Consider the following 125599-nt stretch of genomic DNA (forward strand, 5'->3'; position numbering starts at 1 on the left):
GGGAATTTTGGGGGTGGGGGGGATATTTTGGATTTGGGGGGATATTTTGGGATTTGGGGTGGGTATTTTGGGGGTTGGGGGGGACCTTTTGGACGTAGCGGTGACTATTTTGGGGTTTGGGGGGGATATTTTGGATTTGGGGGGATATTTTGGGGGTCGGGATGGATATTTTGGGGTTTGGGGGGATATTTTGGGGGTTTGGGGGGGATATTTTGGTTTTGGGGGGACATTTTGGGGTTTGAGGTGTGTTTTTGAGGGTTTTGGGGGATATTTTGGGGGTAGCGGTGACTATTTTGGGGTTTGGGGGGGATATTTTGGATTTGGGGGGATATTTTGGGGTTTGGGGGGGATATTTTGGTTTTGGGGGATATTTTGGGGTTTGGGGTGGTTATTTTGGGGTTTGGGGGAGATATTTTGGGGTTGGGGGGATATTTTGGGTTTGGGGGGACATTTTGGGGTTTGGGGGGTTTTTGGGGGGGTTATGGGGGATGTTTTGGGGGATATTTTGGGTTCGGGGTGGGTATTTTGGGATTTGGGAGGGATATTTTGGGGTTTCGGCGGATATTTTGGGCTTGGGATGGATATTTTGGGATAAAAAGGGGGGGGGGGCGTTGCAGCAGGGATGGGTTTTGAGGTGCTCTGAGCAGCCGGGGGGGGGGGTCCCCAGGAGACGGAGTTTGGGGACGGTGTCGTCGTCGTCGTCCTCCCACAAAACCAGCCCCTGTGGGGATACCCTACCCAAGGGGGGGGTTCAGGTGGGCAAATCGGGGGGGCGACGGGCTCAGAGAGGGGTGGGTGGGACCCCCCCCTCCGGATCCGGTGCCGCGGGCGATAACCGGGGCCAGAATTGGGGGGGGTTCTATTTCTGGCGGTTTATTTAACCTCGCGCGGTGGCGGCGGCGGCCGGGAGGTATTTATAGCTCCCGAAACACCCACCTTGCCCCCCCCCACTCCGTCCCAGGGCCCGATCCTGCCCCCCCGCCTCCCCATGGCCGTCACCGCTGTGGGGCTCTGCCTTCGGCGGCCCCGAGCCCTCGAAATTTGGGGGTTTTGTCATTTTCCTGCCCTTTTATTTTAGGGCGCTTGGCCCCGGTGTCGGGGGACAGGGATGGGGACAGACGGGGAGGGCGGTGGCAGAGCATCCCCGGGGCTGGGGGGGTGCCATCCATCGTCCCCCCCCCCCCCCCGCAGCTTTTTATTTGCACCCCGATAACGGATGACGGAGGCCGCATCCACTCTTTGCCTAATTAAAAAAAAAAAAATCGCAATTTTGGGCCTCACCCGTCCCAAACTCACAGGGTTTGGCCCCAAAGCCGAGGGCCGGTGGCTGTTTCTCTGGCCCCCCCGACCACCCCCCCCCCCAAACCCACCCACTCCCACCCCCCCCCCCCCGACCCCGGGCCCCGCAAACATCGGCCTCTTTCCAGCCCTCATTAATTTGGGATAATTGCGGCTCTCATTAGCGGGGGCGCGAGCCTGCCAGTGCCCCCCCTCCCCCCCCCACCCCTGGCACAGGCGCCTGCAGCTTTATGCCCTATTTTTTGGGGGGGGAAGCCCCCCCCCCCCAGCCCAGGAAGGGTTTTTTTTTTTTTCCCCAGCCCCGGAGCTGGTTTTGCCCTGGGGATTCTCTGATGTCTCGTATGAGGGTTGTGCTTGGGGGGGCGGGGGGGGGGAGTTGGGGGAAAATTCGCTTCACCCCTTTTTTTTGGGGGGGGGGCTCCTCCAAACATTTTTTTTTTGGGGGGGGGGAGGGAGGGGCTGGTGCTCCCTAAAAGGTAAGGAGGGGCCTGAACAGCTGCGATTTGGGGGGGGGGCTTCTCCCCCAATCGCTGCGTTTGGGGGGGGGGGGGAGAGGGCAAAACCCCCCCCGTTTTTCAGGCGCAGCTTCCCCCCCCCCAACCCCCCCTAACCTCCACGGGGGCGCAACGCGCCGGACCCCCCACATGTGGGGCAGGAGGGTAGGACTGAACCCCCCCACCCCCCCCCTAAAAAAAAAACCCCAAATCGCCACCATCGCCCTCGAAACCCCCCCCCCCCCGCCCCCCCGGCCCCCGAGAGGAGGCTCAAAGGGGCTCTTTGTGCGGCTCTACCTTCCCCAAAGAGTCGCCTTTTCATCCCGGCCCCGAGGAGGAGGAGGAGGAGGAGGAGGAGGAGGAGGAGGAAGGGGAGGAAGGGGCCGCCTTCGGGGGGCCTGAACGAGGGGGAATTATTTGACATCATCGCACAAAAATGCCGGCATTTCCCCCCCCCCGGGGCCCCCTGCCCACCTTTCCATGGGGGCCGGGGGCAGAAGAGCCCCCGGTGGGGGGGGGGGGGGGGGGGGCAGTGGACAAAGGGGGCTGTGTGTGATAAACCCCCCCAAACCACCCCCCCCCAAAAAAAAAAGAGGGGAAAAAGGGCTTTTTTTGGAGCTTTCCAGTGAATCCGGATCAGCTTGAGGGGGGGGCGGTGGATTCCCAGCTGGAGAAGGAAGGGATGGGGTGGGAGGGGGTGGGGGGATTTGGGGATCGCGAGGGGTTTTTTTTGGGGGGGGGGGGTCCTGGGCTTAAAGGTGGTGGGAGTTTTGGGGGGGGGGGCTGGGTGTCCCCAAACCCAACCTATTTTTTTTGGGGGGGTAAATTCACCCAAAAGAGGGTCATTAGTAAGATGCTGGGTCTGTGTGTCCCGTCTGTGTCCCTGTGTGTGTCCCCCCCCCAGACACAAACTCAGGCCTCAAACCCCCTGTTTTGGGGGGGGGGGGAACCAATTGTCCCCCATCCCGCTGCGCCCGCCTTGATATTAAAAATATAAAATGAAAAAGTGAAAAATTTTAAAAAAAAAATAAATTAAAAAATAAATAAAAAAAAAGTGTCCTTTTTTTTCCTGGCCACGCAGCCGCGGTGATGGGGGGGGTGGGGGGGGGATGACGGGGGGGGGGACGCACACACAAAGCTCCTTTCTGCTCCCCGTTCCCATGCCGGCCAGGGGAAATATTTGGGGGAAGGTCTGAGGTTAATGGGAGGTGCCAGCACCAAAAAAAAAATGACAGTTTTTAATTTCTCCCCCCCCCCCCACCTTTTACTGAAAAACCCTCTTTTTAAAGCAAAAAAAAAATAAGGCGGGGGGGGTCATCCCCACCTGCCCCGTAAAGCCAAGAGCCGAGCGCGGGTGTCGGGGCCGGCGGGTGAGGAAGTCCCTCTGTTCCGAGGTTATTTTTTTTACAGGATTTGAGGGTATTTTTTGGGAGAGCTCCAAAAAAAAAAAAAAAAAAAAACAAAAACGGGGAGAAATGGGGCCGAAACAGGGCAAAACGGGGCCGAAATGGGGCAAAACGGGGCCGAAATAGGGCAAAACGGGGCCCGGCGGCTGAATTGCTTCGTCCCGTCCCCGGGTTGGTTTGAGCCTCAAGATCTGGTTTGAAAATAGTAAAATTTAGGGCTTTTTGGGTTTTTTTTTGGGGGGGAAGTGGCTGTTTGGGGGGGTTCCAAGGGGGGGGTGGGGGGTTTTGGGGGGGGTTTTGGGGAAAAGGCTCCATGTGGGGCGGGGGAGGGACGAGGCTTCGTTCAGCTGGAAAGAGCTCGGTCCCAAACCCAAGGGACGTCGCTGGAACGGGGACGGATGGTGCTCCTGGGTGGTGGCATCAGGGTGGGGACAGTCCCCAGGGCTGGTGGCGTCAGGGTGGGGACACCCATCCTGGGTGGTGGCATCACGTAGGGACAGTCCCCTTAGTGGACGGCATCAAGGTGGGGACAATCTCCCTGGATAGAGACAGTGGATGGGGACAATCTCCCAGCTGGTGGCATCAAGGTGGGGACAATCTCTTGTCTGGTGGCATCAGGGTAGGGACAGTCCCCATGGCTGGTGGCACCAAGGCAGGGTGGTGGCATCAGGCTGGGAAGAACATCCTGGCTGGTGGTAGGAAGGTGGCGACAAGTGTCCCCAGCACCCACCATCAAATGGGGTCATTCAACCAGGCGGGTGGCATCAGGGTGGGGACAAACGCCCAGGGTGGGGACATTCCTTTTGGGTAGCAGCATCGGGGCAGGGACATCCCCCCCTGAAGGCATCCCGGGTCATGCAGTGGTGATGATGATGATGGGGATGATGGTGATGGTGGTGAGGATGGGGATGATGGTGACGATGGGGATGATGGTGATGATGGGAATGATGGGGATGATGGTGATGGTGGTGGTGATGGTGGTGATGATGGTGACGATGGGGATGATGGTGATGATGGGGATGATGGTGATGGTGGTGAGGATGAGGATGATGGTGATGATGGGGATGATGGTGATGATGGGGATGATGGTGAGGATGGTGATGGTGGTGAGGATGGTGAGGATGGTGATGGTGGTGATGATGGTGATGGTGGTGATGATGGGGATGATGGTGATGATGGGGATGATGGTGAGGATGGTGATGGTGGTGAGGATGGCGAGGATGGTGATGGTGGTGATGATGGTGATGATGGGGATGATGGTGAGGATGGTGATGGTGGTGAGGATGGGGATGGTGGTGATAATGGGGATGCTGGGGATGCTGGTGATGCTGGTGGTGGTGGTGACGATGGTGAGGATGGTGAGGATGGTGATGGTGGTGGCGGTGGTGACGATGTGACGGTGGTAACAGTGGTGATGATGGGGATGATGGTGAGGATGGGGATGATGGTGAGGACGTGAGGATGGTGAGGATGGTGAGGGTGTGAGGCGGTGACAGTGGTGATGATGGTGGTGATGGTGATGGTGGTGAGGATGGTGATGGTCGTGATGATGGTGGTGATGGTGGTGAGGATGGTGATGATGGGGATGACGGTGAGGGTGTGAGGATGGTGAGGGTGTGAGGATGGTGAGGGTGTGAGGCGGTGACGGTGGTGATGATGGTGAGGATGGTGGTGATGGTGAGGATGGGGATGACGGTGAGGATGGTGGTGATGATGGTGATGGTGAGGATGTGAGGATGGTGATGGTCCTGATGATGGTGACGGTCCTGATGATGGTGACGGTGGTGATGACGGTGATGATGGGGATGATGGTGAGGGTGTGAGGATGGTGAGGGTGTGAGGATGGGGATGATGGTGAGGGTGTGAGGATGATGAGGGTGTGAGGATGGGGATGATGGTGAGGGTGTGAGGATGATGAGGGTGTGAGGCGGTGGCGGCAGGGCCCCCGGGGCGGGCAGAGTTAAGGCCGGGCGCTCTCATTCCTTCCACTCCCGCCACGCGAATTCCTGAGCTGACTTGGATGTTTCCCGACGGTCCCTGATGGCCTTTCCAGAGCCCGGAACGGGGGAAAACCGGGAAAGCGCCCGGGGATGGCGCTCGGAAAAGGGGGGACAAAAAGCAAAAAGGGGTGGGGGGTAGTTTTATTTGTGGGGGGAGGGGGGGATCAAGGCTACACAATGAAGTTTGGGTTAAAAAAAAAATCCCAATTTTGGGCCACCTGCCCTGGCCGGGTGATGCCTCGACGCCAGCCCGTGCCGGGAGAGCCGGCGGGTGACGGTGACGGTGACGGTGGGAACCACGCGGAGCCTCAACCCCTTCGGGCACTTTTTGGGGGGGGGGGGGTGGTGAAAGAGCCCCCGAGGACGCCGTCGTTGTGTTCCCCCCCCCCCCACCATGTGCCCCTCACCTGGCGTCGGGGCGCTGCGGCGGAGGTCGCGGGGGGGGGGATGCTCCATCCATCGCTGGGCTCTGCCGCACCGGGGAGCGGCCGGTGAGGGCGATGGCCCCCCCAAAAGTGTGTGTGTGTTGGGGGGGGGCCGGGGGGGGCAGCCCCGGGGTTGTTATTTACTCCCAGCCCCATTTTCCAGTGGAAAGCGGCGGCCGCGGCCAGGCCCTGGCCCCGCTCCCGGCTGCGATCCCCGGCCAGGGCCGGTGGCCGCCAAGGGCCGAATTCGGGCTCCTCCACCTGCGCCGCGGCGGGGACCCCCCCCGGAACACACACACCCCCACCCCCCCCCCGCCAAAGATGCAGCGAAAGCAAAAGGGCTTTGCCCCCCTTTACCAGATGGGGAAACTGAGGCACGGGGGGGGGGGGTGCCACCAAAACGCAGAGTGTTTTGGGGGTGCGGCGGTGGGAGAGGGGGGCAGAGCAGATCTTGGGGGGGGGGTTGTGTGTGGGGGGGTCGGTTCGCTGACTGCAGCGGGGGCGGGGGGGGGGGGGGGGGTCAGCAGGAGCCGCCGGCGGCCCAGCGACAGCCCGGGGAGTTATTTTTGGCCGAGTTTGCCGGTGCCCGACGGCAGCGCCGGTAACACACGGGCTTTGTCCGCAGCGGCCCCCCGGGAGGCTCCGGAGCTGCGCGGAGGCTGGGGGGGGGAGGAAGGGGAGGATCTGGGGGGGCTGGGGGGTCTCTGGAGGGAAATGGAGAGGATCGGGGGGAAGGATGGAGGAGGAATCTTGGGGAGCAACGGGGGGGCTCTGGGGGGCTGGGGAGGATCTGGGGGGCAACGGGGAGGATCCGGGCGGGGGGGGTGGAATGAGGAAGATCTGGGGGGGATGGGGAGGATGTGGGGAGCTGGGGGTCTCTGGGGGGGAATGGAGAGGATCTGGGGGGGCTCTGGGGGACTGGGGAGGATCTGGGGGGGCGACGGGGAGGATCCTGGGGGGGGTGAATGAGAAAGACCTGGGGGGAATGGGGAGGATCTGGGGGGGCTCTGGGGGACTGGGGAGGATCTGGGGGGGCAATGGGGAGGATCCTGGGGGGGGGGGAAATGAGGAAGATCTGGGGGGGATGGGGAGGATCTGGGGGGGCAATGGGGAGGATCCTGGGGGGGGGGGAATGAGGAAGATCTGGGGGGGATGGGGAGGATCTGGGGGGGCTCTGGGGGACTGGGGGGGATCTGGGGGGGCAATGGGGAGGATGTGGTGGTGGTGGTGGGGGGGTCGGCTGCAGCAGAGACGCCCCGTGGCTGCAGAGCGAGGGCTCATCGATGGCCACGTCCAGCCCCAGCCGCCCCCAGGACCATCCTGCCCCGTCTCCATCCATCCGTCCGTCCGTCCGTCCATCCATCCATCCATCCATCCATCCATCCATCCATCCATCCCCATCTCCATGCATCTGTCCATCCCTCCGTCCATCCCTCTGTCTGTCCATCCAGACCCTTCTCCATCCCTCCATCCATCCCTGTCTCCATCCCTCCGTCCATCCCCGTCTCCATCCATCCTCGTCTCCATCCCTCCGTCCATCCCTGTCTCCATCCCTCCCCGTCTCCATCCATCCTCGTCTCCGCCCATCCCTGTCTCCGTCCCTCCATCCATCCCCATCTCCATCCATCCCTCCATCCCTGTCTCCATCCATCCCTTCATCCCTCCATCCCTGACTCCATCCCTCCATCCATCCCCGTCTCCATCCATCCCTCCATCCTTCCATCCCTCTGTCAATCCCCCTCCCACCCCCCCCATCCCAGCACCCACCGCCCACCCCCCCCCCAGCCCAGGGCAGGATGGACCCCCCCCCAACCCCCCCCAACACCTCCACCCCAAGCATTGACCCGCAAATCTATGAACCCCAACATCAACCCCCCCCCCCAATTTCCGCCCCCCCCACATTTATTTTGTGAGCGGGTGGAAGGGGGGTGGTTGGGGACCCCCATGTTGGGGACCCCCCCTTTTGGCTGCCGGGGGGGGGGGACATGGGGGGGGGGGGCTTGTCCGGCAGGGCCTGTGCTCGGCAGCCTGGGGCTGCTGGGTGGGGGGGCCCAAAGGCTTTTTACACTCCAGGGCAGGCCCCCCCCCCCACCATCACCTGACTGCTCCCAGCACCCTCCCAGTTTGGGGGGGTGGCCCAGGAGTGGGATGTGTGTCCCCCCCCCCGTTTGCTCCAGACCCCAGATGTCACCGGCTTGGGGAAGGGGGGGGGACACACGACAGGTAGAGCCGGGGTGTGCACGTGGCGGGGGGGCCAAGCTCCCCACTTCAGAGCTCAGCCATGGGCTGGGAAATGCGTGTGCCCCCCCCCCCGCCCCAACCCCACTGCAAAGCCCCCACTGTGCCCCCCCCCCAACACTGTCTCGGGGTGCAGGGACCCCCCCCATCCTCCTGAACCCCTTCCCTGGGGGGGGAAAGGAAGCTTGGCGGGGGGGAGGGTGTTGGAAGGGATCAGGCTGGGTCCTGCTCCCCCCCCCGGCACCTTGCACCCCCTCTTTTAGGGGGGGATGATGGTCCTGGGCCCAGTTCCAGGCAAAAGGACTGGGGGGGGGGGGAATAGAGACGGGGGGACTGGGGGGGCGGGGGTGGGGGCTGGAGGGGGCCCGGGATGGGGCGGGGAATTTGGGGCAGGAACGGGGGGGCTCAGGTTCCCCCCCCCGAGGGGCTTGGCACCCCTCTGTGTGTGTGTGTGTGTGTGTTGGGGGGGGGGCGGTTCAGCCCCTCCAGGACCCCCGGGACAGGATGGCAGCCTCAGTTCCCCGAGGCCCCCCCGGGATGGGGGGGGTCTCAGACCCCCAGCATGGGATGGGGGGGGTGGGGGGTGTCTCAGCTCCTCAGGGTCACTGGGATGGGGGGGGGTTGTCTCAGTCTTCCTGGGACCCCCGGGATGGAGGAAAGGAGTGGGGGGGGGGTGTCTCAGCCCCTAGGAACCCCCCGAGAGGGGGGATTCAGCCCCCCCGGGAGCCCCCGGGTGGGATGAGATGGGGGGGGGGGGATGTCACAGCCCCCTGAGACCTTCGAGATGGGATGAGGGGGGGTCCTCACCCCTGGGACCCCGGGATGGGATGAGATGGGGGGGGTCTCAATCTTCCTGGGACCCCCGGGATGGAGTCGGGGCGGGGGGGGGGGTGTTATTTCACCCCCTGGGACCCCCGGATGGGATGAGATGGAGGGGGGGGGGTCTCAACCTTACCGGGACCCCCGGGATGGAGTGTGTGTGGGGGTGTCTCACCCCCTGGGCTGTGATGGAGGGGGGGGGGGGGTGTACAGCCCCCCCAGTCGCACCCCGACCCTCGCATCTCCCCCCAGCCGGGCTGGGGGCCGTCCCGGGACGGGGGGGGGGGCGGGGGGGGGGGCAGAATTGTTAGTTGGGGGGGGGGGATGTTAGTTCGGGGGGGAAATTGTTAGTTGGGGGGGGGGGGGTGTTAGTTGGGGGGGGGGGCTAGTTGTGGGGGAGGTGTTAGTTGTGGGGGGGGATGTTGGTTGGGGGGGGGGTGTGTTAGTTGTGGGGGAGGTGTTAGTTGGGGGGGGGGATGTTGGTTGGGGGGGGGGGGGCCCACCGAGCCCCGTCCCTCCCTCCCCGTCCCTCCCTCCCTGGCCCCGGTGCCGTCCCGGAGGAGGGCCGGGGCGGGGGGGGGGGGCTGGCGCGGGGTTGGGGGGGGGGTGGTGGTGGGGGGGGGCTGGCCCGGCTCGGGTTACAGGGCCCGGGGGGCCGCGCCGGGACATATACGCGGCGGCGGGGCGGTGCGGGCACTGCTCGGCCCGACGCACGGTGAGGGGCGCCGCCGCCTCGCCATGCCCGGCCGCCGCCCGCTCCGCCTCGCCGCCGCCCTCGCCGCCCTCCTCCTCGCCACCGTCGCCGCGCAGGACCGAGACCTCCGTGAGTACCGAAGCCACCCCCGCCCCCCCCCCCAACCCCCCCAACCCCAAACACCCGGACCGACCCCCCCCCTCCAGAGGAGACCCGGGATGGGGAGGAGGGAAATGGGGAGCGAGGGACGGCCGGGGACAGCGGGGGATGGAGGGGGAAAGTTTCAGGGTAGCGGTGGAGGGGGGGGACAGGCTGGGATGGAGGGGGGGGACACACAGTGTGGGACGCGGGGGACAGCGTGGGGACACCAGGGGACAGCGTGGGATAGATTGGGAAAGTTTCAGGGTAGTGGGGGGGGGGACAGTGTGGGATAGGGGGGGACGCTGTGAGTCAGCGTGGGGACACTGGGGGACAACGCGGGGTACGGGGGACAGTGGGGAATGGATGGGAAAAGTTTCAGGGTAGTGGGGGGGGGACAGTCTGGGATAGGGGGGGACACTGTGAGACAGCGTGGGGACACTGGGGGACAGCACGAGTAGAGTCGGGGACACCGTGGGACAGCCTAGGACACTTGGGGACAGCGCGGGGACACGGGGGAACGGCGTGGGGACACTGGGGGACAGCGTGGGACGGAGGGGGAAAGTTTCAGGGTAGTGGGGGGGACACCGGGGGACAGCGTGGCATAGAGGGGGACAGCACAAGGAGAGTCGGGGGCAGCGTGGGGACAGCGGGGGACAGCGTGGGATGGAGGGGGAAAGTTTCAGGGTAGGGGGGGGACAGTCTGGGGTGAGGGGGGGACACTGGGGGACAGCGTAAGGAGATTGAGGGACAGCGTGGCACAGAGGGGGGACAGCGTGGGACGGATGGGGAAAGTTTAAGGGCAGGTGGGGGGGGACAGCCCGGGATGGGGGAGGACACTGGGGGACAGTGTGGGACACTGGGGGGGGCAGCTCAAGGAAAGTGGGGGGACAGTGTGGGGACACTGTGAGATGGCGCGGGGACGCTGGGGGACAGCGGGGGATAGCGGGGGGACAGTGCGGGAAGGAAGGGGAAAGTTTCAGGGTAGCGGGGGGACAGTCCGGGGTGAAGGGGGACAATGTGGGACACGGAGGGCCACCAGCATGGGACAGAGGGGGACAGCGTGGGACAGAGGGGGACAGCACAAGGGGAGGGGGGGACACCGTGGGGACGTCGGGGGACAGCGTGGGACGCTGGAGGGGGGACAGTGTGGGATGGATGGGAAAAGTTTAAGGACAGTGGGGAGGAGAGCGTGGGGTGGAGGGGGACAGTGTGGGACACTTGGGGGACAGTGTGGGACACTTGAGGGACAGCCTGGGACCCTGGGGGACAGCCCGGGACAGAGGGGGGCAGCGGCATTAGGACCGTGGGGTACAGACGGGACAGCGGGGGGCAGCTTGGGGACGGCAGGTGACAGTGCGGGGACGGTGGGGGACAGCCTGGGGTGCAGGAGAGGGGCTGGGGGCACGGCAGGGACATTGGGGGACAGCCTGGGGACATGGGGTACGCCCTGGGACAGCGGGGAGCAGCCCAGGGACCTGGGGGGGGGGGCAGACTGGGGACACAGGGTCCAGCTGGGGACAGCAGGGTCCAGTTGGGGACACAGGGTGCAGCTGGGGACAGGGGGTCCAGCCTGGGGACACTGGGGTCCAGCCCTGTCCTGGGGGTGCTGGGGCTCATCCTGGGGACCCTGGGGATGGTCTGGGGACACCGGGGAACAACCTGGGGACCCTGGGGACACCAGGGAACCTGGGGACAAGGGGACATCTCCTGGGGATCCTGGGTCACATCCCAGGGACCCTGGGGCACATTCTGGGGACGTGGGGACACCTCCTGGGGCCACGGAGGACATCCCACGGTCCCTGGGGACATCAGGGCACACCCCAGGGACACCTGGGCTCCTCCTGGCCACCCTGGGGCTCCTCCTGGGGACACCGGTGTGCAGCCTGGGGACCCTGGGGCTCCTCCTGGGGACACCAGGACACATCCCAGGGACCCTGGGGCACCTCCGGAGACCCTGGGGTGCAGCCTGGGGACACTGAGGTACCTCCTGGGGACACTGGGGTGCAGCCTGGGGATGCCTGGGCACTGCTGGGGACCCCGGGGTACCCCCTGGGGACACGTCACAGGGACCCCGGGGCAGCTCTGGGGGACCGGAGGGGCGCAGCCCGGGGGACACCAGGGTCCCGTCCCCCCCCGCAGAGACCTTGGGGACACAGGTGTTACTGCCCACATCCCACCGGAGGCACAGGGGCTGCGGGGACACACCGAGTGTCCCCAAGACAGGGGGGCACCGAGTGCCGTCGGGGTCCTGGGGAGGGTTGGGGACGTCCCCCCCCCGCGCTTCAGGCTGGAAATGCTTTGCTGAGCTACGGCGGGGGGGGATCACCCCCATAAAGGGTGACGGTGGCAGTAACCTCCATCGGAGGCCACCACCTCCATCACGGGTGACCGTGGCCCCCTGCCACCCCCCTGGGGGGTGATGCCACCCCGCCGTGTCCCTGTCCCCCCACCCCATCCCCAGCTGGCTTCTCCCCACCACCTCTGCCATGGGTGACCGTGGTCCCCTGCCATCCCCTGGGGGGTGATGCCACCCCCATCTCCCCGCCGTGTCCCTGTCCCCAACTGGCTTCTTCCCGGGTCACCGTGGTCCCCTGCCACCCTTCCGGGGGGTGATGCCAGCCTGCCATGTCCCTGTCCCCCCCCCTGTCCGCAGCTGGCTTCTCCCTGGGTGACTGTGGTCCCCTGCCACCTCCCTGGGGGTGATGCCACCCCACCGTGTCCCCGTCCCCAGCCGGCTTCTCCCCACCACCTCCACCATGGGTGACCACAGTCCCCTGCCACCCCCCTGGGGGGTGATGCCACCCCGCCATGTCCCTGTTCTCCCCACCACCTCCATCACGGGTGACCGCGGTCCCCTGCCACCCCTGGAGGTGATGCCACCCCGCCGTGCCCCTGTCCCCCTTGCCCCATCCCCAGCTGGCTTCTCCCCGGGTGACCATGGTCCCCTGCCACCCCTGGGGGTGATGCCACCCCACCGTGTCCCTGTTCTTGCCGCCACCTCCATCACGGGTGACCGCGGTCCCCTGCCACCCCCCGGGGGTGATGCCACCCCGCCGTGTCCCTGTCCCCCCCTGCGTGCCCAGCTGGCTTCTCCCCACCACCTCCATCAGAGGTGACCACTGTCCCCTGCCACCACCCTGGGGGGTGATGCCACCCCGCCCTGTCCCTGTCCTCCCCCCGGTCCCCAGTTGGCTTCTCCCCGGGTGACCGAGGTCCCCTGCCACCCCCCTGGGGGGTGATGCCACCCCGCCCTGTCCCTGTCCTCCCCCCCCCACCATCCCCAGCTGGCTTCTCCCTGGGTGCCACAGCCCCCTGCCACCCCTGGGGGGTGATGCCACCCTGCCCTGTCCCTGTCCTCCCCCCCCCATCCCCAGCTGGCTTCTCCCTGGGTGACCACGGTCCCCTGCCACCCCCCGGGGTGATGCCACCCTGCCCTGTCCCTGTCCCCCCCCCCACCATCCCCAGCTGGCTTCTCCCCACCACCTCCATCACGGGTGACCGCGGTCCCCTGCCACCCTCCCTGGGGGTGGGTGATGCCCCCCCCCACCCCCCCGGCCCCCCCCACCCCGCTGGCTTCTCCCCGCAGCCGAGGCGGGCAGCTGCCTGCAGGAGGGGCAGCGCTATCGCGATAAGGACGTGTGGAAGCCGGAGCCCTGCCGCATCTGTGTGTGTGACACGGGGACCGTCCTCTGCGACGAGATCATCTGCGAGGAGCTGCGGGACTGTCCCAGCCCCGAAATCCCCTTCGGAGAGTGCTGCCCCATATGCCCCACTGACCAGCCCAGCGGTTGTAATTTATTTATTTCCCTTATTTTATTAATAAATAAATTACCCGGCCCATGGATGGGATTTTTAGAGATGGGGGGGACACATCCATGGGGAGCTGAGGGTCTGTCCCAGCCCCGAAATCCCCTTCGGAAAGTGCCCCACTGACCAGCCCAGCGGTTGTAATTTATTTATTTCCCTTATTTTATTAATAAATAAATTACCCGGCCCATGGATGGGATTTTTAGAAAGGGGGGGGACACATCCATGGGGAGCTGCGGGACTGTCCCACCTCCAAAATCCCTTTCGGAAAGTGCCCCACTGACCAGCCCAGCGCTTGTAATTTATTTATTTCCCTTATTTCATTAATAAATAAATTACCCAGCCCATGGATGGGATTTTTAGAGAGGGGGGGGGACACATCCATGGGGAGCTGCGGGTCTGTGCCACCTCCCAAATCCCTTTCGGAAAATGCCCCACTCACTGGCCCAGCGCTTGTAATTTATTTATTTCCCTTATTTCATTAATAAATAAATTACCCGGCCCATGGATGGGATTTTTGGGGGGGGGACACGACACGGGACACACATCCATGGGGAGCTGCGGGTCTGGCCCAGCCCCACATTCCCCTTGGGAAAGTCCTGCCCCTTTCGGAAAGTGCCCCACGCACCGGCCCAGCGCTTGTAATTTATTTATTTCCCGTATTTCATTAATAAATAAATTACCCGGCCCATGGATGGGATTTTTTCGGGGGGGGGGACAGGGACATCCATGGCAACTTGCCTCCCCCCTCCCCGCCCTCCCCCCGCAACCAGGGGGGTAAAAAAATTTGTCCCAGGGTGGCAAAAATCTCTTTTTTTTCTTTTTTCTTTAACCCCAAATGGCAACGTCAAAGCCTGGGGGGGGGGTGGGGGGTGGGGTTTGGGGTGTTTTTTAATGAAATTCCTCAAAAGCGGATGAGTTTGGGGTGCAGGGGAAGGATGGGGGGGGACACACAGCATGGCCTTGCCCCCCCCACCCCCCCCTCCCCCCCTGGGCATCTTGGCAAAAGGGATTTTCAAATGGTGTTTCCATCCCCAAAACGGTGATAATTCACCCCAAATACTCCCCCCCGCCCCCCCACCCAGGGAAGGGCTCAGACCCCCAACCCCAAAACCCCAAAGTTGCCTTTTTGAACCTTTCTCTGCCCCCATGGCGGGGCGGGGGTGGGGGGGGAGGGTTGAGCACCCCCCCAGCTGCGCCCCCCCCCCCAAAAAACGGCCCCGCTCCTGCATGCTGAACCCCGCTTCGCGCGCCCCCCCCGCCTCACCGCACTGCCCCGCTTCGGGGGAGCCCCCGCGCTCCTGCGCCCCCCGGTTTGGCCCCACAGGCCCCCCCCTCGGAGCACCACCCCCCCCCCCCCCGGGATGGGGACGATGTCACGTGTGTGTGTGTGTGTGTGTCCCCCAGCATGTCCCCCCCCTCTAATTTCTCTTTATTTTTGTTTTTCCAACAGGGCAACCTGGCCCCAAGGTGAGGCTGGTGTCCGTCCCCCCCCCCCGCCCCGCGGTCCCAATTTCCTGGGGTTTTGCCCCAAAACGGGGCGGGGGGGGAGGGGGGGTGTCAAGGCAGGACCCGATGGCATCTGCGTGGGGCAAGTGGCTTGGGGGGTGTCACCTCCCAGGGGGGTTTGTCACCTCGCGGGGGGGGGGGGGGGTGGTTGTTGCCTCCTGGGGGGTTTTGTCACCTTGAGGGGGGTGGAATTTGGGGGGGGGGGTGTGATTGTGGGTGTGTGTCCCCCCCCTTGGCTCACCCCACCCTTTGCCTTGCAGGGACAGAAGGGCGAACCCGGTGACATTAAAGATGTAAGTGCCCCAGGTGGGGGTGACACCCCCCAAAACAGGGGGGCCCTGCCACTGGGGGGGATGATTCGGGGTTGGGGGGGGGGGGGGGGCCCACCTGCGCCCGTCTCATCCCACCCTTGTGTCGTTCCCCCCCCCAACAGGTCGTAGGACCCCGAGGGCCTCCGGGACCACAGGTGGGAACGCGTTTCTCCGGGCGAATTGCTGGAATATTTGTGGGAGGGGGTTGGGGGGATATGGGGGGGGGCGGGGACGGAGGGGGGGGGGGAGGCGGGGGAGAGCTGAACCACCCCCCCCCCACCCCTTTCCTCTCGCAGGGTCCCGCAGGCGAGCAGGGACAACGAGGGGACCGCGGCGAGAAGGGGGAGAAGGTGAGAGCACACACCGCCCCCCCCCCCCCCCAGCAAACCGTCCCCCCACCCCCCCCGGCAGCGGTGGGGCGCTGCAGAGAACTGTCGCGCTCGCTGCATGGATGACACCCCGCTTTTCGCCTTCCCCCACAGGGTGCTCCCGGCCCCCGGGGCAGGGATGGAGAACCCGGCACCCCTGGAAATCCCGGCCCTCCCGGTCCCCCCGGCCCTCCCGGCCCCCCCGGCCTCGGTGGGGTGAGTATCGGAGGGGGGGTGGGGGGTGGGGGGATGTTTTTTGGGGGGGAAAGGAGGGGTTTTGGGGGCGGCCGGCGTGCTCAGCCCCCTGCCCCTCGCAGAACTTCGCGGCTCAGATGGCGGGCGGCTTCGACGAGAAGGCTGGAGGCGCGCAGATGGGCGTCATGCAGGGACCCATGGTAAGACCCCCCCCCCCCTACACCGGGACCCCCCCACAACCCCCCCCCCCACCCCCCCACCCCCCCTCCCCTCCAGGGGGACGCGGCGGCGGGTCCCCTCTTGTGACATGGGGGACCCTGCGTCGCCCACCCCTCCCCTTTTGTGGGGATTCCCCCTGATTTGGCGGGTGATGGGGGGGGGGGGGGGGGCGGCCACCTTACCTTGCCCCCCCCGCCATGACGCTGTTGTCTCTCCTCCCCCCCACCAGGGCCCCATGGGACCCCGCGGCCCCCCCGGACCTTCAGGTGCTCCCGTAAGTACCCGTCCCCCCGCCCCGGTCCCTGCCAGGCGCAGGGGTCTCTGGGTGGTCACCCACCGCCCCGCTGATGCCACCGTCTCCTTTCCAGGGTCCCCAAGGATTTCAAGGCAACCCCGGTGAGCCCGGCGAGCCCGGCGCTGCTGTGAGTGTCCCCCCACTTCCCCGTCCCCCCCCCCGCTAAACCCCCCTTCTTGGGGACACGCCACCCACCAGCCGCCACTCACCCGCTGTCTCTCTGTCCCCCTTTAGGGTCCGATGGGTCCCCGGGGACCGCCGGGACCTCCTGGGAAACCCGGTGACGACGTGAGTCAAACCCCGGCTGAGAACGGGCAGCTCGTTGCAGCTGTGGCCCCGACCAGAGGCCAAAGGGTGATTTTATCCCCCCCCATCTCATTTCCCCGCAGGGTGAGACAGGAAAACCCGGCAAATCCGGCGAGCGCGGCCCCCCCGGCCCCCAGGTAAGGCAGCTCCGGGATGGATCCGACCCCCGCCTGGGGATGGAGCCCCCCTCCGTGTCCCCTCCTTGTCCCCAACCCGTTTTTCTCTCCGCCTGCTCGCAGGGTGCTCGTGGCTTCCCCGGGACTCCCGGACTCCCCGGAGTGAAAGGCCACCGGGTAAGTGTGTGTGTGTGCGCCCCCCCCGCCCCAGCACCCCCAGTGTCCCCATCAGCTGGTGGCACAGAGGGTGACCCCCCCCATCTCTCTGTCCCCAGGGCTACCCCGGCTTGGACGGCGCCAAGGGAGAGGCAGGGGCTCCTGGAGCCAAGGTCAGTGTTGGGTGACCGTCCCCGTGGCCTCGGGGCTGGCGGGATGACCGTCCCCGTGGTGTCAGGGCTGGCGGGGTGACCGTCCCCACGGCGTCGGGGGTGGCAGAGTGACCACCCCTATGGCGTCGGGGCTGGCGGGGTGACCGTCCCCGTGGCATTGGGTGAGCAAGGTGACCATCCCCACGGCCTCGGGGCTGGCGGGGTGACCATCCCTGTGGCGTCAGGGCTGGTGGGGCGACCATCACCACGGTGTTGGGGCTGCAGGGTGACCATCCTCATGGTGTCGGGGCTATGGGGTGACCGTCCCTGGGGCTGCGGGGTGGCCGTCCCCGTGGCCGTGGGGTGACGGTTCCTGTGGCCTCGGGCCTGCGGGGTGACCATCCCCGCGGCATCGGGGCTGTGGGGTGACCGTCCCCGTGGCCTCGGGGCTGCGGGATTCTCCACTCCGGGCTCAGCCTCTGCCCGTCCCCACAGGGCGAATCGGGGTCACCTGGCGAGAACGGCTCCCCCGGCCCCATGGTGAGTCTTTGGGCTGGGGAAGGGGGAAACTGAGGCACGGGGTGTGTGTGGGGGGGAGGGTGTTGTATCCCCCCCCTCCCCCCCCCCCCAGCCCCAGGCCGGGCAGCGCAGAGCCCGACCCACCACCGTGTCCCCCCCAGGGTCCCCGCGGGCTGCCCGGAGAGAGAGGACGTCCCGGCCCCTCCGGTGCTGCGGTGAGTGTGACGCCACCCGGGTCCCCGGTGGCACCCCGGTGGCAGGGGGCCGCCGGGGGTTGGGGGTCCCCCGTCCCTGCACGGTGCCCCCCGTGACTCCCGCTGCCATCTCCCCCCAGGGTGCTCGTGGCAACGATGGTCTCCCCGGCCCAGCTGGACCCCCTGTAAGTAAAGGGCTGCCGGACCCCGTGTCACCCCAGTGGGGGACAACGGGGTCCCCCGGGACCCCCCCAAAAGCCTGGGCAGACCCTGACGCTCTTCTCACCCCCCAGGGACCCGTCGGCCCAGCAGGAGCCCCCGGCTTCCCCGGCGCCCCCGGCTCGAAGGTAAGGGGGAAGGGGCTGGTCCCAGCGGGGGAAACTGAGGCACGGCGCCGCCTGCCCCCACCCCCCTCACCCCATCTCTCTCCCCCCAGGGTGAAGCTGGTCCCACCGGAGCACGAGGTCCTGAGGGTGCCCAGGGCCCCCGCGGTGAATCCGGTACCCCCGGCTCTCCTGGCCCCGCTGGAGCCCCCGTAAGTGCCATCACCCCCTGTGTGTGTCCGTAACCCCCCCCCCGCAACGCAGTGGCTTGTCCCCACATGTCCCCTGGCCTGGGAGCCACGGGGACGGGGCTGATCCTGCGAGCGGGGGGGGAGGACACGGGGTCGTCCTCTGCTTGGCGGTGGGGAAACTGAGGCACGGGGGGGGTCTTCTCGTAGGGTAACCCAGGGACTGACGGCATCCCCGGCGCAAAGGGCTCGGCGGTGAGTATGGCTGGGGACGGGGACGAGGACAAGGTGTCCGGAGCCCCTGGGGGGGCCGGGACTCGGGAGGGGTCTGGCCCTGGGTGGGAAGGGGCTGCCAAGGGCTTGGCTGGGGTGTGGGGACACACGGGGACACAGGGATGCGGGAGGATGCTGGGGGTAGGAGGATGCGGGATGCGGGGGGGCGTGGGGTGCTGGGAGATACTGGGGGATGCTGGGGGACATGGGGACGCTGGGGGACATGGGGGCGCGGAGGGGACACTGGGGGTGCTGGGGGACATGGGGACGCTGGGGGTTGTGGAATGCATGTGGGACACGGGGATGCGGAGGGGACACTGGGGACACTGGAGGTGCTGGGGGACACTGGGGGGTGCTGGGGGTTGTGGGCTGCCTGTGGGACACGGGGACGTGGAGGGGACACTGGGGATGCTGGGGGACGCTGGGGGGGTGCTGGGGGTTGTGGGCTGCATGTGGGACACGGGGATGCGGAGGGGACACTGGGGACACTGGGGATGCTGGGGGACGCTGGGGGGGTGCTGGGGGTTGTGGGCTGCATGTGGGACACGGGGACGCGGAGGGGACACTGGGGACACTGGAGGTGCTGGGGGACACTGGGGGGTGCTGGGGGTTGTGGGCTGCATGTGGGACACGGGGACGCGGAGGGGACACTGGGGACACTGGGAGACACTGGGGATGCTGGGAGGTGCTGGGGCTGCGAGGACGGTGTGGGACACGAGGTGCTGGGGGACGCGAGGGTGCTGGCAGATGCGGCGACACAGGGGACGCTGTGGGGGGGCGGGAGGACACAGGGGACGTGGGGACAGTGGGGGACACGGGCCGTGCCGTGCCCCCCCCGGACACGTCCGGCTCCCGCAGGGCGCCCCGGGCATCGCCGGCGCTCCAGGCTTCCCCGGCCCCCGTGGCCCCCCCGGACCTCAGGGTGCCACCGGCCCGCTGGGACCCAAGGGACAGACGGTAAGAGCCCCCCCGGGAGCCCCCCGAGACGGGGACGGCGGCCCTGGCCCCGCCCACCGACACGTGGCCCTGCCCACTATGTCGCAGACCACGCCCACTCCGGGACACGCCCCGCCCACTCTGCCACGGGCCACGCCCCCATCGCCCGGGGCCGGGGGTGTCCCCTCCCCAGTCACCCGTGGGTCACTCCCAGGTCACCTGCGTCTGGTCCCCAAAGGGGATGGGGACGGGATGGGGTGGGGACAGGGATGGGGATAGGGACTGGATGGAGATGGGATGGGGACAGGGATGGGGACAGGGATGAGGTGAGGATGGGGACAGGGATGGGGACGGGGACAGGGATGGGGATAGGGACTGGATGGAGATGGGATGGGGACAGGGATGGGGACAGGGATGAGGTGAGGATGGGGACAGGGATGGGGACAGGGACTGGATGGAGATGGGATGGGGACAGGGATGGGGACAGGGATGAGGTGAGGATGGGGACAGGGATGGGGACGGGGACAGGGATGGGGACAGGGACTGGATGGAGATGGGATGGGGACAGGGATGGAGACAGGGATGAGGTGAGGATGGGGACAGGGATGGGGACAGGGACTGGATGGAGATGGGATGGGGACAGGGATGGAGACAGGGATGAGGTGAGGATGGGGACAGGGATGGGGACAGGGACTGGATGGAGATGGGATGGGGACAGGGATGGGAACAGGGATGAGGTGAGGATGGGGACAGGGATGGGGACGGGGACAGGGATGGGGACAGGGACAGGATGGAGATGGGATGGGGACAGGGATGGGGACAGGGATGAGGTGAGGATGGGGACAGGGATGGGGACGGGGACAGGGACTGGATGGAGATGGGATGGGGACAGGGATGGGGACAGGGATGAGGTGAGGATGGGGACAGGGATGGGGACAGGGACTGGATGGAGATGGGATGGGGACAGGGATGGGAACAGGGATGAGGTGAGGATGGGGACAGGGATGGGGACAGGGACAGGGACTGGATGGAGATGGGATGGGGACAGGGATGGGGACAGGGATGAGGTGAGGATGGGGACAGGGATGGGGACAGGGACAGGGACAGGATGGAGATGGGATGGGGACAGGGATGGGGACAGGGATGAGGTGAGGATGGGGACAGGGATGGGGACAGGGACAGGATGGGGTGAGAATGGGGAAGGGACAAGAGTGGGGACGGGAGGGATGGGGACTGGATGGAGATGGGATGGGGACAGGGATAGGGACAGGGATGGGGATGGGGATGTGGGCATGAATGGGGACAGGGACGGGATGGGGACTGGGACAAGGACAGGGATGGGGTGAGGATGGGGACGGGGATGGGATGAGATGGGGATTGCATGAGGATGAGGATGGGGACGGAGATGACGGGGATGGGACAATAGGGACAGGTCAGAGGACTGGGATGCAGATGGGGATGGGGACAGGGATGGGGACAAGGACAGGGCTGAGGGTGGGGTCAGGAATGAGGATAGGAGTTGGGGAGAGGAAAGGGGATGGGGACAGACGGGGACAGGAAGGTGGGGACAGGGATGAGGGTGGGCAAGGGAAGGAGACAGGGATGGGGACAGGGATGGGGTGGGGACAAAGACGGGAGCAGGAATGGGGGATGGGAATGAAGATGAGGACAGGAGAGGGGATGGGATGGGGACAGGGATGGGGACAGGATGGGGACAACGATAGGGATGGGGACAGGTTGGGGACATGATGGGGACAGGGATGGGAATAGGATGGGGACAGGATGGGAACAAGGAGGGGGACAGGATGGGGACAATGATAGAGATGGGGACAGGATGGGGACAACGATAGGGATGGGGACAGGTTGGGGACAGGAAAGGGACAGGGATGGGAATAGGATGGGGACAGGGATGGGAATAGGATGGGGTGGGGACAAGGATGGGGACAGGATGGCGACAATGATAGGGATGGGGACAGGATGGGGACGGGATGGGGACAGGGATGGGAATAGGATGGGAATGGGATGGGAACAAGGATGGGGACAGGATGGGGATAGGAATGGGGACAAGGATGGGGACAAGGATGGGAAGGTGATGGAGTGAAGGTGAGGACGAGGCTGGGTTGGGGACAGGATGGGGACGGGGTGGGGATGGGATAGGGATGGGTACAGGGATGCTGATGGGAGTGGAGGTCGGGACAAGGCTGGGTTGGGGACAGGATGGGACAGGGGTGGGGATGGGGACAGGGATAGGGACAGGATGGGGACGGGATGGGGACAAGGATGAGGACAGGATGGGGATGGGATAGGGATGGGGACGGGATGGGGACGGGATGGGGACACGGATGGGGACAGGATGGGGATGGGATAGGGATGGGGACAGGGATGGGGACAGGATGGGGACACGGATGGGGACAGGATGGGGATGGGGACAAGCAGGACGTCGGGGCCACGTCCGGGAGAAGGGACCGGGGCCGGGGCCAGCCGTGGGGACTCTGTGGCCCTGTCCCCCACCGTCCTCTCTGTCCCCAGGGAGAACCCGGCATCGCGGGCTTCAAAGGCGAGCAGGGACCGAAGGGCGAGACGGTGAGTCCTGGCGGGGGGGGGGGACAGGGACAGGGACGGGGACGACGGGACATGCCGCAGCCAGCGCCCCCCGCGCCCCCCGCCTGGCCGGGGGTCCGTCCCGCGGCCCCTCGCTCGGGGCCCCCGCGTCTCCTCGGCGTCTAACGAACCTCTTCCCCTAACGAGGCCCCTCGAGGGGCAGCGTCCCCCCTCCCCCGGGGGAACAATAGCCGCTGTGTTCGTGTCCCCCCCCGCCGGGGACATTCCCCCCTCGCTTCATTAACCAGCCTCAATACGAGGGGCCGGATCCCCGCCGCGGTGGCCGCCGAGCCCCGGCGCCAGCGGGACACGTGGCACGGCGAGGGGCTCCTGCCCCGCACCCCTGGGACGCAGCGGGGGGGGCGCATTTATTGGGGGGGTCGGGGGTGGGGGGTGGGGGAGGGAGGAAGGCAACTCGTGACCCCTTTTCCTCCTCTTCCTCAGGGACCCGCAGGACCCCAAGGTGCCCCCGGGCCGGCTGGCGAGGAAGGCAAGAGAGGAGCCCGTGGTGAACCGGGTGCTGCCGGCCCCGTGGGACCACCTGGAGAGAGGGTGCGTGGCCCCCCCCCCACCGCACCCCCCCAGCAGCGAGGTGCTGCCCCCCAAAACCTTCCTCCCCCCCCCCCGACTTCACTCCTCCTCCTCTTCCTCCATAGGGTGCTCCCGGCAATCGCGGCTTCCCCGGGCAGGACGGGCTGGCTGGACCCAAGGTGGGACCTCGGGGTCGTGACGGGGGCGGGGGGGGGGGTGTCCATGGGGGTGACCCCCCCCTCACCCCGAACCCCCAAACTCACCCCTTCTCCCCCCGCGCAGGGTGCTCCGGGCGAGCGTGGCCCCGCTGGCCTGGCGGGTCCCAAGGGAGCCACCGGTGACCCCGGGCGTCCCGGAGAGCCCGGGCTGCCCGGAGCCAGGGTAAGAGCCGGGAGGGGGGGGTCACATCCTGCACCCCCAACATGGCGCAGAGATGGGGGGGCGGGGGGGGGGAGGGGGGAGCCTGGATGGGGGCTCCCCCCTGCGCTGGCAGGGCAGGACCGTGTGGGGACGGTGGTGACGCTGGGGGGGGACCTGCTGGGGTCAGCCAGGAGGCTCTTGGGGGTCAGCGAAGGTGCTTTTGGGGTGTCGATAAGGTGCTTTTGGGGTGGATTAAGGTGCTTTTGGGGCCAATAAGGTGCTTTTGGAGCCGGTTAAAGGGCTTTTGGGGTAGATAAGGTGCTTTTGGGGTCAATGAGGTGCTTTTGGGGTGTCGATAAGGTGCGTTTGGGGTGGATAAGGTGCGTTTGGGGTCAATAAGGTGCTTTTGTAGCTGGTTAAAGGACTTTTGGGATGGATAAGGTGCTTTTGGGGTGTCGATAAGGTGCTCTTGGGGTGGATTAAGGTGCTTTTGGGGTCAATAAGGTGCTTTTGGAGCCGGTTAAAGGGCTTTTGGGGTGGATAAGGTGCTCTTGGGGTGGATAAGGTGCTTTTGGGGTGCACATAAGGTGCTTTTGGGGTGCATAAGGTGCTTTTGGGGTTAGCCCAGCAGCTCCTTGGCATTGAGATGCCCTTTGGGGTGGGTTCAGCTGCTAATCAGGGGCTAATCAGGTTCAGGGGCTAATCAAGACATTCTTTGGGGTTAGCGAAGATGCTCTTTGCTCGCGAAGATGCTCTTCGGGGTTCTCAAAGATGCATTTGGGGTTAGAGAAGGTGCAACTTGGGGTTTGCGAAGCTGCTGCTTGGTGATAATTAAGAAGTTCTTGGGGGTTAACAGATGTATTTGGGGGGAGCAAAGATGCCCCTCGGGGTGAAGATGCTCTTTGGGCGTTCGGATGCTCTCGGGGGTTAGCGAAGATGCTCTGGGGGGGTAACAAAGATGCTCTTCAGTGCTAATTAAGGTGTTCTTCAGTGCTAATTAAGATGCTCTTTGGGGTTAGTTAAGATGAATTTGGAATTAGCAAAGATGCGCTTCGGGGTTGCTGCTCTTTGGGGTGAGCGAAGACGCGTCCGGGGGCAGCTCCTGGGGTTAAACAGACCCCTGTGGGTGTCCCAGGCCCAGAGCGGTGGCCGGGAGCCGGGCAGGACGGCATCCCCCGTGTCCCCCCACCCTGGGGGCCGGCCACCGCAGCCCCCCCCCACAATTCCTTCCCTCCGCCGCAGGGTCTCACCGGCCGCCCAGGAGATGCTGGTCCTCAAGGCAAAGTCGGCCCAACCGTAAGTGACGCTCCGTGGGGAAATGGCGTGGGGGGGACACCGGGGTCCGGCGTGGTCCCTGCTGATGTCCCCCTCCCCGCAGGGTGCTCCCGGCGAGGACGGCCGCCCCGGTCCCCCCGGCCCGCAGGGTGCTCGTGGCCAGCCCGGCGTGATGGGTTTCCCTGGTCCCAAAGGTGCTAATGTGAGTATTGACCAGTTTCTACCCAAAATGGGGCTGCGGCCCCGGGCGTGGAGCCCGTCACCGTCACCTCTGTCCTCTCTCTAGGGCGAGCCCGGAAAAGCCGGTGAGAAAGGACTCCCCGGTGCCCCAGGGCTGCGGGTGAGTTGGTTTTCCTCCCTCGTTGTCCCCCCAAAACGACATTTTGGGGTTCCTCCAGCATCACAGCCCCCCGAGGGATCAGCGGGTGGGGAAACTGAGGCACGGAGGGTGGAGAGGGGTCCGCAGCATCGCGCCGGGGGCTCAGCACCGACTGGCTTTTCTCTTCCGTAGGGTCTCCCTGGCAAGGATGGTGAGACGGGAGCTGCCGGCCCCCCAGGACCCGCCGTGAGTCTCCCAGCCTTGGTCACCCGCGGCCAAAACCCACTGGAAATGGGAGCCGGGGGGGGGGGCGGTCGGGGGTCTGGATTTGGGCAAAGAACCACCCCCGGGTCTGCTGGGGCTGGAGCCTCCGCGCTCCCCGGCCCTTGTGGTGTTGGGGTGTGGGGATGTTGGGATCCCCCCGTGATTCCCCAAAATCCTGGGGCGGGTGAAGCCCGAACCCCGGGCGGTTTCGGGGTCCCTCACCGCCATCCGTCCCACAGGGTCCCGCGGGCGAGAGAGGAGAGCAAGGAGCCCCCGGTCCCTCCGGCTTCCAGGTGAGCACATGGACTGGGGGGGGGATTTGGGCTGCTGGGGTCGGGGTGATGCTCGTGGGTGACCCCGAGCCCCCGTCCCTGGGGGTCTCGCTGCCACCGTGCTAATGCCACTGCTGTCCCCCCCGCAGGGGCTGCCCGGGCCACCAGGTCCCCCCGGAGAGAGCGGCAAACCTGGAGATCAGGTGAGGCCCCGTTTTTCCCTCCTCCCAGGCTGCAAAGGGGGGGTCAGGACCCTCGGCAGCCTCCGGGGCTGACCCCCCACTCTGTTTTCCCCCCGCCGCAGGGTGTTCCAGGAGAAGCTGGTGCCCCCGGTCTCGTCGGTCCCAGAGTAAGTGTCACCCGTTCCCCCGCCGCCGGCTGCGGGGACAGGACGCCTCTCCCTGTTTTGGGAGTTTTGGGGGGGCTCGGTGGGGTTGGTGGAGCCTGGCCCCCCGCCATGGGCTCCCCCAGTGCTGGGGGGGCTCAGCCTCTGCCGCGGCGCGTCCCCTCGCCTCGGACGTTCATCCCAAGGACGTTGTGACCTTCACCGCGGCCCCCTAACGCTGTGTCGTGTGTCCCCCCCCCACCCCGCACCCCAGGGCGAACGTGGCTTCCCCGGTGAACGTGGCTCTCCCGGCGCACAAGGGCTGCAAGGTCCCCGCGGGCTCCCCGGCACGCCGGGCACCGACGGACCCAAGGTGGGTGACAAGGGGGGGACAGGGCTTGGTGGCTCGGTGCCACCGGCGGAGCCGTGAGGCTGGAGGGGGGGGGGTTGGCACCCCAATAACTGCCCTTTTGTTTTAGGGTGCAACTGGACCAGCCGGCCCCAACGGCGCCCAGGGTCCCCCAGGGCTGCAGGGAATGCCCGGCGAGAGAGGAGCAGCCGGTATCGCTGGTCCCAAGGGAGACCGGGTAAGTGATGGGTGCCGGAGGTGTCCCGAGCGGCGTCAGGTCTCAGCTCGGCTCACACCACCTCCCTCTCGCCCCTCAGGGAGACGTCGGAGAGAAGGGTCCCGAGGGAGCCCCCGGAAAGGACGGCGCACGCGTAAGTGGGATGGGGCCACGGCGGGAGTGGGGTGGCTGGCAAGGGATGCCCGGGTTGGCCGGCGAGGGATGCTCGCGGTGGCCTTGTCCTCATCCGTCTCTCCTCCGTAGGGTCTGACAGGTCCCATCGGTCCCCCCGGCCCCGCTGGCCCCAACGGCGAGAAGGTGAGAGCCCCAGGAGCCCCTCGGCTGTTCCCGATGGAGGGAGATGCTGCCCACCCCCCTCCAACTCCCCATCCCTTCTTTTCCAGGGTGAATCCGGCCCCCCTGGTCCATCCGGCGCCGCCGGTGCCCGTGGTGCCCCCGTAAGTGCCACTGCCCCCCCACAGTCCCCCAAGCGCTGGCAGTGCCACCGCTGGCCTCGCTCCCCCCATCTCCCCCCATTTAACCCCCATCTCTCCCTCGCAGGGTGAGCGTGGTGAGCCTGGTGCCCCCGGTCCCGCCGGATTTGCCGGCCCCCCGGTGAGTATTTGGCCCCGTCCCCCCCGGCACGGGTCCGGCGTCGGCTCAACCCGCTCACGGCGGCCACTTCCCCGCAGGGCGCCGACGGGCAACCCGGTGCCAAAGGCGAGCAAGGAGAGCCCGGGCAGAAGGGTGACGCCGGTGCTCCTGGTCCCCAAGGTCCCTCCGGAGCACCTGGGCCACAGGTGGGTCCAGCCCGAAATGGGGGGTGATTCCCCACGTCCCTGGGAAATTTGGGGCATCGCCTGGCAGGCGCATTTCTAACCCCTTTTCCTCCTCTGCCCAGGGTCCAACTGGTGTAACTGGTCCCAAAGGAGCTCGGGGTGCTCAGGGTCCCCCCGTGAGTATGGGGGGGGTGGGCTGTGGCGGGGTGGGGGGTGGCTGGGGGGAGCGCGGTGCAGCATCGGAACCCCCCTTCTCCTCTCCTTCCCCAGGGAGCCACCGGATTCCCCGGCGCTGCCGGCCGCGTGGGACCACCCGGCCCTAACGTGAGTCGGGGGGCAACCGGGATCGCTTGGGGGTGACCGGGATCTCTTGGGGGCAACCGGGATCTCTTGGGGGCAGCCAAGATGGCTTGGGAGCAGCCAGGATCACTTTGGGGAACTGGGATCCCTCGGGAGCAGCTGGGATGACTCAGGAGCAACCAGGATCACTTGGGAGCAGCCGGAATCGTTTGAGGGCAGGCGGGATCACTTGGGGGACACTGTGATTGCTGGATGGGGGGGGGGCACTGGGATCACTCGGGAGCAGCCAGGATCGCTCAGGGGCAGCCGGGATCGCTGATCCCCCAGGTTCGGGGGCTCGGGAGACGCTGCTCGCTCCACGCCAGGGGCCAAGCCACGAAGGGTCCCTGGGCTAAACAGCCCCCACCCCGCCCCCGGCAGCTCATCAGCCCATAAAAAGGGGTTTTTCTGAGGGTCTTCATCCCCAGGAGCCGACCCAGAGCCGCAGAGGTGCCAGGATGCGGGCGCTGAAGGTGGAAAAGCCGCCTGTTTGTACTAATCCTGTCTTCTCCCCCCCGCAGGGTAACCCAGGTCCCCCCGGCCCCCCCGGCTCTGCTGGCAAAGATGGTCCCAAGGGTGCTCGTGGCGATGCCGGTCCCCCGGGCCGTGCCGGTGACCCCGGTCTCCAAGGCCCCGCCGGTCCCCCTGGCGAGAAAGGCGAACCAGGCGAGGATGGCCCCGCGGTACGTTTTTTGGGGGGGCGGGAGGGGAAGATACCTCCCTCCACGCTCGCTTGGTGCTGCGCCACCGCCCCACCGGGTCTGATCTCCCCCTATCTCTGCCTCCCTGCAGGGTCCCGACGGTCCCCCCGGTCCCCAAGGTTTGGCAGGACAGCGCGGCATTGTCGGTCTTCCCGGCCAGCGTGGCGAGAGAGGCTTCCCCGGGCTGCCGGGGCCATCGGTGAGCTGTCACCCCCTCTGTCCGCCGGCGGCGGCATCCCCCCCCCCAGCCCCGATAGCTGTCGGAGCGGCCAAGCTTGGCTTTCCCGACCTCAGCGCCGTGAATTTGGGGTGCTTTGAAGTCTGTGCGGCAGCTCAGCGGCTGCTGAAGCCCCCCCGCCCCGGGGCTGCAATGAGCCGGTTACCCGGCCACCAGCCCCCTCGGGCGCAGCTGGAGCACCCCAGGGACCCCAATTTTCCAACCAGGAGCTGCCGGTGGCATCGGGGCAGGGCAGTAACCGGCGCGTATTTGGGCGGAGGGAGCCTTGAAAGGTGGCGGTTGCAGGGTGAAGGGCTGCGCCGGGATCTCTCCTGCTCACACGTGTTGTCTCATGGCTTTATTTCCCCCCCCCTCCTTCATTAGGGCGAACCTGGGAAACAAGGAGCACCCGGCTCTGCAGGCGACCGAGGCCCCCCCGGCCCCGTGGGACCCCCTGGTCTGACGGGTCCCGCCGGCGAACCTGGGCGAGAGGTGGGCAGCACCCGGCATGCGGGGAGGGGGCGAAGGCGGACGGTGCCTCCGTCGGTGCTGGGATGGGGATCATCCCCCTGGAATCCCAGTGGCGGCGCTGAGGCATCGCTGACCCTGCGCCATAACTCAGCTCCTGGCACCTTTTCGCCGGTGCTTTTTGCCTTGAGAGGGGAGTTTGTGCCCGTCCTGCCCCATCCCAGGGTCAAAACTTAATTTCTCCTCCTCTTCTCCCAGGGGAACCCCGGCTCTGATGGCCCCCCCGGCAGAGACGGCGCAGCCGGCGTCAAGGTGAGCTTCCCCCGGCGCACGCTATCCGCATCCCCCCTCATCCCGGCCGAAAACCCCGCGGCTCTGACCGTCCCTTTGTCTCGGCACAGGGTGATCGTGGCGAGACCGGCCCCGTGGGTGCCCCCGGCGCTCCCGGTGCCCCCGGCGCTCCCGGCCCCGTGGGTCCCACTGGCAAACAAGGAGACAGAGGCGAGACGGTGAGTGGCAGCAAGGGAAACGCCTCGTTGGGTTTGAGGAGACGGAAACCACCCCGAGCGCAGATAAATGAAGAATTAGCAGTGCCCCCCCGGGAGCAATTAGCTGTTTGGAGTAATGGGGAGAGCCAAACGGGTGCCGTTAGCGGCTGTCACTAATTGAGAGGTGCCCTGAGTGCCGTTAGCGTCTCCGAGCGTCTTCCCAAGGATTCCTGAGCACCAGGAGCCCAGCTGGGGCTCTGCCTCCGCACAAGCACTGCGGGGGGAGCCGGGAGGCGGCACCGGGGAGAATCCACCAGGGTATTTATTTCTAAGGATCGTTACTCGGTGCTGATGAGTATTTAAAGATGCCGCTGGGTGCCGGCAGCTGCCCATTCCCGGTGCTGGCAGCAGGGCAGCTCTGGGGTGGCTGGGACACCCCCAAAGGTACAGGGCACCCCCCGGCATCCCGCGCTCCTGCCCCCTTTTCCACTTCCCTCTTTTCTCTCCGTAGGGTGCACAAGGTCCCATGGGTCCCTCGGGTCCCGCTGGTGCTCGAGGCATGCCGGTGAGTGACGCCGGGTCCCTTGGGGACGTCCCCTGTGCGATGCACGGGGTCCTGGGGCGCGTTGGGTAAGGGGGGGGTCTGCCACCCTCAGCCTGACACGTCCCCTTCTCCCCTTCCAGGGTCCCCAAGGGCCACGCGGTGACAAGGGTGAGACGGGAGAGGCTGGAGAGAGAGGGCTGAAGGGCCACCGCGGCTTCACCGGGCTGCAGGGTCTTCCCGGCCCACCCGTAAGTGTTGTTTTTGGGACCTCAGTGCTCAGCCCCGCCACGTCTCGCGGCGGAGCTGGATGTGGCTCCTTCAGGGGGGCTGCGGCCGCGGAGCCCCAAGCCCCGCGCAAAGGCTCAGCCCCCCCGTGGTGCCGGACGTGGAGCTCTGACCATCCACCCTCACGCTTCCTCCTCAGGGTCCCTCCGGAGACCAAGGTGCTGCTGGTCCCGCCGGTCCCTCCGGTCCCAGGGTAAGTCCTGCCCGTGGCATCTGGGGACAGCAGAGGAGAAGGAGGCACCTCTGTCCTTGAGCCCCCCCTCCACGGGGGCAGGAGCTAACAGCTCCCCAGCACCTTCTCGGCCCTGGGGTCTTGCAACGACCTGACCCCCCCTCCCCCCCATTTTGGGCTCTCTCCTAGGGTCCCCCCGGCCCCGTCGGCCCCTCTGGCAAAGACGGCTCCAACGGCATGCCCGGCCCCATCGGTCCCCCCGGCCCCCGCGGACGAAGCGGGGAACCAGGTCCCGCGGTGAGTTAAAAATGCCATCGGTGGGCAGGGAAAGGGGGGGTGGGGGGGAAAGGGGGGTCCAGCTTGAAGAGCAGCCCATCAGGATTGCATCTTTTTCCTCCCATAGGGTCCTCCCGGAAACCCAGGTCCCCCCGGTCCTCCCGGCCCCCCTGGCACTGGCATCGACATGTCGGCTTTCGCTGGCCTGGGTCAGCCGGAGAAGGGCCCCGACCCCATCCGCTACATGCGGGCGGACGAGGCCGCCGGCAGCCTGCGGCAGCACGACGTCGAGGTGGACGCCACGCTCAAGTCCCTCAACAACCAGATTGAGAGCATCCGCAGCCCCGAGGGCTCCAAGAAGAACCCGGCCAGGACCTGCCGCGACATCAAGCTTTGCCATCCCGAGTGGAAGAGCGGTAAGAGCCTCCATCTCCGCCTCCTCCCCTCCTGTTCCTCTCCCCCAGCCTCAAGAAGACAAGCAGCTCCACGATGCTCTTTGCTCTGAGCACCAAAACCTCCTCTTCACACACCGTTTGTCCTCCCCACCGCAGGAGACTACTGGATTGACCCGAACCAGGGCTGCACCTTGGACGCCATCAAAGTTTTCTGCAACATGGAGACAGGCGAAACCTGCGTCTACCCCAACCCCAGCAGCATCCCCAAGAAGAACTGGTGGACCAGCAAGACCAAAGACAAGAAGCACGTCTGGTTCGCAGAGACCATTAACGGCGGTTTCCATGTAAGCGTCTCCCCCCGGGCCGGTGCTGCGTATCGGGAGCGGGAAGGGAGGTCGAAGAGGGGAAGGTGTTGGGTGTCTGGGTGGAGGGTTGGGACGTCCTTCCTTGGGGTCGTGTTGGTGGATGTTCTATGAGGGAGCAGCTGTTTTAGAGGACTATATTGAAAGCTTAGAGTTGGGTCAGTCGGGCTGTGATTTTTGCAGCCATCTAGGAAGATAAAAGCATGGAAGCCCCCTCAAGAAGTGGCGGAAAATAGGGTTGTTGTGACGCTCCCAGACTTTAATATCTCACCTCCTCCCTCCAGTTTAGCTACGGCGATGAAGACCTGGCTCCCAACACCGCCAACATCCAGATGACCTTCCTCCGCCTCCTGTCCACCGAAGGCTCCCAGAACGTCACTTACCACTGCAAGAACAGCATCGCCTACATGGACGAGGAGACGGGCAACCTGAAGAAAGCCATCCTCATCCAGGGATCCAACGACGTGGAGATCAGAGCCGAGGGCAACAGCAGGTTCACGTACAGCGTCTTGGAGGACGGTTGCACGGTAAGTCCACGGGCGCCCGCGAGAGAAAGAGGTAGCCGATGAGTCGGGGTTCAACCCGTGAGGTCGCTGTTGGTTCGGAGGGTTGAAGAGCGTCTAAGAACATCCTTCCTCCTTGGTTTTTCTCCCCAGAAACACACTGGCAAATGGGGCAAGACAGTCATTGAGTACCGGTCGCAGAAGACCTCGCGCCTGCCCATTGTAGATATTGCACCTATGGACATTGGTGGAGCCGATCAGGAGTTTGGCGTGGATATTGGCCCAGTCTGCTTCTTGTAAAAAAGAATTGTTTTATTTGTGTGTTTGTTTGTTTGTTGTTGTTGTTTGTTGGGGTTTTTTTTTTGGTTTTTTGTTTTTCGTTTTTTTTTTTTTTTTTTTTTTTTTAAAAAAAACAATCCAGCCCCATACCATGAAAGAAAAACTAAACAAAACCACCCCAAAAACCCACCTGAGAACTTTCCGACGGCTCCTACGACTTCTGCACTGAATGGCTGCAACGACCGACCGACACCGACCCCCCCCCCCCCCCCGCCCCCTCGATTCACGGCCATCCCTCGGGGACCACCGTCGCTTTCCAACGCCGTCTGGGGCAGGCTGCGAAATTCTAAAAAAAAAAAAAAAAAAAAAAAAAAAAAGAAAAAAAAAAGAAAAAAAAAAAAAAGAGAAAAAAACCCACCCAACCAACCAACCCAAACCACGGTCTTATTTATTTATTCTCTTCCTGTAAGACCTATTTTTTAGGTCGGGTGGAGGTGGGAATTTAACTGGCAGGTACGATGGCCCTTCCCCGCAAAAGGGATCTCGCAAATCCAGGTATCACGAATCCCCTCCCGCCCCCCCCCCCCCCCACCCCGTCCCTCCCCCTGTGTATCACCCGCAGGAGCGCTAATGTATAATACGGTACCAAAAAAAAAAAAAAAAAAAAAACCAACCGAACAAAAAAACCACAAAAAAACCCCAAAATAATGGTGCTATTCTTGTAAAACAAGTCTGTATTTTTTAACATCAGTTGATATAAAAAAAACAACAAAAAAACAAAAAAAAAAAACTTTTGGTGGAAAGTACAAGTCGATGTGGGCTTCGTTCTTCTCGGCGTTCGCTTGCGCTCCGGCTCCTTTCTCCCCCCCTTTCTCAGCCATAGAGGAAGGTTTTGGGTCAAACTTCCGACTTTTCCGGGTTGAGGCTACCTCGCACGAAGGGGGTGGGGGGGGGGGGAAACACCCACCGAAACAGATAAATCATCGAATCTGTTGGGTCGGAAGGGGCCTTTAAAGGTCATCTAGTCCAACCCCCCTGCAGTAAGTAAGTAAATCCCCCAAAAATCAAAAAAAAAAAAAAACAAAAAAGGCGAGGGGGAGGAAGGGGAAAAGCATTTTAAGCGAAAAAAAAAATCTTGAAAGACCAGGAGCCAACACCACGGCACGAGGTTTCTTTTCCCATCGCACCCCTAAATAGAACAGGGGCGACTGGAAGCAAGCGCTCGGGTCACCAGTTAAAAGAAACCAGTAAAACCAGTGGGGAGGGGGACGCTGGGACCAATCCTCGGGCAAGTCAGTATGGCCACGGCTGGGCCCAGGGGGGTGGGTGCCCTCTAACCCTTCTCCCCGCGGTATTTATGTAAAAATACACGTTGAAAACGTACAATTTCAGGCTACATCTTGCAATACCGAAGGCGGGAGGGTTCGCAGCCATCGCGGGCGCACGCCGGTGTCTCGCGAAGCGGCTGCGCCTTTCCGGCTTCAGAAAACACTTACATATTCTTCTCATAAACAGGCTGGCTAATTAGGGGAAAAGCCTCAGTAGTTGATTATTATTTTTTTTTTTTTTTAAACTATCTTAAAGCAAAGTGGCCCACCGACCCCCCCCAGGAGTCACCAACAGGCCTGAGCTTTACGTGCAGGACGCCCCAGGCAGCTGTCGACGGGGAAGTTCACGAGTTTTGCGACAGCGTTTTGGTTAAAACCTCAGCTTTTTCGCATCCCCTGCTAGCACGGGCACTGCAGCTTTTCATTAAGGGAAATTACGACTTGAAAGGATTAAAAAGAAAAACCAACCTTTAAAAAAAAAAAAAAAAAAGCTACTTTGGGGACCTCGTCTGGATTTTAAGCACTCACAGCTGGCGACGCAGCAGCGGCGGCTCCTGCTGAAGCACCTGAGGCAGCCCGGGCTGGGATCTTTAAAAAAAAAAAAAAACAAAACCCACAACAAAACCCCACAACATTGGCAGAAGAAATTCATTAGAAAGGATTGGAGGATTAGGAAGGATTTTCAAAATAAAACACCCTTTAAAAGGCCAAGTGCTTTGCCACATGACCCGCAGGGCACCCCCTCCTTATGAGAGCTCCGGCTCACCGCTGCCGCACAACTCATTTGGGGTAAAACGCTCTGTTCAGCCACTCGACGAGCTTCCCCCACGCCCCAAAATTAAAAAAAAAAAAAAAAATAAAAAAAAAAATCAACCCCGCTCGTAGGATCTGGTCCTGAGGAGCCGGAGACACAGGTGGGAAAGGCAATGTCGGGGAGCAGGGTCACCCCGCAAGGGGAAACCAGCGCCAGGAAACGAGACGGATAAAGAGCAAAGCTCGTGATTTCCTCGCCTTCCTTAAAAAAAAAAAAAAAAAACACACAGAAAAGAAAGTTCAACTCATCCAAAATCGGAGCGGGGGTTACGAAAGCGGTTGAGAAGCTCGTGATGGAGATGACCAGGGACTGCGCGGGGTGACAGCCGCCGACGCAGGGTCACTCCGGTGACTGGTCCCAGAGGTCACGCTGGGAGGTGCTTCGCTGCTCCCCAGCTGAGGTTTTTGGCCCCCATTCCCCAAAAACCATCAGCGAGAGCTCAGGTACGACACGGACCCCCCCCTCACAACGCAGGGCGCTAACTCCAGCACGAAGTTTGATTTCTACAGGAGCTTTTCTTCAAACAAAGGGCAGGCCACAGTGCCGCACAACTCGCCTTTAATAAGTAGAACTCGGTTCTAGAAGCCCCCGCTAAGCGGAAGTGCCGCCTCTTAAAAAAATAAAATAAAAAAAAAAAGCAAGGTGCATTTTTATTTCACACTCGCACAAAATAGAGTATCCTTCATTGAAACCCACCCCCCCCCGATTTGTTTTTTCCCCTGCAGCCTTTACCTGTGCTTTGTTTCCACACACACACACACACTCTCACACGCCAGGCAGCCAGGGCAAGGAGGAAAGGAGGGCAGCTGGAGCGATCAAGTTCCAGAAAAAAAGAAAAAAAAAACCTACAAATGAAATCCTCCAAGCTGCAAAAAGCACAAGTCCGCAGCGAGAACTGCGGCGGGTGGGCTGGCTGAGCTTTCACATTTATTTGCTTTAAAGAACGCAGCTGATACCGTCCGTCGGGAACGGGCGGCTCCTGGGAGGGAAGCCTTCGAAACACCAAACTCCCACAAAAAACCTGTTTAAATCCACGCGTTTGCAGCGGGCGCAAGTACAAAGCAACACCGAGCTACGAGGTCCCCGGTTTCACACCCCAGAGACCCCGCAGCTGGAAGAGAGAAAGGTTGGGAGCCGCATGCGGAGGAAGAGGAAGGTCCAGTTTGCACAGAGCCTTCGCGTGTCCCCAGCAGCACCGTCTTCGTGAAGGCTGCGGCGTTGTGGTGTCGTTTGCTGTAGGTGGCCTCAGCTGCCAACAAACAGAATCTGCTCAGCAGAGGAAGCGTGTCTCGAAGGTTTCGATTCCCTTTGCCTCCTTCTAGCGCAGGTTTCAGAGGTGGAAGCCTTATCTGTGCGTCCCTTAAAAGAATTATCCCTTTTTAATCAAGCCCTGCTTTGAAACAAGCCAGTGACGCGCCGCCACTGAGCAAAAAAAGTGGAATCAATTAATTGCACGGAACTAATTAGTTTACCCTGAAAGGACCCAACACGGTGCTAAGCTTCAAAACAGCTGCAAAAGGCAACTTTAAATCTTTGGGATCTTCTGACCTCAAAGCTCGAGAGTCCGGTTTCCCTACCAAAAAACTCGTTCTTTGGAAGCGAAGAGGAAGGGGGATGCAGCAGGACTCCGACTTGGGAGGGGACCGGGGTGCTCGCCCATGAACAACACCCCCAGCAGGTTTTGTGGACAGCAGCGCAGCCCAGCTGCACATGGAAGAGCGCGAAAGGGACCCAGAAGCTTCCAAATATCTCCCACCAAAGTCACTCGTGCTCCCTCCGCTTCCATTGGAAAGTTCCCGGTCCCTTCTAGGAATCCATCTGCGCAACCGAAAGGGTCGGCTGCGCCCTCAGGGCTCGCTCTGGGCTCTGGGGGACAGCAGAGGCAGCGGGTCCTGGGCAGCCGTGGAGTTGGAACTGCAATCCACGTAGTGGTACGTCTCCAAAGTGCTCTGCGTCATGTGGCCGATGTACGAGAGCTTCACCGATGTCCTGGGAAGGGCGGGGGGGAGAGCAGTTTAGGGGGGACAGGACCAGCGACAGCAAGCCTTCTATCAAAATAAAAAACCCAGCAGGTTTAACACTCATCACCCAACTCCTCCTCCCCCTCGAAAGCTGCAGAACTTCGCAGGGTGTTGCTCAGGGTCGCTGACTGCAGCGGGCAGGGATGTGCCAAGCTTCCCCCCTCCCCAACAGGAAAGCTCAGCCTGGAGCAGTCTGGTGTCTTCTCCTCTCCCTCTTACATTTCACCCCACTGTGTCAACCGGCTGGGATTAAAAGCTGACAGAGTGAAGCAGGCTGGGGTGCTTGCCAAGCGGGACTTTCTTCGTGTACCCTAGATCTGCTGTGGCAGCGATTCCCTTTTGAGTCAGGAGGCGAGCAGAGAACCACCTACCTCATGAAGATGACGATGTTATGGACCTTCACCTTGGGAAACGTGCAAAACAAACTGGAAGAGACCAAAACAAAGAAATAGGTCAGCACGGGCTTAGGGATGCAGAGACACTTGTGTTTCTTGGTATCTTCTGATGATATTTTCCCTCTGGTGCTAACTCAACTCGGGACCCGGTCCAAAAACCACGTCACGACATTCCGACAAAGCGGCCTTTCAAGTCATTTCTAGGAAAGGGTTACTTTCCAGGAAGTTAGCAGAACACAAGTCATTTCCAGAGCAAATTCTAATTAAAGCAGCTTAAACCTGCCCTTTCCCCAGCTATATACAAAGAACAGTAAATCCTTACTACATGTAGGAGAAAGGCCCACCCAGCTCCGCCTTCACAGTGAAATTCACCTGGAAAAGATAAAAGAAAAATACATTCGCATGCAGCATAAATGCACTCCTTTCGGAGCCCTTCCCACCTTCTGTTGCCTTTCAGCTGCTGCGCGTACAGCACAGGCTACTCTAGCCATTTTGCCAAGCAAAGCTTTAAGGTATAGGTAGATCATCATCAAGTTAACTTGCCGTCGCACACTGGTTTCATACCAGATTCGGTGAGGCTTATATCCTAAGTGCAACGAAAGACAAATACCAGTTTGTCACTCAGCGGCTGGATGCTGGAGACGTTGGTGATCTGCTGGGTCCCCACCACAGTGTTCATGTACTGCACCTGACTGGTCAGGCTGGTCACTGTCACGGAGTAGAAGTTGGAGTTCTTGATCCGTAGGGTGGCCTGGATGGAGAGAAGGAGGAGACAGGAGTAGCAGCGACCTTCCTGGCAGCTCAGCATAGAATTTACTCCCTCAGGAACACGGAGGCACAAAAAATTTTACCGTGATGGCAAGAATGACAACGGAGTTCTTCTTGTCGAACCAAACCCGAACCACTTTAATACCGTCATCGTCCACCAGGACGGAGTGGGGGAAGAGGAAGAAAACCACCAGCCCCGACACCAGCAGGCAGAGCAGCACCGACAGCAGGACGTACAGTTTCCTGGAAGAAGCAGGGAAGGGGTCACCTCCTTCGCCCTAACGCAGCATCTGCGGCCCCAAGAGACCTCGTATCCAAAACCCAACCTAGTCAGCAAACAACTCGTGTTTGTTCTTCCCTGGAAGGGACACAGAAGTGCCGTTCTAACAGTTTCGACATGTGAAGTTGCTCAAAACCCTCGCCCTTTAAGAAGTGTGTTTTTTGGTAACGAGTAACCAAAGAATCTTTTTTGCCCCCCATAATGTTTTTCACAATCTGGTGTTTTTGCTGTTGGTAAAGCAGTTTCTTTCTAAAAGCTTCAGTAAAGGGTGCAGGGATGAAGCGTGTGAGTAGGATCATTGTTTCGAGGTTCACCCCACAGTGGGATTTCACAGGAAGTATTTAAAAGTTACACTCTCAATGTATTTGTTGGCATACTCGGATGAAAACAAACCGCTAGATGAAGGGGAGGCTGCAGACCGGCTGAAGCGGTTACTTGTGGCAGCAAGCGACAAGAGAGCCCTGTTTGCTCTTCACAAAATACAATTAGTCTCTTACTACACTTACGTTCTCTGTGGACGAAGCCGTTGGTCGCTGTAGGGTATCAGAGCCACCAACTCATTTACCTGCTCTGGAAAGCAAAAGGAACACGTTAACCAATTCTATACATTTGCAAGGTCACTTACGGAGATAATCAATGTTTTCTTTCTGTATTTACACCCGAGAGGAGCAGTCACCTGTGGGAATGCAGCCAGTGCCTTGGCAAGTGGGACAGGTGATGCTGTCCTGACCTGTGAATTCAACATATGGAAACTTGGCAATGTCTTCTACACGGCCTCGGCTATCGAGTAAGTCATCATCGTCATCCTCAGCCTTCGTCCTCTGCCTGGAGGCAGCGTCATTAGCAGAGAGGGAAAGCACAGAACCCATTGCAGCTGCTGTAGAAAAGCTGGATAACCTATGAGAGGGGCAGCAAGAGCAGCCCTGGTCATTAAATGGGATTTCCACCTGCTTCTGGCCAACAAGGAAACCCCAAATGATAAGGAACAACCCTCCCCCTGGAGACCCATCCCCAACACCCCCAGAGAAACATCCTCAAACAGAGACACCCCCCCGGGGGGCTCAACACCCACCACAGCAGCCCATCCCCCCGCTCCCCCCCCCCAGGGACTACTTCCCTGGCACCCTACAAGGAGAGGCCCCCCACAGGGAGGCTCATTTCCACACAGCCCCTCAAAACAGAGACACCCCCCCAAGAACCCAACAACCTCCACAGAGACAGACCTACACCCCGCAGAACCCCTAAAGGGGAGATATACCCCTCCTCCACAGCCAGCCATACACCTTTAAACACCCCACCACCCCCCAAAAAAGAGACAACCCCTCAGGGGCCTACCTGCCCCCCCAAACACACCCCACTCCACCCCCTAAAGACCCTCAGAACCACCCAAAAAGGGAACGTTCCCCACAGGCAGCTGTCCCCACGAGGCACACCCCCTCATAAACCCCTCCCCAACCAGGGGACACCCCCAAAGCGCCCCCCCCGGCCCAGCGCATCCCCTCAGACCCGCCGCCGCGGACTCGCCTCCTCCCGCGCAGCCGCCGTCGCTATGACAACGCCGCCTGGCGGCGCTGGGCGGGGCCCAGCCCTGGCCCCGCCCCGCGCACGCGCGCAGCGCGCAGGGCGGCACGCAGGGGCGAGCTCTGCGTAACCCCGCCCCCTCGCTGACGCCCCGCCCAGTGCGTCGCTCGCGAGGCGGGGGAGTGGGCGGGGCTTTGGGGGCCCCGCCCGGGCGCGCCCACCCTCAGCGCGCACGCGCCGCGTCCCAGCGGGGCGCCGCACGCGGCCCCGCCCTTTGGGTGTGGCTGAGGGGTGTGGTCGGAGCTGCGCATGCGCCGCCGCCTCGCGGGGGGTCCCGGAGGGCGGGGCGGGGGCGGGGCGAGGCGGGGGTGGGCGTGTCCCCGCGCGCACGCGCACTGCGGGGAGCGCCCCTCCCTTCCCGCGCGTGCGCAAAGCGCGGGGCGGGGCGCGGGGGTGGGGCGCGCGTGCGCGAGGGGGGGGGAGCCATTGGGGGGGTCTGGGGGACCAGTACGGACCGACCGGCACCAGTGTGGGGGATCCTGACCCATTTTGGAACCTTCCCCCACCAGTACGGGGGCTCCCGACCCAGTATGGACCACCCCACACCAGTATGGGGGCACCTGACACAGTACGAACACCCCACCACCAGTATGGGGGCTCCCGACCCAGTATGGGACCTTCACACACCAGTATGGGGGCTCCCGACCCAGTATGGACCGCCCCCACACCAGTATGGGGGCCCCTTGTCCCATTATGGAACCTTCACACACCAGTATGAGTGCCTCTGACCCAGTATGGACCACCCCCCCACACCAGTACGGGGGGTCCCGACCCAGTATGGGACCCTCCCGCACCAGTATGGGGGCACCTGACACAGTACGAACACCCCACCACCAGTATGGGGGCTCCCGACCCAGTATGGGACCCTCCCGCACCAGTATGGGGGGCCCTTGTCCCATTATGGAACTTTCCCCCATCAGTATGGAGGCTCCCGACCCAGTATGGGACCTTCACACACCAGTATGGGGGCTCCCGACCCAGTATGGACCGCCCCCACACCAGTATGGGGGCCCCTTGTCCCATTATGCAACCTTCACACACCAGTATGAGTGCCTCTGACCAGTATGGACCACCCCCCCACACCAGTACGGGGGGTCCCGACCCAGTATGGGACCCCCCTACACCAGTATGGGGGCTCCCGACCCAGTATGGGATCTTCACACACCAGTATGGGGGCCTCTGTCCCAGTATGAACCACCCCCACACCAGTATGGAGGCTCCTGACACAGTATGGACCCCCCCCACACCAGTATGAGGGTACCTGACCCAGTATGGGATCCACCCACACCAGTATGAGGGCCCCCTTTCCCAGTATGGAACCTTCCCCCCACGAGTATGGGGGCTCCCGACCCAGTATAGCCCCCCCTACACCACTATGTGACCTTCACACACCAGTATGAGGGCCTACGTCCCAGTGTGGTCCCACACACGCACCAGTATGGAGGCTCCAGACCCAGTATGGAACCTTCCCCTACCAGTATGAGGGCCCCTGTCCCAGTATGGAGCTTTCCCCAACACCAGTATGGGGGCATCTGACCCAGTATGGACCCCCCGCCACCAGTGTGAGGGCCCCCATCCCAGTATGGAGCTTTCCCACACCAGTTTGAGGGCCTCCATCCCAGTATGGATCTTTCCCAAACCAGTACAAGGGCCCCCAGACCGGTATGGAGCTTCTCCATACCAGTATGGAACCACCTTTCCCAGTATGGAACGCACTCACACCAGTATGAGGGCCCCCATCCCAGTATGGAGCTTTTCCATACCAGTATGAGGGCACCCATCCCAGTATGGAGCTTTTCCATACCAGTATGAGGGCCTCCATCCCAGTATGGAGCTTTCCCAAACAGTATGAGGGCCCCCAGACCAGTATGGAGCTTTTCCACACCAGTATGGGATCACCTTTCCCAGTATGGAACACACTCACACCAGTATGAGGGCCCCTGTCGCAGTATTGGAGCTTTCCTACACCAGTATTAGGGCCCCCTCCCAGTATGGAGCTTTCCCACACCAGTATGAGGGCCCCTGGCCCAGTATGGAACCTTCACACACCAGTATGAGAGCCCCCATCCCAATATGGAGCTTTCCCACACCAGTATGAGGGCCCCCGGCCCAGTATGGAGCTTTCCCACACCAGTATGAGGATCCCAGTCCCAGTATGAAGCTTTCTCACACCAGTATGAGGGCCTCCATCCCAGTATGGAGCTTTTCCAAACCAGTATGAGGGCCTCCATCCCAGTATGGAGCTTTCCCAAACCAGTATAAGGGTCCCCAGACCAGTATGGAGCTTCTCCATACCAGTATGGGACCACCTTTCCCAGTATGGAACGCACTCACACCAGTATGAGGGCCCCCATCCCAGTATGGAGCTTTCCCAAACCAGTATGGTGGCCCCCAGACCAGTATGGAGCTTTTCCACACCAGTATGGGATCACCTTTCCCAGTATGGAACACACTCACACCAGTATGAGGGCCCCTGTCGCAGTATTGGAGCTTTCCCACACCAGTATGAGAGTCCCCATCCCAATATGGAGCTTTCTCACACCAGTATGAGGGCCCCTGGCCCAGTATGGAACCTTCACACACCAGTATGAGGGCACCCATCCCAATACGGAGCTTTCCCACACCAGTATTAGGGCCCCCTCCCAGTATGGATCCTTCCCACACCAGTATGAGAGCCCCCATCCCAATATGGAGCTTTCCCACACCAGTATGAGAGCCCCCATCCCAATATGGAGCTTTCCCACACCAGTATGAGGGCACCCATCCCAATATGGAGCTTTCCCACACCAGTATTAGGGCCCCCTCCCAGTATGGAGCTTTCTCACACCAGTATGAGGGCCCCCGGCCCAGTATGGATCTTTCCCACACCAGTATGAGGATCCCAGTCCCAGTATGGAGCTTTCCTACACCAGTTTGAGGGCCTCCATCCCAGTATGGAGCTTTCTCACACCAGTATGAGGGCCCCCAGACCAGTATGGAGCTTTTCCATACCAGTATGGAACCACCTTTCCCAGTATGGAACGCACTCACACCAGTATGAGGGCCCCCATCCCAGTGTGGAGCTTTCCCAAACCAGTATGGTGGCCCCCAGACCAGTATGGAGCTTTTCCACACCAGTATGGGATCACCTTTCCCAGTATGGAACACACTCACACCAGTATGAGGGCCCCTGGCCCAGTATGGAACCTTCACACACCGGTATGAGGGCACCCATCCCAATACGGAGCTTTCCCACACCAGTATTAGGGCCCCCTCCCAGTATGGAGCTTTCCCACACCAGTATGAGGGCACCCATCCCAATATGGAGCTTTCCCCCACCAGTATGAGGGCCCCCTCCCAGTATGGAGCTTTCTCACACCAGTATGAGGGCCCCCGGCCCAGTATGGATCTTTCCCACACCAGTATGAGGATCCCAGTCCCAGTATGGAGCTTTCCTACACCAGTTTGAGGGCCCCCAGCCCAGTATGGAGCTTTCCCAAACCAGTATAAGGGCCCCCAGACCAGTATGGAGTTTTTCCATACCAGTATGGGACCACCTTTCCCAATATGGAACGCACTCACACCAGTGTGAGGGCCTCCAGCCCAGTATGGAGCTTTCCCACACCAGTATGAGGGCCCCTGGCCCAGTATGGAACCTTCCCACACCAGTATGAGGGCCCCCGGCCCAGTATGGATCTTTCCCACACCAGTATGAGGATCCCAGTCCCAGTATGGAGCTTTTCTACACCAGTTTGAGGGCCCCCATCCCAGTATGGAGCTTTCCCAAACCAGTATAAGGGCCCCCAGACCAGTATGGAGCTTTTCCATACCAGTATGGGACCACCTTTCCCAGTATGGAACGCACTCACACCAGTGTGAGGGCCTCCAGCCCAGTATGGAGCTTTCCCACACCAGTATGAGGGCCCCTGGCCCAGTATGGAACCTTCCCTCACCAGTATGAGAGCCCCCATCCCAATACGGAGCTTTCCCACACCAGTATGAGGGCCCCCGGCCCAGTCTGGATCTTTCCCACACCAGTATGGGACCCCCTTTCCCAGTATGGAACCCACTCCCACCAGTATGAGGGCCCCCAGCCCAGTATGGAACCTCCCCCTGACCCCAGGGACGCCCCCGCCATGGGGAAAAAACTACCCAAAACCCCCCAATTCTCCCCACTTTCCCCCCAGAACCGCCCTGGGGCGCTCGGCCTTCGCTCCGTCCCCTTCATTATCCCCTCCCCGACCCTCCTCATGGGTTTATTTCTTATTTTTTTTACAATTTTAGGGCTCGAAGGCCCCGGTGCAGCAGCCGGTGGAGCCCGGCGTCGCCCCCGGCGCCCTGCGACCCGGCCGGGACGTGATGCAGCATCTTGAGTGTTTCTAAACCTCTTGATTTTGTGGAAAAAATAAAAGTCCAACCAACCCTTTTCTCCCCCCCCCGCCCCCGGCTCCAATCCCCGACGGCTCCGGGACCGGAGCAACCGAAACCGCATCGTTTGCGTCACCATTTATTTAATAAATTCAAAGCAAATGCTGGTGGGGTTTGTTTTGTTTTTTTTTCCGCCGCCATATACGTGTGAGCCTGAATGGAAAACTGAATTCCTTCCCCTCGTAATCGCCCGAACCATCAAAATGAAAGTTTAAGGTAAAAATTAAATATTTCCGCCGGCCTCTTGCGTTCTGGAGGCAGACGCCTCCCGCGCTGCCCCGTCGGATCTGCTCTCCCCTGCGACGCCGATGGAAACTCTATGGATCATTTATTTTCTCCTTCCCAGGAGCAAAATGCCAGGGAGAGGGAGGTTTCCCGGCTCCCTTTGCCCCGCCCCGGTGTTAATTGCCTAATTGCTTAATTGTGGGCTGTGCATCCCCGAGGAAGGTGCTGGGAGCGGGATGGACCCACGGAGACGGGCGCCGCCGTGGATGGACGCTGGAAAGGGGGAGTTGAGAGGGGACGGGGAGGGGGAGACCCACAGCGAACCCCCCCCCCCCCCCCCAGGGATGGGCTGTGGGGCAAGCTCAACCCTATATTAGCCAACAGAGAATCCCCCCCCCCTCCCCCGGGGGGGTGGGGGAAGACATGGCCCCCAAAGCGAGTGGTGCAAAACCCCTCCAGCGGCCTCCCCTCAGCCCCTCTTGCCGTGTTGCATCCGGGGGGGTTTAATCTCTTTTTTTCCCCCCTTTTAAACCCCTTTTGTCCCCAAAAAGCCAGCAGGGGACAGGCAGAAAGTGGGGGGGGGGCGGGGGGGGGGTGTGTGACAACAAGCCTCATGGTGCATGGCCATGCCGGTGGGGATTTTACAACCGCTTCCCAAGAAAAACCTCGGCTCACCGGGGATGGAGCAAACGCCTGAGTCACCCCCGGGAGAGACGGATCGGTCCCGGCTCCTGGAGGAGCGGGATGGGGAATGGCCGCCCCCCGGGACCCCCCCTTGGGCCAAGCCGGTGGCTGCCGAGCCGTTTCCAGCCCCGTTTGTGCTTTTTTCCCCTTGTCCGTCTGTCGGTCGGGGTTATCCGGGGAGGCGACGCCACTTGGCTGCGCTCGTGGCTTCGATTCCTCCCTCCCAACGTCCCACCCCGGCTGTCGGACCATCATCATCCTCCCCCAGCCCCACCGACCCCCGGCCGAGCTGAGGGACCCCTTTTGCCAGGCTGGACCAGCAGGAAGATGCCAGCCGATGGTCCCAGTTCCCGGTTGCCGTTGCCACCCCGTGAATGGTGTGAGGATTAAACAATCCGGAGGGATTTTGCAGCCCAAGTGCACAATTCCGTAGGATTTAAGGACATCAGGAGGACATGGACCTGACGGAGTGGGTCCAGAAGAGGCCATGGAGATGCTCAGGGGGCTGGAGCACCCCATGATTAACATAACGTTATTAACAGATCTCTTCCAACCCCCACCATTCTGGGATTCGGGGATTCTGGGATTCTGCTCTGTCGCCAGGGCGCGTTACCCACCCCCCCGGTCTGAAAAACTCGGGAGATTGTTGTTTTTCCCTTTCCATCCTGAAAAAAACAAACCGGGACGTGGCCATCGGCAACAGGTTCTAAAGCCGCAAGAAAGGCTTCGAGAAAGCCCCCGCGTGATGTTCCCGGGGTTTATTAAGGGTCTCCTAAACCCAAAACTCCCCCCAGAAAATGAGCCCCTGACGCAGCCGAGGGAGGCAGGCGGCAACCGCCGCCCCTCCGCCGCGATCACCGGGTTCAACAGCTCTACTTTGCGTGGGGAAAGCGCTTCGCTAACCGTTTGCAAATTGATTTAATGAGGCCGATGAGAGCAAACAACGTCTGGGAAGAAATGGGAGCTCATTAGAGGCAATTTGGTGGCGCGGAACTTTTTCGGGAGGGCGGGGAGCGGGCTGCGGACGGGGCCCGGGGTGGTTTTGCAGGGGTAAGGATTCACATACCCGCCCCAGCGCCGCTGATTTCCACCACCGCAGCCCTTGAAATGTTAAAATACACCCCGAGCCTTCGCGTAGCGGATGCCTCACCGACCTCGCTTTGCCTGGACCAGTGCGACGTGCTCCTCGACCCCAGAAAAAAACCTCTTCTCCTGCCAAACCCACCTTTTCCCGCAGCCCGCTCTGTGCCCGAGCAATGGGGGAGGCTTCCAGCCGACAAGGCGTTGAATTTGCTCCCTCTGCCGTGACCCGCGGTGCTTAGAGCTGGTTTCCAGCCGCTCTCCTGCTGCTTTTTCCCTCCTCTATCCACCTTGCAGCAGGGAATCAGGGCTGGATCTGCTCAGCGTCGCACCCGCGTGACTTGTACGTGGAATCAGAGAATGGTTTGGGTGGGAAGGGACCTTGAAGACCATCCAGTTCCCTGGGCAGGGACACCTCCCCCAGCCCAGGTTGCTCCGAGCCCCGGCCAACCTGGCCTTGAACCCCTCCAGGGATGGGGCAGCCACAGCTTCTCTGGGCAACCTGGGCCAGGGGCTCATCCCCCTCACAGCCAAGAAGTTCTTCCCCAGATCTCACCTAAATCTCCCTCTTCCAGTGTAAAACCCTTCCCCCTCGTCCCATGGCTCCCCTCTCTGCTCCAGAGTCCCTCCCCAGCTTTCCTGGAGCCCCTTGAGGGACTGGAAGGGGCTCTGCACCCCCTGGACTTCCAGGAGACACGGGAGCCAAGGTGGGGACACCCGAAGGTGCTCAGGGCCGCGACAGGGCAGCAGTTTGCCCAGCAGTGCTGGGGGGGGCACTATTGCACTGGTGGTGTCTCCCCTCTCCCAGGAAGGGACTGGCCACAGGCCAGGAGGAAACGGGCAAGCTGCCTGCGCCCACTGGGCTTTCTGGAGGGGTCGTGCCCCGCAAAATGCCCAGCAGCAGCACCCCAAAAGCCCCCAGCAGCATCCCTGACGCCCCCATACCCCGGGTTGAGCGACACAGGACTTTATCTTCTAATGCCTGGGAAAACCGCGCTTTTAGAAGACTCTGGTGTCTGAATTAGTGAAAATATTTACTTTACAGCCAGCTCTGGGGTGCGGGTTTCAAGGTCTCGGCATTTTTGAGCTCACCAGGTGCGGGGAGGAGGAGGAGCGAGACCCGGGCACTCGCCCCGAGCTCCCACTGGGGTTGTTCCATCCCACGGACGGCACATTCCAGAGAAATCAGAAAGTTTGCTGAGGAGTTCTCTCCTCTCTCTCTCTCCCCCCCTTGCTGGCTGCCATCCTGAGCACTCCTCGCCCCGGTGCCGGAGCCCCGAGCCCTTCCCTTCCTCCCGCGGCCGCAGCGCTCGCAGGGTCCCACCTTGGCTGTCCCTGCGGGGAGCGCCCAGAGTCCTGCTGACGGAATGGGCTGGGTATAGTCCTTGCGTATTTTATATTGGTATCAATATTGATTCTTTAGTGTTATTAATGTTAATTATTTAGCCTTATAGAATCATAGAATTGTTTAGGTTGGAAGGGACCTTTCAGATCACCCGTTTATATTTCAACCCTCGGGTTTCCTTGTTTTTTCCCCGATTCCCTTTCCCGCGTGGAGAGGGCAGGGGGGATGGAATAATTGTCTAAACGACAATAAATCGGCGCGGGCTCCTCAAACCGGAACACCCGCAGGGCAGAGGGCTCCCCGCCGGCCAGGGGAGCGGGGCGGCAGGGGCAGGGGCTGGGCCGAAGCGGGGGGACCGGGCTGGGAAGGGGGGTGCCGGGGGTCCCGGAGCCGGGCAGCGCCGGGGGAGCGGCAGGCGGCCACGTGCAATCTCCCGCCAGCCCTCGCTACGCCCCCAGCGGGCGGGGATTCGCGCCGCCATGACCTTATATGGCGCTGGTAGGCGGTGCCGGAGTGGACACGCCCCCAAGGGGGCGGTGCCGAGGCGGTGCTGCGCTGGCATTGGCGAGGCGGGGCGGGGCGTGTGGCAGAGGGGGCGTGGTCTCCGCGAGGGGCCGGGCGCGGCGCCGGCCGGTTCCCGTCAAAAGGCGGCTCCGGGGCGGTGGGGGAGGGAGGGGGTAGCGGCGCCGGGAGCGCAGGTACCGGGGCACCGGGGGCTCGTGGGGATGGTGTTTCTGAGGGAAACCCCCACCCGGTGCCCGCCCCGGGCCGGGTCTCGGGGGTGGCAGTGGCTCTGGTGGTCGCTGGGGCGCGGGTGGTGCCCGCCGGGTGTGGGTGGGGGGCGGCTGTTGCTGTGGGGAATGCCCCCGGTGCCCCCCACGGACCGGGGCATGCGGATGTGTCGGGGTACTGGTGCCTCCGTGGCCGGAGGGGCGCGGGCATGGGGTCACTCACCACTAGTTGAGGGGTCCTGCAGGGTACCGGGGGTGCATCGTACCCTCTCTCCCCCACCCTGGTGCTTTGGGGATCTCTCGTGGGTGTTGGGGGCACCCACCCCGGGGCCCTGTCTGCTCCCTGGTTTGGGGTCCCGTGTGGGTGTGGGGCTCCCTGTGCTCCTCATTCTGGTTTGGGGGTCCTATGTACGTTTGTCCCCCTGAGGTTGGGGGTCCCTGGGGGCTCTCCGGGCTGTTCAGGGCCTCCCCTGCCAAAACTGGGGTCCTCTTAGGTTTTTTGGGGGGGGGAGAGGTCTCAGTCCCTCCCTGTGAGTTCTGGGGCAGCCCCTGATCTGGGGGATGTCAGGGTCCCCCCAGTGCTGTCCAGTTTCGGGTCTGACCACCCCTTACTGGGCTCAGAAGTGAGGGTTCAGCTTAGAGCTGGGGGGGGGGAATGTAACTGGGGGGGTGGGTGCTTTCTTTCCCCCCAAAATTCTGGCCGCCTTCACCTTTTCTGGGGTCAGCGTGAGGGGGGGGGAAGCTGGTCCCAGTCACGTACCCCTCGTTGGTGTGAACCCCCCTTTTCCCCTCCGCAGCCCTGAGCCCCTTCCTGAGCTTCACCCTCCATCCCCCCTCACAGGAGTTCATCCCTGTCCCCCCTCCCTGTGTCCCCAAACTCTTTCCGGGGGGCTCTGAAGCTGATGAATTACCTGGGTGCTTTTGGGGTGCTTAACTGGTGTTTTAGGGTTTCCAGCCTGTGCCTTATCAACAGGTTGGTTTCGGATTCAGACAAGTGCCTGATTAATGATCAGCTTTAAAATGCATCTTAAACTTAATCTCCACGGTTTTTTGAAGCCAGGGGGTGTGGGGGGGAGAGAGACTTCAAAAGCCAGGCTGAGACCCCAGCATGGCTGTAATCGCGCGCTCGTTTGTAATTCCCCAGGGACTTTTTGGTCCGTCTCCGAGCGATCCCGTTGCCTGTGTCGGATGTGACTGTCAGGATCTTTCAGCCGCGAGTTCCCAGCGTGAAGAAAACGAAGGTACCGGGGATCTTCCCACAGCTCTCACAGGCGGAAAGCCGGGGGGGAATTATTTTTCCCCAGACCAAGCAAGGCACCCTGGGGCCAGGGCTGAGCACCCAAAGGGACCTGGGGGGCCGGCGTAGGGCAAGTAGAGGTGCCTGTTCTCTGGGGCGAGCTGCTCCTTCCTCTTTTTACCCCTTCCTGGGGGTTGGAGCCTTTGGCAGTAAGAGTTTCTTCAGAAACTGGTTTTCACGAGAAGCCAGCCCTGGCTCCGCAGCGTTTTGTGGCGTGCTCTCCTCCCACACGAGCTGGGCAGTGACTCATCTTCCTCCCAGGACTTGGTTAAAGGAGCACCAGCGATCTCGGGGCAACGTGCGTCTCCTCCTGAAGGCAGGCAGGCAGGCAGACATCTGCTTGCCGTCCTGCTCCGTTTGCCGACCCTCTCGGTGCTTCCTCCGCGTCTGCCGGGCAGCGAGAGCCAGCCGGGCTGCCTTGGGTTAGTGCCGCGCGTGCCTCTGCGCGGCGAGGGAGGAATATTTAACCTGTCTGCTTTTGGGGAGGAAGCTACGGCCGTGATTACTTATTTGAATAAAACCTCTTCTTCCTTCTCCAAAAGCAGCCGGTTAAAACTGAGTCAAATCAGATGAGGTTGGTAGCTCTCGGCTGCAGCATGGCTTTCGGGTGGGCCCCATGACAGCGTGTTTAACTGGGAGGTAGGGCCAAAAAAATGTGCCTGGCTGAGGCTGGGGAGCTCTGGGAGCCACGTGTTGGCATTGCACAGCTTGGACAGCCGTCCCTCCGGCATCACGGACCCCGAGGAGTGAGGAAGAGGAGCGAGGAAGGCCGGTCAGGTGCAGGAGGCGTTGGCAGATGTCTGCCCGAGATCCTGCTTGTCTGTAAACACATCAGGTGTAAGATCTCGCAACGGGATTTTGAATAACAAAGGCATGAAGCACAAAAATAGGTTTTTCATCAGGCAAGAATGTGCCTCGGGTCAGTTAGTTTTTCACTAGATGTTTGTATCCTGCATCCCAGTGTACTTAAGACAAAATAACTGGATAATCGAGCCTATTTTTCCATTTAATAGCTAACTGGAGAAGCGGCTGTCTCCCTCTCTGTGGCTAGAGGTGCACTCAGGAACAATTTTTAACCCGCTGTCGCTGAGCCAAAGCGAAGTCAGTCTGGCCCGAGCTTCCTGTGGCTTGTGAAGGGGAAATGCTGAAATGTCAACTCACCGGGAGAGGAATAATCAGAGTTAAAAGCGGTTGTAAATGGGTCTGTGTCTCCCACGCGGAGGTCGGTGTGTGTGTGCGGGGGGGGAAAGCTGTCAGCCGAACTGCGGCACGTCTTCCCCTACTTGTGCAAGGGAGTGTGAGCCCCTGGCAGCGCGTCGGCTGCGAGAGGAAGGGGACACGCGTCTGGGGTGCAGGGTAAGGTCTGATGGCTCTGGCGTGAACCTCCTCGGTCTAACGACACCCACAAACGAGGGCAATCAGCCGGAGGAAGGACGTGCACGGCCGCAGTAGGTGCAGGGGCTGTTTTGTGGGTGGGCGTCGGGCGCTGCTACAAGGGACTTTCCTAAAACCCCGTCACGTGGAAGGAATTAAATCCCACTTCTGCGTACGGGGTGTCCTGTTTTGGAACTGTCTTGTGGGCAGTGGGGTTTTTTTTGTTTTTTTTTTTTGCGTGGTGCCCTTTTTGTATTTGAATATGATGCGGGTTGCAAGTGAGTAAGTGCAGGTGGCATCTAAATAATGGTACCACGTTGGTGGGGATGTGTCTGGGTGCTGGGCAGTGTCCCATCCCGCAGCAATGAGCTCTGGCAGAGGGGATACAGCAGCCCTGGGAGGAGAACTGTCATCGTCACGGTTCCGGAGATGCCGGAACCTGTGATCTGGATGGCGGCTGCTCCGGATCCTCCTGAAGCGTCTCTACTTGCCACCGACTCTTTCCTAATCGTAGCTCCGAGGGGGTGGTTCCCCCTTTGGGTAACCTCCCGGTGGTGTCTCTTGAGTAAGAGGCGGCGGAGCAGAGCGGAGCTCTGCCCCGGGGTTTGCGTAACCGGCGCGGAACGGCTCGCGCTCGGCGTGCATCGCCCGGGCAGAAAGAGCGGGGGGCGAAACTTACTTCGGGGGTGAAAGTTGTTGCGACAGCCGGCTGCTGGGCTCACAGCCCATGGAGGGCTGGTTTCTCTTGATGGTTTTCTCCCCCTCCCCTGCCCCACGAGAGCGTATTTCGGGAGACCCAGAGGTGACTGGAAACTCCAGTTTCCCAGTTACTCTCTTCGTTGCCCACCCTGGAGCGATAGTTGCCCACCCCGGTGCACGTGGGCGCCCCCTGCGATCTGGCAACACCCTGTGCTGGGGAGGAGGCAGTGGCGTTGATTTAGAACAGTTTTGCGAGGGCGGGGGATTAAAATACAGCCCCCGAATGAGAGAAATGCAAGTGGAACCTCTTCTTCAATGGCGGGGTCAATATCTCTGTTTTTACGGCCGAGCGTTAATGCAGCGATTGCGGGAAAGCGGCCCTCTGATTTGGGCAGTTCGGGTTAAATTGTGTCTCTGACGTTGTACCCGCTGTGGAGGAGGACAGCTGGAGGACCGGGTGAAAATGGAGTTGGACTAGCTGCTTGTTGTAGGGCCCTTCCAGATGAGCTAGTCTAAAAATGAAAAGTGCATTTATTTATATATATATATATTTTTTTTTTTTTTGGAACAAGACCCAGCAGCCCGCGAGGACAAGCGTGTGCCGGTGGGGTTGGGAGAGGGAAGGACGCTTAAACCAGGGCGTGAGGAACAACAAAGGACAAGGGGAGCAAAAGTCCGAGGAGATAAGGAAGGTCAGAGACTCTCAAAGGCTCCAAAACGGAGCTTCTCGGCAGTGACCTGACGAAGCAGAGGCCGCGGCTGGGGAATGGGTCTCCTGCAGTCAAGAGGCCTCGCCGTGACTTTGGCTGAAGGACCGATGTGACAGGGCAGTCACCGGTGCCACCCTCCCCTGCTTCCCCCTTCCTTTTCGGTGTTTGCTGCTGAATCAGCTGCAACTCGAGTAGGGTTTTCTTATCTGTGGCATTTAACGGCAGTACCAGTGTAAACCTCACATGTAGGTGACTTTTGGCTACTAATAAATGGAAACGGGGTGTAAAAGTGATGAAAAACAATACCTGGAACCTTTATCTGTATATCTAAAAGTAGTTTCCTCATTGCCAGGAATACATGCTGTCTGCCCAAGGCGTCGGGACCTGCTGACGCGACTTCTGAGCTGTGACTTTTCCCAGTCAGTGGGACACCGGTGAGTGACTTAACCAAAAGTCCTGCGCGTGTTTGCAGTTCCCAGAGGTTCTTTGGTGGAAGCGCCGGTGGGCCGGATGAGGTGAATTAGGTTGGAAAGGGCGTTCTTGACCCACGGAGCCTTTCTGAATCTCTCCTGGGAAGTCTGTGCCTTTTCCCAAGGGTTTGTGCAGCGGGAGCCTGCGTTCCCGTTTGCTCGGGGCCTTTCCGTCCTGGCTGCGGCAGGCTGGGTGCCCAGCTCGCGTAGGTGCTGTCTGAATTTCCCAACGCACAACACCTCCCGCTTTTATCGGTGCTCCCCCTCCTCCGACTTGCTTGGGCAAGAAGCCTCCCACCATCGGCTGGTGCCATGGGTGAGGCCATCGGTGGTGGGGACGAGTGACCAGACCCTTGCCCGCGGGGCTGTCTGTCCCGTGCTGTCTGTCACCTGCTGCCAGGCGAGGGACAGGGCTTGGGGAGCTGTGTGTCACCTCGGGTCTGCAAAGGCTTCACTTCTCTCCCCTGCAGGGACGTGGATAGTGCTGACATGGAGGGTTCCTTATACATAAGCGCTCACAGCGCCATAAATACGCCCGTTTAACAGAACGCAGATAAGATGTAAGCACGGTCTATATTTAAACTTGCTTAGTTTTGCGGAACACGCAGTGTCCTTGATGAGAGCTGCGAGCGTTAGCACACCTTTGTGGCCCGGGAGGGGTGGCGAGTACCGGCTGCCACGTGTAGAGCTTGAGGGCGATGCCCGGGGAAACCCGGGCTGAGAAGAACTCGTGTCTCGTCGATCTTCGTCGTCCCAAGGCCCTGGTGCCCTCTTGGACAGGAGACTCTTTTCGCTCGGTGCTGTTTGCTCCGGGTAAAGATAAATTTTATTTCCGTGGCCTGGCTTACGCTCGACGTGGGGATGGTGCTGACTAGTTCCCGATACTGAGCTTAAATCTCTCTTTCTGGGGACTCTTCCCGAAGCGGGGAGAGCTCTTCTCAACCCGGCAGTCCTGCCACGTTGCTTTCCTCTAGCTGTTTGTCCCAGCAGCTGGGTGCAGGCAGTTTTGTACCTGTCCGTGCCTGATAACTGGAGTTTCCAGTTGTGCTCTCGCTGGCACACTCAAAGAAGAGGTGACTGTTTTGTTGTTTTTGTGTGTTTTGTTTTTTTTTTTTTTTTCCCCGAGCGTTCCTGCTTCGTGCTCAGACATTAGAGTAATCCTGTGGTCTGGTCAGTGTTGGACAGAGGAGGAGAAACCTGTTTTTCTGTGCTCTGGCTGCTGCCCTGGGTGGCCTCCCACACTGTCCTCCTCGTTGATGCTGCGCGTGACTGGCAGAGGACACACAAACCGGTGTGGTTGGGCTGCCCGATGCTCTCGAAATCCGAACTATCGCTCACCGTGGCAGGGTAGGAGACCTGGTGTCTGTACCAGGACCGCTGCGCGTGCACGGGGCTCCTGCACTGCAAGAAATGTTTTATTCTCTTTGTTTTACTACATGCGGGTGACAGAATTTCAAACTGGCGAAGCGTGTTGTGACAAAAATGTCTGTGTGATCTTTGCGACGCAAACTTAGCAGGGAAAACGATGAGGTGGGATTTGGGGCAATGCACCGACGACAGCGGCTGCCTGAATCCATGGATAAATGCGCGGATCTGCTCACAGGAGGGGGGATGCTTCACCTCTGGCAGGTGAGGGGCAGTGCTCAGCGCTCCTCTCCTCGCAGACACTGCGCAGAAAATGTCATTTCTGTTTCTTTTTGCGGCCCAGACACACCTGGCCGGAGGGCTTTCTGCTCCAGGGCAAGCCGAACTGATAAACGGCTGATGAGGGGGGGAATGGGATTGCTACAGCTCATCTCTGGGAAGGAGAAAAGCAGAATTAGCCACCAATTTCTTAGTAGAGGGGAACAATTCTAACCCTGCCCACCCACTCGCTTCCTTAAGTAGCAGTAAAATTGCTGGAGAAGGAACTGCCTGTCGAGGGCAGGGCACGACTCTGCCTTGGCATCATGTGCTGGGGTTGTGCTTTGCTCTGAATTTACCCGTCGGCTCGTCCAGACAGGCTGGAGGAGCCGAGAGCCAGGAGCCAGCTCCTCCCGACGACGTTCCCCGGGCATCCAGAGCAGGTCCGTCCCCCTGGGGAGGCTCAGGGGGCTCAGCAGAGCTTGGCTCATGGGTCCGGCTCCTTCCTCGGGGGTCCCCCATCTGCAGCAATAGGCTGTAATTCTGACCGAAAACTTCACCTCAAGGCAAAACAGCGATTAATGCGAAGGTCTAGTGGTCACTGGGTTTGGTTTATCTTTCATCTCCTCGGTGAGAGATGGCCTGGGGATGTCCTCTTTGTTTTGGCTGACTTCTGGTTTTCTTCTTGTTCTTTTCCGCCACCCCACCCCCCCGTTCTGGCTTGGTGCTCCTGACTTTTTCTTTTTTTAACCTGTGGCTGCTGCGTTTCTAGTTGTCCTTTAATCAGCTGATAGAGATCTACCGAGAAATCGCTGCTCCGCTCCTGGCTCTTAAGGAAACCAGAGTTTGTCGGGATCGCTCGGGGCTGGAGAAGAGATGTGGGTGCATGGGCTGGACTTCAGCACGGGCGAAAAAGCAAAGAATTAATCCAAGTAATGGACGAGAAGACATCGCGACGCCACATCAGGAGCTCGCGTGCAAGGCAGAGATCCTTTGTGAGGAGCTGGTGAGAGTTAGTCTGGTCCCGGGGATGTTCACTTGTAGCTCCTACCCTCTATATCTGCGTGGATGCAAATATTCCTGGCGGTGGGGTGGCCTCAGAGATGACATGACTCAGGTTTGGTTTTTTTTCCTCTCGTAAATTGGAAATATCTCGCTGTGGTGCCCCAGCCTTGTCTCTTCAGTGCAAGCAGGTCCGGGGATACGCTGATTTTTTTTTTTTTTTTTTTTTGGGTCTCATCTTACCCCAAAGCTGGCAGCTCCCGTGATCGTATCGTAACACCCCGCTTGAACACAACAATGAGACTTTCAGTCCCGGTTAATGCTGTATATTGGGAGCCAAATCTTTTTCTTCAACAATAAGACTCTTTTAACACCGCTTAGTGTCTGCCCTAATCACGAATTCCTGGGAAATGTGCTTGGCGGTGAAGCTGGGTGTCTCTTAAACCAATGGGGAAACCTGCTGCGTTTATCTAGGGCTTGTTACAAGGGCTGGTCAAGGCTTGTGTTGCCGTGGTGTTGATTTAGGGTGACTAATCCATCACAAATCAGCTCTTCTGTCACTCGCCGCTTCTCCAAATGCGGCTTTCTCCATGTCGGTAGTGTCTTTCCCCACCCTAATAAATGAAATGTTCTTACAACTATTTAGGAAATAAGGCAGCTGGGTAGAAAATCCATAATCGCAGCAGCTCTGCAAGCCTTGATAGATGCAAGGGGCTTTAAAAGTGATTTTTTTTTTTTTTTTTCCCCCCCTTTCGCTTGCCACAAGGTAGATTTGAGGGCGTACCTGGGTATTTTAGACCTCTTGCAGCAAACATCTAACGCAATCTGCGTCCAGCACAGGTCCACCAAAGCTGCCAGGTCTCTCCTTCTGGGAATGACCTCGGAGGTTGTCCTCTGTCTCCTGGAATCTTAGTGAATTGGTTTATTATTTCAAAGGCCACTGGAGCACATCGGCAGCCTCAGAAGGGCCCTACCTTTTCCACATACGTTACGAGTTTCTGAATCCCGAGACCTTGAATTCTGGACTCTTCCTGCAGAGCTCTGGGTCGGTGCCTTGCAAAGAGGAGCTGCTTTTCTGTACCCTTGTCTCGATGCCCATCCGAGTGCCGCCGGAGCGGCTCGCCCGGCGTAATGCACTTATTGCAAGCAAGTCTAGGGAATGTCTGTCTTGTAACACCTGAACTGGTCATGTGGGTTTAGCCATGGCATTAAAAAGGGAGCTCGCGTGGCTCTCCCAGCCCTCCCGGGCACTCCGAAACCAGCCAGGAGCTGCTTCTGCTCAAGGGTGGCCGCTCCGCTCCTGGTGCTTCCACCAAGTCAAGGGGATGAAGGTTTAAACTCTCCTCTTCAGCCAAGCTGCGGTTCCTTTCCCAAATCCGGGGCATGTCTTCAGCAGGTCATTACTCCTGTGCAGATTCAGTCGTATTCTGCAGCTTCATCAGCCCCATCTCTAGCAAAAAAAAAAAAAAAACAAACCCCAAGCTAGGCTTGATAAGATAAATGAGATATTTTCAGTATTAGAGTCTGGGGGGGGGGGGCTGTGTATTCTCGGTGCGATTTCCCTTCTTGGCGGGGAGCGATAGAGGGATTCGCCGCCTGAGCGAGAACCTGTTTGCATGTATTTCGAAATAAGGGTGAAGCTCTTAAGGAGTGTGGTATTTGCCACATGCAGGGACAGCTCCTTGCTCTTGGCCTTTCCTTTAATTTTTGGCATACGAGGGAAAGGATTCCTCGGCTGCTCTTACCTTGGAATCGGCAGTGGGGAAACAAAGGCACAGAGGAAGCCGGGGGAAGCTGTTCGGAGCGAGAGGAGGGGATGATTGAAATCTAGGCAGGGTTCGGGTGACACGAAGTGTCGCTGGGAAAGCACCTGTGGAACAATTGCCGTTCCGAATTTGTTTGAACAGAATATTCCCTTCGCCCTGTCCTCGCTGTGCCCCGCCATTAGCTGGGCGCAGATGCGGCGGTGTTACTGGGAGGCACAACGGTCCGGGCAGGGCACCGGCGCTATCAGCGTGGAAATCATGTTGATGAAGCTAAAGGCAGAGTTTCCATTGGAAACATTTGCTCGGAGAAATAACTCTTAGAGATAAGAAGTGAAAACGTGAAAGAAGGAAACAGCTATTACGTGCTGCTCCTGTCTGGAGCTAAAATTACAAGCCGAAGGGGTAGGAAAGGCAGAGACATCTGCTGCTAACTTGTGAATGGGTTAGGGTTACAGCACCTTAATGCCAAACACGGTGCAGCTGGTGTAGATTTAATTTAGGAGCCGGTTCTGCAGTTGGAAATGCTGGGCTGGCTCTGGGATCCTGCCGGATTCCCATCCCGGAGCCCGGGGTGAGGAAGCACCTGATGGGGTGACGTTGCTTCTGCCTCCTCTGGCCGAGGACGCGGACCCTGCGTGCGGAGATCAGCATCTTTAAAGTTCAATAAAAGACTAGCGGGTGAATTAAGTGCCAGCCGCGCGGGCTGTGGTGCCGCAGGGAGAGGGGCCGTGCCGGTAAACATGCGTTTGTTCACCGCATCCATCTGAAAAGCAAACAAAGCTCTGCTGCTCGTGGCTCGGCAGCCACAGCCCTGCAGTGGCTGGGGCTTATTACGAGGCACCTTTGGTAGCCCCAGACTTGATTTTTCTTTTCCCTTTGATTTTTTTTTTTTTTTTTTTTTTTTATTGCTAGCTTCCCATAGCTAGCTTTCTTCTGTAGCCCTTGAACGCCTTAGGGTGGGCAAACAGGGTGCCCCGCAGTTGAGGATCAGGCTGAGCATGACTTCTTTCTCCACTTCCCCAGCTTGTGGTAAGCCATAAAAGACCAAAAAAACCCAACCAAACAAACCCAACAACTTAGTGGGATTGACTCTTTTCTGTACTTTGTCCCTCTCTTTCCCCTGAGCTAATGAATACTTAGGGCAGGGACGATGCTGGCTGATAGCTGGCCTGTCTTAAGTCTCTCCCGGAGAAGCAAGCGGGGAGCTCTCAGCCTCCCCTCACTGCTCCACAAGCAGACGCCGCCACAGCTTTGTGGGGCTGGGGTCTCGGGGCATCTCCGAGGGGGTCTCGGGGTGTCTCTCGTGCGGCCGGGGGCTCGGGACATCTCCGAGGGGACCGGCTGGATGCGCCCGAGGTGCGGCCAGGAGCAGGCTCTTCCTCTGAATCCGGGCAGGACGCCTCGCGGGCTGCGTGGGTGAGTTGGATGGGGCTGAATCCTTCCCGTGAACTGGCGCTTGCGCATGTACTTTCCTGGTAACTTCAAGGCTGAATGATCCTCTCCCAGCGCCTGCTTCAGCCCCTCAGTCATAGGAGGGAGATAAAACTGGGTCTCGACGCTGGTGCCAAGCGTGCCATCAGCGTTGGCAGGCTCCGGTCCACAGTGGGAAGGAGCCGGTAGTAACCGCTCGGCTGACGGGCGAGTGTGAGCACGCCACGCGTGTTGGCTGTGTCTGCACACCAGTTTTGACAAATAGGGGCATTTAGGGACAACCCTGCACAGAACAAACGCCCTCGGCTCCGGCGGTGGTGGCCACCTCCACCCCCAGGGTTGCTGCGGCGCCCTCGGGCCTAAGAGATGCAGGTACTCCGGAAAAAGCTGTCATGACCCAGAATTGTGACAAGAGCCAGTCTGTCACCCAGCCCGCATCCTTCCTGGGCGCTCCGTCTCGGCCGAGCTGCCCACGGGGACGGCAGCCCGGCGTGGGCTGGTACTGGGGAGGTTTTGGGCAAACCCAGCTGTGCTGGGGAGGTGGGAAAGGGCTTGGGTCAAGCCTCCCGTGGGCTGAGCTGATGAGGTGTCGTGTCTCTGGCTGCTGGGCTGGGTTGGAGGAAGGTCCCCGTGCGCTTTCAGAGCACGCAGTGAAGTGGTAAGTCAGGAAAACTCGGCATCTTCCAGGTTTTCCCAGCGGACTAGGAGGAAAACGTCTCCGTCCTGCTCCGGGTGCAGCGGCTTTGTCTGTAATCAAGGGACCATGTTTTGGGTAACGCAGACAGGCATGTGTACCAGAATTTTAAACTCTGATGGTAAATACAGCGCTATACTAGCTATTTTTTGAGAAAATCCACTTTAATGCCTTACAGCTGCCTATTTCCCGTTAAATCATAAACACGTGCGGCAGCTTCCGAGTGAAAGCAAAGCAGCGCAACTCCCGCCGAGTGGCTCCAGCGCCTCGCGGGGTTTTGTTGTCGCAGCCCGGCTTTCTGGCCGGCCAGGCCGTGGGTTCGGCCGTCGCTTCCCCTTGGTGACTAACACCCTCCCGGGGCACTGCTCGGGAAATGAGGCACCGCTGCTCGCCCACCGCAGGCACAGCGGTCTCCCCGCTCCAGGAGATGCCTAACTAATTTATTTTTTTTTTTTAGTTTGCTGATCAAGCTTTAATGCATTGGGAAAAGGGTTTTTTTTTGGTTTTGTGTTTGTGGTGTGTTTTTTTGGTTTTTTGTTGTTTTTTTTTTCTCTCTATGGCTCGTGGACTCGGAGGTGCGGCGCCGCTCGCCTCTGAGGAAAGGCTCAGGGCAGGGAATCCTCGCCGGGAAGAGGGAGAAGCATCCTTTGCAAACGCGTTTCTGCCTCGTTAGCTGGTTTTCCCTCGCCAAACGCGCGGATCGGGCAGGGAGGCGGTGGGCTGTGGTGGTGCCCTTTCTCGTTGGAGGCACAGGGGATGTCGATCGAACCACACGATGCCGCTTGTTTGAAGCTCCTGGGAGGATCAAGAGAACAGGGAATATTGTGGTGTTGGTGTGACAGAGGGGATAACGGGATCCACGGAGCACAAATACCATGGCTGGCCTTGTCTGAAACGTGCGACCCCCGTCTCTTCCGTGGTTGAACTTGGCTTTGGGAGCTCAGAACCGCCGGGACTGGGTTTTTTTCCCCCCCCTCTAACTCCCCACTCCCTGCTCTCCCGTCCTGGGGTGAGCTGCCCTGGCACGGGTGCGTTTGATCCGCCCCGCTGTTTGCTCCAGCGGTTGGCAAACTTTCACCCTTCCCGCTCCTTATTTTCCTGTTTTGTTTTTTGTTTTTGTTTTTTTTTTTTTTTTAACCTCTGGAGCAGCAAGAGCTGCTGCAAATCACCTCTCCCTCACATTGCGGGGCGGGAGGGGATTTTTCTATTTAAGAAGCATCTTTTTGGGGATGGGGCGGGCGGCCCCATGGTTTTGGGGGCTGAATGGGGGAGAGGGAAGGGAGCTTCAAACGGGGCTGGGAGACGCGTCTCCCGCTTTCCTGCTCCACCTGAAAGCGGTTGTGACTTCCCAAAAGAGGGGAAATGGAGTTGTTTAGCCCATTCCTGGAAACCAGCCCTGCTCCGGCCGGGCAGAGCCCCTCCTATGGGCTAACGGGAAGGGGTGCTGGGATCCCGAACCCCCCCTCCCCGGGGGACCAGGGTGCTGCTGGACCCTGACGCTGGGGGACACCAAGTGCTCCCCAGTTTGGAGCCGCTCAGACCTGCCGAGGGAAAAGAGCCACCGCTGCTCCCGCACCGGCTCAAACAGGAGGCAGGGGGGGTTGGGGACGGCCCGTCTGTAGGGACAGTTTTTGGTCTGATGGGGTGGTTTCGACTCTTTGTCCGAGAAAACTAAAATTCCTGCCGATCCAACTGATAGATATGGACCCTTAAATAAGTACGTGACGCTTCCAGGGCTGCTTCGCACAACGTCAGGTTGTGAATCGTTGCTTGATGCCTTCTCTGAAATCCAAGTCCATGAGAGCAACGCTTTGCCGAAAGCGTTCTCCTACCTAAAAGCTTATTTTGCTTAGTTTTACCCTAGAAATGTTTTTGGGCTCTGAATCCCGAAACGAATCAATGCTGCGGATGTGAAATGTTAAAACGCCGCAGCTCCTTTTACTCCGTGTGACGTTACGAGCAATTTAGGGCTTTGCTTGTACGCGATTAGCGATGTGCAACTGGTTTAACTTAGCGAGGGGTTTCGAAGAAGGAGGAAGAGCCCCAGATCAGGAGGTCTCTAGCGAAAAGGCTGCTCAGGCAACTCAAAAGCCTGATGGAGGCAATGGCAGCCTGTGACTCAATGCCGGAGGATACTCCACCCTTCCCGGTGTGTATTTCTCTCCAGTTCCCATGCCACGATGCTGCCAGGTTCTTCACCAGCCTTGAAACTCACTGCGTTTCGCGCCAGTTCCTGCCTCTTCCGCGGTGTTTGCTCCTCGGGGCAGGGACAGGGGGGTCTGTGGGCGCTTCTGCGATGCCGCAACCCAGCGCTCCTCTCTGTTATTACTCTTATCAGCGGCCGGTGGCCTCTGCTCCGGCTGGGGTGTGCCAGGTTTGCTCATCCCAGTTGGCAGACGGTCCCGAGACATGGCTCCCTGTCTCCGAACTCTTGCGTCAAGTCGGCCCAGAGAGGGACGCGTGCTTGGATGAGGCTCATCCGTTGGGAAGGAGGGCAGAGCCTGAGCCGGACCGACGCCAAACGGCTCCTCTCCGTCCTCCCACAGCCAGCCCAGACGGCATCGATAGGTACGCGCTTGTGCCGAAAAGCCACGATACAGGGAGGATGCGAAAAGGGAAGCTCGGCCAGCCCGTGTCAAAGTCGCGGCCACATGAGAAGTTGCTTTCATTTATTTGTTGAAGGAGGGTTTGAGGGAGGACGCATTGCTCACATAAAAATCCCGTATTAAAGCCATCCAGCTGCCACTACCGCGGTGCCAGTGGGCTCTGCCTTGTCTGGCAGATCCCGATGGGTGGCTGCAGGGAGTGCTCCGGCTGTTTTTTGTGGCTTAAATGACAAAGCGTCGTGCCAGTGAGGAGTCAGGTTGGAGGTATTTTTTGATGCGGTGCCCGAGGCCGTAATCTGGAAATCTGTTTACTTCATTCCTTCCAGTCAGGGGAATGGCACTTCGAAATATTTTCTGCTTTTACCTGCGCATGCAAGGGTTTGTTGCCTAATTGCAATGTGAGATCCTAAAAAAGATCCTCGGCGAATGCGGTGGTAGAGCTTGTAGCTGGCCAGGTGCTTTTATTTCTGCCTCTGCACGCTGGCGAAGCTGCTGAGGGTTTGCATGGCGATGCTCGTCTCCCTTGTCCCCGCCGCACACCCGCTCCCTTGGCCCCTTTCCCAGGGGAAAACAGGCTTCTCCGGTGCTTCCCACCCGGGGAATTGATGCAATTTGTGCCTGGACTCCAGCCCCCGGCTCCTGTCTCGCAGCAGGTGAGAGACCAAGTCCTGTGAGGAGCGGCTGAGGGAGCCGGGGGGGCTCAGCCTGGAGAAAAGGGGGCTGAGGGGAGACCTTCTCGCTCCCCACAACTCCCTGAAAGGAGGGGGTAGCCGGGGGGGTCGGTCTCTTCTCCCACGGAATGAGAGGGAACGGCCTCAAGTTGTGCCAGGGGAGGTTTAGGATGGATATTGGGAAAAATTTCTTCACCGAAAGGGTTATCAAACATTGGAACAGGCTGCCCAGGGGAGTGGTGGAGTCACCATAGGATGGTTTGGGTGGGAAGGGACCTTAAAGATCATCTCATCCACCCCCACATCCAGTGGGACACCTCCCCCAGCCCAGGTTGCTCCAAGCCCCGTCCAACCTGGCCTTGAACCCCTCCAGGGATGGGGCAGCCACAGCTTCTCTGGGCAACCTGGGCCAGGGGCTCACCCCCCTCACAGCCAAGAATTTCTTCCCCAGATCTCACCTAAATCTCCCTCTTCCAGTTTGAAACCGCTCCCCCTCGTCCCATGGCTCCAATCCCTAAATGCCATCCCTGGGGGTGTTTAAAAGCCAGGCGGACGCGGTGCTGAGGGACGTGGGTCAGGGGTGGTTTGGGCAGCGTTGGGTTGATGGTTGGACTCCATGATCTGAAAGGTCCCTTCCAACCCGGGCGATTCTGTGAAGCACGTCTGCCATCCTTAAACCTGCCTTGCACCGTGTTTGCTTGAGGACTTGTCTCCGTGCGCCTTCGGATGCGGGAGGCTGGACGTGTTTTTGCAGCCCAGCTGGAGGCTTGCGCTCCTCGCAGCTCCCGTGCGCGGCTCCGACACCTCGGGAGAGCCGTTATCCTTCCCAGAAAGAGTCGGGAAGGGCAGTATTGCTGCGTTGGTGACCCTGGAAACCCCAACCCACAATACTTGGGGACTGCCGTGTGCATCCCCCTCTCCTCCCTCCTGGTTTCCTGGGTTCTGGATGGGGTGGCGAAGATGCCCCGCGATGCTGGAGGTGTGGGGTCACAGCGTGGCCCCGGGGGGCTGTTGAGACCCCCTCCTGGGCTGAGAGCAGACCTGGGCTTGCTCTGTCAACGCTTGTTTTTGTAGCTTTGCTGCCAGGGACGTGGCTGCTCAGATGTCTGCTCCTAACCGCGTTACTGGGGAGCGCTGGTGGCCGTAATCGAGTTCAGCATGTCCCGGGGCTTGCTCACTCCCACACCACAAAGCGTTGAGGGAGCCCGTAAGTGCCCGATCCCTCACAAGGAATGAGATTAGCATCCTGTTCCTTAGAAAAGGATTCTTTTTCATTTTTTATTTATTTTTTTTAAAGTCTCTCTGACGTTCTTGAAACTAATATTTGCAGCTCCTTCGGTTGTCGCGCGGCCGGACCCTCCTCTGAAAGCCCCGTTGTGGTGACCTGTTGTTTGCAGACTGGGAGTGTTCTGGGCTCTCCGGGGTAGGAATTGTCACGCTCACGTGTTGCCTGGCATGGAGAAACCTCCAGCCTTGGTCTGGGGGCGTCAGCAGAGGCTCCAGGAGGGTTTTTACATCTAATCAAATCGATGGAGGAAGGGGTGGCGTGAGCTGACTTGCATCAGATAATAAATCGCTGCCGGTCTCGTGACGCTGCCGGGCTTGCCAGCTCTCCTTGCCCAGGTCCCAGGAGGTTGCAGCCACCCTGGGTTTTGCAAAAAAAAAAAAAAAAAACAAAAACAAAACAAAAACCAAAAAACAAAACAAAAAAACCAAACACCAAAACACCCCAAAAAACCATTCTAAATGTTTTTCCAGCCTAGAAATGGAGGTGAGCGGCGGCAAGAGGGATCCGGCAGCACGGGGAGCTTCACCCGCTACATCCCTCCACCCGGGGCTGATGCGGGAGCAGCGCTTGGTCCTGCCGGGAAGCTGTCAATCCGCTGGCTAATAAATCTCATGGAAAGCAGCTAAATAAGCGGGTTCCCCGGAGCTACAGAGGGAAATTATTTAATTGCCTTTTATAATAGAGCAAGGGGTTGCTCGCATGCCGCAACGAGATGTTGTGAATAGGCTGATTTGTACTGGAGAAAGCTTCTTGAAGTGCAAGCGCGGTGCCAGAGGCTCCGTGGAGCATCGTTTTGTTTTGACATGTCAACAGTGGTGTTAATTGAGCGTGAGCCAGGAAAATAGTAAAACCTCCCTGTAAATGAATGGGTCTCTCCAAGACTTCGCAGAGCCTTCAGTAAAAAGACAGAGCGGTGCCAGGGGTGGGGATTTACTTAGACTTCAGAAACCAGTCCGTTCCTTTCAGGCCGTGCGGGTAAAGATTTTTTTATTTTTTTTGTTTTGTTTTGCTTGGCAAATAAATGAACCAAAAAAATGCATTTTGATGGAGCAACAAAGATACTGAGAACGTGACAAATACTTTGACGGTATTGTAACAGTTTATTTTCTGTAGCCTGAAAAATGTTTAACGATGTTGGTCTCAAAACACCACGGACTTCAAAGCCTCTTTAATGAGATGCCACCCTTGTTTGCTGGGAATGTTCAGCTGCTCCTTAACTGGCTTGGTTTCTCCCCCGAATTTCTGCAAAGCCTGAACCTCCTGGGGAGCCGTTGCCTGAATACAGACCCATATGCTCGCATCCTTGGCCGGACAAAGCCCTGGTCTTGCTTCTGGGTGTTTTTTTTACCCCGGGCGTTTGTGTTAAAACGTATTTCTGGCTTTGCGCATCAGGAAAGTAAATGTCAAATGTGCTCGGGGCATCTGAAGCCGAGCCGACTGCCCGCGCCCGGTCTCCCATCAGCCTCCGGCGCTGGTTTTTGGCTCTGGTTCTGTCTTAGCCTGTGTGTTATTCCCAGCTCTGGCTACTGCTGTGGCTAGTTGAAGGAAGGAGGCATTTCGGTGCTGCGTTGCTGGGAGGGAAACCTGCCGCTGTGCGGACACCGAGGGGGAGTGACGGAGGCTTTCAGCGGGAGCAATCGTCCTCCGGAGCCTTTTCCCTCCTGCCAAGTCCCCATGAGCTGCGAGCGTGAGTTTTGCAAGCTGGCGAGAGAAAAAGGAAAGTGATAAAGCACGAGAAAACACTTCAGCGGAAGACTCCCTACCACCCTGAGTGGTTACTGAGGGCACTTAGAGATAAATACAGGCTGAAAAACGAAGATCCTCCTTTGGGCTCAGCAGAGAGGAGGAAGAGGAGCGGATGCTGTGCCCGTTTCCCCGTACAGGCAGGTGACTTTCCACGCTCACCTCTTGCCCTGGAGCTCGGGTGCCCTCCTGCACCCCACGCCAGAGTCCTAGTGCTCGTGCAGCCACCCCCTGGTCACCGGGCTGCGGTTTTACTGGCTGTTACGCTAATTTTCAGGGTGACTTGCCCAGTTTCCTGTAAGCTATGTTGCATTTGGGGATGCTCTTCCCTCGGTACAGCTGTTTTGCTCCTGCCAGATGTGTTCTAGCTTCCTGGCCGTGTGCTGCTTTCCCCGAGCACAGCTGTGGAACTGCTGCCGCCGCCGGGCTCTCGGCCAGCGGCGTGCGGCCCCCTCCACGCTCCGCCATCAACCACCTGCTTTGGGATGCTGCCACCAGCCCCCGCTCCGTGTCTGTGAGGCTCCGGTTAGTCAGACGGGGCTGGAGACGTTCCTGCTTGAGGTTAATGACTCTTCCAGTCGCGGTGATGGAGGCCGTGTGAGGGCTGTGTCACTTCTCCATCACATCGCCGGCTGTGCCGCAGGGATTTGCCGAGGAGGAGGCATGGCACCAGTGGCCGGCAGAATGAGTCCCCCCTCCCTCCTTGGGAGGGATACGCAGGGGGATCCAGCTCTTCCCTCTGCCTGACTTCATCCTCCCAGCTTCCTGGGTACCGAGGGATCTATCGCAACCTTGGCCTGAATGGCCTCAAGTTGCGCCAGGGGAGGTTTAGGATGGATATTGGGAAAAATTTCTTCACCGAAAGGGTTATCAAGCGTTGGAACAGGCTGCCCAGGGAAGGGGTGGAATCTCCATCCCTGGGGGTGTTTAAAAGCCAGGCAGACGCGGTGCTGAGGGACGTGGGTCAGGGGTGGTTTGGGCAGCATTGGGTTGATGGTTGGACTCCATGATCTGAAAGGTCCCTTCCAGCCCGGATGATTCTATAATTCTGTGATTCTAAATAACAGCTGCTGGCAGGGAGATGGGAGACCGGAGCCGAGCTACCAGCTGCAGCCCCGTGCGCAGCAATCAGCTGGTTTATTTGTGCTCCCGCAGGTGAGCTTTTCCCATGTCTTTAAGCTTTGACCGTCGTGGCCTCTGTGCTGCTGCATCATCTGCCAGCACCCCGGCGGAGGCCTCCGGTTGCTAATTACAGTCCCGCCGCCTTCCCCGCCGGCAGCTTGTAGCTGTTTGAGCTTTGCTGCTGTGACAGCTCCATTCAAACCCCAAAAAATGATCATCTGAAAGTTGAGATTTCCTGCCCTGCGCGTGGATTTGGTGCCTTGGGAAGGAGATGATGGGGAAACCTTAGATTTAACGAAGCCCAGCGGGCGACAGCCGGCTTGCTGCAGCTTTGCCACAACCAGCCTCAAAACTGCTTTGACCTTTCTGGTGTCTGCTTAAGAGGTCAGTGCTTTTAATGCAAATTATTTTGCGTCTTCCAAGAGGTGAAGGCTAAATGTCAGGTTTGATGAATGAGCCATCTTTCACGGGGGTGGAGGGAAACTCCTGAGCACACTCCACCCCGCGCACCGACGTCACTTCCATTAAGGGGCTGAGTAATGTTTTCCAAGAAGCCAGAGAGGGTAGGTTGAAGCAGGGCTGTCATCCACGTGGGAATCGCGTCTGGAGCAGGCTTATCACTCTCTAATGAACATCGGTGACCAAGTCACCTCTTCCTTTTTTTTTTAATTGGGAGCTGGAGAAAGCAAGAGGCGTGACGAGGGTGGGGGGTAGACACCTCTGAGGTTGACTGGTTGCCACCAGCACCTGCCTTCCCTGTCCTGCCTCGTGATGCCGGAGGTGGCAGCGTCCCTGTGCGCGGTCCTGGGAAGGATGTGGTGGAGCTGGGGGCAACACGAAGCACTGGAGAAGCGTTAAGCGGGGCATCAGGATGCCCGTGTGGCAGGGAGGAGGTTTGCTTGGGGTCTCCACAAGGGTCGTCTTCGCCCAAAAGCAGCCCTGCTGCTTGCTGGAGAGAGCCGCCCTGTGTGACCAACAGATTGGGTGCTCGCTGGGTGTTTTGCCGCGGCCCGGCACGCGGCGGCTGTTGGCACTCCTGGAATCCAGCCCTTTGGGAAGGGAAGCCCGCTCAGGGCTCTCTGTGCCCTGTGTCTCCCTGCGGACCTCAAAACCTGGTGGGAGGGAGGTGGGTGCTTGGCGGGGCGCTTGGGACCCGGCCTGAGCGGGTTTCTGCCAAGCACGGGTGACTCCCGGCCTTATCCCGCATCCAGAAGCTCCACCGTGTGCTGCTTTCCCAGGGGGACATGCCCAAGCGCTGCCCTCAGCCCATCGCCTCTGCCACGACCCTCGGTGGTGGCTGCAGCCCCTCGGGGAAATAAACCCTCCGGCTGGAGGCACGTTCCGTGAGCTGCCCGGCCCTGGGACATGGTTTGTCTCCTGGTTTGAGAGAGAACAAAATCCAATTTTCCTTTTCAATAATCTTACTCCTCAGTTGAGTCTCTTCTAAACGATTGCGCTCTGTGAAATTATGGTGTGTTTTTCAGACAGCGTCGGCTTCTAGGAGCGAAAACCTGATGTTTATAGTGAATACCAAGGGATGGTATGCAGAGAGGCTCCTGCTTATATTTATTTCTATAATGCCCAAGGTCAGCAGACTTTATTTGCCCCGTTGGAGGGTCGGAAGCAGAAGAGCCGGAGAGAGGTGGCACCTGCGGGGAGGAGCGGACAGGACAGGGGACCCACTGACCGACAGGGTATTCCATCCCATTGACGTGACACTCGGTACAGAGCTCCTTGTTTTGGCCCTGTATCGGGGCACCTTCATCATTCAGGGCTGTGAGTTTGTGTCAGGAGCAGTGGGGTGACCCGGGGGGACCAGCCAACCCACCACAGGTTAGCCAGGCCTTGAGGAAGGTAAAGCACCTCAATAAAACCATTTCCCAGCTCTGTTCCAACACTGGTGCCGGTGTGGTGCTTCCCATCAGCACCAGAAGGACACGGAGCTGTTGGAGCGGGGCCAGAGGAGGCCCCGGAGATGCTGGGAGGGCTGGAGCCCCTCTGCTGTGGGGACAGGCTGAGAGAGCTGGGGGGGTTCAGCCTGGAGAAGAGAAGGCTCCGCGGAGACCTTCCAGCCCCTTCCAGTCCCTCAAGGGGCTCCAGGAAAGCTGGGGAGGGACTCTGGAGCAGGGAGGGGAGCCATGGGATGAGGGGGAAGGGTTTTAACCAGAAAGAGGGGAGATTTAGGTGAGATCTGGGGAAGAACTTCTTGGCTGTGAGGGGGGTGAGCCCCTGGCCCAGGTTGCCCAGAGAAGCTGTGGCTGCCCCATCGCTGGAGGGGTTCAAGGCCAGGTTGGATGGGGCTTGGAGCAACCTGGGCTGGGGGAGGTGTCCCTTCCACTAGAAGGGGTGTAACGAGATGATCTTTGTGTCCCTTCCAACCCGAACTGTTCTATGATTCTCTGATCCATGAGCAGAGCTGCTGAAAGAACAAAATGGCACAAAGAGGGAGGAAAACCCTCCCCACGCTCGCTGCCCGGCGCTGCCATGATCCTCTTGACTCTGACCGCCTCTGCTCTGTCGCACGCGGACCTGCGTTTCCAGCAGCCGTTCAGCTCTGCTTTCTGCCGTCCCACGCAAGCCGACGCCTCTCAACGCTGCGGCGCGCTTGCCGGGCTGAATTGTGAAATTGAAGTTTATATCACCGAGGCTCAAGGAACGAGCTGAGCACCTCTCGCCGCCGTCTTCTTTCCTTCCTGTGCCCTTGCTCTCCTGGAGGGTGGCTGCTGTGTCCGCCGGCGCGTTCCTCCGGCTCCCTTAGCAACCCGCCGGGGCGTTGCAATATCTCCTCCTGGATCCACGGCGAGGAGGTGGTGTGGGAACCAGACAAGTGGTACCCGAGCTGACAGGCTATTTTGGGATCACCCCACGCCGGGCACGGTGCTCAGGTCTCGCCAAGGGGCCGGAGCGAGCCGCGAGCGTGCAGTCGGGCACTCTCCTTTGACTTGTCGCCCTCGATAAGTTTTGAGCTGTCTTGGACCGTGTCCTGTCTCTCTCTAATTGCAGGTGGCTCCATGTCCCAGCTCCAGAGCTCCTGGGAAATGCACCAGCAGAGCGTGGCATATCTTCCAGACACAGGTAAGCGATAACCCTCCTCTGCACGGAGGACGTTCTCCTTGGGCTTGCGTCTCTCTTTTCCTGGGTGCTTTCTCCAAGCGGCGCGGCGGGCTTGGACTCCTGTCTAAAGGAGCTAGGAGCCTTGGCTGTGCTCAGCTTTAGGTGAGGTACAGGTTAAACCAACATCAGGGAAAACACCACGTTCCTGGAGTCGCTCAGGGAGCTCTGCGTCCCGGGGACATGGCTTGCTGGCCGTAGCAGAGCCGCTGTTCCCTGGCAGGGGGTCAAGAGGAGTCCAGGCTTTGCTGGGATCAAGCAATAGCCGTCTGGTAGAGTTACAGCAAGACTTAAATCGTAGGGTTGTCCTTTTGCTTTTTTCTGAACTCACTTTTGCTCCAGACTCACTGTCTGGTGTTACTGGTGACTGATAAAGACTATTTTACACGGGGCAGTTCCAGCACCAGCTAAAAGCCTTCCGATCGCAGGCTAGCCCCGGCAGTGCCTCTTGGAGAAACACTTAGCCGTACTTAAACCCAAAAAAACCCCCTTGAACCGATTTAAAATTTCTCACCCTGAGATGCGCAGAAGGGGTAACTCTGTCCTGGGTGTGGGGAAACTGAGGCACGGGGGCTGCTGGGAACCCGCAGGGTGAGCGGAGCGACGCGCGCAGCCCGTCCTGCCCAACGGGGCCGTCTCAACCGCAGCCTCGGTGCGCGATTTGGCACCGTGAAAACTTCTAACCTTTATTTTCCCAGTGCTTTTAGATACTCGGGCTTCCTAATAGCAGACAGACGTCTACCAGTGGGTATCGTAAAGCAGGGAAAGTCTATTAAAAGCTCCATTTTAATATTCATTTCTGCATTAGGGGCACTATTTCTTCCCTCCCTTGTTTACGTCCCTGTCGAGGATTTTTTTTTTTTTTTTTTTTTTTTTTTTTAAACAACGTTCACTTGACTCACGTTTGGGATTTTTCTCGCTTACGGGAGCTGCTGTGAGTGTGCCGGTGCCGCTTCCTGTCTGTGCACGAGGGAAATTCTGCGCCGGCGTCCAGGCGGCGTGACCTCCTTCCCTGTGGTTTCGCAGCGTTGTTCTGGGTGAATTCTGGTCCCTTTCAAGGCTTTCTGAAAACAAACACAGAGTGTGTGTGTGTGGGGAAAACAATCCGGGTTTGGGATAGGAGTTCTTTCTGATGCACGGCAAACTACCGTAAGCTTGCTCTGCGGTGGGTTTAAGGCTGGGGGCGTGGGAAGGGGGGGATCAGTCCTGGTTTTACTGGGCAGATGAGCAAACGTGTCCGCACACTAAAAACTAGCTAGAACCTGCTTTTTGGTGGTGTTAGCGCGTGGAGCCAGCGGGAACGCAGAAGTTTCTCTTGCCAAATCGTGTGGAAGCCAAGGAAAAAACCACTTTATTCGCATCTAATTTGCTTTTCGGTAAAACCGTGACAGCTTTACAAAATAAATACCTGGCTGTCTCTGCTCTCCCAGACATGGAGACCGTGGCTGCTAGCACATCGCTTCCCGACCCCGCCGGCGAGTTCGACAGGAACGTGCCCCGCATCTGCGGCGTCTGTGGAGACAGAGCCACTGGCTTTCACTTCAACGCCATGACCTGCGAAGGCTGCAAGGGCTTCTTCAGGTGAGCGAGGGTCTCCGGGGAGGAGGAATCTTACTCCGTAACCGGCGATGGCAGCCGCGGGGTGCTGCCTGGCTGCTCTCCCGGTTACCTGCGTCCCTACGAAGCTGGGCTGCGGACAGCCTTGCCAGACATGTGCCCGCGTTGCAGACAGCTGACGTGCCTGCAAATCTTGATAATGGCGAGATCACAAACTGTTTGCCTTCTTGTGGCTTGTTGTGGCAGCCGGCTACAGGGAAATAGGTTGTTTTTCCCCTTAGCCGGAGATGTCCATCTGTCTGGGAGCCTTGCAGACCTCCACGTGCTGGAGAGGCAGGAGCGTATGAACCTCTAGCACGCTATGGGTGGCACCTGGGAGAGATACACCTGAAACTAGCAGTTTTTGAAAACTAAACTGGTATGATGGCCACAAACCTCCTTTCTTTAAAGCAAGCTGCCTCTGATGTCTGCTCTGAAGCTCTGTGCCCTTGTGCGTGGAGATGCACAGGGTCCTCTCCTGCCCGCTGGAGCGGGCGCCAAGCTCTTTCCAAAATCGGGCAGTTTTTCGCTCACAACTCTGGCTCTTGGGCGGGGGTTTAAAGTAGCTGTAGGCTGTATATACAGCTGTCTTGAGGCTTTTTCTCGCTGTCAGATGGGGGTCTCGAGGGGTCTCGAGCTGGTCCTCAGCGGGGCAGAAACATTTCTGAAAGCCGGCAGGGTCTCAGAGTCTGGAGAGCTGCAGGTTTGTGGGTATTCATGAGTGGCTCGATTTTTTTTATTTTTAAAATAAAAATCGAGGCGACGCTGCCGTACAGACGGCGCTGAACCGTCCCCGTGGGAGTTCAGATCGCTTGCACCAAGTGAGAGAATGACTAAGCGCTGGGGAAACGAAGCAAGATAATGACTGGCGTGGGACCGGCGGGGGAAAAGCCTTGCTCAAGTATTTTGCGCTGTAATGAGCTGGTGGCACAGGTGGCTGCGGGATTGCGAACCCCGGAGCCCACGGCTTTACACCATGAGCTGGGCTCTTACAGCAACCAGAGCTTGAACTTTCACAGCGAAGTCGTAACTCCTCCTCTCGCAGGAATTTCGGGGCTAGATGGGGGTTTTCACATACCACAGTCCTGCCGGCTGTTTTCGAACGGGGCGGCTTCGAAGCCCGGCCAACCTGAGCGACAACATTTTCCTCAATTACTGCCGCTAAACGAGTAACTCCTCTTTCAAGTGCTCTCCTCCGCCTTCTTGGTCTGCTGTCCCTGACCTTCCCCATTCCCGTTGTGGGCGCAGAGGCAACGGTCTGGCTTTTGACCTCTGAGGTGGCCGGTGCTGCTTGACAAACCCTTCTTGGGCGCGATGTGGCACTTAAACTGACGTCGTGAGCCCTGCTGCTGCGTTTTCCCCCTCTCTGCCCTTGGACTCGTGCAAGACATGCAACTGTGACAGTATTTCTTAATGATGTGAAAAGCTCTCGTCTTCAGCTAGCCCTTCACGCCCCACGTAAAGCCTTTATTTCAATTTAAGGCTTTTACTACGTTTTTAAATCTTGTTTTCCAGGCACGTTCTCTAGGTCGTGGTGTGCGCCCTCTTGCTTCCACAGGCTTGTTGACGTGCCGTTTTCAATCGCTGAATCAATTAATACTTGCTGCTGCCACAGTAACTAAGTGCTTTCTGCATTAAGATCAAGCAGCACTGCCCTGGAAGAGCCTGGACCCCTAAAACTCTCCTAAAACAGCTCTGCATCCCTGCAAGCCTTACCTTGGCTTTGGTAACAGGCTGCGCTCGTGCGCGCTCGCTGGTTTTCAGCTTCCTGAGCAGGTCTTCGAAGAATCGTCACTGCAGAGGTGTCGGTGTCGGGTGGCTGATTACACTTGCCCGGGAGGTCGGGCTCGCAGCCTTGGCTGGAAGGAGCTGAAAGAGGGTTGAGCGGCTGTGAATGTTGGAACTGCAGCCTTGGGAAGGTTTCGGAGCTTTTCTAAGTGCTCTCAGGCTGTAGACATAGAATCAGAGAATGGTTCGGGTTGGAAGGGACTTTAAAGACCATTTAGTTCCAACCCCCTGCCCCGGGCAGGGACACCTCCCCCAGCCCAGGTTGCTCCAAGCCCCGTCCAACCTGGCCTTGGAACCCCTCCAGGGATGGGGCAGCCACAGCTTCTCTGGGCAACCTGGGCCAGGGGCTCACCCCCCTCACAGCCAAGAATTTCTTCCCCAGATCTCACCTAAATCTCCCTCTTGCAGTGTAAAACCCTTCCCCCTCGTCCCATGGCTCCCCTCCCTGCTCCAGAGTCCCTCCCCAGCTTTCCTGGAGCCCCTTGAGGGACTGGAAGGGGCTGGAAGGTCTCCCTGGAGCCTTCTCTTCTCCAGGCTGAACCCCCCCAGCTCTCTCAGCCTGTCCCCACAGCAGAGGGGCTCCAGCCCTCCCAGCATCTCCGGGGCCTCCTCCGGCCCCGCTCCAACAGCTCCGTGTCCTTCTGCTGTTGGTGCCCCAGCGCTGGAAGCAGCACTGCAGGGGGGTCTCCCCCGAGTGGAGCAGAGGGGCAGAGACCTGCCTTGGTCTCCTCCATGGGCCCTGTGCGCCGGAGCAGAGGGATGCAGCAAAGTGCAGCCCGAGCCTTGGTTTGCTGGGGGGACGTCCTGGGGGATCTCACCTGCCTTGGAGATGTACCTGTGTGACACGATTCCCCGGTGTTCATCACCACCAGGCAGGTCCCCAGTTTAATGACTCTATAAAGGGCATTAGGAATTTATCGTCACCTCTGGGTGCTCAGACGTGCACGTAACCTGCAGCACAAACAGGTGTGAGGCAACCTTTGGCCGCTGGCTTCCACGTCCACTGTTGACTAATGATGCCCACGGCAACAGTAGCCTTTTACTGAGCTCTGCTGTTTGCTCAGGAGCTCTTAAAAAGCAGCTAAGCCGGAGCGATTTATCCTGCCGTGACTCGGCTGGAGCATCCACGGTTTCTCTGGTTCCTTCTACAGTCCCAGTTTTCCCCCGGTGCGGCGACCCTGGGCGTTAATCGCTTGGGAAGGCGCTGGGTATTTCAAAACCTCTCCAGTCCCCACCCATCCTGTCTGCATCGCTGCGTCTCCCACTCCTGTCATCCTCCCCCGTTCGGCGCCGCGTTCTCCATGAAATTTTTCAAATAAATCCATCCCCTCCTCCTCGGCGTCTCTAAAGCTATTTCAGGGCAAGGTGGGGTTGTCCGCAGGGTTCCTGGGATCAAAATGGGGGATGGAGCTGGCAGGATTTGGGGGAGAAGGTGCAAACCGGGTGCCGGAGAGCTGCAGCTCTGCCTGCTCCCGGCCTTGGCTGGGCTGTTGGTGTACCGAGGGGCTTCCCTGGGTGGCCGTGGAGGTGTAACTAAATTGGAGAAGCATGGATTTGATGGATGGACCACTGGGTGGATAAGGGACTGCCTGGATGGCCACACTCAAAGAGTTGCAGTCAATGGCTCAATGTCCACGTGGAAGCTGGTGGGGTTCCTCAGGAGTCAGTGCTGGGACCGGTGCCGTTTAACGTCTTTGTCGGTGACGTGGACAGTGGGACTGAGGGCACCCTCCGTGAGTTTGCCGACGACACGCTGGAGGGAAGGGATGCCATCCAGAGGGAGCTGGACAGGCCGGAGAGGTGGGACCCTGCCAACCTCCTGAAGTTCAACCAGGCCAAGTGCAAGGTCCTGCCCCTGGGTCAGGGCAACCCCAGGCACAAACCCCGGCTGGGCGGAGGATGGCTGGAGAGCAGCCCTGAGGAGAAGGACCTGACGGGGCTGGTGGGTGAGAAGCTCAACACGAGCATGAAACGCGCACTTGCAGCCCAGAAACCCCCCCGCAGCCTGGGCTGCATCCCCAGCAGCGTGGGCAGGGGGGTGAGGGGGGGATTCTGCCCCTCTGCTCTGCTTGGGGGAGACCCCACCTGGAGTCTTGCGTCCAGCTCTGGAGCCCTCAGCACAGGAAGGACACGGAGCTGTTGGAGCGGGGCTGGAGGAGGCCCCAGAGATGCTGGGAGGGCTGGAGCCCCTCTGCTGTGAGGACAGGCTGAGAGAGCTGGGGGGGTTCAGCCTGGAGAAGGGAAGGCTCCAGGGAGACCTTGGAGCCCCTTCCAGTCCCTCAAGGGGCTCCAGGAAAGCTGGGGAGGGACTCTGGAGCAGGGAGGGGAGCCATGGGACGAGGGGGAAGGGTTTTACACTGCAAGAGGGAGATTTAGGTGAGATCTGGGGAAGAAATTCTTGGCTGTGAGGGGGGTGAGCCCCTGGCCCAGGGTGCCCAGAGAAGCTGTGGCTGCCCCGTCCCTGGAGGGGTTCAAGGCCAGGTTGGACGGGGCTTGGAGCAACCTGGGCTGGTGGGAGGTGTCCCTGCCCAGGGCAGGGGGTGGCCCTGGGTGGGCTTTAAGGTCCCTTCCCACCCAAACCATTCTGTGATTTTGTGTAACGGGGGAGAAACAGGATTGTCGTACCCCAGAAGGTTTGGGATGGCTCTGGCAGGTGGTTCTGCTGCCGCTTTGGTGCCAAAACGCCTCCTTGTGTGTTTGCCATGTGATGGGCAATGGGAAGGACGTGCCAGCAAGGCCACTGCAGGGTTTGCTTATGAGTTGGGCAGCTTTCAGGAAACAGTATTTCTCAGGGTTTGCGGGTGTGAAAGTTGTGTGTCTTGAAAGCCCATTTTTTGGATTAAAAAAAAAAAAAAAAAAAGAGTTACTCTGAAGATCAATCCTGGTAAAGGGGAAGGGCCGAGCGCAGCACTAGCACCTGCCACGCGGAGCAGATCTGGTCCTGGCTTTGCCCAGCCGCCGGTGGGGGCTGTGGGGCTGCAATTCACCATCTGGCTTTTATGTAACTTCACATTTCTGATAACCTAAAACCCGTTTCGTAGAGGCGCTGGGGTCCGCCGTTTCCCCGGTGTGCTCGGGAGGACCGTCCGGCATGAGTCTGCCAGCGATGGAGCCCGATGGAGGCGGTCAGGGGGTGGATAACGATCAGGTTTCCTGGCTTTATGGAATGGCAGGGTTTGGAAGGGAGCTCTGGAGATCATCTGAGCCCCGAGCCCACGACACCTCCATCTCCCGTCACCCTGCCTGAGCGAGAACCGCCCGTGGTGGTCGCCGGGGGTGCATCTGGTCGCGACGGCTGCACCGGGCTCAAGGTGGTTTCGGGGGGACAGATAACGACACAACAGCCAAGGGCGAACGTGGGCATTTTGCAGCCAAAACCCAGCAGGTTTTGACCCTGGGGGACGAGTGTCCTCCTACCTGGGGACAGGATGCAGATGGCCATGAGGAGCACGTGCTCTTCTTCGTGAAGGTTCAGCTTCTTCAAGCCAACCTGGAATTTGATGAGCGGCTCGAGCAGGTCCATGCTGTGGCCAGCTGGGAAGAGAAGAGGACTTTTAGCGCAGCCCCCCCTGGAACAAGGTGTCCGACCGCTGCGGGACAAGCGTGGAGCTTGGGGATTGAGCGCCTCCAGAGGAGGAGACTCCGCAGCCTCTCTGGGCAGCCTCTTCCAGGGCTCCAGCACCCCCACAGTAAAGAAGTTGTTCCTCGTGTGGAGATGGAAATTCCTGTGGTCCAGTTGCCCCTTGTCCTGTCCCCGGGCACCACTGAGAAGAGTCTGGCCCCATCCTCTCGCCACCGGCCCTTTAGCCATTGCTGAGCGTTGATGAGATCCCCCCTCAGCCTGCTCTTCTCCGGGCGGAACAGCCCCGGGGCCCTCACCCTTTCCTCAGAAGACAGATGCTCCATTCCCTGGATCATCTCCGTAGCCTCCGCTGGACTCTCTCCAGCACTTCCCCGTCCTTCTGGAACCGGGGAGCCCAGAACTGGACCCAGTGCTCCAGCTGTGGCCTCCCCAGGGCAGAGCGGAGGGGGAAGATGAACCTCCCTTGCCCTGCTGGCCACCCCAGGAGAACATTGGCCTTCTAGGCCACATTGCCAGCCCATGGGCAACTTATTGCCCACCAGGACTCCCTGGTCCCTCCCCGCAGGGCTCACGGGGCTGGGTTTAGACAAATCGCAGCCCTGGCTGTGGCTGGATCCGTTGGGCAAGATAAAGCCAGGTGGGCTCTTTCTGCCCCCGTGCGATGGGCATCCTGCGAGCACTGGACGTGACCCGTCCCCCCCGTGCGCAGCAGCCCGCGCTTTGCCGTGCTCAACTCGCAGGTGAGCGAGAGGTTGTGTTGGAGGGCAGGGATGGGAAGGCTGTCCCTGTTTTCCCCCCGCCGGGTACAGCCACCCCGACCTCGGAGCACGTCAAACCCCGGCGTCCCCCACTGCTGGCCGGGGCCGTGTTTGCTCTCAGCCACGGGCTGGGTTTGCCCAGGGAGGGATCTCGTTATTTTTAACATTCGGCAGCCTGCCTGGGACACGGAGCTTAAATAAGCCTTGAAATGGCTAGTTCTGGGGCTTTATAAAAATACACCGGAGACAGACAGCGTGAGCCCCGGCTGGGGGGTGGACGGCCGCTTGTCTGCGCTGCTGGTGGAGCCGGGGGCCCCTGGTAGCCGAGAGCCACGGACCCTTGGGGCAGAGAAGCGGCTTCTTAGAAAAAACCCTCTATTGTGCCCGGCCACCCTGTGTTCGAATAAACTGCAATTTTCATACCAAACCCGTAACGTTGGCTCACCCTCGCGCGCAGGACATCTTTTCCCTGCCCCAGGGCCTCGTCTTTCTCGGGCTTGTTTGTACATTCCCCAGCCTTGCCCCCGGCTGTGGGGGGAAAAGATGAGCCTCCTGCCTGCCCCCTGCACTCAAAACCAGAGTCGGTCACTAAAACCGGGAGGTTTCGGGACGTTTGGTTCCAAATCCTGATTTGCCCCTGAGCTGAAGGACGTTTGTCCCCGTTCCTGGGAGAGTAAAGGTCTCGGTGAAAGGGGGAAACCCAGAGAAAAACGATAAACTGGGCGCAGCTGCTGGGTGAAATGGGCGTTTTTCGGTGCGAGGCAGGTTACGGAGGGCTCTGCCACCCGCCGCTCCTCTATTAATTTTCCTAAATGCATTTATTCATCCGGGAGGTGAAGGGAGAGTAAAGCCTCTTTGTTTACATCTCCCTTTCTAAAATAGCCTCTAATTGCATGCTACGTGCCGCTCGGGTCTGCAGCCCGAGTACATATTTTATATTTATACCCTATAAGCGCAGGCTTGGTGCCGTTCCTGGGCTGGAGGGGCCCCTCTGCCGTCGCCCTCAGCCTGCGCTCGCCCGTTTGGCCACATCCTTTGGAGCACAGGGGTCAGGCACCATCCGCTGAGCTGATTTTATTCCTAGAAGAACGACTTTTTCTAGCGGGAGGCTCTTTGTGCCGGTGCTGGACCACAGCGTTAACTTGGCGGCCCGTTTTCTCGCTGTTATCCCCCAATTGCGTCCCTTCTCCGCTGCGTTTACCTCTGGACGTCTTCACTTTGATTTCTCCAGCCCGGAGGTTCCCCCGGGGCTTGCTTTACCTCCACGTCTTCGTTTAAAGCGAGCGGTACCTTTAGGAAATAGTGGCAGATAGGGTGAGATGCTTCGCTCGCTGGTGGCAGATCCGGGAGTAACTTGCTCCGAAGCGAAAACGCGGCGTTTCCCGAAGGCAAGGGAGGAAGCGCCGGTGATGGAGCAGCTCGGCTCTGCCCGCAGCGTGTCCTCAGGGGATGTCGCGCAGGATGGCCCCGCGGAGAGGCGAGGTCTCGCCCCGAGCTCCTGCTTTGACCCTTTGTACTTGGAAGATTTACAGCCCCGGTGGCGGCAGCGCGTTCACGTGGCACGGTGTGGTTTTGGTGGAAGAGAGGGTTATTATGTTAAGTGTTGTTTCTCTTGTATCCTGCAGTGAGATTTCATTCTCCTGCACACACAAACATCCACTCCAGCCAGTTATTCTAGCAAAGCCAGGCTTTAAAGGCTGGTAAATGTTTAATAACACGCGCTGCTTCGGTACATGCTGGCCTCCGCTCGGGTTTCTTTTGCTGCCGGTGGGAGTTTCTCTACAATCCTCCCACCCTTCTTTTGGCCTTCAAAACCCCCCTTCAATGCCAGAAAGCTGTTTAACCTGTGGTTGAACCCTTGGGCCGTGTCCTTGTAAGAAATTCTCCTTTTCCGTGCTGTCCGGCAATGCCCCAACCTCCAAGATCCAACCTGTAGACGCCCCCAACCAGGTACAACCTCTCCAACGTAGCCTCCTTGAATGCCCAGGTCCAAGATGTTTCCAGCACCCTCTTAGCGATCTCCCACCAGCAGTTTGCTGTCTGGAGAGCTGAATTTGTGCTTGCGTCTCCTCCCCAGCTTCCCCAGCCTCTTGCACAGTCAAACTGGTGCCAATTTGACCCAAAACGTTGTTCTTTTTATCCCTGTTCCTCTCCAGGAGGAGCATGAAGAGGAAAGCCATGTTCACGTGCCCCTTCAATGGCGACTGCAAAATCACCAAGGACAACCGGCGGCACTGCCAGGCGTGTCGGCTGAAGCGCTGCGTGGACATCGGCATGATGAAGGAGTGTGAGTACGCGGCGGCAGCGGCGTGCTGGCGCGTCCTTTCCCTTCTCCATTAACGTGCGGCGCAGAAGCGTAAAGCGCCACTGTCAAAACCTGACTAAAGCCCTCCAAGGATTGGAAGAGGACGCAAAGGGCAGGGGATGTGGTGGGTAACGATTGCGGGAGCTCGTTTAATGATTGCTCCCGCGGCGCTTAGCGATCCAGGCAGTTGGTTTTATCAGAGCCCAGTCGCTTTTGCTGGTTCCTGGGGGGACACCAGCTTCGGGAGAGCATCCGGGGCTGCTTCTGATTAACTCCCGGTCGCGTGGACTGAGCTTACTCCCGTCCTGCCCGTGCAAAGCCATCGTCCCTTCCAGCGCGTGTTTGCGTTCTCCTCGCCGCATCCAAACAGGGAGAGTCGAATGAGCTTCCCCGCAGCGACGGTGATTTCCGTTAGCATGGACCTGGCTGGCGTTTTGCTCTGCGACGTATTTTTTGGGCCCTTATTCTTGCAGCGTGGGTCCGTCGGTCCAGCCACGTGCAGAGCAGAGACTTGAGTAAATAGCGGAGGGGAGCAAAGTAGTTTTTAACCCAATCCAAACACACTAATGCTGTCCAAATATTTATTTTCTTCAACTATATTTATAGATAAGCAGCTTTTAAAAATAAAATCTGTTTGACACGCTTCCTCCTACGTACGCAGCCTTTCCGCGTCCAAAGTCTTCGGGAGAAGGCTGGTGTTCGCGTAGCCTTTAAACCAAAATAACAGCCTTCTGCTAGGAGACGCTGCAAACAGGACGTCAGGGCGTCTGATTGATGGACCTGAAAATTTGGCAGGTGGAGGTGGCGCCCGTTTCCTTCCGCGGCGAGCAGAGACCAAACAGTGTCCCGTGTCGCAGGGTGCCACCAAAGCACCTGGGTCCTCCAGCAAATCAGAACCTGCAGGTGTTTGCAGGGGAAAAAAAAACATGCCTAAATTGCCGATTGTCCCAACGATCGAGCAGATCCCTAACGAAGAGAAGATCCGTGGATCTTATTCTTTTAAACTAGCATCCGTCTCCCATAAAGAGGGGGAAAAGACCACATAATTCGCCGTATGCACCCACGTTTTGGGTGAGTACGAGCATGTGTGAGGACGCGGGAGCCAGTCAGTGCGGTCCATTTAGCGTAGCCATTGCTAACGAGGGAAATGTGTTGACTTGCACCAGTTAATTACCCGGGAAGGGCCGGAAAATTCAGCGGCAGTGATGCACGGGGTGTTTGCACCCCAGGCGGGGTCAGGTCCCAGGGATGTGCCAGGATCCCAAGGATATGCCACGTCCCAGGGATGTCCCCAGGTCCTAAGCATGTGTCACATTCCAGGGATGTGCCCGGGTCCCAGAGATGTGCCACGTCCCAGGGATGTGCCCAGGTTCCAGGGATGTGCCATGTCCAGTCCCAGGGACATGCCAGGTCCCAGGGATGTGCCAGGGTCCCAGGGATGTGCCACGTCCCAGGGATGTGCCATGTCGAGTCCCAGGGGTGCCAGGGTCCCAGGAACGTGCCGGGTCCCAGGGATGTGCCAGGGTTCCAAGGATGTGCCATGTCCCAGGGATGTGCCTGGGTCCCAGGGATGTGCCAGGGTTCCAAGGATGTGCGAGGTCCCAGGGATGTGCCAGGTCCCAGGGATGTGCCACGTCCGGTCCCAGGGACGTGCCAGGTCCCAGGGACGTCCCGGGTCCAAGGGATGTGCCACGTGCCAGGGATGTGCCATGTCCAGTCCCAGCAACGTGCCGGGTCCCAGGGATGTGCCAGGGTCCCAAGGATGTGCCACGTGCCAGGGATGTGCCATGTCCGGTCCCGGGGATGTCCACGCTCTCCACAGGAGTTAACTTGTAAGCGACCCCGTTAGCAAACTGTTACTGGATTAACAAAATCTAACCTAAGGAGACTAAAAATAGCCGTCCTGCGGACTTTGCTGCTGCTTAAATGAAGGGGAACGAGGTGTACTGCTGTTATTTTTAGGTCGAATCAGGGATCTTGAAGCTTTTGAGGGGATTTTGTGTCTTCTCCAGGCTGTCGGTGAAGGTGACGAGGAGCCCCATGGGCAAGGCTGGGCCAGGTTGACCCCGCTGCCGCTGGGATCTGAGTCGGAAGCCAAAGTGAGGGAATGAGATGGGGATGGAGAGGAGGAGGAAGAGGGCAGAGCCCGGCGGACCTCGTGCCTGCATTAATTTGGGGTCCGGTGCAGGCAGACCCTTCGCCATCCCTGGAATGTGGGGTGGTTGGATGGCCTGAATGATTTTCAGACGTCGTTTCCAGCCCCGAACCCCTAAACCTGCAGCAGCGCGGCCGTGCTGAGGGTCCGTTCCCCAGCACGGTGCTCTCCCGAGGACCAGGCGCTGCGGTGATGGGCTGGAGGCAGGCCAAGAAGGGACCGTGTGTGTTGAAACTCATACAGAGCAAAAGCCCTGACCCACCGGCGCTCGCCGGGGAGCAGGGGACAGAGTCAGGGGCGGCCACTGTCCCCTAGGAGGGAGCGAGGAGGGGAGGAGGTGGAAGCTGGAGAGCAGCCGAGGTTACGGCCATCAGGCCGGAGCAGGATTTATAGCCCTGCCGCCAACGCCTGGGTTCACCCCGCGCCGTCCGCAGCCAACGTTAGCAAATAGTTGTGGTTTTCCGCCTGCCTTATCTGCGCAGGGTAAAGCGCGGGGCAAGCTTTGCAGGGCGAGCAGCAGGGGGAGAAACCCACCTCCCAGCCCGAGCTGTGGCGTTTGGGAACGTTCCTTTTGCCGCTCTCCAGAGCGGTTTCCCTTCGGGTGGCTCCGAGGAGGGCAGGTCTCCCGCCTAGGGATGTCTCAGCTGCCCTGTCCGCTTGCCGCTGGTTTTTCCTGGGGTGATGCTTAGCGTGAATGTACTTTAAAGCGTGGCGAAGGGTTTGTTGCTGGACTATCCCGCCTGCTTTGGCGCTCTTTTGGGTGGCAAAATGACGAATTTAGCCCTTCTGCCCTGCAAAATTGCCTTTTGCCGACTGCTTGGAGCTCGGGAAGGGATGTCCGTCCCTCGGGGCCGCGATGGACCGGCCGTTAGATGGACCCGGGCTCCGCAGCCACCCGTAACCTTTGTGTGATTCACTTCTCAGCCTCTCTGCCCCTTTTCCCCCCGCCTTTGACAGCTCTCCAGTGTTCGCAGCGTATTCACGCAGGGACGGGGGACGCGTCGTCTCTCCTGCACCATCTATAGGTGTTGCAGGGAGATAAATGATGCATCCCCAAATCGAGCGGCTGGAGGGACCCACGGGCTCCCCGGGGCTGCAGTGGTCTCACAGCATTGAATTTAATCTCTCCCCGTCTCCTTATTTGCTGCTGGGGAATTTTGTTGGGCTCGTCGCCGTGCCAGGCAGCCGGGAATCAGAGAATCTCCTTGGGAGGGTCCCCAGACGTGCCCTGGGGCGGTTTGTCCCTCTGCAGCCATGTCCTTGGACATGGGTGAAGGTGATTGCAGCTAAACTCCCTTCCCGGGTCAGCACCCCATGGATCTTCACTCTCATTTTCCAAGGAAAGGGCTTGCCGGGATCTGGTCGTAGTCACGAGCAGCTGATGCTCAGCATCCTCGCCGCGAGGCTCCATTTATGATCTCAGCGCTGAAAATCCCCAAAGAGGGAGGAGAAAAAAAAAAAACACCAAACCATCGTGTCGGAGCCAGGGAAAGGAGCAGAAACTGGAAGGAGATTGTGTGGAGCGACGGGAATTTCCCGAATGGGTCAGGAGAGGAGCAGAGATGCTCGGGGGAGCCGGCAGGGAGGGACTGTGGGATGAGGGCGAGCGAGGAGGGAGGTGGCCTTTCCAGCTCTCCCCCGCTTCCCCGAACAGCCGGAAAAAAGTCCCCGCTGTCCCAGCCATGGAATGTGTTATTCCCCGGCCCGGGAGCCGCTGCACGGCAGCGTTGTGAAATGCCGACACCGGAGACTGGCCCAGAGGCGAAGCAGGAGCACGAGAGGGAGGGAAGAGCCGTGGCCATCCAGGGAAACGCCGCTTGGCGGCGGCCAGCGTTGGCGGGCTGGCCGGGAAGCGTCTCCGCTCCCCGCGGGCTCCAAGCGCATGCTATAAACATCCAGCGTCCTCTGTAATTAGCGCAGCCTTGGAAGGCGGCAAGGGCTGAGCATCTGGAAAGCCCTGTCTGAAATCTGTGCAAGCGCAGGCTTTGGTCAGCCGCGTCTCAGCTGCGCCGGAGGGACACGACCTCCTTGGCAGGGGGAAAGCGGTCGCCGGGGTCCCTGCAACCGCTGTCACTGCTGCGATTTGCTCTGACGCGGGTCCAGGACCTGTGATTGAAATCGCTGACGCTTATCCATCGCTGTAAGCTTGCTTTCCTCCTCTCTGCATCCCCTGCAAACCCAGGTGCTGGAGGAGACATGCACGCCGTCTGGCCAGCCTTGTGGCATCCCGTTCCCCCTCTCCGGCCACCGCAACGTTTGTGCTCCCGGTGTGAAACGTGGGGTTTCTGGCCCTGCCACCCCTTGTCCCATCCCTGTCCCCTCTGGCTGCGCTGCCGACGACACCTGCAGGGGTCTGGCTGCCTTTGGAAATGCTCTTCCGATGACAAAGGCATCTCGTGACGGTCACAGGCGGGGTTCGGGGCAGGTCGGTGGGGGGGAAAAAAGGTGCGTTTTTGGGAGAAGCAGCAGGGATGAATTGGGCTTCGCTCACCAGCTTTAAAGGGTGAATCCCAGGTATTTACTGCATGCGCCGGTGCAGAGCGATCCTGGGCGTCCCGGGCGTTAAGCGGGGTCACAACGCCCCGCAGGGCTGCGGGGGGGCTGCTTCCCAACCCCACTGCTTGTGCCGTGTCCCTGCAGCGCGTTAAACTGCTGCTTTTGCTGCCTGACCCTCATCCAGCCAGGAACGGCCCTAAAGCGGCTCCTGCAAGGGGTGTCCCAGCGAGACCCCGAGTGCCACCCCACCCTGACGGCCGTGCCAGGGTGGGGGAACAACCACAGGGCTTTTTGCACCCCTGGGGCCGGACAGGTGGCTTCCACGAAACGCTCGAACTCTGTGCAGCAAACACGTTTCGTGCCTGATGCTTCCTAAACTTCAATTTTCCTTTATATTCGGCCGCTCTTTCCTCGGCAGACGGAGCGAATCTGCCTTCGCGCTGCTCCACACCGTCCTCCGGCGCTTCCAAACCCTCCCTGGTTTTGGCCGGGGTTGCAGGGCTGTCTCCTCGCCCGGCCGGCTGCGTCCTCGCGTGCTGCCCTCGGTGTCGGCTGTGGCTTCCCCTGCTGCCCTTGTGGCGTCTCGCCAAGAGGGCCAGCGTCTGGCTGGGAGCGATGGGCAGATGTTATCTCAGCCTCTGCACGGACTTTGGGTCAGGGCAGCCCACAAAGGCTCAGCCACGTCGCTGATGATGCCAGGAGTCTGTGGTTGGACGTCTCCGGCTCGGCGTTTGGGAGGAGATCGCATCTGGGACGTGAGATGGGATCTTGGAGTGGAAGGTGCAGGTGTAGAGCTGCTTCCCGATCCCGTATTCCCCTGCCGTGGGGAAATCCACCATTCCGTATGCCCCCGCAAACCAGGACATCCCCCTCGAGGCAGGCAGGGACGTGGTGGGCAGCATCCTTCCTTCTGTGAGTACAGTTAGCCGAATCCTTTTCCCTGGGACTTTCAGGCTGGGCGGAGAATGGCTGGAGAGCAGCCCTGAGGAGAAGGACCTGGGGGTGTCGGTGGGTGAGAAGCTCAACACGAGCATGAAACGCGCACTTGCAGCCCAGAAACCCCCCCGCAGCCTGGGCTGCATCCCCAGCAGCGTGGGCAGGGGGGTGAGGGGGGGATTCTGCCCCTCTGCTCCGCTCGGGGGAGACCCCACCTGGAGTCTTGCGTCCAGCTCTGGAGCCCTCAGCACAGGAAGGACACGGAGCTGTTGGAGCGGGGCCGGAGGAGGCCCCGGAGATGCTGGGAGGGCTGGAGCCCCTCTGCTGTGGGGACAGGCTGAGAGAGCTGGGGGGGTTCAGCCTGGAGAAGAGAAGGCTCCGGGGAGACCTTCCAGCCCCTTCCAGTCCCTCAAGGGGCTCCAGGAAAGCTGGGGAGGGACTCTGGAGCAGGGAGGGGAGCCATGGGACGAGGGGGAAGGGTTTTACACTGGAAGAGGGAGATTTAGGTGAGATGTGAGGCAGAAATTCTTGGCTGTGAGGGGGGTGAGCCCCTGGCCCAGGTTGCCCAGAGAAGCTGTGGCTGCCCCATCCCTGGAGGGGTTCAAGGCCAGGTTGGACGGGGCTTGGAGCAACCTGGGCTGGGGGAGGTGTCCCTACCCAGGGCAGGGGGTGGCACTGGGGGGTGTTCAAGGTCCCTTCCAACCCAAACCATTCTGTGATTCTAAAGCAGGCGAGTCACTGCACTGACATCCCTGGCCCGTGTTTCGGTCCTGCCGAGAAGCCCTTCCTCCGGCACAGCCAGCCGAGGTGCCCTCCAGGTTTGCTGCTCCCCGGCCTCACCGGGAAGGGTTTCAGCAGCGACGCCGGGTGGTTCTCAGCCCGCCGCGCCGATGCCGGGCTGTGCCTTGGCTTGCACAAGTGCTGCTGTGGCATGGCACGGCTGTTCACCACACCAGGCAAGCCAGAAGGGAATCACAACTCCCATTTATCTGATTTTTTTAAACACCTACGGGGGGCGGGGGGCGCTTCCTTTGGGCGCCGCTGGGTCCCAAAGGCGCTTCCTTTGGGTTTTATTCTCCCGTGGGCTCCAGCAAGTCCTATCGGAGCCTTACACACCAACCCTGGGACATGCTGGCCGGAGCATGTGGGTTTGTGTCGACATCGCTGGCAGTTTGGCAACGGATTCACAGCGTCGCGCAGCCCACGTGCTGCGCCCAGCCCCGCGGCAGCCCTGGGAAACGAGGAAACCGGACGCTCCGTTGGGTGGACGCCGTGTAGGGAAACGTGGCTGCCCCCGGGGGAGCGTCCCGGGGAGCACAGACCTTGCCAGCGTTCGTGCCCCGACGAAGGGGACGCTTCGGGAGCTGCTTTTTGCTTTTCATCTCCTACCAGAGCGAGGAACGCTGCCGCCTCGCTCTCCCAAATCTGTTTGCAGGCTGGATTTCCCGAAGGTGGGTGGGAAATCCCACGGAGATTTCCCTTGGAGTCTTGCCCCAGTGCAGAAACATCCTTTTCTTTCCAATTCCCGCTCTGCGGATGTTTCCTAATTCCGGATCGATTCACTTGCACAGCTTTGCCTGGTGTAGACACCCGCAATATTCCCTTCCAAAGCCCCGATGCTCGGGACAGACCATGCTGGCAAAGACTTCGGCCACCGTGGCCACTGCGCCAGCGCTCGGCTCTTTGCCCCATCCTCATTCCCAGCCCCACGTGGCTCTTTCCCCGCAAGATGCTGCCCCATCTACGAACAGTTTCCCTTCTTCCGTGCAGCGCCCAGGTGGATCCAACGCTTTTTTGATAAGAACCGGGAAAAAGAGATGTCGAAATCCTAATTTTTCTCCCCGAGTCGGTGTGCTGAGCTGGCCGTAACGCGCCGATCGTGGGAGCGACCTTTTGGCCGGTCATTCCCGTGCCTCCGAGATCTTCAGGTCCCCGCTGAGATTGTGCAAATTTGAAAATGTATTGGAAAAACGCCGTGGGCTGAAGGTGGCAGGCGGCAGCGGGGACGGCAAGCGGCTCCTTGCCTCCAGCCCTGTGACCGTGGCTCCCGCTGCCCTTCGCCAACCTCTCGTCCCAAATTCCGCCTCGGCTCGCCCGGCGTCGCGTCTTTCTGCAACCCAAGGCAGGCAGAAAGCCGCCTCTCATCAGATAACGCGCTCTGGGTTGGGTTTGTTTTTTTTTTTTAATGACTAGGGCTAATGACGTCTTGAGGAATGGGCTTTGCTGGGTTTTTGGCTATGGCTGGTGTGTATTAACGAGCTTTCGTGAACGCGTGACTCCGTTAGAAGGATGGGGCGTTGCTGCCCTGAGAGATGGTTGCGGCTCCGTGTTGCTTTTCTTCTCTTTCAACCCTGTGAGGCCCTTCAGGTCTTTAATCTCTTTGTATAAAGGTAAGATTTGAGCCCAAATTGCCTGCGGATGCTCCCCTTCCCTCAGTAAATAAAGGGAGGAGCCTCGCATATCGCCGACCTTAGCCGCTGACGAAGGCTGTCGCCCAAAATACAAGCCATAAATACCCAAAACTGGGCGCGCGGGAGTGTTTATATGATCCTTGCGACGCCACAGAAGCGCTGCTGGTTGCCCCACCGCTGGCCGCTGCAGCGCGGTGGCCGGCCACGGAGGCCGAGCGGTTGCCGCATCGGGCTCCCTCTGTTGTCGGGCGCCGAGAGCGGCGCAGGAGCCGCGCTGGGGCCAGATGAACCCGCTGCCTCTGGCGGGATGAAGATTTCTTTCGCCCCAAAGCACAGAGCAAACAGCCAGGTTGCGGCGCGGAGCAGACAGGTGGCAGCGCCGGCGTGACCTCATCGCACCCGGTCCTCGCCTAAAAGCGACCAAATGGGCTGTAAACTGTCTCGGTCTCGTTGCGGGAAGCCGTGACCCGGCAGTCGAGGGCAGGAGCGGGATGGGGTTGGTGCAGGTTTAATGATCGGTTAGCAAGGTGATGGGGATGCCTGTTTCTGACCCTTTCCCTGTCCCTGCAGTCATCCTGACGGACGAGGAGGTTCAGAGGAAGCGCGAGATGATACTGAAGCGCAAGGAGGAGGAAGCCCTCAAGGAGAGCCTGAAGCCCAAACTCTCGGAGGAGCAGCAGAAAGTCATCGACATCCTCCTGGAGGCTCATCACAAAACCTACGACCCCACGTACTCCGACTTCACCAAGTTTCGGGTACGTCCGGGCTGCTCCGGCCCCGATTCCCACGCGCAGGACCCAGCGGCTCCTGCCCGAATGCACCAAACCCGTTTCAACCCCATGACTCCTCGTTAGAGTGGAGTTAAAAATCCCAGGGCAAAAACCTCGGTGCTGCTGGCAGCACGCGAGCGACTGCCACCAAATCGCTCTGCCAGCCCCGTTCCTCACGTCCTGCTCTCTCTTCCAGCCCCCCATGAGAAGCAGCGCTAGCAGCAGGGGGGCAGCGAGGTCCTCCTCCATCCTCACCCAGGACTTGTCATCAGAGGACTCCACCGACCTCTTCAGCTCCGATGCCTTCAGCACGTTTCCAGGTACCACGCTCGCCTCTCCGTAGGTGGCGGGGGTAGAAATGCAGCGGCTTTACCTAAATCTGGCCGTTCAGACCCTTGTTTTACCTCTTCTGGGGAGCTTATTTAACCAAAAGACCCTCCTGGAGGTGCTGCAGAGGCTTTTTGAGAGCAAAAAGCACTAAGTTCTTGGCTGGATGGTGGCCCCGCAGACCTTGGTGTGCCTGAGCCCTCCAGGGTGGCCAAGAGGAGGGTGAACGTGAACGTTGGGCTGCGTCGTCACTGCTCTGGCTTCGCTCCCCCCTCACCCGCGATGCCTCGCCTACAGCCGAGGTACCCTCTGACCGTCTTCCCTCTCTCCAGAATCTGTGGAGCCCCAGATGTTTTCGAACCTGGTCCTCTCCGAGGAGAACGACGAGAGCTCCTCCGTGAACATCGACTTCTCCCACCTCTCCATGCTCCCGCACTTGGCCGACCTGGTCAGCTACAGCATACAGAAGGTGATCGGCTTTGCCAAAATGATCCCGGGATTCAGGTGAGGCGTTTGGTCCCAGATCCCATCTCCCTGGCGGTTTTCCACCCTCGGGAATCTCGTCCTACCCTTCACAGCCAGATCATTTTTCTCCATTTCACCTTCGCAGCTGTCCCTGGGGCTCTGTTCCCTTCCCGGGTCTGTTCCTACTCTCATGTTTTCTGTCTCTCCTCCTTCCTGGGGTTCCTCCTCTCCTGCCTCTACCCTGATTCACCCAGACTCTTGTCAGCAAAACGCTTGAGCTCTTAAGATGCTTGAGGCCACTTGAATGGTCCCCATCCTGGTTTGGGAAGGACCTCAGGTCCTGTGGGACTCCAGGACGGTGCTCAATAAATGTAGCTGCAGAAATACCTGCTGCTTAATCATGCAGAAACCCGGGGTGCGGGAGAAGCCGGGGTGCCCCCAGCAAAGGGACGGGGTTACCGATGGAGAACCTGACCCGTGGGCGGCCGGTTTCTGTTCCTTTGCTCGTTGGAGGGGTCTCACCTCCCCCCTTTTCCCCCTGCCCAGGGACCTGACAGCAGAGGACCAGATCGCCCTGCTGAAATCCAGCGCCATCGAGGTGATCATGCTGCGCTCCAACCAGTCCTTCACCCTCGAGGACATGTCGTGGACCTGCGGCAGCAATGACTTCAAGTACAGGGTCAGCGACGTCACCCAAGGTAAAGGCACTGCCGGGCCCCCTCCCCATTGCTGGGGGCCAAGAAATGTCACCCCAGCCTTACATTCGGACGCGAAAATGAAGTTCAACAAGGGCAAGTGTAGGGTCCTGCACCTGGGGAGGAGCAGCCCCCCGCACCAGGACATGTTGGGGGGTGACCTGCTGGAGAGCAGCTCTGCAGAGAGGGACCTGGGAGTCCGGGTGGACAAGAAGTTGCCCATGGGCTGGCAATGTGCCCTGGTAGCCAAGAAGGCCAATGTTCTCCTGGGGTGGCCAGCAGGGCGAGGGAGGTTCATCCTCCCCCTCCGCTCTGCCCTGGGGAGGCCACAGCTGGAGCACTGGGTCCAGTTCTGGGCTCCCCAGTTCCAGAAGGACGGGGAAGTGCTGGAGAGAGTCCAGCGGAGGCTACGGAGATGCTGAGGGGCTGGAGCATCCATCTCTGTGCTGGGGAAAGGCTGGGAGCCCCGGGGCTGTTCCGCCCGGAGAAGAGCAGGCTGAGGGGGGATCTCATCAACGCTCAGCAATGGCTAAAGGGCAGGGGGTGAGAGGATGGGGCCAGACTCTTCTCAGTGGTGCCCGGGGACAGGACAAGGGGCAACTGGACCACAGGAGTTTCCATCTCCACACGAGGAACAACTTCTTTACTGTGGGGGTGCTGGAGCCCTGGAAGAGGCTGCCCAGAGAGGCTGCGGAGTCTCCTCCTCTGGAGGCGCTCAATCCCCAAGCTCCACGCTTGTCCCGCAGCGGTCGGACACCTTGTTCCAGGGGGGGCTGTGCTAAAAGTCCTCTTCTCTTCCCAGCTGGCCACAGCATGGACCTGCTCGAGCCGCTCATCAAATTCCAGGTTGGCTTGAAGAAGCTGAACCTTCACGAAGAAGAGCACGTGCTCCTCATGGCCATCTGCATCCTGTCCCCAGGTAGGAGGACACTCGTCCCCCAGGGTCAAAACCTGCTGGGTTTTGGCTGCAAAATGCCCACGTTCGCCCTTGGCTGTCGTGTCGTTATCTGTCCCCCCGAAACCACCTTGAGCCCGGTGCAGCCATCGCGACCAGATGCACCCCCGGCGACCGCCACGGGCGGTTCTCGCTCGGGCAGGGTGACGGGAGATGGAGGTGTCGTGGTTTGAAAAACCCATAACAATTTATTATCGTTTAGCCGATCATCCTCTCACCTGATGACCCCTCCCTGCCTGGGAAGGGGAATCACGGAAAACAAGGAAAGCCGAGGGTTGAAATATAAATAGATTGAACAGGATGCGACTAAATAACTAACAGTAGTACTAAAGAGCCAGTATTGATCCTGATATTAATATAAGATACACGAGGATCACACGCAGCCCATTCCGTCACAGAAGCCGTGCGCTCCCTGCAGGGACAGCCAAGGTGGGACCCTGCGAGCGCTGCGGCCGCGGGAGGAAGGGAAGGGCTCGGGGCTCCGGCACCGGGGCGAGGAGTGCTCAGGATGGCAGCCAGCAAGGGGGGGAGAGAGAGAGAGGAGAGAACTCCTCAGCAAACTTTCTGATTTCTCTGGAATGTGCAGTCCGTGGGATGGAACAACCCCGGTGGGAGCTCGGGGCGAGTGCCCGGGTCTCGCTCCTCCTCCTCCCCGCACCTGGTGAGCTCAAAAATGCCGAGACCTTGAAACCCGCACCCCAGAGCTGGCTGTAAAGTAAATATTTTCACTAATTCAGACACCAGAGTCTTCTAAAAGCGCGGTTTTCCCAGGCATTAGAAGATAAAGTCCTGTGTCGCTCAACCCGGGGTATGGGGGCGTCAGGGATGCTGCTGGGGGCTTTTGGGGTGCTGCTGCTGGGCATTTTGGGGGGCACGACCCCTCCAGAAAGCCCAGTGGGCTCAGGCAGCTTGCCCGTTTCCTCCTGGCCTGTGGCCAGTCCCTTCCTGGGAGAGGGGAGACACCACCAGTGCAATAGTGCCCCCCCCAGCACTGCTGGGCAAACTGCTGCCCTGTCGTGGCCCTGAGCACCTTCGGGTGTCCCCACCTTGGCTCCCGTGTCTCCTGGAAGTCCAGGGGGTGCAGAGCCCCTTCCAGTCCCTAAGGGGGCTCCAGGAAAGCTGGGGAGGGACTCTGGAGCAGGGAGGGGAGCCATGGGACGAGGGGGAAGGGTTTTACACTGCAAGAGGGAGATTTAGGTGAGATCTGGGGAAGAAATTCTTGGCTGTGAGGGGGGTGAGCCCCTGGCCCAGGTTGCCCAGAGAAGCTGTGGCTGCCCCATCCCTGGAGGGGTTCAAGGCCAGGTTGGCCGGGGCTCGGAGCAACCTGGGCTGGGGGAGGTGTCCCTGCCCAGGGAACTGGATGGTCTTCAAGGTCCCTTCCCACCCAAACCATTCTCTGATTCCACGTACAAGTCACGCGGGTGCGACGCTGAGCAGATCCGGCCCTGATTCCCTGCTGCAAGGTGGATAGAGGAGGGAAAAAGCAGCAGGAGAGTCCTGTCCGACCAGGACAGAAGGGCAGGTTGGCACCTGGGGAGGGGGGAACCCCCCCGTCCCCTCCCCTGTCCTGGCAGAAGGGCAGGGGGAATCACCCCGCTCTCCCCGCTGTCTCCTAGATCGCCCCGGCGTGCAGGACACCTCGTTGGTGGAATCCCTCCAGGATCGCCTCTCGGAGATCCTCCAGACCTACATCCGCTGCCGGCACCCTCCTCCCGGCAGCCGCCTGCTTTACGCCAAGATGATCCAGAAGCTGGCGGACCTGCGGAGCCTCAACGAGGAGCACTCCAAGCAGTACCGCTGCCTCTCCTTCCAGCCCGAGCACAGCATGCAGCTCACCCCCCTGGTGCTCGAGGTCTTCGGCAACGAGATCTCCTGACTCCGGCCGGCACGTCTGAACACCCACCAGTACCACCAGTAAAGGGATAAATCAGACTGGTTTCCCCCCATCCCCCACCCACCCCCGAAAAGAGTGACGTCGCCCCGCGCGGGAGTTTTGTACATAAACCGTCTGGTTTCACACTACTTTTTGGCTTCTCGGCCGCAACGGCTGAGGTTGGACAGACCCAGATGTGTGCGGTTTCACCCCAAATCCGCCAACCCGCCCTCCGCGAGAGCTGACTTAGCCCTTTATGGATGTTTTGGGGCCAGGCTGCCCCGAATCCCGTCTTTCTTGACCCGAAAAAACGGGGCTGCTTGGAAGGAGAAGGTGTTTTTTTGGGGGGGGGTGGGGTGGCGGGGAGGAGACGGACCCGGGGGCGTTGCTGAGCCCTTGGTGCCATTTCTGCTCCCCTCCGAAAAATCTCCAAAAATCGTCTCCCCCACACCCCGCTTCAAAACAGGAGACACCGGTTGGATCGAACCCACCCCCCCCCGGGAAATCCCTGCTGGGAAACGCCGCGGGACGTGTCCCCCCCGTGTGTCACCAGCTCAAACCTGTCCCGTGGGACTGGGACGCGGCCGCGGCCGCCCCGAGAGGGGGAATTCGGGCCGGAGCGGGGGGTAATTTGCCTTCCCCACGCTCCTGCGGGAGAGGGGGGCTCTGGGGCAGGACCCCCACCGTGCCCACGTCCCCCCCCCCCCGCAGCCCCTGACGGCGTCACGGTGACCCGGTGTGGCTTCCGCACCCTGCCGTGTCCCGTGTCACCGGGCGCCGGAGGCTGCTGCGTGTCCCCGTCCCCGCTGGGGGACACGGTGGGGGGGGACACAGGGGGCAGGGGGAGCCTCTGTCACCACCGCCCCCCCGCCGGGCCCTGCGGTGTCGGGGAGGGGGCCCGGCTCACCCGAATAAAGCTGTGGCTGGAGAACGGCGCCTGGGCTGGTCTCTGTGGGGGGGGGTGTCCGTCGGTCTGTCCCTGTGGGGGCCATGTCCCTCTGTCCGGGGAGGGGGGGGGCGGGGTGAGGCAGTGTCTGTGTGTGCACAAGTGTCCGTGTGTCCCCGTGTGTCCCCGTGTCGTTCCACACCCCGCCCCCCCCGTGTCCCTCTGTCCGTCCCTGCTGTGTCTGTCTGTCCGGGGGGGGGGGGGGGGGGGGCCAAGCAGTCCCTGTGCCCACGTACGCGCCCGTGTGTCCCCCCGTGTCCCCGCCGTGTCCGTCGCTCCGCCGCGCCCGCCAGGGGGCGCTCCCCGCAGGCACGGCCCCGCCCCCGCGGAGCAGCGCGCGCGCACAGGCGGCGGGGCGGGGCCAGGCTGCGTCGAGGGGAAGGGGGGGGGGGGGCGGTGCTGGCGCATGCGCGGTGACGCCGAGGCGCGTGCTGGGCGGGGGGGCGCTGGCGCATGCGCGCGGCGGACGGGCGGGGAGCAGGGCGAGGCGGGGCGCATGCGCAGAGCGGTGGGAGGGGTGGAGTGGGCGGGGCTGGGGCGGGGCGGGGTCACGGCAGCCGGGCGCAGCTGGCGCATGCGCAGGGCGGCGGGGAGGGGCCGGGCGGGGCCAGCGCATGCGCAGAGCGGACGATCGGGAACTGCGCATGCGCAGAGGGACAAGTGGGGCTGGCGCATGCGCAATGCGGCTGGGTGGGGCCCGGGTGATGACGACGCATGCGCACAGCGGGAGGGTGGGGTTGACGCATGCGCTGCGCGGCGGGGCGGGGCCGGGCGGGGCCAGCGCATGCGCAGCGGGAGAAGGCGCGAGGGTGACGGGGCGGGGTCGCGCATGCGCCGTGACGCGGTGGGCGGGGCCGCGCGCGCCGGGTGCCATGCGCAGCGCCGCGCGCGCCGCCCGCCTCATGGCCGCCGCCGTGGGCGCCGGGAGCGGCGCCGGGAGCGGGCCCAAGCGGCCGCGGCCCGAGCCCGCCCCCCGCATCGGCACCCACGACGGTACCTTCCACTGCGACGAGGTGCTGGCGTGCTACCTGCTGCGCCTCCTGCCCCGCTACCGGGTACGGCCCCCGGGCAGCCCGCGGTGGGACCGGGGTTGCGGCCTGCTCCGGCCCCCTTGCAGCTCCCTCCCGGCAGCCTGCAACGGGACAGGGACACCGCGCGGGTTCCCGAGCCCTCTCCGCCGTCCAGTCCCGGGTCCTCGGGGCCACTCTTAGGTGTCCAGTCCCCCTTCGGGGTCCCCCGTTACCCGGGGGCATCTCTCGGGGTGCCCGGTCGCTCCTGGGGCTCCCCAGTCCCACTTGGTTGTCCCTGGTCCCACACAGGGGCCACCCTTAGGTCCCCAGTCCCTCCTTGAGGTGCCTGGTCACATCTGGAGGCCACCCTTCAGGTCCCCAGTCCCACCTGGGGGTCCCTGGTCCCACCCAGAGGCCACCTTTAGGTCCCCAGTCCCTCGTCGGGGTCTCTCGTCCCACCCAGGGGACATCTTTAGGTCCCCAGTCACTCTTCGAGGTCCCTGGTCACACCCAGGGGCCAACCTTCGTGTTCCCAGTCCCACTTGGGGGTCCCTGGTCCCACACAGGGGCCACCTTTAGGTCCCCGCTCCCTCCTTGGAATCCCTGGTCTCACCTGGGAGTCACCCTTTGGGTCCCCGGTCCCCCTGGGGTCATCCCGAAGTCCTCGGTCCCTCCTCGGTGTCCCTGGTGTGACCCAGGGCAGCTCTTGGGGGTCCCCGGTCGCTCCTGGGGACCACCCTGGGCTCCCCAGCCTCACTCGCCCCCCACACCCCCGGCAGGACGCAGAGGTGGTGCGCACCCGGGACCCCCAGCGCCTGGCCCAGTGTGACGTGGTGGTGGATGTAGGGGGCGAGTACGACCCCGAGCGACACCGCTATGACCATCACCAGAGGTGAGGCCCCCCCCATGCCGGATGCCGGGGTCCCCTGGGTGATGGGGGTCCCTCAGGGCTGACCCCACGGCCCCGCAGGTCCTTCACGCAGTCCATGCGGAGCCTCCGGCCCGACAAGCCTTGGACGACGAAGCTGAGCAGCGCCGGGTTGGTCTATTGCCATTTCGGCTCCCAAATCCTCGCTGGGCTCCTGGGGCAGCCAGAGGACGGCCCCGTTGTGACAGCGCTCTACGATAAGGTACCGGGGGAACCGCAAGGGTCTTGGGGGGCTTTAACCCTGTCAGTGCCGCCCAGATTTCATAGAATCATAAAATGTTTAGGTTGAAAGGGATGTTTAAAGGCCATCTCATTCCACCCCCTGCCCTGGGCAGGGACACCTCCCACCAGCCCAGGTTGCTCCAAGCCCCGTCCAACCTGGCCTTGAACCCCTCCAGGGATGGGGCAGCCACAGCTTCTCTGGGCAACCTGGGCCAGGGGCTCACCCCCCTCACAGCCAAGAATTTCTTCCCCAGATCTCACCTAAATCTCCCTCTTCCAGTGTAAAACCCTTCCCCCTCGTCCCATGGCTCCCCTCCCTGCTCCAGAGTCCCTCCCCAGCTTTCCTGGAGCCCCTTGAGGGACTGGAAGGGGCTGGAAGGTCTCCGCGGAGCCTCCTCTTCTCCCCCAACTCTCTCAGCCTGTCCTCACAGCACCCCATAAAAGAGGGAACCAGTTTGTTCCAGCTACTGGTGCGCAGTCGCGCTCCAGGCCGTGTCGACCCCCGCTGTCCCCCACTCTGTCCCCAGCTGTATGAGAACTTCGTGGAGGAGATCGACGCCATCGACAACGGCATCGCACAGGCGGAGGGGGAGCCCCGCTACGCCCTCACCACCACCCTCAGTGCCCGCGTCGGCCACCTGAACCCCCGCTGGAACGACCCCGACCAGGACACCGAGGTGGGGCCAGGGAACATTGCCAGGGGGAGCAGCATGGGGCCACCCCGCTTGCGGCCACCCTGCTTTGGGGATGCCACTGACCCTCCTCTGTGTCCCCAGGCGGGGTTCAAGCGGGCGATGGAGCTGGTCGGGGGTGAGTTCATGGACCGGCTCGACTACTACCACCGCGCCTGGCTGCCCGCGCGGGCGCTGGTGGAGGAAGCCGTCCGGCGACGCTTTGAGGTACCCACCCTGCCGGTCCGGGGGGGTCTGGAAGTTTGGGGAGGGGCGTGGGGTGAGGGGAGGACAGATCCTCTTAGCGTAAACCCCCCTGTGTGGCCCAGGGCACCCCTTGCACCCCACAGCCCTACACACAGCTGTGCACCCCCTGTTGGACGCCTGTATCCTTATAGATGGCCATGCACCCCCTCCTATGCCCCTATATCCTTATACGGCTGTGCCCCCCTCCTGTGCCCATATAGCCTTATATATGGCCGTGCACCCCCTCTTTTTCCCCTATATCCTTATGCGTGGCCATGCATCCCCTCCTGTGCCCCTTTATATGACTGTGCACCCCCTCCTGTTCCCCTATATCCTTATATACAGCCCTGCACCCCTTCCTGATGCCCTGCTATCCTTATATATGGCCGTGCACCCCCCCTTTTTCCCCTGTATCCTTATGCGTGGCCATGCGTCCCCTCCTGTGACCCTTTATATGGCTGTGCACCCCCTCCTGTGCCCCTATATCCTTATACACAGCCATGCACCCCTTCCTGTACCCCTATAGCCTTATATACAGTTGTGCACCCCCTCCTGACCTCCCTCATCCATATATATGGCCGTGCATCCCCCCTTTTTCCCCTATATCCTTATGCATGGCCATGCATCCCTTCCTGTGCCCCTATATATGGCTGTGCACCCCCTCCTGTGTCCCCATATCCTTATATACAGCCATACATCCCCTCCTGTGCCCCTATGTATGGCCGTGCACCCCCTCTTTTTCCCCTATATCCTTATGCGTGGCCATACATCCCCTCCTGTAACCCTATATCCTTATATGTGGCCATGGACCCCCTCAGAACCCCCTGTATCCTTATATATGTGTATATATATATATATATATGGCCGCATACCCCCTCCTGTGCCCTTATATACGGCCCTGCACCCCAATATTCCCCCACACGCTCCTGAACCCCCAGAGCTCGCAGGCAGCAGATCCACGTGGTTGTGTGTGTGTGGGGCGGGGGGGAAACTGAGGCAGGTGGCGGTGTGGGGGGCTTCGAGGGGGGCTGCGTGGGCAGGACCCCCGTGCGCCCAGCGTGTCCCCCCGCTCCCCCGGCGCAGGTGGACGCCAGCGGGGCGGTGCTGGAGCTGCCGCAGGGCGGCTGCCCCTGGAAGGAGCACGTCTTCAGGCTGGAGCAGGAGCTGGCGCTGCCTGAACCCCTCCAGCTGGTGCTGTTCCCCGACCGCGGCGGGCAGTGGCGGGTGCAGAGCGTCCCGGCGGGGCCGCACACCTTCCAGAGCCGGTGAGACCCGTCCCCTCGCCGCGCGTCGTGTCGCGTCCCCCCGCCCCGTCTCAGGGGACAGATTTTCACCTCCCTCTTCCTTCCCCCCCCGCCGTCGCCGCCGCCCGCAGCCTCCCTCTCCCCGAGCCCTGGCGTGGGGTGCGGGACGAGGCGCTGTCGCAGCTCACCGGCATCCCCGGCTGCGTCTTCGTACACGCCAGCGGCTTCATCGGAGGCAACCGCACGCGGGAGGGGGCCTTGGAAATGGCCCAGCGGACACTGGCCCAGCGGCAAGAAGGGGGAGCACGGAGCGGGTGACACCCCACCACCCCCCCCCATCGTGGCCATCCCAAAAGGGATCCCTTGCCGAGCGTGGGGGGTTCAGGGACTGCTGCTGGGAGCGGCCGAGACCGTCCCCACTCGGCTCGTGTAACGGGATCGCAGAGGGACACTATAATGGAGCTGTCTGTCCGGCGGGGGGGGCCCAGGCTGCCCCCAGGGGTGTCACTGGTCCCAGTCCCAGCGTTGGACTGGTGCGAGCCAAATCAGACCCCAAACCAAGAGACTTTTTGGACCCGTTTCTCTGAAGATTGTCCCCATTCCTGTTAGGTATCCGCTGCCACCGGGTTCCCAACACCAGTAAAAGCCAGTGTGTTCCCAGTGTGTTCCCTGCTCAGGCAAACGGGGGGGGCGGGATGGGGGTGTCTGGGGTGCGGGGGGGCGGGACACGACAGGGCTGTGCGTAGCAATATGGGGCTGTGAATTGGGGGTGCAAGCATCCCCCCCCCCCCCCATGCTGGGAGGGGAACCCAGGCGCCCTGCTGCCCCCCCACGCACCCGGCGGTGCGAAAGGCTTGGGAGGGGACACACATGACACACATGGAGTGTCCCCCCCCCCCGGGCCTTGCTTCCAGCCTCCTGTCGCAGGGCGATGCGGGCAGCCTGGCTGCTCCTGCTGGCGCTGGGGCTGCCCACCTGCCCCGGGGGCTGCCGATGCCCGGGGGGGGCCCCCCCAGTGGTGCTGCCTCCCACCAGCGGCCGCAACGAGACACTGGTGGGGGGCGGGCGGCCGCGGGCGCCGGACGTGGCGGTGCTGGTGGCCGTGGGCGGATGGCTGGGTGCCGTCCTCCTCTACGTGGCCCGCTACGTCCGGAGGAGCCGAGCCGAGACCCGGCTGCACCTCGAGTACCTGCGGGCGCTGCCCTGCCGACCAGCCAGCCCCGAGGAGGAGGAGGAGGAGAAGACCCTCAGCACCGTCCTCTGAGGCGCCGTGAGCACGAGGCAGCACCGGCAGCAAACTGGGGAGCCCTGAGGGGGTGAAGCGGCCCCAGACCTGCCCCAGCGGCTGGAGAGGGTTCGTAGCCCGTCGTTTTCACCCCGTATCCTCGTGCCGGCCCCATCCACGCTCCCCGCGCAGCCCCGCTGCTGCCGTCCTTGCCCCCGGCCGGGTTTTTCCCTGCCCTGTGTTGGTGCTCGGCTTTGGGGGGGGGTCCTGGGGCTGTTTGCAGAGCCCAGGGTTGGGGGCTGGGTGAGCAGGGACCCCGCGCTCCCCCCCATCATCTCCGTACCCCGGGGTTTTAGCAGAGTGATGACAGCGTAATCCCGGGGATTAACCACGTGTAATCCCAGGGTTTAACCATGCTGCCCCCCACCCCCCCCAGCCTCACCGTTAATCCCTGCTCCAGGCAAGGGGGGGTGGCCCATCTGCTCCCCCCCACCTCTTCAGTGCCGACTGGGCTCACGTGGGCCGGCACGAGCCGGGCCTCCAGCACCATTCACGGCCCCACTGCTGCCCTAAACGGGCCGAGGTTTGCGTTTTATGGCCCCACAGAGGTTTTGGTTCTCTTTGGGTGGCTCTTTCCTGCTCGAGAGGCAGAGCCCGGGGGCTGCGCTCGCAGCCGGGGACCCCTTGGCCCCTTCTGCCCTCCCTCTCCCCGTGGGGCAGCAGCTCTTTAGCCCCAAAAACAAAGCCCCCGGGGCTGCAGGGGGCTCGCCCCCACCAGCGCTGCAGCTGCAGCACACCACCACGGCAGCAGGTGCCCTAAATCTGCTTTAATTAAAGCCCAGGGAAGGGATGTTCTCCTGCAGGTTCACCCTGACACATTTTTTGACATCAAAAAGCAGCACCAGAGCCCTGGGATCATACCCAGCCCCGTGGGGCCCTTGCAGCCCCCCCAGGGCAAGGAAGGAGCGAGGCACGGAGAAGGGCAGTGGTGGCAGGGAAAAGGAGCCGGCTTTAATCCGTAACGGTCCCGGCCCCGCGAGAGACCCCGAGGAGGGACTGAAGGCACCTGCGGCCACGCTGTGTGTCCCAGGAGGATGAGGATGGAGGGAGCGTCCCGGCGCTGGCTTTTCAGGACGATGACGCCGAGGCGCCGGGTGTTGTCACCGCTCGGAGAAGAGGGGCTGCTCCCACCCGCTGGCGCTGGCCGTGACGGGGCTGGGGCTGGCGCAGGGGACGTGGGCGCTGACGAAGAAGAAGGGGACGTGGCTGATCTTCCCCGTGGACCAGCACTGGCGGAGGAAGAGGAGGCAGATGAGTACAGGACGCAGCAGGGGGTGACAGTCCAAGCGTCACCCTCTGGTCCTTCCCCACCCTCACCCCTCCACAGGGACACCACGGGGACATTTTTCCACCCCTCCCTGCTCTGCCACCGGACTGATTTCCCTTGGGGACGGTGACGGGGGGCCCCCGAGAACTGCGGAAAGCAGGGCCCACGCTCACCACGGTCAGGAGGGCGCCTTTCTTGAAGTGGGGGTGGAAGGCGATGAGCTGGGGCTGCGCGCCACGCTCGCCTCGCAGGAAACCGCTGCGGGGGAAAGGAAAAGCCCCGGTTACAGCTGGGCCGCGGGGCAGCACTCCGTCACACCGGCAAAACGCAGCCCTTTCGGCGTAGCTTGCGGTTAAGCCGAGGGGTTTGAGCCCTGCTGGGATGCACTGGGCAAGAGCAACCCAAAGGAAAGGGTTGGATAATGGACAATGTGGCCAAAACTCAACCGACTCCGGGGTAAAACGGTGATGCTGCCCGAAGCGGGAGCACGGGGCGGCAGCGTCTCTTCGCTCCGAGGTGGGTCCGCTCTTCCCCACCCCACCCCGGGGGAATTGGGGGTGTTCAACCAACCCCAAACCAACCCCAAACCCCGGCTACGCACCACGGCAGGAGCTCGAAGACGGGGCTGTTGCGGGTGCGGAACACGGCGATGACCGTCTGGCTGCCAGGCGCCTCGGGATGCCCTGCGGGAGGGAGAGAGGACGAGCAGTGAGGCTTCCCCTCGTCCCAGCGACGGCGTAGACGGGTCCCTTGACGCCGAACCGGGGACACGAGGTCAGGTTTTAGTGGGGAGCAACTGGGCACCGCGGAGACGGGGGCGGGCAGCCGCCGAGGAGGGGGAAAGCTGGCTGGGGATCGCCTTTTCCTCGCACCGAGGTGCGTAGGATCCCGGGACGGGGCTTTCGAAGACCTTTCGGTGATTTAAAGCCGGCTCCGAGGTCTCGGGTCGGTTTGGCCGAGAAGGGTTTGGGTAAGAGATGAGGCGGCTCCTTTGGAAATGCCCCGACCCGTAAGGCGTGACGTGGGGGCCCCGTCTCTCCAAAGCGAAGGTTATTTCCCATCCCGTCCCAATTTCTGCACCGAGATCCTCTGCAGGACCTGCCTGGAGGTGCGGAGGATGGGGGGGTGCCAACTACGGGAGTCCTGCTACCCCCCAGGGTTTCCTCCCCACCCCGTTTCTTCGCCCCCCCCCCCCCAGCTTTAAGCACAGCAAAACCCCCTGAGTTTGGGCGCAGCAGCTCCAGCTCTTTCCCCACCGGTGTCCTGCAGGGAGGGAGCCCGAGGCAGCAGCGTCCCCAGCACCGTGTTTCGGTGCTCCCTCAAAGGTCTGCTTTGTCCCCGAGCGGGGCCCGGCCAGGAGAGCCTGAATGGCTCGATTATCCCTGGGGCTGCTCCTAAAAAGGGAGCCAAGAGGCTCAGTTGGGCTCCAGGCGTAACGTGGGCACTGTGGGAACACGGAGACTCCCCTGAAACAAAGTCCCTGGGGGCGGGGGGGGGGGTGGGGGGGTGGGAGAGGTGATTCATCCCACCGGGAGCGGGGAGGGAACTGGGACGCGTCCCTTTCCGAAGGCTACGGAGGAGCGGAGCCACAGGGAGGAAGGCTGGAGGTGCCTGTCCCGAGCGGGGTCCCCCAGGGATCGATTTATGTTCAGTATCTTCTCCATAAGGGATCGGGATGGTGGGATCAAGTGCTCCCCGAGGAAGTTTGCCGAGGATACCAGACATGACTGGGGAAGCGGACGCTTCGGGAGGGAGAGCACCCTGCAGGAAGCCCTGGACAGGCTGGAGGAGTGGGTTAACAACAAGTTCAACAAGGAGAAGTGTAAGGTCTCGCACCTGGAAAAACATAATCCCGGAGCGCAGCACAGGCCAGGATCTGCCTGGCTGGGGAGCAGCTCCGTGGAAAGGGAACCTGGGGTCCCAGTGGCCAACGAGCTCAGTGGGAGCCAACGGCGCGCGGCCGCGGCGGAGAAACCCAGCGGGACGCTGGGCTGCGTGGACGAGGGCATCGCAGCGGAGAGAAAGGCTCATCAGCCCGCTTTACTCGGCGCTGGTCAGGCCGCAACCGGAATAATGTGCTCGGTTTTGGTCCCCGCTAAGCGGGGGGGGAAAAAAAAAAAAAGAAAAAAAAAAAAAAGCTGTGGCCAGGCTGGAGAGGGGCCAGGGAAGGGCCACCAAGATGATCCGAGGACCGGGAAAGCCTGCAAGAACCGAGTTTGTTCGGCCTGGAGAAAAGAAGGCTCAGGGGAGACCTGGCCACCACGTTCCAGCCTTTAAAGGGTGGCTACGAAGAAGATGGAGATTCCCTTTTTACAAGGGGTCACAGGGAAAAGACGAGGGGTGATGGGCGCGAGTTTTTCCTGGGGAGATTCCGACCGGACACAAGAGGAAAACGGTTCACGCTGAGAACAATCAGCCACTGGAATGCTCTCCCCAGGGAAGTGGGGGATTCCCCAATATTGGCCGCTTTGAAGGTTCGGCTGCGCAGGGCCGTCTTGTCCAGACCGTGGCTTTTGCCGAGGAAGGTTGGAGCAGCTGATCCCTGAGGCCCCTCTTCCCCACCTGGGATTCTGTGATTCATTCCATGATTCATTCTACGATTCCTGACCCGAGGCCTCACCCCGGTGGGGTTTGCGCCACCTTCTGCCTGCTGGAAGGGGGATTTTCAGGCAGAGCCCGGCGCCGGGGCAGCGCTCACCTCTGATGATCACCGCCAGTCTCTCCCCGGTGGGATCCCACGCCATGGAGTGGACTTCGCCTCCGACCCTGAAACCGGCAGGAGCGGCGGTGAAATCCTCCCCCCTGGCTCCAGCCGACGTCCCCAGCGCCCGGGGGGGGAGCTGCTGCCGAGGGGGACAAGGACCCCCTGCGCCACCCAGGCATCCCACGAGGGCAGCAGGCGCAGCCAGACCCACCTCTCCTCCCCGAAGAGCGTCTCGAAGGTGGTCTCGGACAGATCCGCCACGATAGAAGCCGTTTTCGAGCCTCCCACCTGCCCTTGCATCTCCCCTGAAACAAAGTCCCAAGAGCTCGGTCACTTCTGCCCTCCTCCAAGTACTGCCCGGGTCCCCTCACTGCCCTAAATCATACTTTTTAATTCTAAAGCGATACGGGATTTCTCTATTTTTCAGAGCAGCCGCGGAGCAAAATGCTGCTATCCCAGCGGCCCCCGCCTGCGTCTGGGATGGGGGACAGGGCAGGATTCCCCTCGACAAACGCGAGGGCCAGCTGCCTCTGTGGAAAAACGAAAAAAAAAAAAAAAAGCCACGGGAGGAGGGCATTTAACCCACCGTAAAAGTCTCCCTGCAAACCATTTGTGACTCTAAGATCACAACTGTGAGTGAGAAACAACCCGAGGCGGGGAAAAACTCAGCCCTACAGAGATTCTGTGCTTTGAAAGATCCCGAGACACCCTTCCCCTGCGTGTCCCGGCTCTGCCTCCGTCCCTTCCTGCCCAGCAGGCTGGGAAACGCCGCTAATCAGCAAAAAGTTCGTTTGGCTGAGCCCAGCCCCAGCCAAAAGCCAGAGGATCCGTCCCTTGGGGACCGGCCGCCGGCTCGGGCAGACTCACCCCGGTACTCCGAGAAGGACAAGGAGTAGATGACGGACTCGCCCAGCACCGTGAAGAGCAGTCGGCTGCCGTCAGGGCTCCAGCACCCCGTCTGTGGGACACGGAGCCACCTTAACGCCCGCCACCCAGGCCGGGGGGCCGGCAGCTGGCCAGGGGCTCTGCGGAGCCAGCTGGAAACGGGGGGAGTTTCAGGAAAACCCCATCCGCGCACCCGAGGGCCTCAGAGGCGACACCTGGGTGGGAAACGTCCCCTGTCCTACCTGGCAGCGTCCTTTGATAGTGGGCCACCGCTCGCACATCCACATCTGAGCCTCCCACACCCTGGGAAAGAGACAAGGCTGAAGTGAGCGGAGTAAATTCCTGGGATTTGCCCCAATTCTGCTGCTCCAGGAGCCCAAAGACGTCAGACCCCCATCTCCCACCCGCTTTCTCCCCGCCACAAGGGATTGCAGTAGGAACGGGAGCAGTCAGGACAGAAAAACAATCCGGATTGCTTGGGTTTAAGAGCGAAAGAAAACGATAGTAAGGGCTGAAATCAAACACCCCGCGGGCGGGGAGCTCACCGGAACACCGCAGAGGGGGTGGCCGCCAGCACCTTGCTGCCGTCGGGCGACCAAGCCAAGTAGGTGACACCGCCGCCCCCGAAGCGCTGCAGCGGGACGCAGTTCTCGGTGGACACGTCCCACACCTGGAGGGGGACGCGAGGAGGATGACGACACCGGGACCCCAACGCCGACTGGGTAATTAGCGCAGCTTTGGGGGAAGTTTTTGCTCGGATGGGGGAACGCAGACCGGTGCTTTTCGGTCTAGTTCAAATTCAGGAGCCGCCTAAACCAGCCTCTGAGGAAATCCCGCCTGTCCCCGGCGTTCCCACAGCCCGCGGTGGCCCCGTGCTGGGTTTGTGGGGCCGGTTTCCCGAAGGCAGCACCCCGGGAGGTCTCTCACCAGCATGGCCGTGTCGGCCGGCGACGCCGAGAGCAGCAGGTCCCCGCTGGGAGCCCACGCCAGGCTGGTGACGGGGCTGTGCCCGGGGTAGGACAGCACCTGAGCGCAGCCGGACGAGGGTCTGCCGGGAAGGAGAGAGAAACCCCCCCCAAGTTGGGGGCAGGGAGGGTTGTCCCACCTGCCACCCAAAGCCAGCGCTGTGTGTCCCCGGCAGGACAGAGGGGGGACGACCCAAAGGGGCTCGTGGGTGACAAGCCACGGGGCTGTCACCTGGTGGAGAGGGAGGTGGGGTCCAGGTGCCACACCAGGACGCAGCTCTGGCAGGCGACGGCGAGGATGGAGGCGCAGAGCGGCTTCCAGGCCATGGCGGCCACGTTCCTCTGCAGGCGATGCTTCAGCGAGGGGATGGTGGCGCTGCCGGGGAGGAGGGGAGGGTGACAAGGGGGAAAAGGGGGGGGATCAAGAGTCCTCACACAGCCCAGCGTCCCGTCTCCCAGCGTCCCGTAGCGGGGGCCTAAGAGGGGGGATGTGTCCCACCGTGACCTGTCCCTTTGGTGGGGTGGGGGGGACACAGAGAAGAAGCCAGCCAGGTGACAGCGAGCCGGAGCACACCTCCTGCCCCGTGCGCTTGCCCTTGGTGGCACTTTGCTGGCTTGAAATCCCAGCTGGGGGACAACGGTGGCGGGGAGCCGGGGAGGGGGGGGGGGACCCCACAGGACCAGGCGGCAGAGTCTTCTCCTGAGGAGGGCTCTGCCCGCCCTGGGGGCGAAAGGAAACTCGAGGACACCCCAGAGGTTGCTCTACCTGTGACAGCAGCCGTATGTCACCCAGGCCGTCCCCAGGAGTGACAGAGCCAGGGTGGAGGGGCGGGGGGAAAGAAAAACCCCTAAATTTATAAGGCCAGAGATTTTTGGGGACGTCCTCGCGGAGCTCCTGCTGCGGCAGCAAGAGGTTCCGGGGACAGACGGTGCCGGCGAGAGCGAAGCCCCGAGACGCCGGGGGAACCCTCGGGACGAGGTGGATGCGAGAGGGTGGAACGGGGAGCGGGATGGGGGGGCTGCGGAGGCACCCCCCGCCCCAGGAACGGCGTCTCCCGAGGAGGAGCACCCACCCCCTCTCATCCCAAAGCTCCCACCTTTTGGAGTTGTAGACCCGAATGGAGTCATCCAGAAGAGCCACGGCAAATTTGCTGGTGTGGGGGTGCCAGGCGAAGGCCCGGACGGTGCAGCCGGCCCTGGGGGGGAGAGACAGGGCAGGTGGAGAGTCACCGGCTGCCGCAGCAGCGTTCCGGGCTCAAGGCAGCGGTGACGGGCTCCCGGGCAGCCGGCGTGGCCACCCAGCACCCCCCCAAGGCTGGCAAAGGTGGTTCCCAGAGCCACCAGGGAAATAAAACGTCCTTTTCGCCGCTGAGCGGGACATTTTCTCTGATAAAATTCCCCGATCCTGGCAATTACTCGCAAGGCTCCGTCGAGGGGATGGTTCCCAAACAGCCCGGAATCGGGATTCGGAGGAATTTTCCAAGCCCTGGTCTCTTTTCATGCTCTTTCCGCCCCCGCCCGGCCCCAGCGCGGCGCATCGGGGGCACGCTTTGCCTCTTGCCGTCCTACGCAAACCGGGGCGGCCAGAGGCAACGGGGAAATACTTGCCCAAAAACGTGTCTTAAAGGCGGAGGCTGAGCGCGCAAAATGAACTGGGGGGGGGGGGGGGGATCCTGTCCTTGCGCCCCACCCCCCCCACCTCCCCAGAACCCCCCACCCACATCCCCTCTCCCCACCCCCTCAGAACCCCCCACCACCCCCTCCCTCGCGGCGTTTGGCCGCACGCAGCACTCACCAGTCCAGCGCCTGGGAGAAGGCCGTCACCATGTCTTCGCTGGCCAGCTTCGGGGGGAGAAGAGCGGACACTGAGCCGGCAGCACCCGCGAGAGCCTCCGCTCCAGCAGCGGGGACCCCCCCGGAATCCAAACCCCCACCCCCCGGCCCTTTTCCTTCCCCCCACTTCAGTTTCAGTCCCTCTGGAGCACTTTGCTGTCCCAAAACCTTTTCGGCGCCCTTTGGCGAAGGGAACCCGCCGTGGTTTATCTGGGCGCCACCAGGAAGAATATTTCGTGGTGTTTACAGCGGAGAAACGCCCCCACACACACCCCCCCCCCTCACCCCTCACCATCCAAACCAGCCCCCCAGCGCAGGGGTGCTGTGGCAGGACCTGCCTTCCCCAGCGCGAGGGTTAAGCCCGGTTTCCCGCCCCCCCCCCCCCCCGCTAAAAAAATACTCACGGAGAGGTGGGGGAAGAGGGAGCCGTGCAGCGAGGAGAGCCAGCGGCACACGGCCAGCACGTAGCTCGCGCCCGTCTTCAGCCACTGCAGCCCTAAAGAGAGAAAAAGGGGGGTGGGGGGGGGTGTCTTCAACGTGGAGGGGGGAGACACACACGGGTGCGATGGAAAAGGGGGTGAAGGGGAACCGAAGCGAGACCCGGACTCACCCTCCTCCTCCTCGGCGTCGGCGAGCTCTTTCAGCACCCCCCGCAGCCCCACGTCCCGCCTGCAGCGAAAAGCGGCGTCACCTTCTCTCACACCTGCCCCCCCCCCGCCCCCTGCCCCCCCATGCAAAGCCTTGGCCCCCTCCCCTCCAAATCCCCTGCCCCCCCCCCCCCCCCCCCCCCCCCCGCAGGAAAAACCCCTGGGGGCCTCCAAAACCAGCTCTTCCCTCAGGTGGGGGCACTTACCCCCATCACCAGTGGCCCCCAGCTGTGCTGGGCTCTCGGTAGCGTTGTGACACCCCCCCCACTCCCCCCCCCAAAACCCTCCCAGCGAGCTCAGGCTGGGAGCAAGGCTGGGCCCTCCCAGCGCTCGGGGGTGGGAGACGGAGGGGCAGCCAGGCCCCCGCCACGCTGGCGGGTGAGCACGGAGGTGTCGGGGGAACGGGCAGCTCCCGGCTTTGTCCCCCCCTCAGGCCAGGCTGAGAGAGCTGGGGGGGTTCAGCCTGGAGAAGAGAAGGCTCCGGGGAGACCTTCCAGCCCCTTCCAGTCCCTCAAGGGGCTCCAGGAAAGCTGGGGAGGGACTCTGGAGCAGGGAGGGGAGCCACGGGACGAGGGGGAACAGTTTTAACCTGAAAGAGGGGAGATTTAGGTGAGATATCAGGAAGAAATTGTTTGCTGTGAGGGGGGTGAGCCCCTGGCCCAGGTTGCCCAGAGAAGCTGTGGCTGCCCCATCCCTGGAGGGGTTCAAGGCCAGGTTGGACGGGGCTTGGAGCAACCTGGGCTGGTGGGGGGTGTCCCTGCCCTGGTGGCACTGGATGAGCCTTAATGTCCCTCCCAACCCAAACCCTTCCACGATCGGGGCTGGGGGGGGGGGCGGCCACGCGCTCACCAAGCCCCGAGGCAGCTCCTCCAGAGGGACTCGCGGTGGTGGATGAAGGGCGGCCGGGCACTGTGCTCCAGCCGGCCGTGAGCCTTGAGGGTCTCCTTGGAGAGGTTGAGGAGGGGCAGGTCGGCCAGCTGCGGGCACGGGGACACGGGGTGAGCCCGGGCAGGGTGGAGGGGGGGGCTGGGGAAGAGCCCTCCCCCCGCATTGCAGAAAGTGATGTGAGAAAAGGAGAAAGACGGGGAAGGTGTGCCCCTGGCTGGGGGGGGACCTCTGAGGGGGGCAAGGAGGAGACACCCCCCGACCCCAGCAGAAGGGGCTGGAGGCCTGGTCATGGCTGTGGGGGCCAGGGGGGGGAATGTGGGGGGTGACACGTAGTGGGGGGTCATGGGGAGTGGCGGGGGGGGGGCTCACCTGGCTCTGGAGGGGCAGCGGGAGCTGGTCGCAGAGGCGGCCGCAGACCAGGGCGTTGTTGAACTCGCAGAGGGTGACATCCCCGGGGGGGGGGCGGGGGGGGGAACCGCCCCAGGGAGCACATGGTGCTGCGGGGCCTGGCGGAGGAGGGGGGAGAACAGACGGGCTGAGAGATGGACACACACCACACGCACCCCCCCCCCCCCCGCCCCCCACGAGAGACACCCCCTCCCCGGGTACGGCCCTGCCCTGGGAGGAGTGCGGGGGGGGGAAGGGGGGGGTAGGGGTGTCCCCCATTCACTGTCCCCATCCTCCACCCACGGGGGGTGCTGGCTCCAGCGCTGGGGATCCCCCCCCCCGCCCCGTCCCCACAGCCCTCCCCCCGCCCCGAGGTGTGTGTCCCCTCCCCGTGTTCCCACACGCCCCCCCCACGTCTCCATTCCCCCCCCCCCCACGCCCCCTCCCCCGAGGTGTCCCCACATGCCCCCCCACACACCCCGCGGTCCTACACGTGTCCCCAGACACACCCCCCCGCAATGTCCCCCCCCTCTGTCCCCACACGCCCCCCCCCCCCAGGTCCCCATTCCGGTCCCCACGGCACCCCCACACGTCCCCCCGCCCCGGGGTCTTTCCCTCCCCACCCCCCAGGTCCCCCCCTCTGTCCCCGCCCCCTCCCCTAAGGTCCCCCATCGTCCCGACGTGTCCCCCCCCCCGGTCCCCACAGCCTCCCCCCCCGCCCCGCCTCCCCGCGTCGTCCCCCTCCGTCCCCACAGCTTCTCCTTCCCGGTCCCCGCCTCCGTCCTCACAGCCCTCCCCGGACCCTCGGTGGTCCCCGGCCCCCCCGGGATCCCCCCGGCCCCTCGCACCCCCCCGTTCCCGGCCGGGCCCTCCCCGCCGCCCCTCACCCTTTTCCCGCCGACGGGTCCCGGCGCGGGCCAATCCCCGGCGCGGGCCAATCCCCGCCGCGCGCCCCCTGGCGGCCCCGCGCGGGTGAGGGGGGAATTAAAGGGGCCGCGTCCCCGGTTCGAGCAGCGCGGGGGTCCCTTCCCCTTCCGGGTCTGCCTCGGCGGCGACCGCGCTGCCCGTTCTTCCCTCTGCAGAGAGGCCCCCCCCGTGCATGCGGGTGTCCCTCCTCTGTCGGGGGGGGGGCGGGGGGGCGGATAAATTGGAGGGGACACCTGAGGGGCGCATTGCCCCTTTAAGAGAGGCGGTGCGTCCTCGGCGGGGGCGGGAAAGCGGCGCGTGGCTGCGGTGGGGCGGGGACCCGAGCAGGGACCCGCCCCCCAGCCGAGGGTGCCGGGTCCGTCCCCCCCCGCCCCGGTCTCCTGGGTGTCCGTGTCCCGTCCCGTGTCCCGTCCCGCCCAGACCCCCCCAGACCCGGGTCCCGTGGGGTGTCCATGTGTGTCGCCCCCCCATTCCCGGGTCCTCTGCGTGTCCGTGTCCCACCCACCCCCCCCCATACCCGGGTCCCCTGCGTGTCCGTGTCCCGTCCTGTGTCCCGTCCCCCCAGACTCCCCAAACCCGGGTCCTGCGGGGCCATGTGTCCCCCCCCCATTCCTGGGTCCGCTGGGTGTCCCTGTCCGTGTCCCGCCCCCCCCACACCCCTCATTCCCGGGTCCCGTGGGGTGTCCATGTGTGTCCCCCACCCCATTCCCCGGTCCCCTGCGTGTCCGTGTCCAGCCCCCCCCGACCCCCCATACCCGGATCCCGTGGGGTGTCCATGTGTCGCCCCCCCGCCATTCCCGGGTCCCGTGGGGTGTCCTTTCCCCCCCCCCCGCCCCATTCCCGGGTCCCCTGGGTGCCCAGGTCCCGTGGGTGTCCCATGTGTCTTTCGCCCCCCCCCCTCCATTCCCAGGTCCCAGGGGTGCTCGGGTCCCGTGGGGTGTCCATGTCCCGTGTTCCCCCCCCGGCCCCGACCTGTGTCCCATGGGTGTCCAGGTCCCATGGGGTGTCCCATGTCCCCCCCACCCCTCCATTCCCGGGTCCCAGGGGTGCCTGGGTCCCATGGGGTCTTCATGTCTGCCCCCCCACCCCATACCTGGGTCCCGTGGGTGCTCGGGTCCCATGGGGTGTCCAGGTACACCCCCGCACCCCATACCTGGGTCCCATGGGGTATCCATGTCCCCCCCATCCCCTACCCAGTTCCCATGGGGTGTCCATGTCCCCCCACCCCATACCTGGGTCCCGTGGGTGCCCACATCCCCCCTTTCCCCGTACCCGGGTCCCCTGGGTGCCCGCCTCCCCCCAGGCAGGACAGTGGGTGCTGCACCCCCCCCCCCCCCAGCCCATCTCCCCCCGCCCTTGGATGGCTCCCAACTCCTCTCCTCGGGCTCCCAATTTCCCTTCCCCTCCCGGCTTCGGCTCCCTTTTATTCTATTTATCTCTGTGTTTTCCTTAGCGGCCGCAAAAGTTATTTTAATTTTTTCAGGATATTAAATAAAGGCTGCGGCGGGGGGAGCTGTGGCGGGGGGCCCCGCATTCCTCGCCCGTTACCGAGCGAGGCTGGAGGAGGGCTGAGGGGGCGGGGGGGCGTTCGATAGGAGACAACGATTTGGCCGGCGCCGACATCGAAGCCACCGCAGGGCTGGCGTGGCCTCGTGGCGTCCCGGCCCTTGGCCCTGGTAGCCAAATCCCCCCCCCCCCCGCCGCTGCCCTCCCCCAAATTAAACCCCCTTGGGGTGACGAGGCGGGAAAACGTGGGGCTGCCAAAGCTGGGGGGGGGGGGGGGGCTCTGTGGGGGTTTGGGCTCCGGGGGTTGGGCCCTCGGTGGCCGCGGGGTCGGGGTTTGGCTCGGGGACGGGGCTGGACGCTCTCCTTGGCACCGGCCACCCACGGCGAGCGGCAGCCGGGGTGTGTGTGTGGGGGGGGGGGGGGGGGTTTGGGGGGGAAACACCCCAAAAAGAGCAAATCTGTGTGCGGGAGGGGAGCGGGATGGGGGGGCTGTAGGGAGAGCTGGCACCCGCCACCTCAAACCACCCGCCCCCCCCCCCCCCCCCAGGAGCCATCCTGTCCCCCGCCGTGTCGTGACACTGGGGTCCCGCCACCCCCTTGAGCCGGGGACGTGGCCGTGCCTCAGTTTCCCCTCCCTGCATGGGGGGGGGGGACACACAGCGTGTCCCTCCTGTCCCCAGGGTCACCTGGGTCCTGGCCAGCTCTGTGGCCACCGTGACTCACCCCGGGCTGGCACGTGTGGCCGGGGGTGGCACGGGGGGCTCCGCCACGCTGGCACGGGCACCCCCTGCCCCCTCTGTCCCCCGTGGGGCGGTGTCGGGGGGGGGGGGAGGGTGTCCCCCCCCCTTCCCTCGTGCTGGCGCAGGAGCCCGTTTCCGCCTCCCTTTGCCTTTTTCTGTGGCTTTTGGGGTTTGTTTTTTTTTTTGGTTTTTTTTTTTTTTCTTCAGGAAAACCCCAGAAAAGCCCCAACCCGGGGCTGGGCGCATCAAAGGGCTGGCGGGAGCCCAGGGCGCCGGGAAGGGGGCTGGGGGGGGGGGTGCGGGGGGTCCCTGCCAACCCGCGGCACCCGAAATCGGGGTGTCTTTGGTGACACGGGGCCGCGACACGTGGCCACGCGCTGCCACGTGGCCCCTGCCGCTGGGGAAACTGAGGCACGAGGCAAGGCGGGGGCTGCGCACACGCGCGTTCCTGCGCACGCACGTGCTCCCGCGCACACGCGTGTCCCTGTGCTCCCGCGCACACGCGTGTTTGTGTTCCCGTGCGCGGGTGTCCCCGGGATTGCGGACACGTGGTGCCCGGGCACACACGCGTGTGGCTGGCGGGGGGGGTGCAGGGCTGGGGCACACGCGTGTGCGGGGCGAGGCTGGCGCGACGTGATCCCCGCGGCCACGCGCAGAGGGAAAAGTCCCCGCCGGGTCCCCAAAAGCGGCTTGGGGTGGTCCCCGAGCCCGGGGAGACGGGGACAGGGGGACACGGTTCCAGGGGGACACGGGGTCCTGCAGACACGGGGACATGGAGACATGGGGCTACGGGGACATGGGGTCAAGGGATTTGGGGCTACAAGGTCCTGACGACATGGGGCCACAGGGATGTGGGGACAGGGGGACACCAGGATATGGTGTCACAGGGACACAGGGGTGTGGGGCTACGGGGTCCTGGGGACATGGGACCTTGGGGTCCTGGGAATGGGGAGACACGGGGACAGGGGACCACGGGGACGTGGGGTCCTGGGGCTACGGGGACACAGGGACACAGGACAACAGGGCCCTGGGGACATGGGGACAGGGGAGCACGGGGTCGTGGGGCTGTGGGGACACAGGGAAACAAGGCCCTGGGGACACGGGGACAGGGGACCACGGGGACGCGGGGTCCTGGGGCTATGGGGACACAGGGACCCAGGGATGGGGGATGAGCGGACGGAGCCAGCTCGTCCCCAACCCCACTCAGCTCCCGCCAACCCCCCCCACCTCTCCGCAGCGGGGGGACACGGTGACCCTGAGCGGGGCCACGTCCCCTCCGTGCCTCAGTTTCCCCACGAGCCCTGGGAGCGGCGGCGGAGGAGTGCGGGAGGGAGGCAGCGCCCATCCCTGTGACGAAGCCGCCCGGCCTCAGCCCTGCCGGCACAGCAGAAGTGGGGGGGGGGGGCACTGCTCCACTCTCACGCCTTAACAATCCATTTATTGCCTTTTTTTTTTTTTTTTTTTTTTGGGGGGGGGGGCAGCCAGCTAAAAAAATGGGGGGGGCGGGGGGTACATTAGTGCCTAACGAACCGGGCGTGCTAATGAGGCCGGGGTGGGGGGGGGGGGGCGGAGGAGAAGGGGCGAACCCTGTCCCTGAGCTCTGTGCGGGGGAGGGGGGGGGGGCGAGGCGGCCGGCGGGGTTTTGGGGGAGAGAAAGTGGGGGGGGGGGGGAAAGGGAGTGGGGGAAGGGGGGGAGGGTGTAAAAAAGGGAGGGGGGGGGTGTAAAGAAGGGTGGGGGGTATGTAAAAAAGGGAAGGGGGGTGTAAAGAAGGGAGGGAGGGTGTAAAAAAGGGGGGGGGTGGTGTAAAAAAAGGGAGGGTGGTGAAAAGAGGGGGGGGGGGTGTCCCCTCGGCCCCCCCCCCCCCCATCCTCCTCCTCCTCCTCCTCCTGGCGAGCCCCGGAGCGCTCGGCGAGCCCCCCGTATAATTTAAGACATAAATTATAATTGTTAACGGGGAGCTGCCGCCAGCGCTTTGGGGGGGGGGGGTGGGAATTTGGGGAGGGGGGGCGGGCAGCACACACCCCCCCCCCCCCTTAATAAATATCCCCGGCGGAGGATGAGGACGGCGGAGGAAGGCTCAAATCTCCAACAAACTGCTGGCCTCGGGGCTCCCCCCGTCTTTCCCGGGAGAAGGCGGGGGCGGGCGGGGGGATGGCGGGGGTCGGTCCCCGTCGGCGGCGGTGGCGGCGGCGGCGGCGGGGAGGGGAGGGGGGGGGGTGGGTTTGGGGGGGCCTCCTCCTCCTCCTCCTCCTCCTCCCCCCCCGCCCCCCCCCTCGGCGTGGGTTTTCTGGTGCTTGCTGAGGTGGTCGCTGCGGGTGAAGCGCTTGCTGCAGAGGAGGCAGGTGAACTTCTTCTCCCGCGTGTGGGTGCGGACGTGGCGCTCCAGCTCGTCCGAGCGGGTGAAGCGTTTGCCGCAGAAGAGCCAGTTGCAGACGAAGGGCCGCTCCCCGGTGTGCCACCGCAGGTGGGCCTTCAGGTGCGACGCCTTCCCGTACACCTTCCCGCAGCCCGGGATGTGGCAGCTGTGCACCGCTTTCCGACGAGCCCCCCCGACCCCCCCCCCGCCGCCTCCCGCCAACACCCCGCCCCCACCCCCCCCGCCGCCGCCGCCGCCCCCCCCCCCTCCGACCGCCCCCCCCAAACGCTCCAGCTCTTGGCAATTGGGGCAATCGCAGGCGGGGCGACCCCCCAAAGTGCCCCCGCGGGGGCCTTTGGGGCCGTCGGCCGGGCTGGGTTTTGGAGGGGGTGGGGGGGGCGGTGGGGGAGCGGCGGGGGGGCCGGTGTAAGGCGGGGGGTTGAGAGCCCCGAAATCGGAGCCGTAAGCGGGGAGCGGGGGGCTGAGGGCGGGCTGACCCTGCAACGAGCCCTGCAGCCCCTCGCCGCCCCCCGGCCCCCCCAGCCAACCCCCGTTGGGGTGCACGTCCCACCAGGAGGGGGCGGCCGGCCCCGAGCCCCCCGGCAACCCCCCGCCGATGCCGCCCTTGTACCAGGAGCCGTAGGGATGCGGCATCTCCAGCGAGGGGTAGACCCCCGGCAGGCAGTCCCCGGGGGGGTGCCCCTTGGCCGCCGCCACCACCACGGGGGCACCCAGCACCTCCTGGGCGCCGGCGGGGGCCGGGAAGGGGTGGCCGAAGGGGCCGTAGTCGGGGCCGTAGGGGCCGGGGGACGCCTGGGGGCTGGCGGAGGGGGAGAGCAGCCCCGGGGCGCTGGGGAAGGCGGCCGTGTAGGTGTCACCCATGGCGGTGGCGGTGAGACGATGGCGGGGGTTGGGGGGGACACACACGGGCGCAGCTCGGGGACGGCGTCAGCGGGGGCACGGGGCCATGGCGGCCGGCAGCCTGCGGGGAGAGGGAGACGGGGGGGTTAGCGGGGCGGGAGGAAGGAGGTAAAGGGGGGCACCCAGAGCCATGGGACACCCAAAGGCATGGGGCACCCGGCCCCATGGGGTATCAAGGACCCGGGGGCACCCTGTATCGGGGCACCCAGAGCCATGGGGCACCCAGTGTTGGGGTATCAAGGACCAGGGGGCACCCAGTGCAATGGGGCGCCCGGTATTGGGGTACCCAGAGCCATGGGGCACCCAGTATTGGGGTATCAAGGACCAGGGGGCACCCAGTGCAATGGGGCGCCCGGTATCGGGGTACCCAGAGCCATGGGGCACCCAGTATTGGGGTATCAAGGACCAGGGGGCACCCAGTGCAATGGGGCGCCCGGTATTGGGGTACCCAGAGCCATGGGGCACCCAGAGCCATGGGGCACGCAGTATTGGGGTATCAAGGACCAGGGGGCACCCAGTGCAATGGGGTGCCCGGTATTGGGGTACCCAGAGCCATGGGGCACCCAGTGCTGGGATATCAAGGACCAGGGGGCACCCAGTATTGGGGTACCCAGAGCCATGGGGCACCCAGTATTGGGGTATCAAGGACCGGGGGGCACCCAGTGCAATGGGGCGCCCGGTATTGGGGTACCCAGAGCCATGGGGCACCCAGAGCCATGGGGCACCCAGTGCTGGGGTATCAAGGACCATGGGGCACCCAGAGCTGGGGGGCACCCAGTCCTGGGCGGGGGGGATCACCCAGTGCGATGGGGTACCCAGCGCTGGGGGGCACCCAGAATTGGGGTACCGAGCCCCGTGGGGCACGCAGGGCAGCGGGACACTTCGCCCCATGGGGTGCCCGGCCCCCCGGGACAGCCAGCCCCAGGCAGCACCCCCCCACCCTCCGGTGACACCCAGCCCCACGGTGACACCCCAGCCCCCGCTGTCCCCCGCTCCTCTGTGCCTCAGTTTCCCGCCCCCCCCCCCCCCCTCAACTTCCCCCGAGCTGAGAACGCCCCGGGGGCAGAGGGACCCGCGCAGGGGCTTCTCGGGGGGCTGGTAGCGGGGTTGTGCGGGCGGCGGGGGCCCCCTCCCCGCCTCCCCCCGCTCCCAATCTCGGCTCCTTCTGCTTTTACAGCCTTTTAATCGAATTACGCTGCGGCCACCCCCCCCCCTACCCCCAACCTCCCCCCCCCCCCCCCGGCCACTTCCTTTGCTTTTATGCCCTTCATGGCTTTCAGCTGCTGCCGGCTGAGACCGGGCGTCACGAGCTGCCCCCCCATCACCCCCAATTTTTCCCCTTTATTTTAATTGTTTTAAATTTATCCCTCCCTTTCCCCCACTTTGTGGTTGTTTTGTGGGGGTTTTTTTTTTGGGGGGGGGGTGGGGGGTGAGGGTGTCCCCCCTCCCTTTTTGCTGTGGTTATTTGTGCCTATTTTTAAGCCGGCCCCGGCCGCGGCCGCAACGCGCTCCCGGTTTTCCAAGGATAACAAGGGCCAGGCCTGTGCCCCGGGAACGCTGCCCCGCCGCGAGAGCCGAGGTAATTAAAACCAGGGCGAGCGTCTAACGGAGCCGCGCTTAAAATAGTGGAAAACCTCCCATAAATCAGCTCCGCTCGCGCCGGGGAAATTAGGAGCAGGGCAGGAGCCCCCGGGAGCTACGGGCTGAGAACGGCGGGAGCTCAGCACACGAGTGGCCGCTGCAAGGCGGACGGGGACAGGGGTGACAGGCGGTAGCTTCGGGGCCGTGACGGGGACACTGACCCCGCCACACCCCCCCCCCCGGCTCTGGAGCAGCCCCCCCGGGGTGGGACGGGACCAGCCCCCACTCTGGGGGTCCCCAGTTCCGGGTCCCTTGTCCCTGATCCCCAGTGCCTGGTTCCTGGTCCCCGATTCCAGGTTCCCGGTCTCCAGTTTGAGGTCCCCAATCCCTGTCCTCATGTCCCCAGTCCTTGATCTCCAGTCCCTTGTCCCCAAAGCCCAGTCCCTGGTCCCCCAAGTCCCCAGGCTCTTGTCCCCAGACCCCAACCCTGCTCCCCCACCCCCCAAGTCCCTTATCCCAGGTCCCCAAACCCCAGCCCAGTCCCTTGTCCCCAATCCTGCGTCCCCAGACCCCAGCCCTGCTTTCCCGTCCCCAAACCCCATCCCTTGTTCCCAATCCCTTGTTCCCAATCCCTTGTCCCTAATCCTGGGTCCCCAAACCCTATCCCTTTTTCCCAATCCCTTGTTCCCAATCGCTTGTCCCCAAACCCCATCCCGGGTCCCCAATCCCTGGTCCCTAATCCCAGGTCCCCAAACCCAATCCCTTGTCCCCAGTCCCTGGTCCCTAACCCTGGGTCCCCAAACCCCGTCCCTGTCCCTCTTCCCAATGCACCGCTGTCCCCGTCCCTGACCCCAGCGGGTGCCCCCTCAGCCCCTGCCTCAGTTTCCCCTGCCACCGTCCCCCTGAACCCCAGTGTCACCCTGTCACCAGCAGCCCCCGTCCCAGGTGTCCGGGACGCCCCGCCACCCCCGGCCCTGGCTCCCCCTGCTCGCACGGTGGTGGAGCCGTCCCCACCCAGGGGACAGCCTGGGGCCGAGGTGGCACTTGGCACCGTCCCCACGTCCCTGTCCCCTCCCTGGGGGTGGCGGGGCGTGGGTCCTGCTGGGGTGGGGGACACCAGCGTGTCCCCTGCAGGCACAGGGACAGCGGGGGGAGGATCAGGTCCCACTCGGGGATGGGGGTTGCTGGGTCCCAATCTCTGGGTCCCCACGGCTCCCAGGGACTGCGGTGGCCTCTGGTGCCAGCCCCGTGTCCTCCCAGGGACCTGCCTGTCCCGGGGTGGCCCTGTGCCAAGGGCAGACGTGGCCCCATCACAGTGGCCTTGGGGACGGACTCCCGGGGACGGACGTGTCCCCCTCCCCGGGTCAGGGGTCCCATGGCCCTGGGGACAGACATGTCCCCATCCCTGGGTCAGGGGTGCCATGGCCCTGGGGACAGACGTGTCCCCAACATCAGGTCTGGGGTGCCATGGCCCTGGGGACAGACGTGTCCCCAACAGCAGGTCCGGAGGCACCGTGTCCCCATCCGCCCTTGCCAGCACCCGGAGCTCAGCACCCCAGGGTGTCCCGGTGGCCCCTGGCCGGGTCCTGGTGGCTGCTGTGGCGGTGGCAGCGGTGACAGGGTGGGGCTGGGGGTGGGCGGGGGGACACCCGTCCAGGAACAGCCACAAAGTCCCAGGGCTGAAAATAGCCCCGGGGCCACTGGCCCCCCCTCGCCCGGACGCCTGGGTCCTCTCCAGGCCAAGTCCCCTGGAGGGAGGGGGTGTCCCCCTTCCCGGGGGGTCCCAGACCCCGGGGGACCCTTCCTGACTCAAGGGGGGGCTCTTTTCCCGGGAGGGGGAGTCCTGACCCAGAGGGTCCCTGTCCCAGGGGGATCCCCCATGCTGGGGGGTGTCCCATATCCCGGGGGGCTCCCCAATCCCGGAGGGGTCCTTGTCCTGGAGGGTCCCTGTCTGGGGGGGGGGGGGGTGTATGTCCCTCTCCCCAGACAGTCCCTGTCCTAGAGGGTCCCATATCATGGGGGGGTCACCCATCCCACGGGGTCCCATGTCCCAGGGGTCCTTGTCCTGGGGGGCTCCCCCATCCCGGAGGGTCCCTATCCCGGGGGGCTTCCCCTATCCCTCGGGGTCCCATATCTTGGGGGTCCTTGTCCCGGGGGGGGGGGTGTGTGGTGTGTCCCCTGTCCTGGAGGGTCCCTGTCCTGGAGGGTCCCGTACCCTGGGGGTCCATGTCCCGGGGGGAGGATGTTCCCCATCCCGGAGGGTCCCTGTTCCGGGGGGCTCCCCCATCCTGGAGGGGCTCCCCCATCCCGCGGGGTCCCGTCCTCCGGGGGCCTTTGTCCCGGGGGCGGCTCCCCCATCCCGGAGGGTCCCTGTCCTGGAGGGTCCCGTACCCCGGCGTCTTCCCCATCCTGGACCGGGGTCCGTGTCCCGGGGGGTCAGACGTCCCCGATTCCGAAGGGTCCCCGTCCCGGGAGGGGGATGTCCCCCCCCCCGCCCTCCCTCTCTCCCTCCCTCCGAGCTCCCGGGAGTCGGGGCTGTCCCCGGGGTCCTCACCGCGCTCCGGGGGTTCCGCGGGTCCGGGGATGCCGGGGGTGGGCACCGGGCGCGGGGATGCTGCTGTCGGGGTCCCGGGGTGCCGGTGTCGGGGTGCCGGTGTCCCGGGGCTCGGTGCGGGAGGAGGGAGCGCCGGCAGCCGCCCGCCCCGCTGTGCCGCTGCGGCGGGGCTGGGCCGGGCCGGGACCGGCGCCGGGAGCCCGGCCCCGAACCGCCCCTCGCCGGGCGGGGAGGGAGGGGGGAAGGGGGGGGACGACCGGGGAAGGGGGGGGCTGAGGGGGTGGGAGGGGGTCGGGGGAAGGGAGGGCAGGGGGAAGGGGAAAGGGAAACGGGGAAGGGAAAAGGGAAGGGCAGGAAAAGAGGAAGGAAAAGGGGAAAAAAAAAAAAAGAAGGAAAAGAGTTTGAGGAAAAAGCACGGGGAATTGGAAGAGGGAAAGGAATTGGGGGGGGGGGGAAGGAGAAAGGAGAAGGGAGGAAAGGCGAAAGGAAAGGAAAAAGGAAGGGATTAAGGAAAAAGGGAAAGAAGAAAGATATAAGGAAAGATAAAAAAAGGAAAAGAAAAGGAAAAAAGAAAAGGAAAAGGAAAAAAAATAAAAAAGAAATTAGGAAAAAAGAAAAGATAAAAAGGAAAGGAAAAAGAAATTAGGAAAAGGAGGGGGGAAAGAAAAGAAAAAAGAAGGAAGTAAAGAACAAAGCTGTGAAGGGAGGAAGACTGGGAGGCTGAAGGCTGGGGGAGGGGGGGCAGGGGGGCTGCACTGGTGGGAAGGGAAGGGAAAAGGGGAAAAGGGAAAGGAAAAGAGGGGGAGAGGAGGGTGGGGAGGAAAGGGGAAAGGCGGGAGGGGGCAAGGGAAAGGGGAAGGGGAAAGAGGGATGGATGGGAAAAGTGCTGGAAAGGAGAGAAGGGAAAAGGCAAAAGGGGAAAAGAAGGGGGAAAGGGCCAAAGGGAGAGCGGAGACCTGGGGGTACCCGGGGGCCCGTCACCCCGGGGTGAAATGGGGCGAAACCACCCCAAAACGGTGCCAATGGGAATGGAGCAGGGATCTGGGGACGAGGGATGGGGACAGAATGGGGATGGAACGGGGATGGGGACAAGACAGGACCCAGGATGGGCTTGGAGGTACCAGGGATGGGGATGGAAGCAGGGATGGGGACTGGGGGGAGCAGGGACGGGGTCAGCGGGGACCAGGGACAGGGATGGGGACAAGACGGGACCAGGGATGGGGTTGGGACTACCCAGGATGGGGATGGGATGGGGTGGGATGGAGCAGGGATGGGGACAGGGGGACCGAGGATGGGGTGGGATGGAGCAGGGATGGGGACAGGGGGCACCAGGGACAGGGATGGGATGGGGTGGGATGGAGCAGGGATGGGGACAGGGGGACCGAGGATGGGGTAGGATGGAGCAGGGATGGGGTCAGGGATGGGGATGGGATGGGGTGGGACGGAGCAGGGATGGGGACAGAGGTCAGGGCAATGGGATGGTGTGGGATGGGGTAGGATGGAGCAGGGATGGGGTTGGGATGGGGATGGGATGGGGTGGGATGGAGCAGGGTTGGGGACAGAGGTCAGGGCAATGGGATGGGGTGGGATGGGGATGGGATGGGGTAGGATGGAGCAGGGATGGGGTTGGGATGGGGATGGGATGGGGTGGGATGGAGCAGGGATGGGGACAGGGGGACCGTGGATGGGGTGGGATGGAGCAGGAATGGGGACAGGGATGGGGATGGGGTGGGTTGGGAAAGAGCAGGGATGGGCTCAGGGATGGGGTCAGGGATGGGGATGGGATGGAGCGGGATGGAGCAGGGATGGGGAGAGAGGTCAGGGAGTGGGGACAGGGCTGGGGGGGGGCAGAGCTGGGGACAAGGGACACTTGCAGGGGAGCAGGGTTGGGGACGCGTGGCCCTGGAGATGGGGCTGGGGATCTTCCCGTGCCTCAGTTTCCCCACTATGTGGGGGTCCTTCCAACCGCTCTTTTTTCTTTCCCCCCTCCCCTCCCTTTTTTTCTTCCTGTTTTCCCCTTTTCTTTTTAATTTTCCCCTTTTCCTATTTTTTTTTCCCCCGCGGCGGCGGGTCGGGAGCCAGCGGGGCCCTTTCCCAGCCCTGAGTCAGGGCTTTCCGCTCCGGAGCCGCCGGCGCCGCGGCCGCCCGCCGAAGGCCGCAACCACCGTCCCCCCCCCAGCCAGTTTCCCCCCCCCACCCCACGCTTTCCTTCACCAGGGCTTCCACTGCCCACAAACTGGGAGCAAACTGGGACGGCCGCTCCATCCCTCCTCTTCCTCGGCCAGCGGGGTGGGGGGTCCCCAGGGAATGGGTTTTTTTTTTGGGGGGGGGGGGGGGTGATGGAGGGGTTTGGCACCCACCAGCGTTGACGGTGAGGGTTTGGTTCATTGGGGGGGGGGGGTAGAGGGGGGGTACCCAAACGCCTGGGTCGCCTAAATGGGGGTGCAAATTGGGGTTTGGGCCTCCGCCCCCCCCGGTTTGGGGGTGGTGGGGTTCCGTGCCCCCCCGGGACCCTTCAAAGGCCGGCGGTGGCGGCGGGGGGGAGCGGGGGGCGCGAGGCTGGCGGCGGCGGGGGGGCTGATTACAGGGCGGCGCCGGGTTCGGCCGCCCACGGGCCCCACGGCCGCGCTCGGGGCCCCCGCAATTACCCGGGTATTTATACCCCGGCCGGACGCCTGGGATCGCTGGCGGGGGCGGGGGGGGTACGGGGGGGGCTCCTTCCCCACGGGCCGTCCCCCGGCGCTGCTTCCCTTCCACCGCCAGCCACCCTCCATCCTTCCTCCATCCCTCCTGCCCTCCGTCCTTCCCTCCCTCCTTCCCTCCGTCCCTCCTGCCCTCCATCCATCCTTTCCTCCCTTCTTCTCTCCATCCATCCCTCCATCCCTCCATCCCTCTTGCCCTCCATCCTTCCCTCCATCCATCCTTCCCTCCTTTCTTCCCTCCCTCCTTCCCTCCCTCCATCCCTCTTGCCCTCCATCCTTCCCTCCCTCCTTCCCTCCCTCCTTCCATCCTTCCCTCCATCCCTCCTTCCCTCCATCCGTCCATCCTGTCCTCCATCCTTCCCTCCATCCATCCATCCTTCCCTCCATCCCTCCATCCTGCCTTTCCTCCCTCCTTCCTTCCATCCCTCCATCCTGCCTGTCCTCATTCCTTCCCTCCATCCCTCCATCCCTCCTTCCCTCCTTCCCTCCATCCTGCCTTTCCTCCCTCCTTCCCTCCATCCCTCCATCCTGCCTTTCCTCATTCCTTCCCTCCATCCCTCCATCCCTCCTTCCCTCCATCCCTCCATCCTGCCTTTCCTCCCTCCTTCCTTCCACCCCTCCCTCCCTCCATCCCTCTCTCCCTCCCTCCCTCTGGTCCCTCTCCCCTTCCCCTTTCCCCCCACTTCCATCCCCCCAGCCCTGACTTCCATTTACCCTCTGCCAGCCCGGCTCACGAGTCTGGGGGGGGGTCTCAGCCCCTGTGACACGAGTCTGGGGGGGTCTCAGCCCCTGTGACACGAATCTGGGGGGTCTCAGCCCCTGTGACACGATTCTGCAGGGTCTCAGCCCCCATGACACGAGTTTGGGGGGGGGGGATGTCTCAGCCCCTATCACACGAATTTGGGGGGGGGTCAGCCCCTGTGACACGAATTTGGGGGGGTCTCAGCCCCTATGACATGAGTTTGGGGGGTCTCAGCGTCCATGGCATGGGGGGGGGGCGGAGCAGTTCTCAGCAGGATGGAGTTTGCTCAGACACGTTTTGGTGGGGGGTGTCTCAGCCCCCCTGAAAGGAGTTTAGGGGTCTCAGCCAACCTGACATGAGTTTGGGGGTTCTCAGCCCCCCGACATGAATCGGGTGTGTGTGTGGGGGTGTGTGTGTGGGGGTGTTTGTGTCTCAGCCCCTGTGACATGAGTTTGGGAGTTCTCAGCCCATGACACGAGTTTGGAGGGGTCTCAGCCCCTGTGACATGAGTTTGGGGGTTCTCAGCCCCCGACATGAGTCGGGTGTGTGTGTGTGTGTGTGTGTGGGGGGGGGTGTGTGTGTCAGTCCCCCCTGTGATATGAGTTTGGGAGGTCTCAGCCCCTATGACACGAGTTTGGAGGGGTCTCAGCCCCCGTGGCATGAGTTTGGGAGGTCTCAGCCCCCGTGACACGAGTTTGGAGGGGTCTCAACCCCTGTGACATGAGTTTGGGAGGTCTCAGCCCCTATGACACGAGTTTGGAGGGGTCTCAGCCCCTGTGGCATGAGTTTGGGAGGTCTCAGCCCCCGTGACACGAGTTTGGAGGGGTCTCAGCCCCTGTGACATGAGTTTGGGGGGTCTCAACCCCTGTGACATGAGTTTGGGAGGTCTCAGCCCCTATGACACGAGTTTGGAGGGGTCTCAGCCCCCGTGGCATGAGTTTGGGAGGTCTCAGCCCCCGTGACACGAGTTTGGAGGGGTCTCAGCCCCCGTGACAGGAGTTTGGGAGGTCTCAGCCCCTGTGACATGAGTTTGGGGGGTCTCAGCAGGACGGAGCTACAGCCCTCAGGTGGGGCAGAAGTGCCCGATGTCCCCGTCCCCATCCCGGTGCCTGTCCCCAGGGACCGAGGGACTCCCCCCACCCTTGCCCCAGGCTGTAACCGCGGCCCCCCCTGAGCGGGGCGCGGGAACCCAGGCGTCCTGCGGTGAGCGGCAGCAGCTGGGCCGGGGGCACCGCGGCCCTTCAAAGGGGAGCGAAAACCAGCCCATGAATCGCTTCCATGTGTGCGGGGGGGGCACTGGGAGTGGGGAGCACTGGGAATGGGGACTGGGAGCACTGGGGATGGGGCACCGGGAGTGGGGAGCATTGGGAATGGGGAGCACTGGGGATGGGGAGCACTGGGGATGGGGCACTGGGAGCACTGGGGATGGGGACTGGGAGCACTGGGGGCACTGGGGATGGGGCACTGGGAATGGGGAGGACTGGGGGTGGGGACTGGGAGCACTGGGGATGGGGCACCGGGAGTGGGGAGCATTGGGAATGGGGAGCACTGGGGATGGGGAGCACTGGGGATGGGGCACTGGGAGCACTGGAGATGGGGACTGGGGGTGCTGGGAATGAGAAGCACTGGGAATGGGGCACTGGGAATGGGGCACTGGGAGTGGGGAGCGCTGGGAGTGGGGAGCACTGGGGATGGGGCACTGGGAGCACTGGGGATGGGGACTGGGAGCACTGGGGGCACTGGGGATGGGGCACTGGGAATGGGGAGGACTGGGGGTGGGGACTGGGAGCACTGGGGATGGGGCACCGGGAGTGGGGAGCATTGGGAATGGGGAGCACTGGGGATGGGGAGCACTGGGGATGGGGCACTGGGAGCACTGGGGATGAGGACTGGGGGTGCTGGGAATGAGAAGCACTGGGAATGGGGCACTGGGAATGGGGCACTGGGAGTGGGGAGCGCTGGGAGTGGGGAGCACTGGGGATGGGGCACTGGGAGCACTGGGGATGGGGACTGGGAGCACTGGGGGCACTGGGGATGGGGCACTGGGGATGGGGGTCTGGGAGTGGGGAGCACTGGGGATGGGGACTGGGAGCACTGGGGATGGGGCACTGGGGGCACTGGGATTGGGGCACTGGGACCACTGGGAGTGGGGAACACTGGGAATGGGGACTGGGAGCACTGGGGTTGGGGACTGGGAGCACTGGGGATGGGGCACTGGGAGTGGGGAGCACTGGGGATGGGGCACTGGGAGCACTGGGGATGAGGACTGGGGGTGCTGGGAATGAGAAGCACTGGGAATGGGGCACTGGGAGTGGGGAGCGCTGGGAGCGGGGCACTGGGAGCACTGGGGATGGGGACTGGGAGCACTGGGAGTGGGGGGCACTGGGGATGGGGAGACTGGGAATGGGGAATAAGGAGTACTGGGAACTGAGCGCTGGGAATGGGGACCAGGGTGCTGGGAATGGGGGGCACTGGGAATGGGGATTGGAGGCACTGGGAGTGGGGAGCATTGGGAATGGGGCTGGGGGGGGCACTGGGAATGGGGAATACTGGGAATGGGGAGCACTAGGAGTGGGGAGCACTGGGAATGGGGCACCGGAGGCGCTGGGTATGGGGAATACTGGGAATGGGGGGCACTGGGAATGGGGATTGGAGGCACTGGGAGTGGGGAGCACTGGGAATGGGGCTGGGGGGGGCACTGGGAATGGGGAGGGCACTGGGAATGGGGAATACTGGGAATGGTGAGCACCGGGAATGGGGAGCACTGGGAATGGGGCACCGGAGGCGCTGGGTATGGGGGACACTGGGAATGCCAAGCCCCCCCCATAGCACATCATCTCCCCCCCCCACCCCCCCCCGCCCCAGTGTCCCCACACCCCCCAGCCTGGTGTCCCCAATGGCACCATGTCCCCAACCCCCCCCACAACGCCGTGTGTGTCGTCCCCCCCCCCCCTCAGTGTCCCCAAGCCCCACGGCAGGGAGTGTGGGGGACACACACACCCCCACCCCCACACCCCGGGGGTGGCCCCAGGTGCCCCCACCCTCCTCGGCGGCGGTGGCCACCACGTCCCCTCCGTCCCTCGGTGTCCCCCCCCCGCCCCGTCCCCGTCCCCGGCCACGCTCTGGCCCCCGGATGTTTCTTTTGCGGTCGGAGGCCCCAAAATAGCGGCGGGCCCAGCGCGTGTGGGTGCGCCCGCCATGGCGTGCCAGCGCCCGCGGGCTCCAGCCGGCCGCGGGGGCCCGGGGGGGGGGACGGCGGGGAGTCTCCGAGGGCTCGTACCGGGGTTGAGCATCACCCCCCCACCCCCCACCCCGCCCCGTCCCAGCACCCCGCTGCCTCGGCCTCCCCGCTCGGTGA

At 62.0% G+C, this 125599-nt stretch overlaps 7 protein-coding genes and 1 long non-coding RNA gene across 13 annotated transcripts; 5 read left to right on the forward strand and 3 right to left on the reverse strand.

Annotated features, from left to right (window-relative positions):
* Positions 1 to 9419: 9419 nt before the first annotated feature.
* Positions 9420 to 31825, forward strand: COL2A1 (collagen type II alpha 1 chain). Its single transcript, XM_074565010.1, has 55 exons — positions 9420 to 9504; positions 13103 to 13303; positions 13715 to 13720; positions 14777 to 14793; positions 15093 to 15125; positions 15266 to 15298; positions 15440 to 15493; positions 15626 to 15727; positions 15829 to 15906; positions 16155 to 16199; positions 16294 to 16347; positions 16455 to 16508; positions 16610 to 16663; positions 16766 to 16819; positions 16918 to 16971; positions 17446 to 17490; positions 17631 to 17684; positions 17804 to 17848; positions 17957 to 18010; positions 18100 to 18198; positions 18385 to 18429; positions 19306 to 19404; positions 21913 to 21966; positions 22429 to 22536; positions 22641 to 22694; positions 22798 to 22896; positions 24118 to 24171; positions 24254 to 24352; positions 24437 to 24490; positions 24662 to 24715; positions 24973 to 25026; positions 25155 to 25208; positions 25310 to 25354; positions 25605 to 25703; positions 25810 to 25917; positions 25997 to 26050; positions 26161 to 26214; positions 26301 to 26354; positions 26458 to 26511; positions 26589 to 26696; positions 26798 to 26851; positions 26946 to 26999; positions 27536 to 27697; positions 27807 to 27914; positions 28317 to 28424; positions 28659 to 28712; positions 28802 to 28909; positions 29400 to 29453; positions 29573 to 29680; positions 29857 to 29910; positions 30079 to 30186; positions 30293 to 30581; positions 30717 to 30904; positions 31207 to 31449; positions 31579 to 31825. Exons 1-55 carry the CDS (start codon positions 9420 to 9422, stop codon positions 31723 to 31725), a joined length of 4464 nt encoding a protein of 1487 aa, XP_074421111.1. The 3' UTR covers positions 31726 to 31825.
* A 482-nt stretch (positions 31826 to 32307) lies between these two features.
* Positions 32308 to 45638, reverse strand: TMEM106C (transmembrane protein 106C). Of its 5 annotated transcripts, none has more exons than XM_074565016.1 (9): positions 38835 to 38958; positions 37987 to 38207; positions 37817 to 37880; positions 37114 to 37273; positions 36873 to 37013; positions 36585 to 36634; positions 36239 to 36292; positions 35319 to 35835; positions 32308 to 35205 (listed from the first exon to the last, which is right to left on the reverse strand). In XM_074565016.1, exons 2-8 carry the CDS (start codon positions 38177 to 38179, stop codon positions 35694 to 35696), a joined length of 804 nt encoding a protein of 267 aa, XP_074421117.1. In that variant the 5' UTR covers positions 38180 to 38207; positions 38835 to 38958; the 3' UTR covers positions 32308 to 35205; positions 35319 to 35693. The 5 variants fall into 5 exon arrangements, with proteins under 5 accessions (XP_074421117.1, XP_074421116.1, XP_074421115.1 ...); XM_074565015.1 differs by having other exon boundaries at positions 38817 to 38855; XM_074565014.1 differs by lacking the exon at positions 38835 to 38958 and adding an exon at positions 45433 to 45638 and having other exon boundaries at positions 32308 to 35835.
* A 1667-nt stretch (positions 45639 to 47305) lies between these two features.
* On the forward strand, positions 47306 to 92911 carry VDR (vitamin D receptor). 2 transcript variants are annotated; one of them, XM_074565137.1, is made up of 12 exons: positions 47306 to 47330; positions 48508 to 48604; positions 51796 to 51877; positions 68863 to 68934; positions 70401 to 70551; positions 78852 to 78982; positions 87569 to 87753; positions 87965 to 88088; positions 88428 to 88599; positions 89107 to 89258; positions 90058 to 90174; positions 91827 to 92911. In XM_074565137.1, exons 4-12 carry the CDS (start codon positions 68871 to 68873, stop codon positions 92084 to 92086), a joined length of 1356 nt encoding a protein of 451 aa, XP_074421238.1. In that variant the 5' UTR covers positions 47306 to 47330; positions 48508 to 48604; positions 51796 to 51877; positions 68863 to 68870; the 3' UTR covers positions 92087 to 92911. The 2 variants fall into 2 exon arrangements, with proteins under 2 accessions (XP_074421238.1, XP_074421239.1); XM_074565138.1 differs by lacking the exon at positions 51796 to 51877 and having other exon boundaries at positions 47315 to 47330.
* A 974-nt stretch (positions 92912 to 93885) lies between these two features.
* On the forward strand, positions 93886 to 98010 carry MYG1 (MYG1 exonuclease). Its single transcript, XM_074565030.1, has 7 exons — positions 93886 to 94084; positions 94819 to 94931; positions 95010 to 95169; positions 95717 to 95866; positions 95966 to 96088; positions 97190 to 97371; positions 97482 to 98010. Exons 1-7 carry the CDS (start codon positions 93902 to 93904, stop codon positions 97666 to 97668), a joined length of 1098 nt encoding a protein of 365 aa, XP_074421131.1. The 5' UTR covers positions 93886 to 93901; the 3' UTR covers positions 97669 to 98010.
* A 240-nt stretch (positions 98011 to 98250) lies between these two features.
* Positions 98251 to 99560, forward strand: LOC141733941 (leucine-rich repeat-containing protein 3B-like). Its single transcript, XM_074565032.1, has 2 exons — positions 98251 to 98704; positions 99475 to 99560. The coding sequence occupies exon 1, from the start codon at positions 98282 to 98284 to the stop codon at positions 98612 to 98614; it is 333 nt and encodes a 110-aa protein (XP_074421133.1). The 5' UTR covers positions 98251 to 98281; the 3' UTR covers positions 98615 to 98704; positions 99475 to 99560.
* On the reverse strand, positions 99557 to 108317 carry AAAS (aladin WD repeat nucleoporin). The gene is given in 17 exon segments (XM_074565031.1): positions 99557 to 99864; positions 100076 to 100160; positions 100504 to 100585; positions 102601 to 102668; positions 102818 to 102911; positions 103474 to 103564; positions 103734 to 103794; positions 104037 to 104161; positions 104419 to 104539; positions 104689 to 104832; positions 105554 to 105652; positions 106252 to 106298; positions 106694 to 106785; positions 106900 to 106958; positions 107786 to 107913; positions 108194 to 108286; positions 108288 to 108317. Coding segments are annotated over 17 exon segments (1548 nt in total). The 3' UTR covers positions 99557 to 99735.
* On the forward strand, positions 99859 to 102007 carry LOC141733942 (uncharacterized). Its single transcript, XR_012584415.1, has 2 exons — positions 99859 to 100676; positions 101570 to 102007. It is a non-coding gene; the product is annotated as an uncharacterized LOC141733942 (long non-coding RNA).
* A 5145-nt stretch (positions 108318 to 113462) lies between the features above and the next one.
* On the reverse strand, positions 113463 to 114623 carry SP7 (Sp7 transcription factor). The gene is made up of 2 exons (XM_074565053.1): positions 114016 to 114623; positions 113463 to 113937 (listed from the first exon to the last, which is right to left on the reverse strand). Exons 1-2 carry the CDS (start codon positions 114621 to 114623, stop codon positions 113463 to 113465), a joined length of 1083 nt encoding a protein of 360 aa, XP_074421154.1.
* Between the last annotated feature and the right edge of the window lie 10976 nt (positions 114624 to 125599).

Source organism: Larus michahellis, chromosome 22 (genome assembly GCF_964199755.1).
Source record: "Larus michahellis chromosome 22, bLarMic1.1, whole genome shotgun sequence".
Lineage (NCBI taxonomy): Eukaryota > Metazoa > Chordata > Aves > Charadriiformes > Laridae > Larus > Larus michahellis.

Excerpts from the sequence above, each read along its gene's own strand:
- COL2A1 (XM_074565010.1), top strand. The coding sequence starts at position 9,420 with ATGCCCGGCCGCCGCCCGCTCCGCCTCGCCGCCGCCCTCGCCGCCCTC. Across the intron at positions 25,918-25,996 it reads CTGGTCCCAAGGGAGACCGG|GGAGACGTCGGAGAGAAGGG; the intron begins GTAAGTGATGGG and ends CTCGCCCCTCAG. Across the intron at positions 29,681-29,856 it reads AGGGTCTTCCCGGCCCACCC|GGTCCCTCCGGAGACCAAGG; the intron begins GTAAGTGTTGTT and ends CTTCCTCCTCAG.
- VDR (XM_074565137.1), top strand. The coding sequence starts at position 68,871 with ATGTCCCAGCTCCAGAGCTCCTGGGAAATGCACCAGCAGAGCGTGGCA. Across the intron at positions 68,935-70,400 it reads GGCATATCTTCCAGACACAG|ACATGGAGACCGTGGCTGCT; the intron begins GTAAGCGATAAC and ends CTGCTCTCCCAG. Across the intron at positions 89,259-90,057 it reads GGTCAGCGACGTCACCCAAG|CTGGCCACAGCATGGACCTG; the intron begins GTAAAGGCACTG and ends TTCTCTTCCCAG.
- LOC141733941 (XM_074565032.1), top strand. The coding sequence starts at position 98,282 with ATGCGGGCAGCCTGGCTGCTCCTGCTGGCGCTGGGGCTGCCCACCTGC.
- MYG1 (XM_074565030.1), top strand. The coding sequence starts at position 93,902 with ATGCGCAGCGCCGCGCGCGCCGCCCGCCTCATGGCCGCCGCCGTGGGC. Across the intron at positions 95,867-95,965 it reads ACCCCGACCAGGACACCGAG|GCGGGGTTCAAGCGGGCGAT; the intron begins GTGGGGCCAGGG and ends CTGTGTCCCCAG. Across the intron at positions 97,372-97,481 it reads CCGCACACCTTCCAGAGCCG|CCTCCCTCTCCCCGAGCCCT; the intron begins GTGAGACCCGTC and ends CGCCGCCCGCAG.
- TMEM106C (XM_074565014.1), bottom strand. The coding sequence starts at position 38,179 with ATGGGTTCTGTGCTTTCCCTCTCTGCTAATGACGCTGCCTCCAGGCAG. Across the intron at positions 37,881-37,986 it reads CACTGGCTGCATTCCCACAG|AGCAGGTAAATGAGTTGGTG; the intron begins GTGACTGCTCCT and ends TTTGCTTTCCAG. Across the intron at positions 35,836-36,238 it reads AACATCGTCATCTTCATGAG|GACATCGGTGAAGCTCTCGT; the intron begins GTAGGTGGTTCT and ends CGCCCTTCCCAG.
- SP7 (XM_074565053.1), bottom strand. The coding sequence starts at position 114,623 with ATGGGTGACACCTACACGGCCGCCTTCCCCAGCGCCCCGGGGCTGCTC. Across the intron at positions 113,938-114,015 it reads CTGGAGCGTTTGGGGGGGGC|CGGGGGGGCTCGTCGGAAAG; the intron begins GGTCGGAGGGGG and ends CGGGGGGGGGGT.